The 139,986-nt window shown below is 44.8% G+C and overlaps 2 protein-coding genes across 2 annotated transcripts; both read right to left on the reverse strand.

Annotated features, from left to right (window-relative positions):
* Window positions 1-33,145: 33,145 nt before the first annotated feature.
* On the reverse strand, window positions 33,146-109,431 carry LOC119452852 (sarcoplasmic reticulum histidine-rich calcium-binding protein-like). Its single transcript, XM_037714805.2, has 5 exons — window positions 108,460-109,431; window positions 57,153-57,314; window positions 37,904-38,126; window positions 34,774-35,064; window positions 33,146-33,826 (listed from the first exon to the last, which is right to left on the reverse strand). The coding sequence occupies exons 1-4, from the start codon at window positions 108,545-108,547 to the stop codon at window positions 34,911-34,913; spliced, it is 627 nt and encodes a 208-aa protein (XP_037570733.1). The 5' UTR covers window positions 108,548-109,431; the 3' UTR covers window positions 33,146-33,826; window positions 34,774-34,910.
* Window positions 109,432-119,137: 9,706 nt separating this feature from the next.
* On the reverse strand, window positions 119,138-130,480 carry LOC119452288 (BTB/POZ domain-containing protein KCTD9-like). The gene is made up of 6 exons (XM_049667156.1): window positions 130,401-130,480; window positions 129,177-129,373; window positions 126,901-126,968; window positions 123,095-123,218; window positions 121,215-121,325; window positions 119,138-119,292 (listed from the first exon to the last, which is right to left on the reverse strand). The coding sequence occupies exons 1-6, from the start codon at window positions 130,478-130,480 to the stop codon at window positions 119,138-119,140; spliced, it is 735 nt and encodes a 244-aa protein (XP_049523113.1).
* Between the last annotated feature and the right edge of the window lie 9,506 nt (window positions 130,481-139,986).

A 139,986-nucleotide genomic window follows, 5' to 3' on the forward strand; every position in this document is an offset into this window, starting at 1 on the left:
GTTGCTTGTGTCGATCGCACTTTTATTTGTTTATCACGCGAGACATCTACCAACGTGGCCAGTTTTTCATTCTACTGTTCCGGTTCACTCAATCGAGCTGTAGCTTCCGCACCGATGCACGGATTTAATAAGAGCGACGGGGTAGACGTGGCTCTTTCGCAAAGCTTGTCGTGCTTCGCTGCGCGGGCGGCATTAGCGATCGACGAGTCGTGACTTTTATGTTATTTAACACTATCTTTTCTTTTTTGCGAGAAAGAAAAAAATACAAAGGAAAATTGGAGGTCTTCGAGGAAAAATGAGTGTCCCGGCCGTCATGAGGATGTGCCGGGACAGCTTGTCGTCTTTCACTTTTAGGACCGGAGCTTCTCAAGATTAACGGACGTGACCCAGACCTGCGGCATGAAAAGCACTCGGTATGAAAGGCGTCAGAGCGTCTTCCTAGCAGGTCATGTCACAATGACAACGGAAGCACCCCCCCCCCTCCCCCTTTCCTAGACAAGTGCTATAATCCCAAGCTCGCCTGTAGGTTAGGTACATAAAATCAAGTTCACCGGTTGCTAAAGACGGCAGTGTAGTGTAGCTGGCGAGGCTATTAAAGAGTAACTTCGATGGGACGTCACGTTTAAACTGCTGGTGTCGTCGACGGTTGCTAGGTTACGGCGCTCTTCAGTCCTAATCCCGGGTTAAACGGAGGAAAAGCTTACGTCTGCTTGCGTCAGGAACTTCAAGCGGATGATTTTTGTGTGCGAAGTACGTTCGCTTTTTTTTTTTTTTTTTACTTTACAGCGAAGCAGTTAAGGAGAGTTTCGCAACAGTTTCTGTGCAGCGAAGCCTGACGTGCGATGAAGTGGTCGATATCAACTGTAAATGCGAGGCAACGTGTGTGGGAGCAGCGAATTTGCTTCGAAAAGTAATGATCAAGGATTATAAAATGAAAGTTACCTTGAGTATATCTGATTCGAACTTATATGCGCCATTACTTTAACCAGTAATCCGATATTTTTGTTTCTCACGTTGCGTTATGCCGGCTTCACTTCGGAGGTTAGCACGGACTTTTGAGGACTGCGGCTGGGAAAGACTGACGCCGTGGTGTTGTACCGCCCCCTGCAAAAGGAGGTGACACTCGGGGCGACTTTTCTTGTCAGTGCACGGACATCTATTGGGCCGAAACGTAGTGTCTCCCTGCGCGCCACGCGACAGTTCCCCCCCTATAGGGCTCCCAAGCTTAAACTTTTCGGTAAACGCCAGTGCCACTCTTTCCCCTAGCGCATTGGTGAGCCACCACGTATCAGGTCGCCGGCCCCGCGAGGTGCTCGCGATGCCCGCGATATATGCAAAATTTCTCCTCGCGTCGCCGTTGTTTCGCGATTGTGCGGCGGTCGGGTAGCCAAGGTGCCCGGTACTGGTGCGTGGTGAAATGCAACAACGGTGACAAAAACACATGGGGACTGCTGCAGCCGCCCGTTAAGTTCTGCAGTTTCCCGGTTAAATGGTGTGAAAAGGAACCCAGGCAGGCATGGATTAGCACAGTCCACAGAATCAAGTGTAAGTCGGAATGCGAATGTTTTTCATTTTACTTAATGCTTGCTGTTATTAACGGCAGCGTTGTTGCTTTACCATGCAGCTCAGTCATAACAGCTTGATCGGGTCGACCAGAATACCGCTGCAGCTCTACTTCGACGTGATTTGAGTGACGCATTGAGCGTGGGCTGACATTGTGCCTTCTCGTGTTTGTTTGACAGCGCACGCTTCATCGGTAACATTTCGGTAGTAGCAAGCTGCAAGCGGTTGAGCGCTTTGGAACAGGCGTATGATTAGGTAGCCCACTGTCTAAACGAATGCCTTACCTTAGTACCAGTGTAACAAGGGCACTGTTGATCGCGATCAAGCCTGATTCTCATACATTTTTTTGCGTCACGATCAAGAATGTTAGCTGTGGCACGGTCTAACGATGCGGACCGTGCTTGAGAACGGTCCGACATGTTGCTTGAGCTCAGTCAGCATTGCCGTGCAAACGACAGCCTACGATCACGATCCACTGGAACCGGATCGAAATTGCCCGTGTAGAAGCACTCGATCCGGATTGGACTCGACAGTGCTCCAAAGTGGCTGAGTTACAGGGGTTTAAATTCATCATGGGTTTGGACACCTCAGGGACGTCACAGGGTGTTGCGTCGCGCGACGCCATGGTAAAATTGTCTCTCCTGGCACTTGTGAGGCGACTTTCCACGCGAGTTTCTTCCCCCTTTTTTAAATCTTTGATGAACACTTCGCCTGTTTTAAGGTTTTAGCATGCAGTGATATCGCACCACACCACGCCACTCGCTTCATCTGCGCGAAGCTGCCGCTCCTGTCAACGCTCAGCCGTGGCATCCAGCAGAGGCGACAATCCCCACTGCTCCCTTTAATAACGGACCCCAGTTACATTCGAGATGCACACTCGACTCACTGCGCGACACCGATCATTTCGAATGCAAGAATGTTAAACATGACTCTGCCAACAAGCATCAGTGGTGCACTCTTGTCTCCTCTTTGTGCACTACCTGTTCCGAAATTATGTAGCATTTCACGGCCGGGTTTCAGCCCTTCGTGTTTTCTACGCTATTGTGACACGGAAGGGCAGGGCTCGAACTTATTTGAGAGCCGAACCCACGACCTTTGGTGTTAAGGCGAAGTAAATCAAGTTATAGTTAATTATTATAAAGTCAGTGAAGGCACTCGAACCCACGACTTTTGGTGGGAGAAAACAATTAATAAGTAGTGACGACGCGTTCTGATGAGAATGTCAAGTTATTTAATGAATTGCTCTTGAGAGCGCAGGCTTTCGGGCCTTTACCCTCATTGGAGTATGCTAAATTTTCGCCGTCGTTGTCGGAGACTCTGAGGGGCTCCGCATATATTTAGGTATACATCACTCCATCGGGGTGATTACGAATAACGTAATCACGCTTACGGCGTGTTTACGTTTCGAGCTACCATATAATGACGATTATCTCGATAAAATTGAGCCCATTGACACTTCTTGTTTTTGCTTATGTACTACTATGTGTGTTTGTGTGACGCGAAAAACATTCAACCACGACATTTTCATCTTTCCAAATCTCCTCACAGTGGCGCCTGATTTACACACCTCAATTACGAATGAAATGTACGGCCAGCTTTCACCAGCGATAACCAGCACCTGCATTCTCCATTCCTTCTCGCCTTTCATCGCCTTCTACAAGAAATCGCATGTTATCTGTTACGACAGACGTCCCGAGAAAGCGGGTGATACCGTTGTCGGTTGTTGTACACATTGTTTTAAATTCTGCTGATTCCGAATACTGTATGCTAAACGTATTAGATCCTATTATGTTCTTGCTACTAACTTTCATTACGCTTCTAAATATTTTTGAGAAATGTTCCTAAGTTTTATACCCTAATCAGTCACTCGTTTTGTGCGTGTATGTGTGTTTCTTACATTCCGTCAAAGATACGGTCTCCCTCTTCTGGACGAATGTTTTCAAGAGTGCGCGTTTCAGAGAGAGATGATGTATTTACTGTTGGCTGCAAATGTCTTCCTGACATGCAATTCCTGGCACGCTACATAAACAACGCGTACATCCACAGAAATGCATACACACTCAACCCGCTCATAAACTCACATTAGGGTCATTAATTAGTTTTTCAAAGCTGTTACAGGTACTTTCGTTGCACGCAATGCACAAGCAGTGTTTTTTTACGAGGAAAGCATATCCCGCAGTCTTAAACTTGAGTCATCGTACATTTGCAACACAGCCTTAAGAGCATACCTGTCTAATGAATATCGGCTGCAGTCACGGAAATTGTGCTGCAAGTCCTCAAGAACATTGCACACTGAAGGCATGGGCGAGTTCTAATAACTGAAGCCTCCATTTAAAGTAGTTGGCGCAAGTAACCCACGTTAACCCTGATGTGGTTAAGGCATACTTGGTCTTGCCTACCTCCACACATGCTGAACTCGCAAGACCAATTAATTTTCTTAAGGGCTCCGTATTAAAGCTTCGCATTTCTTAGAAAACAGCGCTATGAATGCCACGTGACAGTAGACACCATAGTCACAATATATCTCTCGTATCCCTGATATCTATAAGTGATATCACTTTCACTGATAACGCCATCAAATTATCCAGCGTTTCAGTGATATCAAGGAGCCGCTAGCGTGAATGGTGTACTATAAATAGTATTTGAACTGGCACGTCGGCTCAATCACTTCGGTCAGTGACTGACGTCACCACCGAGATGCCTCTATGCCAAAACGGCAGTCTCGGCGATGAGCGATCTGCTTCCAACGTCGTCTGCTGGTCACAGCAGACGACACTCACACAGGCATTCAAGCAACAGGAAAATAAGTTTCTTTCTTGGCTGTCGCGTGCTTCTTTAGCCGACAAGGCTTTACTGCGGGTCTAGCTGGAACGAACTTGGCGTTGTGCCAATCGCGAACGCAGACGCGGGGGCCACACAAAGTACGAAACAAAAAGACGAGAGAGAAGGGGCATCACTCCGGACTCTTTATTCAGCTACACCCTCGTCAAAATGGCGGCGCTAGAAACTCGCATTTGCGGAATGGAATTCTCCGCGACAGTTTTTTCCAGCCACATCCCCATTTTCTTTTTTTTAGGTGGGGACAACTCCCTCCCTCCTAAGGCGATATCGTTCGACCCGCCATCTTCGCCTCTGCCGATGGCACGTATCGACGCTTTCTGCAACACCTCGAAGACTCCTTTGCGCATATTTTCGCTTCATCGACCCATCTTTTACTTCTTCTTTCGGGTGTACTATAGTGACCGTTGCATTGTTCGGCTTCAGTTTAGGGCCAATGCAATTCGGCCCAGCGAAAAACCGCTTCTCGTTTGTTTCGCCCCTGTAGAGCATGCACCGCCACTTGCAGACCCTTTCGCAGGAGAAAAAAACGTTACAGTAGATTTTGGACAAACTGCAGCAAGATGTGAGGCACACCGCGCGAACTGCAAAAGTGGAAAATAGGTGGTCGCTAAATAAAAACAAAGGAATCGTAATACGAAGAGGAACACGGGGATCAAATTGTAGTACGAAAACTGAGCAGCAAGAGGAGCAATGCGGCCAGAAATAGTATGAGATGTAAAGACGATCCGCACCGCCGCTTTCAAGCACAATTCCACTGATTGAAAATGGAAGGACCCTATATCGCGTCTCGAGAAACCCAGGAGAATCTCTGACACCCGATGCCCCTTCTGTTATGCAATTAGCTGTTGCTTAGGGTAGGACACATTTATCAGGGTAGGATGATACACTTGCCGAATAATATCGTTTTGGTCCGAGTAGCTTTTTATGGGTATTTAACTTCGACTTATCGCTTTGTTGGTCAGCTTTTCGTTGTTATAACGCTCACGTGGTTTAGCCGTTGTGTGAGATATCGGTGTAACCATCCCGCCAGTTGTATAACAATCTTGGGGTAGAGATTGATTTGGTCGTCTGATGTGCTGCTCCTTATCGTACACGTTAGCGCTTTCACTTGGGGAAATAAACTTTCGGGAGCTGCCAAACTTAGGAATGTTAAATTGTGGGGTTTTACATACCAGAACCGCGATCTGGTTACGAGGCACGCAGTACTGGCGAGTTTTTAGTACCTGTAGTTCTAGTGCAGTTAAATCGAAGTGCAAGAGAGTTCTTGCATTTCACCTCCGTTGAAATGCGGCCACTTCTAGAGTGTAATGACTATTGCTATCTCTAATATATGAACCGGAACAAGTATTTGGCACATTCGAAGAGCGAATTGCCTAAGCAATAAGAATCACATAGCAAAGTCCATTCGATTAATATTAGGCATTTCAAATATTTACGCATTCGTAATATTTAACCAACGCCTACACTATAATCAAACCTTATATTGCAAGAACTGCAATTGCAGTTTGCAACCAGCTGAAAAATGTGCATATCCACTGTTATGAGGACTGCGCAAAGAATAGCAGCAAACACATATGACGAACGACGAGGCAGTGCTGATTACGTGCCTTCCTTTCAGGGTGCGGTGTTTGCGGGAGCAAAGCTGATGTAAACTCCGTATACATAACGGATGAACTAAGCGCTTTATTGAAATATAGAAAATAATATGCCATGGGACCAATTTTTTTATTTCTTTAACTTTAGGCTCTTATGGCAAAACCCCACCAACTTTCAATAGCAAGCATTCTTGAAATTTATGCCACTTGAAAGGAAGTGTTCAAGGAATTCATTTTCGAGAAAATCCACTGAGAGCGTCTTCTCAGCTCGTCTGCATGCAGCAGCTGATATGAAACAGCTTGTATGTAAGTGCTTTTTTTTTTTACTAGAAACCAAAGGCAACACTCTCTAAATTATTGCTGATATGTTTGGTTTCGTGGACTGCTACAGCAGAGACTCTAAAAGCAAAAGAACAAAATTATCTCGTGATAGCAGCGAAGCCGATTAACGAACTCTTCTGTGTCTACGACGTTATCTTTGTCGATACCCGAATCGAATTCTTTGAGTGGCTCACCACCATACTTGGCTGGGCACATAGAAGGAATTTAGTTTGAAATAAGTAGCCGCGTTGCAGCCATGCCTTTTTAGAATCTTCAGCCTTTCCCTATTAGCGGTGATTTTTGTCAATTACTACAGGTCTATAAGAGATGTCGACTTAATTAAAATCTATAATTGCTTGCCTGACAACGCCATCCTATGTTATGCAGAGGCAGTTCTTGTAAGTACTTTCCAAATGTATTTGCGCGGTTTTGTCGTTATGTCGACCAATGTGGTTGACTGATGATTATCATCATCCTGAAGTGAAGACAGCGAGGAGATAAAATACTGAAGAACAGAAACAACTGTCTTGTGTTGAACCTAGCCAACTTGGCTCGAAGAATTCACATAATGGGGAAAATTGGCCTTGTTGGAACTTATACATCTGTGAAGGCTTCAGCGCTTAGGGGACAAAAAAAAAAAAACCTTAGAAGAGCACAAACAAACGCAAAAGCTGACTTGGAAAGAACCAACGTGCTTCCAGCTCTGTCTTTTTGTTCTCTGTTCTAAAATATTCCTTGTTTTTACCCCTAAGCACTGGAAATGTCTCCGAATTGACGCTCAAATTTACGGCGTCGCGAGGACACTTCTTTGTCTGATGGTATTTTTAATTATTACAGTGCGCAAATATTATGTATGTGCCGAAGGTGTATAAATGACATCTATCGCCAAGTCGTCAAGTGGTCGAGTGAAATGACAGCCAAACAAGGCTAACTACATCACACAAAATTGTTTTTTTTTTCTTTCTGAAAGTGTGATAAAAAAAAATCAGGCCATCATAGCAGTAAAAGCTGGACAGAAGCCGATGCTGCACTGTTGATCCGACGTGGTGTAGTCTCGTTCATATAAATCCTCAATTGCGGATGTCTCTCATGCACCTAATTGTCTTGCTGAAATGTACATTTACATTCACCTAGTAGCGTGAGTTGTAGTGACCGGTTCTACACTTTTTTTTTTCATTTTTTGCTTTAGGCTTTGAAATTTGCCTACTTGTTCTTTGTTGCCCCTTTCCTCCACGTCTTCCTATTTTCCATTTCTTTGTTTGTCTTCTATTTCCTGAAGAATAATTAATTAAAATGGATGCTGGAGTTGGACGTGCCGAAACCACGATATGATTATTATGCACGCTGTAGTGGCGGACTGCAGCATAATTGTGTTCACCTGGTGTTGTTTAACGTGCAGCCAATGCACGGTACGAGGGCGTTTTTTTTTTTACATTTTTTCCCCATCACATTCCTTGCCTGCCTTAGATCCGTGGCCGAGCTAATGGGCTCTGATCGTCTATCTAGCACCACCTTGTTTCCTCGTACACTTGGAAGACGGTAAGGCTCCGTAACTACTCCCAATGGAACAAGCAGACCCGGGAAGAAGTATATCCCGACTTGGGCTACGGGATAAACGGGGAACACAGAACACGGGGGGGCAAGGAGCCTTAGGGAAGTTCGTTACTTAGGGAAAGGCTCCGGGACGTTATTGATGGCCCGCTAAGGTCCATCTGTTGTCCGGAACGACCGTAACTGGGCGTCTTGGATCGTTTGGCACTCGAAACGCGCTAAAAGGGGCATCGGTGTTGCTTAACCTCGCATAGAGAGTGTTACTGTTTACGACCCCTTGGGACGGAATTCCGTGCACTCGCGTCGGTAACGGACACGCAGACAACGTTCGTCGTTTATAAACAGACGCATCACGCATCTGCGGCGAAATCAAAGCCGAAATAACCCTGCAGCGTTTTATTAGAAGCCTACCAGCAGATAACAGCTTATGAATGACTCAGCAATGAACGCTTGCGCGTGTGTGTTCGCGCACGCTGAAAACATGTCTTCTCTTATTCTTATCTTATCTTATTCATCTTATCATTCACAGTACAGGATGAGCCAACCGGGCTCCACTTGGTTAAACTTCCTGCCTTTACATTACCACTTCTATCTCTCTGGTTAAGTTAAAGGTGGCTGACCACAAATAAAATCTGAAAAAAAAACAATGCTATTCAGCGTTTAATTCATTACTACACTCAGCAAAGAGAGAAACAAATAATTATTTCGCTCTGATAACAGGCTCCTCGTAAAGTAATCATTTAGGGAAGGATAGAAGCTTCACGTTGAGTAGGAAAGAAACCTACCAAGGAATTGTGCCCACGGCTGCAGTTTTCTGGAATAACAGTGTACATATATGCACGAGTGACTGCGTCTGCGTTCTATTATCAGTGAGAAAAGTGTTTCAGCGCTCTTCTAAAATATTAACAAGTACGCTGCGCTTATAGAATGCGGGTATACACGTGCGTTACGAGACTAACCAGTTTTCATTATACATCTGGAATAGTCTCTATAATGGTTAGAAAATAGCACAGGGAACGGACAAATAAAGATAAAAGCCCCAAATGTCTATACGATGTTAACACTTTAACTACTAAAAAAAATGCCGCCCCTTGGTTTTTCTTCGTGTCTTTCATTACGTTCTGTATATATTCTAGTTTTAATAAAGCGATACACATCTGCTGCAGTGGTGTTTATTGTCGCGTGACAAACATGCCACCGGCTCCGCTAGTACGTTGTTCAAATGTTGTCCAAGAATGTCGTCCCCGTCGGTGAGGTAACAAACTTCGCGGACTGTAAAGAAGAGACACATGCGCCATTTCCAGCGCCTCGGGACAGCTCGAGGGCCTCCTTTTAATACAACATTCTAGTCGAGCCTGCGGCATAATTTGCAAGCCGCAATAAACACCATTGCATTTGATGGATGTGCTGGTTCTTCGTCCAATCTGCAACTCAGCACTCGTAACCCTTCATCATGGACGACGACTCCATTCAGATCCCGCCGGCTTCTACTGCGTTGTTATTGCAGCGTAATAGAAGCACCTGTTATTGCAGGTTCGCCCCCTCAAAAGTAGCCCACCATTTTCAGTGGTACTGGTGACAATGACGTCAAAGACTGGTCGCCCAACTACGAAAGGATGAGGAGGATACCACGTGATCTTCTACCTCACCGACAGTGGACATCATTCTCGGACAACATTTGAACATCGTCCTAGCGAAGCCGGTGGCATGTTTGCCGCGCGACAATAAACTCCACTGCAGGAGATGTGAATCGCTTTATTTAAAATTATAATATATACAGAAAGTAATGAACGAGAAGAAGAGAAACGAAGTGGCGCCATTTTTTTAGTCACAATCATAAGAAGCCAACAGATAATGAAGTCAAAGAAAGCACAGGGGAAATTATTCGTAGCTTTTTTTTAAAACTGAAGTTGTAGGGAATGGCGCAGCATCCTTGCCTTAAGACGTGCTGCGTCATTGTCCCATGCTGCGCTCTGCGATTCGCACTGGTCCACAGCCCAATATACATAAAAGGCTTGGGTGCCTCCGGGCGGGCGGCAGATTGAAGACAATGACCTGAGGAAAAAAAATATCTCCGCATTGCGTGGGCGTAGCACTACCAATTGTGCTACGGCGACGGCTGTTCCCACGTCCAAATTCTTGGCTATTTATGTACGAGTTCAAGATTTAGGCCGGGAAGTGATAATTAGCGCCAATCAAGGCCATGGAGGCGGATGTGGGACATTCGTTTGGTGCAGGAAGTCACGTAGTACGTGAAGTTCTAGGAGCAGGCAGATCACCACTAAACCCTCGTATGATACCTGAAAGCATGAAACCTGCCGGAGTCGAGACCATCGCTATGCAATGAACAAGAAGGGAAATCAATGGGGCCGGTTTTGTTTATCACAACTTTACGAAGCCAAGAAAGCGCAGGGATCCCTTTTCCTTAGCTCCTAACTTGAAGTGTAGAAATGATAAGCTAAAGGGCGACCAAAGTGGATGAAGAAACAATTTACCACCGGTGGTAATCGAACCAACAACCTCAGCATTACGTGGGAGCTGTAGAGCTGCTACCATTTTCGGAGGTTCTTCCATTTCATACCGACCACTTCAACGCAGCGTATCCGAATGCGTGATAATGGAGGCAACCCATCGTGGTGCGTACAAGTGTTTAATGTCGTCCTTACGGTTTCATCTATCTCGCGGCTAAGCTATCTTCCCACCCACTCGCCGAACAACGTGTATTGCTGCACTGATAATCTATTTATCTATTCAGTATAAGTCACCTAATTCAATTGTGAAAGTGAATACTGTAATAAAGACACGTTACTTTAACAAAAAATGAGATTAGTAGCAGTCTTGAGATCCTTCTAAAGAAGATGCTACGAAATACATTGACAATGCAGTTAAAATATTCTTGAAAGCGCTTTGTTCACGTTCTGCAGTACAAAAGTAAGAGCCCAGTGCATGGGACCAATCGCGAGAGGTTAGGCGTTTGTTAGCCACGGCGACGTCTATCTGAACGTCCACGAAAAACGCGGCTAAAGCGGTTAAAGCGAAACAGATTGAAGCAGTAAAATCGGTTATTTCACTAACCAGTTAACCAGCTAGTCCCAGAGATTCTTACTGTCCTTAACTCACTCTATTCTTTCTTTCTTTTTTTTTATCGTGACTTGCCATTCTGTGAATCTCTCTCTGCTAGAACACGCGTCGTGCTTGCTTCAATATCGTCCTTTTCTAGTCCACCACGTCTAAACACATTTGGGGTTCCTGGTATTTCTGTGCTTTTTATCCGAGAGCTGTTCATGCTGGGTTTGCTCAGCGTCGCCCGACTCACCGAGCTGATCGTGTTGATAACCGGCATCGACATTTTGACTGCTCTTTGTAGTACATGCAAAGGTCGTGGAATCCTTTTTTTTTTTCTTTTTCTTTTTTCTTTTGGCGTGCCGACACTTGTTTTGTTCGCCAACGTATGGGGTACGTTCAATCAATCTCGTTTTGTCATTCTCCCTCTTCATCTGCGAAGGATTTTTTTGTATTGTTATTATACTCTTTCATTTTAGTTCTCTCTATCCGCCTTTTATCTCGTTAGTTTCTGTACTTTTGTAAGTAATAAATTATGCAGCAATGCATGTCCTACAGGGGCAAAATACCAGCACTCGCATTGATGGACATATGCTGTGCTTTTGCCCCTGTAAAGCGTGCATTTTTGCACGGTTAGCCTATATAAGGAGAAGAGAAACTCGCGAGACAAATTGGCAACAGAAATGTTCGAAATAGGGGAACAAAATGAAAGGAACACAATAGCGGTGTTTAGAGACGAACTGGTCGGGTTAGTGCTTAGTTTACTAGATCGCCAGTACCGGCCCTGAAACACAATCCCTCTGATTGCAGTCCGAGCTTGGGAAACCTAGCCAGGCTACGCCGACTGTACACGAGCTGATATGTATTCGATACTTGTTTTCTCATATAATGCGTTGTTGTTTTCGGAGACATGAGGAGATGTACTTTCGGAGTAAAGCAAAAGTTCCCCACGCGAGAGTCTCTGCCATCTTGGATAGGGTATTGTTCCGTTAGCTACGTTTGCGCGTTCCAGGCAGAGGAGCTTATACATTTTGTGGGAGAGCAGCTGCAGCGGGTGGAACGAACCTCATTGGACAACTTAGGGAGAGAGAGAGACACTGCGTTGGCTCGCTGAGTTTAGCCGTGGGTTGCCCTTAGCAACAAGTGTCTGGCAGCCAGAGAGACGTTTAGCAGAACCGACTAGCCGCTCTGGTGGAGCATTCAACTAATATCTAACCACGCTAGTAAATGTTTTACGTTTTCAGGTCTACATAGATGTTAACAAAGTTGCCTGGACTTCGATGAAAAAAAGAGAGAAAGGAGGCAAGGACACGGCATGATGTAGAAAGACTGTATGTGCATCTGCTCTACCTTCTTGCCATTCCTTCTCTCTCTCTCTCTCTCTCTCTCTCTCCGTCATTTAGAACATGTCAAAAAGATTATAAACTTATGATTTACCTAAGCAGCCTCGCATTCCTCTCATTCCTCGCCCCAAAGATGTTGATCACGGCATTAGGCAGCTTTCTATACAAACTTCTATTTCGTTTGCGATTCGTACTGTTTAGGTAACAAGTGGAAGCCAATCATTGATCTGTTGTTCTAGTATTGCATGTCTATTGGTCTTCGCCACCCCAAAACGCAGCATCTCACAATAACTGTGCTTTAGAAAACCAACGGGCTTAGTGCACGCTGCGGTTCTTGTGTGCCTGAAAACGGGAGAATTAGTTTTTAGCCTACTGACGGATTGCATACACGCCTGGTCAGTCAATGTGTTGTGTTGATGAAGGAAGAGCGCATGTGCGTAACGTGCAAGCGGTCGGAAGTATCAAGGTTGTTCGTACGACGATGGCAGGTTCTTATTTATTATTTATTTTATTTTTAGTTCCCAATAGTACCGGCTTCCTTTTGGAAGCCCAGGCAGGAGTGGTACAAACATCACATGATTTCAAACTCTTTTCCCTTAAGGGAACAAAAAAAGGGAACGATAGTAAAAAGGCATAATAAGCAAGGCAAACGCATTATAACACACAAGTACATAGAAATACGTTGACGCCATCACATTTGCTGCCAATAGGAAAGGTGTAATAAAAGAGACATCAGAATACGTAACACAAGCAAAAAAGAAACAATGAACGCATGACATTACAGGTACGCCTGCACTGCAGATAAGAAGGAACCGGAAGTGGTTGAAATGACCCCGCTTTGCGGAAGGGCGTTCCATTCGCGAATTGTTTTGGGCAGGAAGGAAGAAAGGCATGCGTTTGCTCTAGTGTGCGGGAATAATCTGGTTTTATTGTGCTTCCCTCGGGCCTGTCACGATCCATTAAATCGCATGTAGCTGTCAAATTTCATTTTAGTGTGGTTGTTAACTATGTTATGCGTAGATGAAAGAAGGGTTGTAAATTGTGGCAGAGAAAAAGGCATGATAAGATGAAACCGGATAGAGAAGCATTAATCTTGCGAGCGATGTCATATATCCACGAGGCACTTACTATGCTAGAATATGGTAGCAAGAAAGTTTACTTATAGATAGACAGAGTGGTTGGCCCAACAATGTGTGCTGTAGCCTGCTGCCTTGCAATGGGAAAAAAATAAGGACGAAACACGGATGGCGGATAATGATGGCAAGAATATTGGTGTGATGATGCTATTCGTCCATACAGTGGCATATTTAGTGTCTTGAGGCTAGTCCTGTGCGAAGTAAAAAAAAATTAGTCAAACCCATACTTTTATTGTTTAGGTCGGGTGGGGTACGCTAGAACAGTCCGTAGGAGAAGAGTGGACTTTGTTAGAATAGTTCGTAAAAACTGCCATTCTACTACGGATTGTGATATTTGCAGAATTGGGTAGCGAATGAAAAAGAAATCTCTTACGATGAAAGCGCTTTCTGAGTTCGAACCAAGATTTGTCAGCCAGAGCACGGTTCACTACCCTTCTCTAGGTTAGAGAAGTTAGGAAGCTTTTGCCCGGGCCCAACTGTGATGCCGCCTGTTCAAATACGTGTAAAACGCGGAAACACTTTTCTGAGATAACCCCTGGACCGATTTTAATAATATTTGTTGCATTTGAGAGAGAAAGGTGAACTATGATGACTGCTGGAAGCAGAATTTCAATTTAGGTCTGAATTTTTTCAAACGAATTTTCAAAACGTTGCAAGTTTGGAAAAAGAAATATAAGCACGATGTTTACAAGTTTGTAGCTCTGCAGCAAGAACATATATCACAGTTCTGCGAACTGCATCCGTTAAAGCATCTAAAGAGGACAAATGTGAAATGTCAATTTACATTTTACGTGAGTTTGTTACATAGCTTAAAGGGTTTCGCAAAAGTTCTACTTACATATTAGCGGTTTAGTTTAGAACCATGCATAATATATCAATTTTGTTCGCTTTCGATATACTGTGAGGAGCTATTTACAGAATTGCGATATTTTTTTTTCATTGTTGAGATAGGGTTGTAAACATTATAGTTTCATTTTCTGAAAATATGCGATTTGTCCAATGTTATTTAAAAAAATTACAACCTAAACCAAAAATGCGCAACCAACAGTCGATAGAAGTTAACTTTTTCTTTTAAATGCACCTAAACCTCATCTAATTTGGTGCTCTGGTAGCCGAGAAAAATAATTTATCCTTTCTCATGCATTTAGATAGGAGCCCCCTAGGTAAAGCTGCCTTTAAGACTGCTTACTCGTTGAATCGCCACAGCAAAAGTCAAGCGCGGACAGCACGCACTAAAAGGGTTCGTATTCACAAAGTCATTCTGGGATAAAGCTCTCCCTGAAAGCAAGTTTCAAAGAATTGTGAGGTTGGGTATAAGCAAGGCCTGCAGCAAATTACGAACATCTCTTGCGAACAAAACGCCATGTGCATTTGACCCGAGAACATTTCTGATTATGAGCTCTTGCCTTTTCACCCACATCTCCAATAGATGCTCGAACAATACAGCCTAATAAGCGTTGTCGCCAAACGTGCACAAAAATGTGAACTGCATTGCCAATAAGAGTGCTTCTATGACTCAACATGGTTCTGTTATCAGTCATTGTTATGTCGTTTTATGTCGACCAAGCGTCTGGTTAGTGAATTGTAAAGAGGTCATGACTAATCAGCTGAGAATTTTATTGATATATACTCTTGCGTGCTTGTCAGGTGAAATAGTTGGGCTCGAGTAAAACCAATCTATTTGTCCTCATAATCTGTATCCAATTGAAACATACCAAAGTGCGCTTCCGTAACTTAGTCAGGCTAGTCGGACGCACGTACGATTAGCCTGAAAAATAATTAAGCTGTTCCCAATTTACTGAGCAGAGGAATTTGTGATATTGTGTGCGCAGAAAAAGATATGAATCACAAGCTTTTCAACGAGATCCAATAGGTGTGCATTTGAGCGTTGAAAACAGATGGAGGGCAGGGGGCCGGAGGGGCCAGGCGCAGATCATAGATAGCGGTTCGCCAAGCGTTACGATTGAGGCAAAGCTGTCCACACTGAAAATATTGATATTTTGAACAGAAAAAGAAGGAAGGCCTGTCGAAACTGTATATCTTTCCGCAGACGAAGTGTCGGATAAAATGTTCATTAGGGCGCAAAAAAAAAGAAGAAAAATTCTCACTGCTGCACTTTTTCCAGCGCGGTCTCACAACGAGCTCGTAATAAACCTTCTGCCGCTGGAGAACTCTCGACTCAGCGAGGACGGATGGCGGGTAGATACGTGACTTTAACAGCGAATGGCCAGGCAAAATAAAAGAAAAAAAAAGTAATGCCAAGTTGGACAATGGAGTTGGAAACGCGCGAAATTGCCGCGAGTAATTTCTTTCTCCTCGAAATTGAAGCATCGTGACCGAACCGGGTCATATCTTTCTGATACTAAAAACCCAGAAAGAAAGAAGAAAAAGAAGAAAAGAAAAAGAAAAACATCACCCGCCTTGTAATGGTAGCTGAACACAAAAGCATGGACCAAGACGCTAAGCACGGTAGCCCAACCGAAAGTTCACGGCTGTCTGTTCAGTTTCCAAAGGAGTACTGAGCTTTGCAGTAACTTTAGTAAAATTAGAAAAACACACACAAGCAAATACCCACAAGGGAAATCATCTGCTCATCCGGAGGGCACTTCGCGGCATTACCGAATGGAGTCTATTAGAAAGCGACTGTGAAAATGGCCACATAACTCTTGTCTCGCTCGAAGCGTACTTTGTTCTAGAAGTAAAAGTTAGAAAACATTTGGCGGTGCAGTGTTCCCCGTGCTAGAGTTTCATGCTATAACTTCTAAAGGCGAGAACTTGGGCTGAGATCGTCCAGCCACCGTGGCACTCATGGGGAGTACGTGGATTTTCCTACGACTTGGCTTGGCTTCGACCAGGAAGCACGTTGCGGCTTTATTTATTGGTTTTTGTCGTTCAAACGGGGTTACGAGATAATGTTTCAGCATTTTTTAGAGAAGGTACGATGATGCTTTAACCCAAGAGCACCTATTTAAGTACATGGGAAAAAAATAAATGCGTTTTTTCTCGCCATCTACTTCACCAAATTTGATGCTGTTTGTTGCGTTTAAAAAGAAAATAATTAACTCTAGTGACTGTAGCCAGCACATGCTTCGGTTATGTTCTAATGTTTTTCCAAACATGGCTGAGAATCGAAAAAATTGAAAGAACGAACTCAACTTCCATGTTTTCAACCTTGTGATAGTAATGAATTATGATATCACAATTTTGTAAACTGCGTTTACTCAGACTTTTGAAGCTGACAAAATTTATGCGTTATACAATGCCCGCAAATATATCACTAATCAATGAGTAGGACTTCCGCAGAACTTTCGTAAGCACTGTGGCGATATTACGTAAGCTATATCAGCTTATATAATAAACTTGTCTGCTTTATATGCTCTAACTATCGCAGTTTACACAACTGCGACATGTCTTCTTGGTGCAGAGTTAATGTTTTGTAAACTTCGCGCTCCACTTCTTTTTCTGCTGACTGATTCTCGCCAATTTTCTAAAACTATGAACGTTTAAACCAATTCTGTTTTCTACACTTGCTATAATTTATTGGGTCTTTTTTCTCAAGTGCAACAAAATATATGGAAATCAGTCCCATTGCTTTGTCTGGAAAGGATTTCTGCTGTTTACGTGCATATAAAAGGAAAGTCGGCAGGGGCCCCGAGGTAAAAAAAAAGCTTGTTTAGAATATCATTTTTAAAAAGAACTTTTCTAAACAAAGCCGTTGTGGTGAGCCAGCGGCAGGACGCTGCGACTTTTTAAATATAGCACGGCTCTCCTTTAAGTACGGTGAACAAACAAAAACAAGAAAAAAAAAACAGCTACGTAAATGGTAACGCCACGGAAACCGAAAGTGATATTGTGAAAGTGCGGTCGCCTGAAACCTGAAACCTGAAAGTTTCCAGGTTGCCCGGGCCCAGTCAAGCTGTCAAAAAACAGCTTTTTGCCAAGGTATCCCTAGCAGAAATGTGTATTTTTTTCTGGAAAATCAAACTGAAATCAATGAAATGTGCTTTACAAATCTTACATTGACATCGTGGATGTAAAGTTAATTTAGATTAGTCTTTATAGTCAGTGCTCATTACTTGTTAATAAGAACATATTGTAACTGTAGGCTTCTCCTGGACGATACAGAACAACGTACACTTCGTTTAAGTCATACAGAATGCTTGAATTTTTTAAATCATGACGCCGATGGCTGACGGCTCTCAGGAAAAAAATGTTTCGCATATTCGGCCCCGGTTCATTGCGCCACAAAGTTTCTAGCGTGCAAATAAATCCCGAGACTTCCCAGTACGTGCGTCGAGACATTCATTAGTTTGCCTGTGATGTAACGTTCACGTTGCGTAATATTTTTTTTTTCATATTCTCAACAATTGTTTTCCGATCGACAGTAATTGAATAAAAGCCATCCCTATAGCCTACGTTTCGACGTTAGTACTCGTCTTCGTCAAGACGTTTTTACAGGTCCTGTTGAAACATTGGCTCAAGCTTCAGACAATCCCTTGTTGTGCAACTGTCCAACACTTCAAGTCTACATTCTATACCTCGATACCTTGATTACCAGTGTTGTCTTTTAAAGCTTCGTTTTTTTTATGCTTGTCTTTCTTCTGTGCCCCCCCCCCCCCCACCTACTAAATTTACTAAATAAATAAAATAAATAAATAAATAATAAATAAATAAATAAATAATAAATAAATAAATAAATAAATAAATAATAAATAATAATATAATGAATGAATGAATGAATGAATGAATAATGAATGAATGATATGAATGAATGAATGAATGAATGAATGAATGAATGAATGAATGAATATAATAAACGGACTGACGGACGGATGGGACGGGACGAGATGGGACGGGACGGAACGAATGGATGGATGGATGGAGCAAAGGTTTCCTTGAGTACTCTTCCGGACATTACTCACCATGGCGGCTGCGTCACGTGCGCACCAGAGCACGTGATCGCGAGAGCACGTGACCACGAGAGCTCGTGCACACGAGAGCACATCCACACACACTAGTTTCCATTAGGCCAACTAGCGCGGGAATTCAGATAACACGTTGCGTGTAGGATGGCAATCATGCGTGTCGCATTTAGCTTCTTTAGCCTTGGTTACCCGTTTCACGGAAATAAACTTCGCTTCACTTTGATTTCAACACGTGCATAGAATCTGGCCGATTTCTTGTCAGTCGTGTTCTGGCAACAGGGGAAGAATAGAGAGAGAGAGAGAGATAAATAGAAAAGAGGAAAGGCAGGGAGGTTAACCAGACGCACATCCGGTTTGCTACCCTTCAATGAGGGAAGGGGATGTAGGGATGAAAAGAGAGAGAAAGGAAATAGAGAGAGCATAGTTTCGCGCACATTTGAAACTTAGCACGAAATTGGTCTAGAATCCAGCCGGTTCAATGCTGTCCGGAGAGCTTTACGCTCGTCGTCGAACTGGGGACAGAGACATAAGATGTGTTCAAGTGTTTCTCTGGTTCCACAAGAGTCGCACATGGGCGTATCCCCCATTCCAATGCGGAAGCCTTTGTAGAATTTGGAGGAGTACTAAGAGCTAATGACTGCCAAATGACGACTTCGCGATTGCAAAAATTCTTTTTACGAGATTATTATACGAATCAACAAAGTCGTTCCAAGCAGGTTAAGACAAATCCATGCATTGGCCCTTCATGCTGGCTTATCCGCTCTGCTGGCGTCGTGCGCGATTTGTATACAACTAGATCTTTTTTTCCTCAGAGTCATGATAGACAACGTGACCGCATGAAGCTCTCCATTATGCGCCAATTACATAAAATTCAGTGCCGAACGAAAGGTCGTTTTGAAGCGATGTCAATGTGGCCACATGGGCACATTTAGGTCGTTAATGCCGGCGATAAAAGAATGCACACACGAAAAAAAAAAGGTGCAAAGCGGCAAAAGCTAGCCGAACGATTTCAATTTAAATGTAGTCTTGAGCAGCCCCCTTACCAACGGAATCAAATCGACACAGATGAAGAGCAAAAGTCAGTCTAACGGCGTCGTTCTTCTGAGTCTGCATGCCGGCTTTCGTACAAAGGCAGGAAGACTGTTGAAGAAGGCATGTCAAATGAAAACTTAGTCTCAACGAATAAGTTTTATAACCGAGGTAGTTGCAGCCTCGAAGCGGAACTGTAGGGGGAACCAAAAGTATTGGTATGGTTAACGAACGAGCCCTGACTCTTTTTCCTTCATTTTAAGATCAACAAGAGCGAGGCCAAAGCCAATCGCGGAAGTTTCGCTGTTGTAAACTATGTTAATAATCTTCGTGAACCGAATGCTGCTCTCAACTGACTCCTCGCATTCTTCGGATGGTTGTTTCTATCTGCGATCTCGAGTTCATTTTTTCTTTCTTGCGTCAATTATTTCTCGTGCGCCTTTCTATTATCATATGAGAGCTCGTTCGCAGTCGTTGCCTTCCTCTCCGACAACAGCGGGATATTTTAAGTGAAAAAAAGGAAATAAAAAGGAGGTGAAGAGAGGCAAACATTTCGGAAATTAAAATGCCCGGTTTGGCCCCAGCATTCGGATGCCCTGTATTTCGAATCATAGTGAACTGCTGGTTTCTTTTCTTGCCTTTTTTTTAAAACACTTCTTGCAGTGATTTATTGATAGCAAAACCGGGTCGTATTTCCGTGTTTCCATTCTCTTATGAATAAAACATACGGGAAACCCGCTCACACAAGCACGCTCGCACAGAAGCCCGCAACAACAAACTACACGGCCTGATGGCGAACAAATCGTCGAGACATTAATCGTAAGCGTCGTTTCTAAGTCCAGTAAAGAACCTCGAGAATGGTACTAAGAAGACAAGTACAAGTAAAGTACTGCTGAATGCCTAGGAGATGCATCACTTCATCTGTTACTAAACGGATCAGAGTAACAAATGCTTGATCGAGCACCCTACAAAAGCATAGCCACATAAGACCTCTACTCTGTTACAAGAATAAGTCCGAGTCGGTGGGAATGCCTTGAGTGATACTGTTCTCCCAAACGAGAAATTGGCGTCGTTGAGGGAACGAATAGGATGCGACTAATGAGAAATAGCTTTGCGGATGGGAACAGCAATTTCAGTAAAGGCGTAATGCGCCACATCCCACTTTGCGGCTAAAATTTACAGTCACGAACGAAAAAATAAAACGCACATTGGTATAAACTAAGAGGGTAAAACGAAGCAGGAGAAGTGACATAGTGAAAGCAGACGACAAGAGAACAACAAGATGGCGTCAGCCAAGGAGTTTCCCACCCTTAGAGGGAACTCTGGTACTGTGATTGTTTAGCTACAACTTGAATAATGGTTAATACGAAATGAGTGCAATAGGCAAGCTTCAATAACGTTGTCACCGAAGTGTGTGGCTATAATGAATACGTCATCAATTCTTTTTTTTTATTTTCTTGTTATTGCTTTTTATGTTCTTGTCTGATAATGGTGATATCCTACCTCTGTAAGTTTGTGCACGTAACGACAAACTTAAGTCGAAAGTCAGCACCCTATATTGTCGCTTCTTCTCCGTGTACGTGTTTACTTCGTTCAATACATGGATTTACATGGAGCCACAATGGTTTAATACATGGATTTATCTGTCTTCCCTGTTTCGGCATGAAGATGCCTTTCGGCTTCATTTACTAAGATGTATCTGCCTTCCATCACCCACGTTTCGAAGAAATCTTACTTTTTTAAGCGGAGAAGGCAATGCGGCTCTGCACACATGTATAATCACTGCAAATTGTTTCTTTCGTAACAGAGTGTTTTGCTGAAAATGAAACATTTACACAGTCACCAAGCCATTTGAAGTTTGAAAGCGATTTTTAATGCAAATCAATGTACTGACTATGATTCCTGCGTTAGCTGAACCGCCACACTTGCAGCTTCCCTATAGGCACTAGCGCCAAGGCACCCTGCGAAAATACTTGTAGTAAACTCTAAGGTGGCAGCCGCGGAGTTTTCATGAATTTTTAACAATCGCAAGACTCTGACGGCGGCAGACGACGTCTACAAGATACAAGACGACGATAAGAAAGGAAGCAGGCGACAACAAGGAGTAAACAAAAATTTACCACTCTAACGCGTCGCATTCGTCATCCCAGGCGACACATTCTTGCGAGGTCTTAGAGGCAAGCACTTTCGAGACTCGCAGAAAAAAAAAGAAAACTTCGGCAAAACACGCTAGCGGAGTGAACCGCACGGTTGCAAAGAAAAAGAAGGAAAGGCTGTCAGGCTGCATTCTCGTAGAATGTTAAAGATGCGCCAAAGAAAAAAAAAGAAAGAAAATGAAGCGCACAAGCATAGCGGCAACGAAAGGCGCAAACACGCGAGTAAGCCAATAGAACTTGGCGTTGTCAGACAGCATTGCAAAACATGCATGCGGAACAATCCCATAACGCGTGAGAACGGTAGCGTTTGAATTCCTTTAGACTGCTCTTGTTGTCAGTTCCACGACTACACGGAATGTCACATTTTAATATTGTTGCGCAGGCCCTCTTTTACGCCGACCCAGAACGCAGAAGGCGAACCAGACACCGTTCTGCCAGTATTCGCGACGAAACGCTTACGTAAGCAGCATTTCTCGTGTTTCGTTCGAATTCCAGTTCGTCTCGTCTGTAGAATCGCTAAGGCGGGATAAAGAGCACGGGCTTCTCTGAATTTTCCATCTTGCATGCAAGCCACTTCGAGACATTGTCGTGAGTGTAACTGTGGATGAAAATTATTTCGTTCACTCCTTTCTTTGTGTGCGTGTATGTGTTCGTGTTTGTGTATGTGTTATCCTGCTGAAATCAAACGCTGTAGACCAACTTATGTCATCTTCTTTCGACATCAAGCAGCTTGTTTCGAACCGTCACCCAGGAAGCAGCAATCCTACGGTGTGGGAACGTTCCAATGTTAGTAAAAGATAGGAATAGCAATGCATCACACCTAATGCATGTTGAAATGAAATAAGCGTTCTGGTTACTAGGTGCTTTTCGATGTTGGCACTCTTTAAAAAGCTGGAGATAAAGATTTTAACAACCCCATGTCTCGGTAGTGGCTTATCAAGTCCCACTGACATTCGGAAAGGTCTACATCAGCCAAACTGAGGACACTGTCTGAATGATCATGGTGGAACATGAATCGTTCACGAATACCATGAAACGGCTAAAATACCTGCTCACGGTGTTACCAATAAGTGTGAACCGCGAAGTCGGAGAATTTCGATCCTGGGAAAAAGTAGTAACACGTATTCGCGTAAAGTTCTAGATACGTATCTTAGCAAGAAATGTGGATATACCTGGGTACGCAACATATCGATGTCACTGTCAAACCACCGAGATATATGTTTTCTTGGGACCCACGTAAAAATACTGAAATATTGTTTCTTGATGTCAAATGTGTATAGCTGTGTCATTCTGTATGTGCGCGCATCAGCTCTATTGCGGGAACTGCAAGTGTGTAAGGTTTTTTTTTTATTCAGTAAAATCAGTTGGTTGTCCACAATTACGTCATTTCTGTGTGCGCGTGGGCATGCATCTGCGTGTGTGCGTTTGTGTGTTAAGAACTTAATTATCTAGGGTTTTGCCTGCTAGAACGATATGATTATAGGACACGCCGTAGTGTGGAATTCCTAGTATAATTTTAACTACGTGGGGTTCTCGGTGTTCCTCGATGGTGGCATTGTACGTATGGCTTCTTTTGTTTCACGCCACGACCTTTCTAAGCCATGTATGTGGCCACGTATTGATGATTAGTTTCCAGAACCAGATTAAAAAGCTCCTATCATGGGGCTATCCAGGTAAACTGATAGCGACTGTTACAGAAACCGTGTGGCAGAAATTGAATGGCCGTGGTAATGCAAATACCTCGACATCTCAACCAAGAAGTGAAGTTATACCTTACATACACAGAATGCCAGACAGTATGAAGAAGGTCGCAAACGGAATGTGGCCTTCCCCTCACTTTTCTTTCTTGTCCCGTGCAAGTTAGGTCGACTGCGTTGCCATACTTCGTGGGCGCAGGATAAATCAGAGGACAGTGGCGCGAAACACAAGAAGTAATACGTAAAATGCCGCGTTGTAGTAACACAAAAAATCCCGTTGACATGTACAGTTTTATGTAGGACAAACGTGTCCGCCGCCTAAACTAAGACCTGCCGAACATGAGCGGTGGATAATGAATTGGATAAGTTTTCATCGGCCTGCGCATTTTGATTCCTCCAATTGCGAACCAAAGCTCAGCGAGGATCAAATACCAGAAAAATGCAAGGAATTTTGTAGCCAGAGAATTGCTGGAGGCATATTTCATCAAGGAAACAAGTGGCGTTAGAGGTACTTCTGTAGTACAGTTTCACGATTAGATTATTTTCATGCGCGACACAATGTGAAGGCAAGCGTTCTATCTGTTTTTTTTTTTTTTGTACTTTGCTGTTCTCGATATCAGTTGTTATTGAATCATGTATATATTGGGGCTGATCAAGCAGACGATAGAATCAGTTGTAAGTAGTGCTCCGTCGCTGTTCGCCTTCTTGTTTGCAGTGTCCGATCTTGGTTGGTTGGTAACAACTTTATTGATAGTCCTGCAGAGCTTTTGCCGACGGGGCCTTAAGTCTCCCACGTGGGGACGTCGAGGTGTTGCCGCGCCGCCACCTCGCGGGCCTGCTGATCTGCGCCCAATACATCTATAAAGAATAGAAGGCAGATCACCTGATTAAACTGATGTCATTCAGTATATGTGCTTGATATAAACGTAGGCATTGCTTAGCAAAATGCGTTGAATGCCACTGGATATTGACTAACAGAGTTCTATTTGACGATCCGTCTGGGGGAGTCAGATGCCACGGGAGTTTGAGGGGGAACGCGCAAACTCTCGTGCATTAGAAGAAGCAGCAGACGACGGGTAATGTCGTCTGCTACTGCAGTAGCAGACGACGGTCGTAAACCAGTTCGAGGACTCTGTAGATGGCAACGAAGACATGTGCCTAGTATAGTATGCAGAAAGAAACACAACTGCAAGAACGAGGCAATACTAGGACATAACACGGCTCACAGCATGATGGAAAAGCCATTAATGAGGTCTTTGGTCTTGCAAATAAAGCAGCAGAAAACACTTTTCTCAAAAAATAAAAGACAATTCTGGCGACCATGTGGCGTACGCACAAATGCAGTTGCAGAAGACATGATGCGAAAGCTGGGCTCGTTGGTCATGCAATATGAGTATCACAAACTTCGGGTATGAGGAAGCTTAAAAGAAGAAATTCTGCGTAGACCTTACAGCAAAAGATTCTGCTTTCAATAAGTTCGCTATGGCCATTGAACTCCAAAGTGCAGCTCACGTTATACGTATCTACTGACGGTGGTACAACAGCTTGCCATTCTTCAAGATCACACGATTCATGGAACGGTCAATGAAACTTGCCGTTTCTGCTCAAGTTCGCGCCTGGCGCAGCAGAAAGCTGGGATTCCCTACGCAGAAGAGGTCAGCAACGACGAAACCCCTGAGAGTAACGAACGACGTTGCACTGAACCACACTGCGTTTTATGGAAATCGCAGATGTCGAAGATTGTGACAGACGACTCGCCGGTAAGAGTAGCAGACGATACCCGCGGCGGCGGGCTGTCACAGAAATGGCCACAGAAGTTGCAGACGGGCATAGAATGCGGGGCACATTAACGCGCAGAAGTTGATTCATTCGCACATCCTTGCCCAGGAGTTGCTGAAGGAGATCGATTAAGATATTCCTCGTTGCTTATATTCTCGGGCCTGCATCCATTTTCGGCTCAGCCACTCTTTTTCCTTTCTAACGCCTAGGCAGACCGTTGTCCCCAATCATATCGATTCTGCCTCGGAGCGTTTGGCGTGGTCCAATCTTGGTATGCTGCCTCGGTGTCTGATCACTCTCAGCGGCCCACGAAGAATGAAAGTGGGCAAGGTTCTCCTTACTTTCGGGTCATATAATCAAGCCGTCCGGTCGTTCGCCTCAACATTCCTCGTCCCTGGCTATAGAGCTTGCGTTGTAGCGATTGGAAGAGAAAGTGCATAGACAAGTTCAATGCCAGATTAATTTGGCACTACGTCGCCTGCGTCCCTAGTTTGCCTGGGTAAAACTTTTGCGGAGACAGGACAGATAGTGTCTGCCTGTCTTTGCCGTATTTCAGTTAATAATGCCGTATTACAGTTTAGTTACAGTAAGAAGAAACATGCCAACCTAGACGCAGTAAGGGTAAAAGCAGACCAATTCAGGCTGGTGCTCGGAAACTAATGTGCAGTTTTAGAACAGGAAGATGAAGACAACATAGAGGTAATTAATGAAACATTAACTAGGCCAATCTCATAAGCAGCAATTGAAGTGGGAGGTAAGGCACCAAGGCAACCAGTAGGTAAGCTCTCCCAAGTAAGAAAGGACCTAATAAAGAAACGACAAAACATGACAGTGTCAAACTCGAGAGACCAGATTGAATTCCATGATTTGTCAAAACTGATCAACAAGAAGAAAGTAGTGGATATTCGAAATTATAACGTAAAAAAATTGAGGAAGCAGTAAAATATGGACGCAGCATGAAATCAGTGAAAAGAAAACTTGGCATAGGACAAGGCAAGACGATTGCACTGAAAGACAAGCACGGTATTACCTGAAATTTAGATGACATAGAAAATGCAGCGGAAGAATTCTATACTGACCTGCACATTACCCAGAGCAGCCAAGCTACTTTCATTCGGAGTTGTGGTGAACAGGAAACAGAGGGTCCTTCTATAACTAGCCAAGAAGTTAGAGGGGCCTTGCAAGACATCACCAGGGGAAGAGCTGCTGGAGAAGATGGAATAACAGTAGATTTAATCAAAGATAGAGGAGATGTCATGCTTGAAAAGATTGCGGCCCTTTATACGCAATGCCTCACGACTTCAAGTGCACCAGAGAGCTTGAAGAACGCCAACGTTATACTAATCCATAAGAAGGTTACCAGTAGGTAAGCTCTCCCAAGTAAGAATTATAGACCCATTAGCTTGCTTTCAGTATTGTATAAAATATTCACCAAGATAATTTTCAGTAGAATCAGGGCAACACTTGACTTCAGCCAACCAAGAGAACAGGCTGGCTTCAGGAAGCGATATTCTACGATGGATCATATCCATGGCATCAATCAGGTAATAGAGAAATCTGCGGAGTACACTCAGCCTCACTATATGGCTTTCATAGATTATGAAAAGGCATTTGATTCAGTAGAAATACCAGCAGTCATAGAGGCATTGCGTAATCAAGGAGTACAGTAGGCATACGTGAATATCTTGGCAAATATCTACAAGGATTGCACAGCTATCTTGGTTCTCCGCAAGAAAAGTAGAAAGTTACCTATCAAGAAAGAGGTTAGGCAAAGAGACATAATCTCTCGAATGTTATTCACTGCATGCTTAGAAGTATTCAAGCTCTTAGAGTGGGAAGGCTTAGGAATGAGGATCAACTGCGAATATCTTGGCAACCTTCGGTTTGCAGATGACAGTGTCCTATTCAGCAACAATGGAGACGAATTACAACAAATGATTGAAGACCTTAATCGAGAAAGTGTAAGAATTAGGTTGAAGATGAATATGCAGAAGACAAAGATATTGTTCAAGAGCCCGGCAAGGGAACAAGAATTCAGAATCGCCAGTCAGCCTCTAGAGTCTGTAAAGGAGTACGTTTATCTAGGTCGGTTACTCACAGGGGATCCTGATCATGAGACAGAAATTTACAGAAGAATAAAATTGGGTTGGAGTGCATACGGCAAGCAATTACCAAATCCTGACTGGGAGCTTACCACGGTATTTCCAAAGAAGTGTAGAATCATTACTTTCTACGAGTGCTAACATATGGGGCAGAAGCTTGGAGGTTAACAAAGAAGCTCGAGAACAAGTTAAGGACCACACAAAAGAGCGAAGGAACGAAAAATGTTAGGCCTAACGTTAAGAGACAGGAAGAGAGCGGTGTGGATCAGAGAACAAACAGGGATAACCGATATTCTAGTTGACATTAGGAGGAAAAAATGGAGCTGGGCAGGCCATGTAATGCGTAGGATGGATAACCGGTGCACCATTAGAGTTGCAGAATGGATACCAAGAGCAGGGAAGCGCAGTCGAGGACGGCAGGAAACTAGGCAGGGTGATGAAGTTAGGAAATTTGCAGGCGCAAGTTGGAATAAGCTAGCGCAAGAGAGATCGCAGGGGGGCCTTCGTCCTGCAGTAGACATAAATATATGCTGCTGCTTCTGCTGCTGTTCATGATGATGATGATGATGATGACGACGACGATGAAGAAGAAGAAGATGATGATGATTACAGTTTTTAATGGAACGCCCAAAAATCAGATAGATTGGCGGGCACATCAGTCCATCTAAGGTGAGTGCTTCCAACATCGTCTTCTAACCTCAGTGCTTCTAACCCGCTCGCTTGCCCGCGAGTTCATAACTCGAAGGACCGTTCAGCGGCGATCAACTGGACATTTATGCTGTCGCATTCACAACTCATAAGAAGTGCTTAAGCCTCCTCGGATTTCTTGAGTTCTCATGGTCAACCGGTGAAACACGATTCTTAAAAAAAAAATTGATTGATTAGATGGCACGGGCTCATATGCTCACATAAGCGCCTCCGTGTGTGTGTAGGCAAAAGGTCAATTTATCGAGTTTGTTCTTATTAAAAACGTCTTTCGCTTGCCTAAGCACATGGATACAGGTTTAACATCACATGGAAGCTCCTCGCCTTAACTATTCATCCTACAGTCATTGGATCGATCAGCTCACGCGCGCCGCGCACGCACTTGTACTGCTCTCGCCTTTTTGTTCGTTGTTTGTTTGCTTTTTTGCCATGAACTGCTACAAGTAACTTACATTGCGCTTCCCTAAATGTCTCCGGGGATAGAGAGATTGTCATTTTATTGGAAACTGGCGATTACACTCAGCCTGTGGCTTAACATGCTGTCCCGTTTTGAAATGGGTGAAGGTCGATGTGAAATCCACTACGTGAAAACGCGATCAAAACCGGGCGAATACACCGAACACAAGATACGAAAACACTCTCACGTCGGCGTTTTCTTATCTGTTTCTCTATTACGTCTTCGTTCTGTACCTGTTCTGTATATTATTTATTTATTTATTTATTTATTTATTTATTTATTTATTTATTTACTTATTTATTTATTTGTTTGTTTGTTTATTTATTTATTTATTTATTTATTTATTTATTTATTTATTTATTTATTTATTTATTTATTTATTCGATGCTTGTGAAGCCATATTATTTTCTATTGTCTATTCTATTTTTATTTCTATTTTCTATTTATTCACAAAGCTTTCTGATCGTACGTGGTGCTTGCCATTTCCTGGCCGTCTTCGCTAATCATATCTCCGTCAATACTATTGACTATCATCTCCTCTTACAAAAAATTGTAGAGCAATACTTCTTTGCGAGTATGAGAAAGCAGCACTTTTTCTGGCGAAATCAGGTTGAACTTCTTCCCCTCTCTTTTTTTTTTCGTAATGGTCCCGCAAGAGCCGAAAACAATATTTCTTTTCTCAAACGCAGTAAAAGAACCAGAGAAGTGATGCCAGTTTTAAGTTGGGAAAAACAATAACAAAAAAAATGTACAACTAAATCATCGCATCGAGTCCAGAAATTCCTGACATCAACAACCAGCGTTTCTGGCAGCTGATAGCTGAAAACAAGTTCAGTCTATGTGGGACAGCGTCGTTTTTCTTTCTTCTTTTTTTTCACGAATAACGAAGCGTCCAGGCAACGGACCGGAAACATCGGGTGGAAATAAATCCTACAGTTGTTTACGCCCGTAGCCGCAAGTCACGCACGAGTGCTGTTATTTTGGTTTTTTTTTTTTTTTTACTTGGCGCTCTAAGATATGCTAAAATATGCCCCGACTTTCACGCGATGTTTGAAATATTCCAGTAAGTCTCTGCAAAAAGTCATTGCAAACATTCTATTGTGTTTCTATTAGTTTTTTTTTTTTTTGCTTTCTTGGTTGTTCGTTGAAATGTAATTGAAGGACGTGACGTGCCTGCATTTTTACAAGGGTACGCGCTCGTCGAAATAAAGCAAACAATTTGGGTGCCCAATAAAAAGTGTTTTCGAATAAAGAACCGCGGGAATTGAAAAATTCCAGCTGGCTTTATCAAATTGAATGACTCAGCTTGAAGTCCTCTGTGACAGCGAACGCGTCTCGGGAAACGATGAAGAAATTCGTTGTGCATATGTTAACTTGCTCGTGCTAAAGTAGATATGTAAAGTTGCTCTTAAACCGAACCGCTCCTGTAAATGCTGCCGGAGGGTCTTGAGTTTCGTCGACTACGGGAAATCAAATTCCCTCGAAAGTTGAAAAACGTGTTCTCTGGTTTAATTTCGCCCCGCCGCGTCTTGTTATTAAACGTTTTTGCGCCGTCTCTAAGCTCAGTTGACAGATTGATCGCGCACTGTACTGAACAGTGACACACATTTCGTTTAAACATATAAAAATATAAGTTTTAATCTTTCAGCCACTTACGTCACAGAATTTTGCAATAACATCGTATATTGTATTTGATCCGCAACATTCAGCGAAACGCACGGCAACGTTGTTTCCAGCCTGCTCACTCGAACGCAACATGGTGTCGGTTTCCACTTCTTGTTCATTTAAATGAGGCACCGTTTTGTAGCGAGAGCTGCATTGGCCCTACTCTCGCCGTTTCGCTGTGGCTGGTGGCCGCATCGCGAGCTGAGCCGTTGCCTAGCAACCGCCACAGCTGGCAGCGCTGCTCGCCGCGCCATCTGGCATGACGGCAGAGGAGGAGCCAGTGAAACCGCGTTGCAACAACAGAGGAGGAGCCGGCGTTGCATCGTATATACAGAAGGGGCGGCTCGGTGGGATCCGTCGGCTGATATGGAAAGTGAGTCAGAGAGACTGAAAGAAGCCAGGCTTCGTCCTCGGAACGAAACCAAGAGGAGGCCGCGAGCCGAGGAGACGGAGGAAGAACGAGCCGCACGCCTCGAGAAGCGTTGTAAGTACGAAGCAGTCAAGCGAATGGATTCAGATGAGGATAGCACCCGAAACGTGTTCAAGTCACTGGACGGCAACCCCTTATCCTCCCACCTCACCGACTATCGGGCCGTCTCCGTGGCAATTGAGAAACAACAAGATGAATACTTTAAAAATAAATGCGTTACACTTTTAAAATGTCTAGTCTTTAATGTAACGATAACTTAACGACAGGTAACAACGAAACTTAAACACTCAGACGTACGAAGCTAAACGATAAAGATGTAACCGTAGAGAGAGCCAAGCTAAACAATAAACGCACACCCAGGCATAACTGAGTTAAGCCACAGCCATCTTTGTTATAGATTACCATGTATTCACTAAAGGTGTAACGAACATATTTAAATGAAAAGCAATTTCTATATGCGCTCCTCGCTATCTTTAACCCTGTAAGGCTGAATGGGTCATTCTTGCTATGCTTAAATTGATCCCTAAAAATTGATTCATGCGTGGGAACCTTAACGCGCAGTCTATAATAGCTTTTTTGTTACCTTGCAGTGAGTTTTCAGTTGTAGGTAGTTCAGCAAAGCAATTAATAAATAATAATTTTTTTGCTGTAGTTATGAAGGTATTCCCGAATAGCACTTCACTGCTTTTGTTCCGATGTGCTTTCCGTGGCCAGAAATAAAAGTAAGCAAGCTGTTCTAATTTTCATTGATGTGGAACTGTGTGCCGGCTTTACAGGGCCTCTGTGTGGATAAAGGCAAACAACGATTGGTAGTGTTGTACTTAATGATGAGGACCAATACATGCAATGAGACTGCGAAAATTAGGTCAAAGCAAGGCACCAGTAAGCGAGCAAGCTTCTGGCAATGTTTTCAGAATACGAACAGAACGAGAGAAGAAATATAAATGTAGGTTACCATGCCTCGCTGCTTGCCTTGCGCGCACGAGAATTTAAAATCTCGAGTCACATTTTTGTCAATAAACTATTATGCCGCATCCGCTGAGTAGCTTTTGCCCCACTTATGTCACCCCCGCCGTCACCTGTATCCTTGGCGAGTTTTTTGGCACCGTCGGTATGTACAGCCTACAAGTGACGTCACAGAAGCCATATGGAGGCCTCACTTCACATGAGTAGAGTGGAAGCGTGAAATTTACAAATGCGACTGGCAACCAGACAGGCAGGCGTTATCTCTGGTGTCCTATCTCCTTGGACAATCGCTCGCTTCTACTCTACTCACGGATTACCAACTATCCCGCTCCCACGCTTCGAATAATCTCACTTCACAGCTTCCATTGAGCTTACTGGCGATAAAGCGGAAAGAAGTGGACCAGATTAAGGCGTCATTCACACCAGCGACTGAGAGAAGTCTAACAGTGGCAACCGAGGCACTAATCACAGCGACTTATGATGATAATGATTTATTGGCATCTCCTTTGTAACGCGGCGGTGACAAATAATTACCTAGCCTGCTTGAGTTAATCAGGTATGATACACATCCTTCTCATTCTAGTATTTTTATCCATATATTCCTAATCTTCCTTCAGTTCCTCAAAACTATTCTATCTACATAGATCTCTATACCTTGTAGATAGAGAAGTGTGGATAGAGCCAGTGGGAAACGATGTTCATACCGGCTAGCGGTACCTGCCCGTCCCCTCACCGAAAGATCTCGCAATTGCTGGGGTTCACCTCTGCTCTCACCAAAAACCACGGCCACGTAAAATAACCGCCAGCGTATTCCGACGTCCAGTATCGCTCAGTGAGCGACTTCACGAAATTAGGGACTTTTCGACCGAAGCGATAATTGGTGGCCGTCGCTCTGCGACCAACTTGGTTGCGCAAATACTGTCAGTCGCCGGTGTGAATTCCGCCTTAGCCTCAACCTTCTCACCGGGCTAGTACTCAAACATGGCGGCCGTGATGACGTCAGTCAGTGCAAAGCAAGTTTACCGGGTGTATCAGCTAAGGCCAAACTGATAAAGGAAACTGGCGCAATAAGCAATTATGAGACCTACTGTCTTCGGTCATCAGTCCTTTTCTGTCGCTGGGATTATTTTCGCGTACTAATTACCTAGTTAATTAAAAGAAATAAACTAAACAACGTTTACAAAGGCGCGACTTTTGAAGGTAGAGTTAGTATTGCATTCTAGAACATCTCATTCAATCGTTTACAGTGTTTCTATCATGCGTATTGTTCACTTCGGCGTCTTATCCGTAAACGCGAAATACGGGAAGTGCCGCGTGATCACCCCCAGTACCAGCCGTCCTTTTGGCACCTGTTACATTCGGGACAGCTGGTTTTGTAGTACACGACACTTTCCGTATTTCGCGTGTTAGGAATAAAACGTTGTAAATAATAAATATGTACGACAGAGCCCCCTCGAAATGACTGAATGGGATGTTTTACGACGCTTTCTCCTCGAATGTCACGCTTTTCAAATAAAAATTTAAAGAGTTGTTCATTTGATATTCCCTAATCAGCCAAGTAATTATTAAGAGAAATTATCCTAGCGATGAAACAAAACTGATAATCATGCACAGGATTTTCACAGCTTGGCTAACGTCGGCTGGCACATCCTGTAGAACATTTCCGGTCACGACGTCATTGCTTACGCTGACGTCACCGGCAGTGGGGGAGGTCGATGCCAACCGCAGGAAGCGATCGCTACTTGCTTCAACTTAGTGGCCTCTGTGTCTTGCGTCGACAAGATGCATTCTGGAAATGTTTTGCCAGTTTTTTCGCGGAAAATCAACAAGTTTCTTTTATTCTCTCTTCAACGTCGAAACAATATACGCGACAGGTTCCGTCAAGTCGTCCAACACTGCGTGTTCTACACAATGCAAATTCTTCATATATCTCTGAACCACATAATGAAGGGGCGTCCTTTATTGTCCATCTAGATTTAGAGACAAAAAAGCTCACAAAAGACAGAAAAATTGAAAGTAATACGCTTCAAATTCCGGAGATTCCCTGAGTGCGAACTGATGGACGCGAACGCACTAAATAAAAGGAACTGTGAAAAAAATAAACAGCAGGAAAGCAGCACTCGTGGTACTGGGTACTACATCAAATACTATACTGAGTACTTTCGGCACAAGCGTCGGCGCTCTACGTCCGGCATTGGTAACAATCACGAAAAGGTCCCATCTCACAAGCGTTGTGATCGACGGCGATTAAAAGGACCACTTCACCAAGAGTCGCCAGTTGGTGTGGGATCACTCGCCGGATCACATCTTGGAGGATTCACTTTCTGGAGCGTGACTAATGCGTCGCGTCTCCCATACTTGTGGTAGTCCTCTACGGTTGACCAGTGGGTGGCTTTGTGCGTCCTTAAAGCGCTTCTCTTGCTCCGGTAGATGACCGTTTAAGAACTCCCGGAACGACGTTGTGCGGAGGGCACAAGCGATTGTTGTTCGGTCGACATTTACCTGGAAATAAAAGATATTCAATCAATAATTTTGAAGTGCATTTTTTACCTCACAAGTTAAAGGAGTATTTCATTTCGGAAGAGCTGGTTCACATTAAAGAAGCATTTAATGGCGCATGTGATAAGATTAGCTTTCGGCCTGACAGTTTGCCAACTCTGCCTATCTCTTTGTCATATTTTCTTGTTGGATATTGCGCAGGATTTTCAATTTATTTATTCCGATACCTCAAGTGATGGATGTGCTTTACATGAGGGGTGAGCGAGAACATAAGTTAGCAGAAACTCACTGCATCTAGCACAGAAATCGGTAACAAGAACAGCAAGATCAGAAACACAGATATTGGCTTCACGAATGAAATGATTACAACTACAAAAAAAATTTGACATATAAAAGTTGGCAACTGTAATTAAATGTGTACAGAGAGGGCTGGTAACAAATAAACAAGTATAAATCTTGTTAAGTAAAGACACAAAGCTCGATAAACACCAGTAAAGCATCGACAAAATAATGGTAAAAAATGCTACAAATACTACAAGCAGATGCCAGAATCAGGCGACAAGTTATTCAGTGTGATAAACACGAGGTCGCGGGACCAAATCCCGGCCGCGGCGGCCGCATTTCGCTGAGGGCGAAATGAAAAGAAAGAAAAAAGAAAAAGGAAAGAAACCACCAGTGCACCGTGCATTCGGTGCACGTTAAAGAATTCCAGGTGGTCGAAATTAATCCGGAGTCGCTCACTAAGGCTTGCCTCACCGTCAGTATCATGGTTCTGGCACGTAAAACCCACAATTTTAATTTTTTATTGATTCAATGGAAGACTTAGAACACGCAGGATCAGCGTGAGCAATGGCGCTAACTTTACTCGTTTTCTCATAAGCATCGGAAATGCCATTCACAGCGTCTTACTTATTAACCGGCACAAGCTTTTATTTTCTCCTTCCTCTCACCCGCCTTGTTGATATCGTCGTCCTTTTATCCGGGCCGAAGAGCCTCTTCAGTAGCGGGTGACGTCAGCAGCGCAGCAGCAGCGCCGCCCAGCGCCGCCCTGGGCGACATCGAAGTGAGCGGCGCTCGGCCACAGCAGTCACAAGAGCCGCTCGAGCTCCTGCGAGTTGGGGCCCGACTCGACGTCGTCCAAGTCGGTGTCTTCCTCCGAGGACTCTTCGTCTTCCTCGTCTTCTTCGTCGTCCAGGTCATCGTCTTCGTCGTCGCATTCCCACCAGCTACGGTGTTGCCGCCTGCATGGGTGCAACAGAAAAGGAAGTTAAGGGGAAGCTTACCACTGAAGTTCTTTTTCTGGGGGCCTCCTCTCTTGGCTCTCTATAGGACACTGTCACGGGGATGCTGAAAAATGGGCAGCCATAGTGCACAAATATATATGCCTCATAAACGTGGACCCGAAAAGGAGTTTGACGTCAATAAGTCGCAGTTTCGCCCGAAAGGCGAAGATTCAATTGCGATTGCAAATTAGTAGAGAGCTATACGGAGTAATGATAGTAGCTTTATCGGCTGTACAAACTTGGACACATTCACTTACTATCTGAATTAACAAGCATGGTGTCAGCGTGCACAATCAAACATGAATAGGTCACACTCGATGACCGCAGACGACAGCTTTCAAAACGCTGGCGTGAACAAGCGCGGCTGCAGCAGCAGCGAGCGAAGGCTCGTGCGGTCTATTGCTTCAACGGAAACTGAGCGGCGGAAGCACAGCGCATACAAAGGTCATAGCCGTGTGCAGATCGCTTTCAAGATACGGTGCGCACCGCCCGCAGCCGCGCAAATTACAAGTAGGCAGTTGCTGGAAGAGTAGAAGCCACGCACCCCCTCCCTCCTGCACCGCCTTCCAGCTTTCCTCCTTTCACGATTAAGTCGCCAGTTCCCGTTGCGCCCGGTCGCAAGGTACGCAGTTGGTGCCGCAGCACAATGTCGCTCCCCCTCCATCCCTCCGTCCCATCCCCCCACGGCCTTTCGCACCGCGGAAGACGTCGCGTTTGCTCTCCGCCGTGCGTTCGCTCTCCGTAAAAGCGCGTGTCCCTCGCGCGTGCGTTCGCTCACACATACAGCATACGGCGCACGGCAACGATTTTATTGCACTTGGACTTTTACGGAACCTCACGGCAAAGGCGACGACGACGGCAGAAATCCGCTTGGAGTGTGCATGTAATTGCTATCGCAATAAAAAGTTGCCAACCAAGTACATAGTAATTGAAAGTGCAAATAGACAACCAAGAGTCATCAATAAGAAAGTGAGAGAAACAAAGAGAATAAATTGGATGTAAAGGCTGGAAACAATAAAGACCATCGAGACTTACAAAAAGGGCAAGAGAGAAATCAGGAGTGACATTCGGCGTGGTAAGGCAAATGGTGGTGCCTTGCTATTTGAGGCCTGAGCTGGTTGCTTAAGGACACAAAATTCGTTGGCCCTTCCCCTCCGTGAAGATCGATGATAAGCGAAGCTTGCCCAGTTGGTATACCTAACGATCCACTTTGCCATCAACTTTATGTATACTGTAATGTGCCCTCGTTCTTCATCCTGCCCTTAGAATCTCTTCATTCATTCATACTTGTGTCGCTGTTCGTCGGAGCGGATCCCTCTCATGAGGGACAAGGTGTCGAACCACGAACGCTTGCGTTCGATGTCTCGGGCTTGCTCGGCCACGGCCGCTGGATAAAAAAAACACCTTTTTTTATCCAGCGGCCGTGGCTCGGCGGTGTGGTTAGCATCATCCGCCCACCATTGCCGCTTGCGATTCTTCAATATTAAATTGCTTCAAAATTAAATCTTTCCGTCAAGTATGAATAACATTACTTAAGGAGGTATGAATGGCTCATACCTCTTAAGCAATGGCTCATACCCCCGTAAATACAGCCTCCCCATTACGACCACAGAAGAGAAGTGAAATTCTACGCTGGAATGATGAGCGGCAAGGGAGCCAGCTGTGCAAGACGGCGACGTGACGACGAACACGGGAGCAATGCACGAGCGCGTTCGCCAACGTGCTAGCTGTGGAAGAAGACGACGACGCTCGAGCCATTGCTGATGATGATAGTTTCTGCGTGCGCGGGTGCCACCGAAATATGTATCTTCGCTCGAAAACGTACTGGAGCAAGTATTCGCAACAAGATGCATGTGTGCGCTGCAGCTAAAATCCGGAGTCAGCTCAGTGCATCCTAATGACATGCGAAGGTATTCACCCAGCGAGGCCAGTAGAAAACAATCATGTTCTAGAGCGCTGGGATTTAAAGCGGATGGAAGCAGTCACATGTGAGTAGTCGAGATAAGCAATAGACGTTTAAAGTATTGGTTAAAAAAACTGGAAAGGAATTGATAGGACCGGATCCATTACAGACATAGCTAACGGTACACGTAGATATATAGGTTTTAAGAAGAGAAAAGATATGGGAACATAAACAAAATGGTCTACTGATTAATGTCTATAGATTACTTGATTAGCTCAAGCAGGCTAGGTGACTTTGTGTCGCCACCTCGTTTCAAAAAGGATGCCAATAAGTATTAATAATCGTCATCATAATCTAAAGCAAACATTTTCCATGGGACCAAGGGAGGGACCCTAGCATGAGGGGCCCTAGCATGAATAATTAAGGCAACTTCAAACCAGTCTTCATAACTACGAAAACAAATAATTACGAATTTTGACCTCTTAATGGGTACGCTCTATATCATAAGACCGAGAATATTTATTGCCAGTAGATTCACCGGTTATTATTAAGTTGAATGCGTTCGCTTCCAAGAAAGGACATAAATTACCAGCTGTGATGCAGAGCAATCATCGATCTTCTCGTTCTTACATTTGCTACCAAATGTTGTTGACTTGTTGTTAACAATGTTGTTAACTTGGTTTGCAAATCTGTTCGCGTTACACTCCACGCTGAAGTGACTTGTGACATGGCGTTTAGGCAACAGGGAGTTACGTTTACATGGAGCGCCACGTTCAATTTCGTTTCTTGTCGTCTCGAGTCGGAACACTCAAAAGCACGTTGCGCTTCCGTGTGGAGACACCGGGAATGAAACGGTTAATGCAGGGTCAAGGTTAAATCCTGTATATTGCTCACCTCGAATGCGACTCCTGCTGGTCGTCGTCGTCGTCGTCTGACCAGTGCTCCATTGATCCCCGGTGGTTTTCCAGCGCGAGCGGTGAAGGGAAGATGGCGTCGCATACCGGGCAGCCGAAGTGGCGCTTGCGCTGCTGGTGTTTAGACAGCCGACGGGCCGTGGAGAAGGAGCGCTCGCAGACGTTGCACGTCAGGTCCTCGTCTTCGTCCTCGTCTTCGTACTCTGCGCAACAGAGAGAGAGAGAGAGAGAGAGATAGAAAGAGAGAGCAATCTTTAAACATCATAGCGAGGTTTAATGGCTAGCAAATTACCCTAGATTTGATTTAGAAAAGGAAAGAATATGCACAGTACACTTCACAGAAGGACAACGTATTGTTAGTTATGTAGCACTTTACGGAGCAAGAACAGCCTAGACTATGGTGACCTAGCCGCCACAACGTGCATAAAACACACCAAAATGCTCAACGGTCTCTGGAGGGGTGGTACCATGGGTTATAATAATTACTAAGTCCTTGGTTCACTGCGTACATTGTAAGTACCACCTGGTGTTTCATGCGACCAGAGCTTTGCTTAGATAAACGTAGGCAATGATCCGAGAGATTATGTCAGCCTATTTTACAATGCAGGGTGGCGGCCGGTATATGGGTAAGCCAAGCTTTGTTGACCCTGCATAATGCAAAACGCATCTTACAGGCTATGCTGTTTTGATACTTGAAAATTTCGAGAAAAAAAACTAAATGCTGGGGTTTTACGGGTCAGAACCACGATCTGATAATGAGTCCCACCGTAGTGGCAGATTCCGGAATTATTATGACAACCTGAAGTTCTTTAACGCGCGCCTAAATCTATGTACACGATCGTATTTTGCATTTCGCACGCATCGAAGCGCTGCCAACGCGTCAAAATTTCGATTTAATTCACGGGATACTTATTTCTATCCAGTGTATGAGACCCGCTACTGCAGGCTGTGTGTCCTCAGTTGTGAATTTCTTGGTGAACTACTAAAAATAAATAAATTTTCTAAGGTAAGTTATAACTCAAACTACACTTCATTCTGTTTTTTTTTTTTTTTTTTTTGTACACGCGCACTCCCAGTGGTCAGTAAAAAAGGTGGACAATAAGTTGTTCAAATTTACCTTGATGTGGAACAGTTAGCACTCCTGGAACATGGGCGGCAAGTTTTAAGAATTATATGCAGAAATTGGATGGGACGAATGCGTTAAGCCCTCCCTTGTGCACGTATAATGAGTGTTATCTGAATAAACGATAAGTTGTCAGCTGCTCGTATTGTCGTTTTTAGTGCGTCTTCACAGCGTCAATGTTTGTTAGTGCTGAGTTAAAAAATAAATTCGCACTAACTAGTTCCAATTCAGCGTACTTCTAGTTCTCTCATTCACTTATTCATTCATCACTCAATAACTAATTAACACACTGACTCGCTTCTTCAGTCATACTCTCTGCAAAAGAATCCCGACAGAGGGTTCACAAAAAGGTAGAGAGACAGAAAATAATAAGTTAAAGTCGGAAACGTTAACCAGAGTGTCTGGTTGCTGCTCAAGTTAAAAGTTTGAGTTTAATAAACAAGATTACGTGAACATGCAGAACAGAGTCTGAAAGCCAGGCGACCACACCGGGAAACTCTATATACAAATAATAGAAGCAAACTGTAAACAAGCAGAAAAATGTAATGAGAGTTAAAAAAATGGAAAACAAAGGGACGTAAAAAACCAAGGTAGCAGTGCAAATCTCCAAAGTTGCCTTATTCACAACACTAGAAAGGTAAGCAAGAACTTGAAACTTGAGCTATATAGAGTAGAGAAACGAATAAATTTATAATTCGATTCTGACATTACATGACATTTCATGATTGCCATGGAACTGAAGCTGAAGGCAAAGAAATATGCCTGACATGGCTCCTAGCACCGTGGTAACGCACAACACAGCCAGAAATATAAGAAATACACAACGATAACAAGAGACATGGCCAATTATACACGCAGTACTTTGTATACCATAAGAAATCAAGCAATGTATATTAAAACTGTAGATAATGAACTATACATTTCAATACTATGGTGCAGTGGACTAGTCAGCTCCATCATTTAAACAATATATTGAGCACGCAGCAACGCAAGATTGCATACAATCCAGAAAATACAATTATGATTGCCTCCTAAACTTAAGTGAAGATGAAGCTTGTTTTAAAGTGTAAATTCACTAAGTATGTATATTTCGAAAATTAGGAATATGGCCATTTTAATATTTGATTGACTTAATTTGTTGTTGTTCGTATCTCAACACAATTTCCGCTTATAAAAGAATATGTAGTTCTGGCGCTGTATGTAGAAGAAAAGTGTTCATGAGGTGCTTTGAACTCTGGGAAGGCGCCTTCAGAAATTATTTTTGATACAAAATATACAACCTCGCTTAAAATATGAAAAAGTACGTTCATACATAGATAAACTATATGAGAAACGAATACTCTTCTCCTGCATTTTATATAAATTTTCCAAGCCGGTTTTACGAGTTGCGCCCCGCGCAAGCAAACAGTAATGATGCAATAATTAAGGAGTGAATCACAGAAAAACATAGCTGGCGCTTCAGTTTCAGAAGCAATAATGCAGAATACCTGTTGAACATACCAAAATATTGTGCAATATTACGTTTAAGAAAATTAACGTGGTGCGTCCAACACTAGTTTTCATGAAAGGAGAAGACAAGAAAACTCCGATAAACTTGTGTTCTGAAACCCTCTCAAAGAAATGAGATTGAAATGTAATTACACTATCAAGAATAAGTGGCTTATTGATTCGAGCAAATACTGTCTACATTGTTTTATTAAAATTTAAAAATAATTGTTTAGCAGTCAGCCACACTCAAGGTCATTTAGCCACCTACTAACAATTGGCATCAAATATTAAGTGTTGCGTGATGAAAAAATGTAACGTTTGTGTAATCTGCATTTAATACTATGGCAGGCGTTTTGGAGATGTTTACGAAATCATTCGTGTAAAGTCGAAAAAGTGTAGGGTCTAAGATGGAGCCTCGAGAAACTCCATATTCTATGGGTGATAAATCAGATGTTAAATTTATCTATATCCACAAACTGAAAGCGATGTGAACAGTAGCTGTCTTCACAAATATGAGAAAGGGAACTGAGAACGACTATATAGTTTTTTTTTTCATTCAGGTGGAGACTTGCAGTGGTCAACAGAGGGTGTGCAAGGCGAGCCTTGTGCTGGAGCCGACCATTTCCTAAAGGAGAGCCTTCTTCGGCAGCGTGAAGACAAGTCTGATAAGGACAAGCCTCTCAGTCGATACGCTGGGGTCAGGCTCCCCTTGATGGTCCACTGACGATATCTCCGTAATCCGGAGATTTACTCACATCACACGCTCAAAAAAATATCCTCACTTGCACATTCAAAGTCACAAATTCAATCACCGGCAGTCTTCATAAATCACGAATTCATTGTACCCGTTCCTTAATGAACGTATAGAAATATAAAGAGAAGCTACGTATCTGCTCACACTCACACAGTCCCTCACTTTCCCACTCACACTCTCACTCCCTTCTTTATATATCAACCGATGAACTCGGTCAGTTTTTTCCTACGCCATAAACTCAAGGCTTAGCTCGGAAAATCTCTAATCAAAACCTAATCAATAAACCACTCAATCACTCACTCAGTCAATCGAATAATTACTCAGCAATAATATTTCCTTATACACAAACTGCCCCAACGGTTTCTCCAATCTGGCCAAACAAGAGCTGCCTATATTGTCCCATCTAGCTTTAGCCAAGAAAGAGGGAGAGCGAAACGGGGAGGGAAAGGTAGGGAGGGTAACCCGAAAAGATTCTGGTTTGCTACCCTGCACTGGGGGAAGGGTAAGGAGAAATGAAAGACGGAAAGAATAGCAGAGAGAAAAAGTAAAGTAAAAATAAATAAAAAGAATGCAAAATATAGACGAGGTTGGAAACATCCGTGAGAACATTTTGTCACATAGTCCACTTGAACGCAAAAAAATTCAAGAGTGCCTAGACTGACGCCTTCTTTGACGACTGTATAAGCCGGTGTTCCAGGACTGTCTTCCCCGAAAGCTGCCGGTCATCAAGACGCGCCAGCGCGGTCGCGAGTGACGGCCTGCGTGCGCTGTATCGGGGACAATGACAAAGTACGTGTTCAATAATTTCCTCGTAGACACAGTGGTCACACCCAGCTTTAGCCAAAGTGTAAAACTATACGAAGACGGATGCCACTAAAGCATGCTGTCGTCCACTTTGGTGCGCAACTCACACTTTTTTCTCCTCTTTAGTTGCCTAATTAGTTTGAGATTATTTTCAGCCATTTAGCCCCAAAGTCTGGCGGAAGCACGCTGTGACATGTCGACGGTATCGATTTCGCGAGGCCTACGCTGATGTGTGGTGTTCGTCGAGAGAAGAATAGTAATAAGAGGTGTGGGTACGGAAAGGTTCGCTTTAATGTATATACATTCTTCATACTCTGACATATAGACTTTAGAAAACAGTCATTTAGTGTGTACAAGAATTTCGCGAAGACATTCACTAGATGCTCTCTTAAGGGTAAACTTTAGCTCGGGTGCTGTCACCTAAATACATCTAAAAGTAGAATTCGTTTCTCTCCGCAACATCTGCGCCAAGTTTGACGAGCTTTGTTGCATTTAAAAGAACAACTTAAAATCTGGTGACTCTTTGTTTCAAATTTTTATTTAGGTCTTCAATATGTTATTAAAATTGGCAAAAATTATAAATTTTTCGAAAATGAGATTATCAAGTTACAACTCTGTAACTCAGCAATGAAAGATGGTATCGCAATTTAGTGCAGTGCATCTAATAGTATAGTTAAAGCGGCCAAAATTGATTTAGTACACATGAATCTCAAGAAATATTGTAATGTGCAATTACAGCTTTTGCGGAACCCTTGTGCACAACGTAACAAATTCACGTAAGATATAAATTGGCATATCGAAATTTGTCCGCTTTGAATGATCTAATAGATGTCGTTTACAGAACCGGGATAGCTGCTCTTAATGCAGAGATATTAATTTGTAAACTTCGTCCATCTATTTTTTTCGAACATTGGAACGTTGGAAAATAAAAAATCGGGCCTTAAATCGAAATTCTGATTACAACAGTGACTAGAAATTAACTTCCACTCTCAAACGCAATAAATATTACTAAAATCGGTCCAGGGGTTATCTCACAAAAGCGTTGCTGCGTTTTACATGTACTTGAATAGGGCGCATCGCAGTTGCGCCCGAGCTAAAGCTTCCTCTTAAGAAACAATACAAAGAGAAAAGAAGAAAAAATGTTTTCGCACACTTTTGCAACAGGTTTTGGTCTTAAGTTTCGTGTTTTCGATTTGCGGGCTTTAGTCATGATGCAAAAAAATAGAAAGCTCAACCCTTCTGACTCGGATTTTTTTTTTTTTTTTTTGAGAACACACAACAACTTTCTCATCGGATGTCCTCTCTTAATCTTGAAACTCGAGAAGTCATCCAATAACGGACCTGACCAGAATGCTGAAAGGTATTCTGTTGTTTGCTCCGTCGAGCCTCGAACCTGATATTGCTTTCAGTCGGTTCCCCCCCACAGCATCCTTCTAGTAAACCCCGTATAGCTTCACTTAGGCACGTGGCTTGGGTAACAAGTGGAACCTGACACTGCGAATGTATCCGGGCAACTAGGAAGCAACCTTGTACACTTTTATAAGCAGTTCCTCGACGCATCTCCATCAACACCTCTTCTAGCAAACTGCGCCTAGTGGCTCGTCCGCTGTAGCAACGTTTGAATGGGCCGCCCCCCCCATGGGTTGTGAAGTGCTCGAGGCGCCAGTGGTGGCAATGCAAACAAACGTCCCGGTAACGCCAACTTTGCAGCGCCGGGAGCGAAATTGTATTAGCCGAGGCTCGCGGCGGCAGCTGCGGACTCGTTTGGGAGTCGGCGTAGTTTGCATACTCATTTGCAAGCTCGGCGCCAGCCTCTGCCGGCGAATTAATTGCTCTGCAATTCCTCGGCAAAGAGAAAGCTTGCCGCCCTGCTTTGTTTTGTTGCCCGGTGCAGAGTTTCCGAGAATTTACCCCGGTTAATTGTCTGGAGTGGGTGCGCGCGCGTCATGTGTGTGTGTGTGTGTGTGTGTGTTTGTTTTAGTGAGATTGTTGTGCGCTGTGCATGTGTATTTGTGTTTGTGTTGGCGTATTTATGTTGGCTTACGTTGGCGCGTATTACTGTTTATGCGCGTTCCTGTTTGTGTGTGTGTGTTGGAGTGTGTTTGCTTTGTGGAGTGTGTTTGCACGAACGCATGTTCGTGAGTGTTTGTCTAGTGTGTTTGCGTGTGTTCGCGCGCGAATTTGTGCGTGGGAGTGGTTCGTGTTTCTGTGTTGTTTCCGTGCTTGCGTTGGCACGTATTGCTGTTTGTGTGCGTTCCTGTGTGTGTTCGTGTGCACGTGCATTTGTGCGTGTTTTCGAGCGTGTTTCTTTTTGAGAGCTGGTGCACGTATGCGCTCTATGAGTATTTTAGGTAATAGACCACGTGCTACGCATTAGGACGCCGTGGCCACTACGCCACCACTGCGGCTTACAGGGCGGTTCAGTGCGGCATACATGCGTTAAGAGTATCAATAGCGTAGATTGAAACGCGAACAGGAAATAACTGATAAGAACGGCAGTTGCTTGCAGTTACAAAGAAGTGCCATATTATAATTGCTTTGTTGCCGGTTTCTATGGGGATAGAGTAGTCCCAACTGTACACCGAAGAGGCCAAGTTAAGCAGCCGTTGCAACTGTAGGTGAACCTGGAAATGGGACAACACATTACCGTAGTTTCGGAATCGTTCGAGCTTGAACCTAGGCTCATAGGACCTTAAATTTCATCTTTCATTCTTCTTCTCCTATTATTATTCAACGCGTAATCAGAGTTAAAGTAAAAACCATATGTGCTCGGGAAGTGAGCTATAAAGTATCATTCAGTCGTCCACTCGTATCTCTCTGATATAAATAGTAACATAGCGAGAACCTTCCCATAAGCGCGTCGGCAAAAGGTTTCTTTCCTAGAAAGATTTGCAGGTTTCGCATTTCGCCAGACTGTCTCAAAAATGCTGCCGCACAAAGAAATGTACAGGGCGAGCGAGAAGCTCTCTTTGTGCGCACCTGCATATAGGTCTTCTTCTTGTGATTTGTTCTTTTTTTTTCGGAGTACCGAAATCCCATTTGGAGCGTGGCGCAAATTGGTTTTTAAGTAAACTCGCGTCGAGCGAGGGTATACCAAGGCGAGCGAGCAAGTTACGCGTGAAAAAACGTCCTCGTCGCCTTACCCATCGCCACGTGTGAAACAAGGGTGAGTGCGAGCACGCGTGAAATTGAGTAAACGTGACGTCTCTGCAGCATTTTAGGCGTGACTTCTTTGAGGCATTCAGAAGCATGGCACGCCCACGTACACGCGTAAGCGACTCATAAAAAGAGCCGGCTTCTTTTTTTCTTTCCTTCTTCAGCGCAGTTCTGTGCGTTTCATTGTAGCCTTATAGTCTATGCTAGTAATTGAGATTATTCTCTATAAAGAAACTGCAGAGCGGGACGTCACTATGCAGTGGTGTTGCCATCACATTACGCGCGGACAAAAGAAACTTTGCAGATGCATGCGAATCTGAGCAAGTTATACATCAAAGAGAGCGAAAATGTGTAAGCGATGTTAGCGAATTGCCCGTACGAGCGCTCATTTTTGAGGGTGACAGCAAGGCTTTGAGTATTCCGGGACGCACGTAGACTATGGCAAGTTGGGTTTTTCGGAGCGTAAGAGAGAGAGAGAGAGAGAGAGAGAGAGAGAGAGAAACTAGAAGGGAAAGGTAGGTAGGTTAACCAAGGACGTGTCCGGTTGGCTACATAAGCCAACCGGGCTTACCGGAGCGTAAGAGACGTTCTGAAATGCTGCGTAGCAAGAGTTCTGTGGCCGTGTGGCCTTCGTAACTGCTGAGCGTTAACCTTTTTATCATTAGCATCATCATCATCATCATCATCCTTATCACAATCATCATCATTATCATCATCATCATCATCATCATCATCCTATATTTATGTTCACTGCAGGACGAAGGCCTCTCCCTGCGATCTCCAATTATTCCTGTCTTGCGCTAGCTGATTTCAAGTTGCGCCTGCACATTTCCTATATCCTCATCATCCCGCCTAATTTTCTGCCGTCCTCGACTGCGCTTCCCTTCTCTATAGTTGGTTCACGGTCTCTACAGTTGGTTCTAAACGCCTGCATGGTATAATTAAACAATACGGCGGAATATGACAACGAGTGTGTTCTAATTCACGCTGAGCATTGAAGGCAGTCTACTTAGTATACTATGCCTCCTAAGAGGACAGCTTCGAGCCCAAGTAACGGAACTCAGTCAGAAGACGTCCCTGCAACTTGATGCCATGTCGCGTCGATAAAAAAAAAGAAAAGGGCTAAGAAAATAGCACGTTATCGCTGTAGTCTAAAGCTTTGCGGGCTCGAGCATATGGAAACCACAACGTAGTTTACATTAGGTGGACCCACCGTGGTTGCTTAGTGGCTATGGTTTTGGGCTGCTAAGCACGAGATCGTGGGGTCAAATCACGGCCACGGCGGCCGCATTTCGATGGGGGCGAAATGCGAAAACACCCGTGTGCTTAGATTTAGGCGCACGTTAAAGAAAAGCCCAGGTGGTCCAAATTATTCCGGAGTCCCCTCGGTACGGCGTGCATCATAATCGGATCAAGGTTTTGGCGCGTAAAACCCCATAACTTTGCATTAGGTGCATAAAAACGCATGACTGCGCTTTATTGTGCGCAGATGACCTATTATTTCGCGTTTTCAAGCATTCCCCCAGCCGACACCTTGTTTGAACAGCAAAGTGATCCACACATCATTTTTGACTTCGATGTCTTCAGGAAGCTGTCTCTTTTGTCACCTTATTCACAACTGGAACGACAATTAATAGGGCCGCTGTCCCCTTAGCTGTCTACTTTGCCATCTCTTGTGAGTATTGAAGCGCAGTCATTGTCCAGAACAGAAACACAGCATTATTAGGTGTGGCCAAGTTCACAAAAGCTTCTTTGAAAATGTTGTTGCTCGAAGCGACCGGCAGGCATTGAAAGCAAGAACAGAAGACGGTCAAACATAATCGTCTGCTCGCCTTGCCTGAAACTACAGTCTGTTTCTTTTACAAAATGAAGCTTCTCTGTAGCTGTATCGAACGAACATACTGAAACAGCTAGAGAAATCTGTCGCCGTCGAGGCTTTGGAATTGTTTATAGACCACTAGGAATGTCTCGCTGCAACGCGGCTATCGCTATCACAATTCGCATGTTTTATTAATGCCCCGCTAAGCACCTGTGGCGCCACCATCGTTATGGATAGATGGATCCTAAGATTAAGTAGAGCATGGTGCCAGAGCTAAAAATTATTTACAGAAGTGATAGCGTACACTTTTATTCCAGGAAGGTTGTCTGTATTGCTCATCCAATCGAGCTCACATTTTTTGTCGCATTACTAATTTTTTTTTCTAGTTGGCTGGCAGTGAAAGTAGAGCAAATGTAGTGTGAACACACAAGTCGCGTGAACACATAACATGGTAAAAAGCATGATACACAGGAAGAATGTAAAAATAATGCACCTGTAACTGCCATATGGAATGTTCAATTGCACCATTTGCAAAAAAAAGTACAAAAAACCTTTAAAAAAACGATAATGTAAAAGGAGTGAAGCAATGCAAAAACGAAAGGCAACCATAGGGCCATTTGCAAAAAATAAAAAAATTGATAAATAAATAAGACGATACGATAATAAATTGATCGAATGAAGGCAAGAACGAGAGACAACGCCAAAAGAAGCAAGTAAACGCAGAAAAACTATAGTAGATCACCTCTCTAAAGCAACCCATGTGTAACAGAACAGAAGAAAGTAAAGACAAGCCGATAAATAATTCCTGAAACCTAAGCAAGTCGATCGTAACAACGTTGTGCAATATAAACACCACTGGAGAGACAAGACACGGAACACGAAGTCCTCGGAATGCCGGTGCCGGACATCAATGTTGATGTCAAGCGCTATGACCTTACAGACACGTCGTTTGCTGAAGTTACACAAACTGTGAGAATGACCATAAAGCATGACTGAACAAAGAGCACGAATTGCAGTTCCCGCGACTGCTTAGAAAACGGATCTGCCGAACTTTGCTACGGCCGACGTAAAATTTGTATTACTCCTGCGGACATCTCCGATTGGCTTGGCTCGGCTGCCTCAGGCCGACGTTCGCTTTCACTGACCTTTGAAATCAAGGATAATTAAAATCCGCGATCCCCATTGGCTCCCTTACCGCGAGCTCGTCCAAGAAGCCAACGAGGCACGCAGGATTTCAATGGTTCTTGGTTTCAATGTTAATTAAAACCGCACGTGTGACTGCAAAACCGCACACTTATAGTTCCTATGGTTTGCACAGGTAGCCCCCGACAGCAGGAGTTCTAGTCTGAACACTGCCTCACACTTAATGTCCAAAATATGGCGGCCATGAAGTGTTTCCGGCTCCGCGATCACTTCCGGCGTATACAGCGCGTAAAAAACATAGCCTTCGAGATTGGTTTTTATTACTCAGAGAGAACTGTCATTGGGTCCTGAATATGGACACCACCTATTACCTCGTGTTCCGAAATCTCTCTATGTTTTTGTTTCGAGAAAGTCATAGAGGCCGCAGCAGCCTTGTGGGACAATCGCGAGCTCACAATAAGGCGGATTTAACAGCGTCCAGATTATTACCCAGGGTGCTAAAGGCATCTTGTAAAGAAATAGAGTGATGCCCAGAACATGGCGACCATGACGTGTTTACGCTTCCTCAATCGCTTCCGGCGCTTCCGGTGCACAACAGAATGGCCTTCGAGGAAATTGGCTAGCGTTACTGCGAGGGAGCCGTAGCCGAAGATGCAACAACAGCCGCATAGACCTTAACAAGAGATAAATCAGAGTGGACAAAAAGACAATAAGAACACGGCGCGGTGCGGTATGCTTCCAGGAAATTCAAACGCACTGCACTATCATATCGCCGACAGCATCACTAATCCAGATTGACTTCTTCCTCAATTTGGGCGCGCCTACGCTATGAACGCTGCATGTATTTTAATACACGTTTCCTGAGTTAAAGTATCACTTGTGATCGAGTTAACACCTGCCCTTTGTCGCGCTACGCTTAAGGGAGCACTGAAACGACATTTTCAGCTTGTCATATTCCTTTCGTTAAGGTCCACACCTAAGATGCAGCTAAGATGCTTCAGTGTCCTTATTAATTTAACATAGAACTTGTTTTTACGATCCAGTTACACATTTGGTACCTAGGAGGTGAGTGCGCGTTGGAGTCATCAATCATAATAACTCATAATATGCTGGCCCGCTCCGTTCCTGCAGTCGCTACGGCTACCCCACGCGGGAACGGCTATTTTTTATAAGCAACGACAGCACAGCAAAGCTATCGCTATTGCTGTCTGTGCCATGACGTCAGGACAACGTCACGGTGCCAGCTCCACAGTTTCTAGTAGACCCCCTTTCAGTGTCCAATTAAAGATGCTGATCAGGCACTTTTTTATTTATTTGTTGGTTTATTACGTTCATTTAGTTTATGTATATATATTTGCTGTATAACATCGAAATGAAGTAGTAGCCGAGGTACTCTACATCAATTTCTCAAGAGCTGCCCGCGTATAATACAACGCAACACCACCTTACGAGTGCTTCGTAATCTTTACATTCCCTAAATGTCATCCTTTCACATACACTGTACCGGTGATAGGATCTCTACAGCTTTAAAAATACGCGTCAGCCCTCCGGTAAGCTACAGTAAAGGCGTGCCAAAGCAGCCCAGAATGTCAACCTTGCTTCTCGGAACTTTCCGAAAGTTTACGTCGCACATCCCCGATAGCATCTCTGTTTACATTTTCTATAATCAAACTCACAATGCAATGCCGCCAACGGTCCTAACAATGAAAATGTTTCTGCCAGTGTAAGGTGCGTGTCGGAAATAGGAGACCGCGGAATCAGTGAAGTCGGTATTCTGTTTTGTTTTTCCTCTTATATATATATATATATATATATATATATATATATATATATATATAGTTCCCCGCCTTATGGGATCATCGCATTGTGTTTTATTCAACTTGCGAGTCGGGGACGCCTGAGAATTAAGTTTCCATTGACGGTCGCAGGTGGAGAGCTGCACTCAAATCGGTAGCATTGGAAAAAAAAGAAAAAAAAAACATGGAACGGTGCAACAGAAATGGCCACGTATACCTCTCCAAGTGAAACGCCAATGTGCGCCGCACATCGAATGCACTACACCGTTCCTGGTAAGTCGAATCCACCCGTTCGAATCTTTTCAAAATCCTTTGAAGCGGTTGTACGGTGAACGAACTTGCAAAGAATGCGGGCAGAAATAAAAAAAAAGTACGGAAATTGCCTCCTGACTGTCAGAGCCAATTTTTCAATCCGCTTGTCGGCGCGGAAAGAATTTCCTTCTGTTCGCAAAGTAGGGTTGACTTCCTTCCTTTGTTATTTTCTTCAGCTTTTCTTGAGTTGATTTCTTTTTTTTTATTCCTTCTTTCCTTTCTTTCACGTTCATTCCTCTCTTCTGTGACTTTTTTTCTTATTTTCTGCTATTTAAGTTCTGTTTCCTCCTTCCTTACTTCGCTACTTTACTCATTCACTGATTCATTCATTCCGTCTCTCTTTCTTTATTCGCTTTATTCTTTCTTATTTTGTGCTATTCCTTGTTTATTTCGTTCATTTATTTTTAAATTAATTTTTTCGTTAATTTGGTGCATTTCATCTTCAAATGCTTCATCTATTTTTTTTTCTTCTTTCGTGCGTTCTCTTCTTTCCGAATTCCTTCCTTCTTTCTAAATTCCTATTTTCACTCCTCTCTCAAAATCATAATTCAAACATTCGTTCGAGATAGGATATATATTTATGGCGCAAACTGCTGGCACAGACACTAACCGAAAACATAGGAGTATTGTCTTTGCGCTTTTGTTTTGTGTGTTTGTTCCCGTTCCAGCGAATTAAGCTCATAAACGCAAGCTAGAATGCAAGACCAGCTCGCCCAACTGTCTGTGCTTCTATACAACCACTCCGTCCTAAATTACTTAGATTATATAGTTATTTTCCTTCTTTCCATCTTTTATTATTATTATGTTTTTTGTGAGGCCCTCGTTGCGAGGGCCATGTAGCCGCATAGCTGACGACCGAGCCAGCCGGTGAGAGTGACAAAACGTCACGTTGTTTTCCTCCCTCGTGAAAATCTTCTAGGTCATGACGTCACGATGCAATAACCTACATGGAAACGAAACTGGAGGTGTCTGTAGAAAAGTTGTCAGATTCAATTACGTAATCATAGTAAATATTCGTTGCTGTAAATGAGTACTGCAACGAATATTTACTATGATTAAATTCGTTGTAAATGGCTAGTTTGTACAACTGAAGCAATTTTGACAAAGCTGCGGGACTTACGATTGTCCAATTTTCCTATTAGCAGCAATTAACTGGCGCCTAAACAAACGACGCGCACCCCTGGTGGTTGGCGGATATAACGTAAGTCCGAGCAGGTCACCTCCGAGATTTTTTCAGCCCGCGGAAAGCCGCCAGGCGACGGCTAATCTCTGAGGCAAGCCTAGAATCCACGCTTTCATAGTCCTAACGTCACTTCCGGTAAACGGTAATGGCGCCGTGTTTGTTTGTTTGTTTTTCTTGCCTTTTTTTGGACTTTCGGTATGTAATGCCGACCCATGATACCAACTGTACATTGCTGTAGGGGCACGAGTTCATTCACCTGTGCAGGGTGGGGTTGAGCAAAGCGTAGTGTTCTTCGTTTTCTGCGCCGTATGGAGATGGCGTAGTAGAGGATGATAAATGGCTTGACGATGGCGTCGACGGATATTTGCCGCCGGTGTACAAAGGCACCGACGTAAAAGAAAAAGAGCTCAACCGACTTGCGGCCTGCTTTAGTCGTTGAACGTTAATGATGAGCGAACGCTTTGGAGGCCAGGAAGCGAACCATTTAACTTAGCCGAAGTCTTTTGAGAAAACCAGATCAATTTACTGACCATTTACGACACTGCAGAAGTCGCTAAGACTCCATCAAGGCAAAGTTGTTGTTATGGGGGCCATAACCTATCTAAGTTATCAGTAATATATCTAGAACTTACATAAGGGAAGTTTTTATGAACGCGAATAACTCGATAACAAGTCACCTAAGTCCGACCGTCTGCTTTTGTAACGCCTATAAACCACACGAAGCAATTTAATGTTAACTAAAAGTAACAGTTTCGAGCTTTTCTGTTTTGGAAGGGTTCTCAGACGCGAGTTTCAAAATTGTAGTATGGTACTTTTTGCTAGTCCAGAAATGCTGCTCTAAATTTGCTATTCGATTAAATGTCCTTGCTTTTTCGCCCATAAACAGTTTATTGTGAACTTCTGGACGATTCATATGAAAGGAATGCACTTATCACGCGCTTGATTATCAAGTTTAAAATTTTTCAACACTACCCTTTTATTTCGTACCAGGTTTTCCAGTGAGAGGGTTTCTGCGTTTCGCGTGGATTCCAATGCGGAAATTGAAATTGGATCTCAAAAGAAGCCTTCGCATTAGAAGAAATATCAGCTAATCCTTCGAGTTATTAAAAGCTTTCTGTCTCTCAGTTATCGTTCGAACAAACAAAAACAGTGAGACAGAGGAAGGGGAGCGTCGAGAGGACCAAGCCGTCATGATTAAGGCACTGCTTCGGTGTGACAATCCCTTGTCACTTTCTTCAACTCTCTCCGCCCCCCCCCCCTAATTACAGGATTTAAGGGGAAAAAAGATGTATAGAAAAGTCCTAAGTGCTTATCAAGAGAGAGAGAGAGAGAGAGAAGAAAGGGGAAAGGCAGGGAGTGCTCATCAAAATAGTCATTGCAGCTGGATCCTGCCTCAGTGGTGGTGCAGAGGCCTCAGTGGTTACACCAGCAGTAGTGACAACTTCTAGGACGCTCGAGATCATTTGATGTTGAAATATACTCTTAGCGTGTTTTTTTAGCCTATATCGACGACAGGGCGTTCAGACAAGGTTTTGGAATCCTGAGCTTATGTATTACATATTGCGATCCTGTGCTTATATAGCTTCCATGTTCTGGACTGAACCGCAACCTGCACTGACAGTCGCCAAAGCCCTGCTGTAATTTTAAAGACGACTGAACTGTGCGACCACCGTTAATTGCGTGGTGACTGCTCTTGTGTGTTCTCGGGCATCGCATCCGATCTCTTCCCATTCTATTTACCTTCCCACTTCCCCTTCGCCCAGTGTAGGGTAGCAAATCGGGTGCTACCTGGGCAACCTCCCTGCCTCTCCCTTTCCTTCCCACTTGCTCTCTCTCTCTCTTTCTATCTCTCTCACGGACGCCAAAACGAGTGCCGATGTCGCTGACGAAATAATGAGGCCGCAGCTTCCGAGATCCATGCAATCATGGGAGCCTTGTCGTGAATCTCAGAGGCCATGATGGCAACGTGGCCTCCGAAGTTTTTGCGATCTGTGAGGCCACGGCGGGACGGTGATGATGTTATCGCCGAGTACAAACACGATGACTGCACGGCGTCCTTATGTGTCGCGTGTTACCTTCATGGTTTCACGGCCAATGGCCTTTCTTGGGTTCGTGCCGTTTCTACTAGGCAGCACCAACAAAAAACGAAACAACAGTAAACCGTCGCGAGTGTTAGCCTAGCTTGGCCAATCTTGCATACGTCCGCAAATATTCATGAAAGGGAACGGGAGTATGGCCGTCGCGGTAACGTAAAATTTAACCTCAGTGCGTTTATGGGTTATATAAGATGTGAATTGTTATTATTTTCTGTTCTTCCTATATATTAGACTGGTTATTATTGTAAAGCGTATGTATTACCATTTCCTTGTCTGAAGTATTTGCTTCTGATACGTAGTGATATGCTCTAACCATATTGTATAAACTCAGTACCAATACTTCATCGACTACATTGTTCTATTGGAACGGCAACTAGTCTTTGGCTGTGGGTCCGACCAGTTTCGACAACATTGCATGTTTTACGCCTGTAATATTACAATGAAACATATTAAATTGAATTGGTAAAACCCTACACGCGTAATGCGGCACATGTGGTTTTCGCTCCCACCTGTGGCAAGCTGTCTTTTCGTGCACTTCCGTTTCACCCTTTCACTTGAAACCAATACATTGCAAATCAACCTTGACTTCCCTTATGCTTTCTTTGGTTTCATTGTCTCTTTGTTTCGTATGCTCAGATAACGCGCCCTTCTGCAGCATATCTATTTTTATATTCTGTCGTCACTTGCACAAAAAATACGTTTACGTTGTTCGAAGACTTTAAACGGAGTTTACGTGCTGCAGGTTTGCGCAAAAAGAAGGAATTGTTGTTTCCCTCCCCTGCCTTCTTTCTCATATCGGTGCTGGAAATCCTTCGAAATAAAGAAAAAGGAACGAGACAATATACTTAATGGAGAAAGAAAAAGAAATATGGGCGAATGTCAGGTGCGATATCACTGCACGTTTGCTTCGCTAGGTATAGCCTGAAATCTCCAACCGCGGAAATATGTATTAGCTATCACGTTGTGACTGAATCGGATTCTTTCCGTCGAAAGAAAAAAAAACGAGAAAAAAAAGAAAGAAAGAAAAACTGTCGAATGAAAGGAAGACATCTTTCGGGAATACGACCGGCTGTCGGTTGAGGTCAGGAAGAAGCACTGAACGAATTGAATTACGTTACTTTTCCCCCTACATAGCAGCATTTTATATAGTTCTCTCTTTCTTGTCTTATTTTATTTATTTCTATCTTTTTTTACCTTTCTTTTTTTTTCACTCTCGCTTCAGAATTCGACGAATGAGAGTTCAAATTTTGTCACGTTTCGGATTCTCGTTCCGAAAGACCAGCGAAAAAATCGATACGCTATGCTTTACTGTGCGCCGGCCATGCGCAGTGATGCGAAGAAAATCTCGGCCCTGAAAATAGATGGTTACGTTTCGAACCACGACGTTTTCTTCCGCGTTCATAAAATCCACCCCTTTGTTTATTTTTCTTTCTTTCTCTCTTTCCTTCTTTCCTTCTTTCTTTTTAACTTATTCGTACCCTCTAGCGAAACTGGCTTGTCAAACGAAGCCCTCAAACAGCCGCGCTTGAACCAGAAAGTGCGTTTACCATATACTTTCGATTGGAAAGATACATGATTGAACGCAGGGAACACGTCCGATGTATTTCTGTGCATTTCGCTTACATACGCTGGCGAGCACAGAGATATAGAAAGGGGCTTGTCGGATGACGTTGCACACGGCTCATGGCTCGGCGAAGAAGAACGCACAGGTGTTTCACTTGCGGATGTGCTGACGTCAACGCCGAATGGGGCGTTGTGCAACTCTCGCGCTGTTTTCTATATTTTTTTTTAATTTTTAAATATATAAGCATGAGATTGAGAACGGCGTTCGCAAATGGAACATAAGTTACGACCTAAGTGGTCTATCGGCACTTAAGAGGAAGCTTTATCTCGGAGGCTTCTATCTAAGTACAAAAAAAAGAGAAATCGTTTTTCTCCACAACCACTGCACCAAGTTTGATAAGGTTTGTCGCATTGAAAAGATACAGTTAAAATGTAGTGACTGTTGGTAGCGAAGTTTCGATTTATTTTGTCAATTTTTTATAAAAATTGAGTAACATCGCAAGTTTTCAGAAAACGAAACTATCAAGTTTACAGCTCTGTAACTCCGCAGTGAAAAAAAAAAGATACCAGAAATCTGTAAATTGCGTCTAATATTACATCTAAAGCGGACAAAATTGATGTATTATACATGGCTCTGACACATCGCAATAATGCGTGAGTAGGCCTTTTGCAAAACCCTTGTAAACGATGTAACAATTTCACGTAAGATGTAAATTGACATATAAAATTTGGCCGCTTTGGATGCTCTAATGCATGTAGTCTACAGAACTGCGATATCGGTCCATAGTGCAGAAGTTCGCATTTCTAAACTTCTTGCTTCTGTTTTGTTCAAAGTTACCATTTTTTTGAAAATTTCTTTTAACGCATTCAAGGTCTAAATCGAAATTTCGCTTCAGTCATAGAATTTAACCTTTTCTCTCAAATGCAACAAATTTTATTAACATCGGCAAAGTATTTATCCCGGAAAAGTGTTTCTGTGTTCTACATGCATTTGAATAGGTGGCTTCGGAGTTGGGCCCGAGCTAAAGCTTCCTCTTAAGGACAAATTGCGAGGAAATTTTGATCCACGCAAAATCCTAGTTTCAGACACTGTAGGTGTAGCGAAGGCCTTCGTATCGTTCATTGTTCTTATTTATTGACTCATCTTAAATTATCAATGTTCTCGTTTATTCGCTGTTCATTCATTGCTCGAGCTTCTGCATTTCTATCGATGCCTTTACAGATATGTTATGCGGTTTACGTGTTCCATATGTTTCCCTTCTTACACGTTGTATCAGTGACTCTTCAAATGCGTTAAACGCCATTTCCATTGTCATGTGTAACTAATGGCCACGTAATGAAGATTAGGCTGAAAAGGCAAGCTTCAGCCTTGAGCCAGCGTTGTGACAAGGGGAAAGAAGAGTTGCTCTCCATCAGATATACTTGCTATTCGTCAAGGCCGGCGCCCGTATCGAAAACGTTGACTTGCAGGCTCAGACCTTGCTCGCCCATACTTCATCAATTTGTCTCCATCTTGATATTGCCCCTGTATTCTTACTGCATTATTACATGCTACACTTACCACTTTGTTGGTCGACAAGAAGAAAGCAATTCGAGGAGCTTGATTTTTCGTTAGTTTAGCATAGAAAGAAAACTGACAATGAAGCGAAATAAAGCACAGGGGAAATATAACTGCGTTGTTTAATTGAAATATAAAACTGATAGGAAAAAGGGAAATGAAAGCATACGAAAAGATAAACTTGCCACAGTGGCAAGCCGAAGGCGCATCTTCCGCATTACGCGTGCAGTGCTTGACCAATATTCTCGTATCATATTCCCATTTTATCAGTTGACTGATTTCTCGTTTGTTTCATTATTTTCCCAATTTTACTGCCACCTAGGAGATAGCCTCGATTCTGGCCTTTATGAGTGTATTCAGGTAGTTAACTAATCGTCTACAAATTTCATGCAGACTGGGGCGAAAAATTTCGCAAAACAAGTAAGGCGGCTCACCGTACTCATCCTCGTACTCGTCTTCGTCTTCTTCCTCGTCGTCATCGTCGTCGCTGCTGCTGCTGCTGTCGACGCGAACAGCAGCTGGCCGAGGACTCTCGCTCGAAGAGCCCGACTTGAGGAAGAACCGGCGGTGACGGCCATCCGCGTCGCAGTTGGCGTCTGCACAACGTGAAAGGATCCCCTATGAGACCGCGCACTTTTGCAGCGAGACTGTGTATGGCTAGGTTCCGGCGGATCGCGTCCGCGGACAAAACGACGCGTAGAACAACAATTTTCGGCGTCGAAAACTCACGTCTCGTTCACGTGGTATAAACCAAAATTGGCATGGAAGCGTACGAATGTATGACTAACATGACTGATAGGTCATGACATCAATAACGTCACACGCTCGTCCGTTACGTCACGATTCACGATAATAAAATCGCGTGTGGCGCATACACGCTTTGGGTATGCGGGTATGAGCCAGGGACAAGAAAGAAAGAAGGAAATCACGTGTGTCTCATACCGTGGCCACGCGCCTTGATAGAAACGCTAATGCCTGCTCGCATAGTCCTCCTCTTCATCGCAGTACAGGTGCGGCAATATATATATATATATATATATATATATATATATATATATTCACATACCATCATCTCTACGAGCGTTTAAGGAGTTCTACGATAAAATATTTTCATCTATTGGTGTGAGCAGGCAAAAGTCTCGTCGCGATCTAAAGGGAGTCTGTGAGTTTATGAAATTGCGACCCCATCGTTGCTACAGCGAGGTCGGCGTGTTAAAAAAGTTTGTTTTCCCCAGTATAAACCCACATTTACTTTGTCTTTCTTGTTTTTCTTGTACTTCCATCAAACATTCGCCTCTTTACTTTTCAGACATTTGTGCTGCAATTTTTTTTAATTTTGCTATTTACCATAAGGCTAGTGAGCAAGATACTCATTTCGTGCGCTTTCCACGGTGAACCTTGTCCAATCCCACTTCGGTGTTACCAGCCATACTTAAAGGCGGAACAACAACAACTACAACGCGAATAAAAGTCACTTCGACGTTCTCCGGTTAACTAGTACTGCACCGACTCCGGAAATGTCACGTTCACCTCTCCAAAGGAGAGGATGTTTCAGCACGAAACACACACAGAAAGAAACTGCGAACAATGTAACCGCATGCTGGAGTGTCACAGAACAACTAATGAACATCAAAATAATCATAAAGGACTACTACGCATGGTAATTAGGAAACGAAAATTGTCCCCGGTGAGTCTGGTATTGCACCGACTCCGAAGTTGGCCCGTGCCCTTTGAAGCGCATGTTCGCCGCTGCCGCTGCAGATGGTAGTTTCGCGTTGCTGTGTTCAGGGGGCGTTAGGTGTCTGTGTCACGCTCTTACATCCTGTACGTGAGCGGCTTGGGAAAAGGCAGCTGAAGATAATGAATAAACGAAGTGAGCATTTATTTGAAAGAGCGGCTCATTAGCGTAAGTGGGGAAGCAAATGGCATAGATATAAAGGGAAGAAATGTAATCGCATCGTTAAGTAAAAAAAACGGGGTCACTAAGGTGGGAGGTAAGAAAGGATAAAAGCAGGCCCATGCCGCACTTGATCCCGCACTTGAACACCCAGCATCGTGAAATTGGTTGCGACACATCGTTCTATTCGTGGCAGTGAATAAATAGCGTAGTGCACTTTTATACAGCCATCTGAAAATTTGAAGCATTTGTTTTATGCCAAAGGATGAGGTAGTTGCAGACAAAAGATGGATCGAACGTGGCCTCGATGTCTTTTACAGTGAAGATCGACTGCCACAAACGGAGCGACTTGCGTAGGATTACGATGTTGAGCCGGATATATCGAAGGCTATGTTCTGATTTGCGCTACCACCTCTTTTGAGTCGAAGCCCGACACTCATAGGGCGCCCCTTTTTTTTTCAAATAAACTACAATGATGAAATACAGTGTACTTGCTATACTGAATAATGCAGCTTTGTGTGCAAGGAGTACGCAGTGGAATCTCGTTGATACAATTCTGCATAATACGTTTTTCTGGTTATTACTTTTGCTTCTTATATGCCATTTCTTGCATACGATTATGTTCGGAGGATAAGTTTTATTTTCCGGTTCCATCGAAGATCGTATCAACGAGATTTCACTGTAAAAAATTACCTAATTATTTACATACACGAGAAAGACAAAAACGAGAAAGGTGGCCTGTTCTGCAACCCAGTTTTGAAGGGGTGTTCCTATCATCATTATCATCAGCATCATCATCGTCGTCGTCGTCGTCGTCGTCGTCGTCGTCGTCAACATCGTCATGTTTATCATCATAAACTTTGACACAACTGATATCGCAGTAAACATAGGTGTACCATCTGTTTGTTTGTTATTATAGAAATCCAGGTACAGTCGCCAAACTTCGAAAGACCCAAAGAAAAAAAACAAAAAAAAACAAAACAAAGAAACCGTTGCGAACCAGGAACAGTGCGAATACGGACTGAGGCGTATCCATGGAGTGCAAATCCTTCTTTCCAAGCTGACCGTCGAAAAGCGCTATCCAAAGCCGAAGCCAAGTAGGTTAAGAAAGGAAGCAACCCGTATGTCACAGCTCGGTGCATGTGTTTATAGATGCTGTCACCCTGAGCACCGTACAGGGTTGGTGTAGCCTACGATGAATGTTTATGCCGCGAACAATGCGGCGGAAAAAAAAGTCATGATAACCTGGCTCGATTTTGGTGGCATTCTATTGACTTTCTCCTCGCTTGCAGCATCTGTCAGAGTTGGTTTTTTATACACCTCATGGGAATTTCACTTGCGGTGATATGCGGTGAAATCTACAAGTCCGATCGATTGGCTTCTTTTTTACTCGTTTCTCCTTTGTTTTCTTTCGTAATTTATAGAGGTCGCTGTATGTCAAACACCGTCTTCGGAATAAGGAGGAAAGTTCATGAATATATTCGTTCATTGGTGCAGGCAAGTACGCAATACCTTCAGCTTCAGTGCTGGATGGCCTAGGGGGTAAAGGCGAAGACGACGCCGGCGCCACCTCGTAAAGTAATGCTGCTCCATCTTTTCAACCAAACTTTTTTTTCTGCTGATGCAGTCTTGACGATTACGTCGTGCGCTTAGTTTTCATGACCTATTGTTAGGTTTTACTTCGCATCCGTAACGCAGTGAACACGTCGGTGATATATACTGTCAGAAAAGAACGTCCTTGCAGCGTGTTTATAAAGTGCGTATGGTAATGGCTGGTAGTGAAAACGTTGGGGCCCGGATTATTTCTGCGGAATTCCACAAGGTTGAGCTGCATTCATGAATTGATTAGGGCTGGATTTCTTAGGGCAAAATGCTGCAGGCAGAAGGTAGATGACCCTCGCCGCTGGTCACTTGCACCAGCCAGGAATATCACTGAGCATGATTGTATCATCATCACTATAATAATAATAATAATAATAATAATAATAATAATAATAATAATAATAATAATAATAATAATAATAATAATAATAATAATAATAATAATAATAATAATAATAATAATAATTATTATTATTATTATTATTATTATTATTATTATTATCATCATCATCAGAAGCAGCACTTTATTTTATTTCCACCACAGGACGAGCGCCTCTTCCCGTGATATTCGTGCTGACGGCATCTTATGCCTACAAATGTTTCTAGGTTCATCACACGAACTGGTTCTACAGATGCCACCACTAGCCCGGAGCATGTTTCACTTTACAAAACCACTCAGGAGTGCCCCCCCCCTCCCCTCCATACCACAACCCATCTCAAGATCAGTGGCAAGCCACGCTGCCCAACTTTAACCTGCATGACCAGCAACAGCTTATATTTGAAGGAATGAGTACCACGCCAACGTAGTTCTATAGTTATCCGGCGTTCACCCTCACGAGCTATAGCGTCCATCATTCGTCTAACGACGCGCAGGCAACAGCAGTCACGCTTCTCGAGCCGAGGATAAGGTGTGCCGGGCAACGGTGGCTGCTACAAGCTTACCTGATCGTGTGCTACTAGCTCACCTGAGCATTAGCGAGGCCACGTCGGCCGTGCCGGATGACTGCACATTATTCTTACGCCATTACACAAGATATCCCAGCACAACGTGTTACTTTTTATTGCGAAAACAATTTTATGGACACTTCAACCGGATTTCTGCCGTCGCCGCCGCCGTCAGGTTCTGTATAGATAAAATCTTCGCCGCGCGCCGTATGCCCGAGCGGAAGCGTGAGGGGAGGCGCGCTATCACGGAGAGCAAACGCACTCAATCTCCCGCGCGCAAGCAAGGAAGCGGGAAGCCAGCGCCGGAGGATGCAACCGCGCTCGTCGCTCGCCCGCACCGTCTCCTATCTCCACACGGCTCTGACCTTTCTATGCGCTGTGCATTCGCCGCTCAGTTTCCGTTGAAGCGACAGACCGCACGTACCTTCGCCCGCTGCGGCGTATGCGCTTGCTGCCAGCGTTTTGACAGTCGTTGTCTGCAGTCATTCAGTGTGATCTATTCATGTTTGTTTATGCGCACTCACACCACGCTTGTTCATTCAGTTAGTAATAGTCGGACCACATTTTCCAACGCACGCTACACATGCAATGCTGCCCGGATCGGCAGTGCAGCGCTACAGGTGTGTCCCTTCGCACGCGCTACCCAGGGGAAGCGCTTCTCATCAACACCACCGTTTCACACGCGCCTTCTCGTGGTCATCGAGTCTCCCTTCATGTCGGTCTACTTACGCCGCAGCACACCTGCGCACTGAATCAGCTCATGTTTACTACAATTCATATTGCTACCAAAGCCGCTCACCTTACTTCGTATGACATTGCTGTGTTGCTATCGCATTCATTGCTTCGCCCTTAGGGCGAAACTGTGACAATTTTTTAGGCTCCTTTTTAGGCTCCCGTAGTTTGCTTTAATGGAATCCGTAATGACTTAGGCTGCGACAAAAGGTGTAGCTCCTGCAGTTAAGGCCTCTCACCATCTCCGCTTTCGTTTTGCAGTAGTAGTTTCGCAGACGCTTTCGCGGTATATAAGCGCGGCTGCATGCCAAGTTAATCCGTCTGTCCCGTTACGGGCAACGAAACATGCGTTCGCAGGCACACGTTATGCGACGAACATGCTCTGCATGCGTCGGAATACCACAGAAAACTCAATTTCACTTGTAGCAGAGAGCGCGGGGCAAAAAAAGAGGAGGCTTAAGCTTCGCCTTTAAAAGAGGAACGCGATAGCGTTATCTAGCCCCGTTCGCATCGCATTTTTCTTTATGAGTAGGCTTCACTGCAAAACTGAATGTGGCAAAGCCAGCTTACAAAAACCAAGCTTACACCGTTTCCTTTAATGTCGGCTTCACCTCTAAACACAAGTGCATTGCTGAACATACATTGTTTTCAGGGGTAATATAAGCCATCTTATAACAAAATGTGAACGTCCTAGAACCTTTTTCTTTAATTATGATTTTATTCATTTTTTGCTGTTGCCCCTAGGCAGGCTTTAGGCATTAGGCAGGCTAAGTTCCAGTTTGACCTTGGTTGAGCTTGGAGGTCGGATTTACGGAATCAGGCGTTTTCTGGGTTTGTACCTGGAGTAGTAGAGCTATCGCTCTACAAACATCTCAAGCGCGTCCTGAGCTTTCTCGCTCGTCTATCCTTCACGATGGTGGCGGGAATCCAACGTGCGCGCAGGGTGGTCGGCATTGTGCAGAAGTCTTATAGCTTCAGCCGCAGTGCGTCTTTCATCGAAGCAAAATGTATATCGGCACAGGGCAACGTAGCGAGCGAGGGTGCCTGGCTGAGTGAAAAGCCTCTCGAAAGCCTTCCTGCTTTCGTTCTTGTTTGCTTTGTTTTTCTTCTTGCCGAAATTGCATTCGTGAAACCTCGTCGCTGAAAATTCAGGGCCTGGCGGTGATGCTGCCGTCGCTTCCGCCCATTCATCTTTTTGAGGGTGCGGGTGTGCGGACAGTGCGAGGAAAAAATCATCGCTCACTTTTATCGGCGCGAAAACACCTGTGCCATCTTTCTTTTTTTTCTTTCAGGCGGTTAGAATAGACGATCGCATTCTCCTGCGAATATCTCTCTCTATATATATGTATTTTTTGTCATATAAACCCGCTTCACTTTCAAATATGCTGTATAACCTATTGGCACAGTGCTTTCCACTGCATACGTTTCCGGTTTTTTTTTTTCCTCATCTCGTCTTGTTTATTTTTTCTTTCTTTTCCGCATATCAGGCGATTTAAGGCTTTAATTCCTAGTCTTTTAAAAAACTTGACGCCTGACACTTCTCCGCAGTACCTTCTTTCTGCTTCATTTCCCATTTTCTAAGGCTTCTTTTGCAATTCCTTTACTGGTTTCTAAAGCGCTTCGAATGACAATGTGATAAATGCAACCTGTCCGGCCGCCTTGGCAGGAGAAAAAAAAAACAAAGAAACATCTCATCCCTTAAACGTCGAGACGAAAGACCACAAGCCTCTTTTATCGCAGTACCACACACGCAACTCTATTTTGCCCGTATATTTGGTCGACTCAATGTGACGGAACCATTTAAAGTATACGTCCGTCTTCGGGTCTGATAAAGCAAGATGGGGCATTAAAGTTCGCTCGATAACCGTAAAGGAGGGTGGCGGTGAGGTATACACGGAGACCTAATCCTTCATTGAGAGTTCGCAAATCGAAAGTTCTCAGCGCTTGTCGTCCATGCAGTGACAGACGTCGTTCTCAATTGAGATCGCCCACCCTCTTCTTTTTTTTTCTTTCGTTACAGGGCACCTAAAGCCGGACGTCAAATACACAGCTTCATTTTGCGGTCTTGGCGACGTCGTTAAGAAGTCGAGATGGACTACGTTCGCGTACGCCGTCAAGACACTGCTCAGGCGAGTGGCGACGTTTTAAAAGCGCTCCTTTTCGCTCCAGTGAGTCTCTAATCGTACGCAGCGATGTAATTTGCAACCTTCAAAACGCTGGCGCAATCATTCATTACTTCGTGGAGCTCGCGCGACGTTGCACAATGGCGAAAGAAGATATACACAGGCTTCAGATAAAAGCCACGGTTGGCTAAATTAATCGTTTCACTTTGTCTCGAAGAATGATGTCAGTGACCTGCGTACAGCGCCCTTTCTATGCAAAAAAAAAACATTCACGAACTCTCTCGAACCCATACTGTTAGTCAAATTTTTTTCTTTAAACATGTAAATCGGTTATGCCTTGCGCATTGTACTTCTGCAGAAAAAAAGAAAAGCAATTGTAGTGATTCTTTAGAACATTCTACTTTCACCTGAAAACTTTGCACTCGTTGTCGTAAACTGCTATGCACTGGGCACAGGTGCACAAAGCACTTAATACGGCACACTCTCTTTTTTGCTTTTCTTCTGAAGCCTACAAGTCATTCCACGCTTGCGAAATTGCTCTGAAGCTTTCAATTCTAATGGAATATGTGACAGCTATTAAAGTCTCTAAATTGCGGTGTCACATGCAGTTGGGAACTCGCAGAAGGGTCACGGCGATAATTTAAAGGAATCGGCCTGTCGCCGATTCGAACTGCATGAAACGCGAATGCGAAGAGAGCCATTCTTAGTGTAACGGTGTCTTCAGTGGATTGCACCCAAGCAGCGGATTCAGCGGGGCGATTTGGGGTCCCCATCAGAGAAAAGGGATACGTATCAATTTGGAAGTCAATAGCTGCTGAGAAATTTCCTGAGAACCCTGAATCAGGATTCGGAGGAACATTTGCATTTAGAGCTTCAATTTTCGAACATAGGAACTGAGAAATCGTTTAGCTTGACAACTGAAAAGCCGATTTCAAAATAATTGGTAGCACTTACAAGAGGACGTTAAAAGCGACCGGCACATTGACGAACATTCTTAATTCTGTCTTCAATTTGCTTACAAATGTTTTCAAACTTTAAATATGAAAAGGAGGCATAAAATTTTGGACATGTAACTCCGCGAAGAAAACATATGTCCCAATTTTGTCACTCCACCTAAAATAGCGTATAAGGCCGGCTAAAGTTATTTACAACGCCAGGCTCTGAGGTGTGCCGCTAGTTCTGAAACAGGATTTTTCTTTTTGCAAGACTGGTGTAAAGTCGTGTCACACAAGCATGCAACTGTAACTTAAAAAGTCGCCTTTGTCCGTTTTCGGCACCCCGAGAGCTGTAACCTACAAATTACGATATCCCATTTGGACTAGAAGTTACGGAACTTGATCACCTAGAGCCCAACTTAATTTAAGTTTACGGATTGTCTGCAACACGGTCAACAATATGATCCTCTGAACAAAAAATTTGCTAGTAACCGCAGGTAAAAATTTACCTTCACAAATGCAACAATTTTCATTTTCAATCTAATTGGCTGAGCGGTGGTTTAATGAGGGTGTATCCGCAGTTTTCCTGTATTTGAATATGGGAATTAGAGTTGGTCCGGCGTCCTATTAAGAGTTTCTATCTTTTATCCGAGCTTACTTCATCTGCAACGAAGTTGGCGTGGCTCAATATACCATCGCAGTACGTCGCATGGGACGAGGGACGGGTAAACAAAATGGCCTGCCATTATTATTGCCAGCATTTCTTTTTTAACGCTTTCTGCCCAGTACCTTCCTGTCAACCATACTGTGGGGGTATAAACACTCTATGGAGTATCTGATGTGATTTTCCGGATAAGATGCAACCGTGAAGATCAGCTAGTCTGAGTGTACAGCTATGTGCAGAGGCACGGCCGGAGCAGGTGCACCTCAAGCTAGTGTCTTGCAAAGAAGGGAGCCGATTAAAAGTAAACATGCACTCCCTCTACACATCCCTCCCCCACCCACCTCTAATCTATAAGTGTTGTCTATGACGTCACTCGTTAGGCAGATTAAAACAGTTACAACTGTTGCATAAACCTATCCAAAGGCAGCGCGGAGCTACGAGCATATTTGTTGTCCCTCAAGTAACGAAAGAAGAGGCCAACGTCACACTAACGTTGAATTAAAATGACCCGGGTGCGAAGGTGTTATTAATGCGTGAGCATTCTCTTGTAAGTACCCCAGCAAAATCTATTTGTCACCCGAAAAGTGCCTTGTATCTGCACGAAAATGCGTAATTTGCGAAGACATCTAATTGTTATAATAGTGTAAATGTAGTTGGTTGGTAGCTTGCGATAAGGTACAATTGAAACCAAAAGAATGATCAGAAAGAATAGCCATATGATCATTTTTATGCAAAGGGATCGATACATAGGGCTCCCTAGAAAATGCATGGGGAAGCCTATAGTAGGGGCGGGCCAATTAAAATTTCGGGTTGGACCAACTTGAAATTTGAGGGTGGTCCAAGTGAAATTTGGAGGTGGGCCTACTTAAATGTAGGGGTGCTCCAACTTGAATTTTGGGGGTGGGCCAACTGAAATTTGTTGTATATCATTTTCTGTCATCGTCACAAGTTGGCTTGGTAGTGTCCGGCAGTATAGTCTACATACAGATTACTAAAATCCGAGGGACCACAATGTCAGAAGCGGTTCACTCGCCGATCTCAGGAATGGGTCAACTCATGTTTTAATAGACGCGGATATGAACAGACTTGTAATAGACTTAGAGAGAAGATGTGGAAAAGACGGGAAGAAAAGACGTCCAGCAGACGTGTGCTTACTGCAGGCCCATACCGGTGTTTAGCCTCTAGCCAATTATATTGTGCACACTGATGGTGGCTCGTAGTGCGGAGAGGCAAGGGATGTGCACAGCGCTTGATAGGCTTGACAGCCTTCCACTGATAGAAGAGAAAGTTCCAGGCCAGTGCTTCTGAAAGAACTCCGAGCAGACGGCCACATCTGCGCAGTTGGAGTTCCTGAGGTCTACGAAGCTAATAGACGTCGAGAATGCTTCCGGCTACCGCTGTATTGTGTACGCGGATCTCTTTCTCTTTGTGCCTCCTTAGCCCTATCCTCCATGCTAGGGAGCCAACCAGAACTACATCTAGTACGTCTTCCTGCCTTTCTTTATGCATCCTTTTTTTCTAACTCTCTTTCTCTCGGAGACTATATATATATATATATATATATATATATAGCCACACGCTTCGCCTGCGTAGTGAGTCTTGTATCTTCGGCGCAGCATACGCCTGCGCGAAGCTAAATCTGTGCAGCGCCGCTGACGGCGAACTGAACGCACGCAAGGATACATTACGAGCATTTACCCCAAATGTGTGGGCGAAGTCAAGGTAAAGCAGGAAATTGTCTCGCCCTCAGGTACTTCCGTTTTTCTGAATATACGACTAGGTGAGTTAATACAGCCTTGCAGGTTGAATATTTCTAAAGAAGTAAGCACCTCCACTAAGTGTCGCTTGGAAGGCCAGAATCAAGTCGGACCACGTTGAAAATTTCCACGAACACCCTTCGCGTCGTCTCGTCTGAGGGGACCTTCAACAGTTGTAGTTTTGAACAATCCACCGAGGACGAAGGTCCGATGCAGCGCTAAGCCTATGAAGGAAATTCTGGCTTACACAAAACACCCAATTTTCAATGTCCGCTATACTGATTGTCAAGGTGCAGCAAGAAATGTTCCTTTTTCTGGCAACGGTAAAAACGACTGTGTGCTTCCAGATATGGCCGAAAAAGCGGCCATACCTGCGGTGTGCACAGTCATTTTTTTTACTCGTTTTCGGGACACAACAGTATCCTATACATAGATTCGTTTCACTCTAGCGAATTTTTCGTAACCCGTTGTCAAGGCTCGGCGACTGTGGCTTTCTGCAAAGAGAACAAGGTCGCGTGTTCGACTCCCTAACGGAGTGGCTGCACTGCCATAATACTGTCGTTATAAACACTATAACAGTGCGTGTCGACAAGTTGTAGCGATGATCGGGAAAAGCACGCGACTGAGATGTATCGAAAAATACACTTTGAAGTCATAGAAAATGTTTAGTGTTTTTAGGGAGGTACGGTCATCGAACACGGATCAAAATACTCCTCACAGTATCTTGAAACACAGTTTACCACCTTTTGTTTCCTTCAATAAGCCACGGCTCTGACAACGAAGACATGATCACTGTAGTAAGGGACACCGAGAAAATCAAACCTTTCAACTGGATTCTGTCGCTACCTCCAATCAGCTGTGGATGTTCAAACAAGCCAATTTTTCATTTGAGTTTTTTACATAGCACTCTGTGTACTGCCGGCAATTTAATTTAGTTTTAAAAATTTAGCTTCAAATGGAGGCATGCTCCTTTGAAGTAACACAGCAAAAAAGACGTGGAGAAGAAGTAAAGAAGCAGCGGGTCAGCGCCTGTCTCGCTGCATTCTTTCGCTCTTGCCAGTACCGTGTTTATTTCTAGCTCTGTAATTTAATTACTATGACACTACATCAACTCGCCAAAATGTCAGTTCTGTCAAATGGAAGCAACTGGAACCGACGGTTGAAGGTGCAATTCCCCGGGGACCGAATTCCCGAAGCCTGTCTTTCGTAATTGCTGTTCGCCATTGGCCGACTGCCTTCACTAATGACGCCTCCAACATCGCGATTGGCTGGCATTTGCTCTTACGAACAGCTGCAGCATAAGTAAATGGCAAGTATATGTTCTTACTTACAGCTGCAGCATGAGCAAACGGCTGGTATCTGTTCTTACGAACAGATGTAGCCTATGTACGACTGGTATCTGTTCTTACGAACCGCTGTATCATAAGTACGGCTGGTGTCTGTTCTTACGAACCGCCGTATCACAAGTACGGCTGGTATCTGTTCTTACGAACAGCTGTCGCAAAACTACGGCTGTTCTTACGTATCTGTTCTTACGAACAGCTGTAGCATTAGTACGGCTGCTATCTCTTCTTACGAACAGATGTAGCGTAAGTAGTGTTGTTTGTAAACACGAGTCTAGATTTTTCGAAGCGAATCTGTGGCATTCGCGATGGTGCACGGAATTACGGAACGGCGCAGGGAACGAGCTTATACCATCGGGCCTAGCGTGAGATAAGCGAGAAATAATGTCGTCGGCCACTGAGCTCGTGCCGAAAGGCCGAGTATGTTTCTCCGTCAATGTGGATCGAAGAAGGGATTACCGGGGTCGAGATAGAGCGCAGTTAGGCACAAAGAAAAGTGCAGCTGCCCAGACCCGGGGCTCATCAAGGCTAACCCATTTGGTGTTTTATCTCGAAGCTGACCGGGAATTCTGGCCGTGTAGGCCTAAGAAGTGGGGATAGCGTTAAGTACACGCCGTTGCTAAGATACTCGAAGTTCACCCTTTTCGCTGTCAGTTACCCGTTGTTGACGCCGTTTTAGATTCGGCGTAATACACGTCCATGCACCGATCGATGGAAAGAATGAAAAAAAAATTATTTTCCTGGTTTTACGTGCTAGGACTTCGATCTGATTATGAGGCACGCTGTAGCGGGGTTGCTGGAGTAATTTTGACCATCTGGTGTGGACAGTGAGCCTAAATCTGATTTCAGGCATGAACATTTTTGTAGTTCCGTGGAGGCGGTTACTGGAGGTGATAATGTCATTATCATGGAGCATAATACATGACCGCTTTTCAGTTGTTTCTCACTCGCAAGCAGCTCAGTTGACCGAACGTCCGGATGTGAATGACTTTATTAACTTTAACAAATAAATTAAAGAAGAGCCTTTCTTTCCAAATAGACTCCACGCAAGCTTCCTATTTCTTATTTAGTTATGTTCTTGTTTGGATATTTAAAAAACAAATAAATATTGTCCATTCTATCAGATATTTCAATGTCATCCTTCTCGAATACTCATATTCCATTCGGCAATTTTGCCCTTCGCACACCTCAGCATTTGTTTTTTGTCACACCTGTTTTATATTCTCTCTCGTCTAGATATAGCCGAATTATTTGATATAATAATACAGAATAGTTACGTGAATTGCTGCTAAGGTTGCGTAGCCTGCATATCGCGGTTACGAGCGGATGGAAAAAACTCTTAGGTGACTCCAAAAAACGTGTCCGTATATGTCATCGCGTGTAAAATGACAGTTTTAATATCAATGTTTGTATAAAGACAACGGTATAGACTAGGTACGTATCAAAAGTGACTCTGTGATCCTCTTGGTAGAATTGAGGAAAATAACTGGAGCGGAAAGTGTCATATAAAGCGTAAATTAGGCAAGCAGTGACCTAATACGCCTACTGAGCGAATACAATGGTAAGCGAAACAATGCCTATTCGGACGCTGAATAGAACGTAGCGATGACATAAAGCAATCAGCCTGAGTGTCCCTACACCAACCCGCTTTATGAAAACCATAACTCAAAACGGTTTCTAGTTTAAGGATATCATGTGGAATCAGTACGAAACTACCATGGGTTCCGCAAGGGTGATACTTTTGTATTGTATATTTTCCCAACTCCTTTCTGCTGTGCCTACTAGGCCTTGAAAGCATGTATAATAAATAAATAAATAAATAAATAAATAAATAAATAAATAAATAAATAAATAAATAAATAAATAAATAAATAAATAAATAAATAAATAAATAAATAAATAAATAAATAAATAAATAAATAAATAAATAAATAAATAAATAAACGATGCTCCGGTGAAAACATGGTCACCCGCAAAACGCAACAAAAAGTACGCGTGGTGTTATGAGGAAGCGCAGCTTCTCTTCGTCATAACTTCTGAAAGTGTGCTCTTCAAAGCGTATGCCTTCAAGGCCTTGTTGCAGCGGCATTGTTCTTCAACGTTCGTCAAGACCACTAACTATTTGTTTAAACGCGAAGCCACTACAGAGAGACACCCCTCACGAAGCAAGGTTAGTGATTGGTGGCGCTGGCTAACACTCCCAGGGTTAGTACTAGTAGTAAAACATAAATAGCCCAGAAAGTGGCCGGGAAAACGGCACCGCGGTAGCTCAATCGGTAAGAGCATGGCGCGCGTAATGCGAAGACACGGGATCGTTCCCCACCTGCGGCAAGTTGTTTTTTTCATCCACTTTAATTTCCTTTAATTTATCATTTCTTTAATTTACTCAGTATGTAAAAGTAATTTCCCCTGTATTGTCCTTGGTGTCTTTACACTTCCCTCTTCCCCAGTACAGTGTAGCAGACTAGAGTGCACTAACTGAGGTCGACATCTGTCTTTCCTATCAATAAAACCTATCTATCTTGTTTGTTGGCGTCTTATGATATTAAGTCGTATATGTGTAGCTCACGTCTGATTTTGTTATACGACGGCATGGATCCTCTTATGTGGATACGTGAAGCGTAGATGTGTTAGTGTAGCCGTCTTGTCGGCGAATATCATCTCATGTACGCGTTTCCAGACTGTTTTGTGCACTTTCGCGTGTGTGCTGAACTGTGTGTGCGTCTCTTAGTGTTGTTTTGCTCTATTTTGGGGCTTCCTTTGCTCCTGCGCAAACATTTGTGATATTTGACAGGCTCCAGTGCTTTTCCCGTCTTTCTGCGCTTTTAGCTTTGCTTTCGCTGCGAAGAGGAGCAGCCGGCGCCAATAAAGGTGCCAACCTCTCCTCTATTTCATCATCATCATCATCATCATCATCATCATCATCATCATCAGTCATAATTACTTGTTTAGCGCAAAAACAACGGACACGTGAAAGACGACAGGACAAGGCGCTACTCTCCACTGACATCATTTTATTGCATCCCTCCTTTATATAGAGCAGAAACAAGAAGAACATGCGCAGTGAGCACCATGCGCGGCAACCACCACAACATCTGATCGCCAGAGTGCATTCATGACACATAATCCAAAAAACCATATTCAGCGCTGTACAAGCTTAAGGAAGGCACACTAATGCACTGCGAACCCAGTGACTGTATGAAAAAAGCTTCTGATAATTAAGAGTGCTTTAGACAATGACTTGGTTCAAATTTTTAGATATGTTGACGATTTTCTTGTTGTGATAAAACAGACTAACAACGAATGCTCCGTTACGGTAGCAGATATTTTAACTCTGTTCACTGACAATTGCAAAGGTCTGACTTTCACACATGAGCTATCTAGGGACGGTAAACTCCAGTTTTTAGATTTGCAGCTATCTTTACAAGCAGATCACGCATGTTGAATGTACTCGCCACGTGCACGTAAGGAACTTTTACCTTATGCGTCTGCGCACTCAAAGATTGTCAAACGCGCCATTGCCTTGATGTGTCTAGAATCTTCGTTAAAGAAATCGTGTCATCACACTGCGAGCCAGAGTTTCATTGCACAGTTAAATAGGCTGAAGGCGGCGGGTTACCCAAGTGTGATGGTGACCTCGGTCTCTGAGGTATTGCTTCAGAGACTGAAAGGGAAGCGTCACAAAAGTAACTGTGTTACTCAAAAGAAGAGGCCTGAAGTTGTGCCGTATTGCCATAGAGTGGCTCACATTCCAAAGAATGTCGCCACTAGACACAATGTCCCAGTATTGTTTTCTGCTCCTCAGAAATTGTCAATGTTGTGCAGCCGTATTTCAAAAACAAGTAAGAAACCAGATTGTGAAAGGAACCGCGCGAAGATTGTAGATTGTAGCGTCGGTGTAGTATGTAAGATTCCGTTGTCACGTGGCAAAGTGTACGTAGGGCAGTCAGGCCGCTGTGTTAACGAGCGCCTTAGAGAACACGAGCGATCTATACCGACAGGCACAGGTTCCCATTTAGCTCAACATTGCAAAATATGCAAGTGCAAGGCTATATTTCATGACACTACGATTTTGAAAAAGAGCGGCGATACCACCGCCCGAGAATTATCAGAAGCTTTTTTCATACAGTCACTGGGTTCGCAGTGCATTAGTGTGCCTTCCTTAAGCTTGTACAGCGCTGAATATGGTTTTTTGGATTATGTGTCATGAGTGCACTCTGGCGATCAGATGTTGTGGTGGTTGCCGCGCATGGTGCTCACTGCGCATGTTCTTCTTGTTTCCGCTATATATAAAGGAGGGATGCAATAAAATGATGTCAGTTGAGAGTAGCGCCTTGTCCTGTCGTCTTTAACGTGTCCGTTGTTTTTGCGCTAAACAAGTAATTATGGATTCGAACCAACTAGCCCGCCAACTCATTGTGTTGATCATCATCAGCCTCTATTTACATATCAATAAAAAAAATATGCTCATGCCGCAGCTATAGCCGTAGTTGCTATTATTTTAGTGACGACTTTTAGAACTTGTGTTATTAACAGGCCAAAGCAGGACGCCAATAAAAAAAAATAGTGACAAGAAGAGAGGGTGTGGCTCCTTAATGAAAACTGGAGAGGTTTACGTGGCCATATGGCTTAGCATGCTACCACGCAAACCCACTATGCTGATGATGATATAAACTTTAATTTTCGAGACGGTGTTCCCGAGCGTTTGAGCTGTGGATCACTCTAGGTGGGAGGGTCCCTCATTCCAGGAATCCTCTGGCCGCGATAGCATCCCGGGCTCTGGCGACAAGACGTCGTTGTTCGTCCAGGGCCGGGGTGGAGATCTTGGCCTCCCACGTCTCGGCGAGGAGGTTCACGTCTTCAGACGTTGTATGTTTAGTAACGGCGTCTTCGGGGCGCCACGGGCACTCTAGTAGCAAATGCGCCAGAGTGTCTATGCTGAGAAGTGGGTTTATTCACCTCTACTCAAGGTGAATGTCATAATGTGAAATTATATGCGTAGGACACGCGACTGACACGTAACCTACATGAACACAACAAAGAGAATTCAAGTAGGGCGATGAGGCCATGCCTAATTTGCTGGTCGCCTGCTATGAATACGTACGCTTTTCTAAATGTTTGTGCAGATATAGGACAGTATGTGACGAACTGCTTCGCGAGATGATCACATACGTTGAGCTACGCAATTTTTAAAGACGATAGTCTTTCTTGGGGAACTTAAACGCTGAAAATTTGGTCTGTCTGTCTGCTGTCTGTCTGTCTGTCTTTCTGTTTGTCTGTCTGTCAACCGATTCAGCCACCCGGCCAAAGTTGGACCACTTGCTTACCGCCCACACTACTTAAACTGGTACGGCTGTTCATACTTGTGAACGTTATCGATCAAAAAGTAAATATTACGCATATCTGAGGCGCAACATCACTAGGTAAGTATTAGGAGGTGTGTTCCTTTAATAGAAAATACTTAGATACGTAACTCTAAAGACCCTAGTTTCTTAAGCTGCGCTGAAAATGCCATGCTATGCGCGCCGACGAACGACGTCTGCCACGAAGGGAGGGAACCCTCTGCACAAGCTCGTGTTTCCCCGACTGCGCGCCGACGAGCGCCCTCTGCTATAGAGGAAGGACACCCTCTGCACAAGCTCATGTTTCCCGATGTATTGCCAGATGGCGTCCATGTCTCACGCAGCGCCTCAATTTTATCAATGCCAGCCAGATGCGGCCGATTCCGCCTCCTCAATTTTATCAATGCCAGCCAGATGCGGCCGATTCAACATAAAGGAAGCGCTGTCTGAGGCAGGGCAAAACATAAATGGCCGCTTGATGAAATACAACCCACTCTACAAGACATGCCCAGACAACGCAGGGAAAAGACCGACGACCAAATTGCAGCGGAGAAGCGCCGGCGTGCCGACGCTCGTCGTCTCAAGCGTGCCCAGCAAACGTCCGAGCAACGAGCCGAGCGGCTAGCGCAAGATCGTGAGTCGAGGCGCACCCGGAGGCAACAGGACACAGACCAGGTGCGCGACGCGCGAATCTTCAGCGACCGAGAGGCTAAGCGAGCGTACCGGGCGGCAGAAGAGACGCCCGAAGCCCGTGCCGAACGGGTAATCAAGGGCCGCCAGGCACAACGGAAACGCCGGGAAACAGAAACTCCAAACAAACCTCCATTGCATTTATCATGCCAGGACGGAAATGGTACGAGAACAGCATCACGGGTGGCCGCGGATCAGACCAGCACTCATGTAGTACGGCCGGCAGAAGACTATCGTCTTTCGACGACATTTGCAGCGAAGCACGCAGATACGCGGCAATTTTTTTACTTTCGGTGTTCCCTCGTTCAGCTTTCTTGAAATAATTAATAAAACGTATGACATGAATGTGATGTCTCGTGTGAGATGCTGCAACAGCTTTCCTTCTTTTATTGCATATAATGGCTTCAGACTGCGTGAGCGAGGGGCTATATAAACAACAGTACATTTTGACAAGGTTTTATCGGCTCGTGTACGGCAATCGATAATTTGTTCGACGTATCTAGACTTGAGAAACGGCGAGTGGTGTTTAAGTTGTGTGTTATTTCTAGCTGCTGATAGGTTATGCCTGCGAGAATACGGTAGCTTCCTGGTTAGACGACGTAAATTATGACAGCGGCGCACGCGCTGGTCCGCCGATGAGTTTGCTGAGGGGACAAAATTAGAGTTCCCGAGAAGAAGATGATTAAAAGCAATACCCCTGGGAGACGAGCTTGAGAGACGAGCCCCCGCTTAACTCTATTACACACCATCGCGGTGTGGGGCAACACCTTCAAAGGGAAAGCTTTTCTCGACTTGCATATATCTACTTGCGTCACCGATTATAGAGCAAACTGTTAAAATTCAATAAAAAAAACTCAAACCCGCGAGGACAGCAATAGAGAGAAGCGCCAATGCGCACTTAATTTTACGACGTTCGCTATGTTAAGCAACCACTTCACATTTCTTGTTTGTCCTAGAGCGGTATGAAACATTCCAAGATTGCATATAAGGGTACACGAGGAATGACGTCACTGTCAGGTCGGTGCGCTGTAATGCGAAAAATGTTTGCCGAAGCTCCTTTATTTATTTATTTTTTCTCGCTGATGCAGGAGCATTGTTAGCAAAGTTGACGTGTGTGTGTGTGTGCGTGCGTGCGCGCGTGTGTGTGTGTGTGTGTGTGTGTGTGTGTGTGTGTGTGTGCGTGCGTGCGTGCGTGCGTGCGCGTGCGTGCGTGCGTGCGTGCGTGTGCGTGCGTGCGTGCGTGCGTGCGTGCGTGCGTGCGTGCGTGTGTGTGTGTGTGTGTGTGTGTGTGTGTGTGTGTGTGTGTGTGTGTGTGTGTGTGTGTGTGTGTGTGTGTGTGTGTGCGTGCGTGCGTGTGTGTGTGTGTGTGTGTGTGTGTGTGTGTGCGTGTGTGTCTACGTGACGCGAGGAATAGTTCCTGGGCACGTCATGAGGCGGCACGTAGCTTTCCTTGCGTGCCACACGCCAAGCTCGCATGCATATATAATGAAATTTGTTAAACTGAGAGATCCGGGGAGGCATTTATTATTCAGCACGAATTCCCGTTGCCACGTACCAACGCGTAAGCACCGGTGGAGTAAACAACAGCCTCTCCCCCACCTCCTCCCTCTTTCTGCTTTTTTTCCCCTTTAATTAGCCAGTTTTGCGAGCTTTGTCACGGGCAGTCCGGACAAATGTGGATGCGTGCTAAGTGTGCGGGCACGCAAAACAGGAAAGCATAACTGGCATCTAATTAGCACTACATCAAAGTAAGTTGAGTATAGCGCTGATACAGACAACATTGCCTTTCTTTTCGTAGTTATCTTCTCTCTATCAGACAAAGAAGATGATGATACTCATTTATGGATAACTTCAAACTGTTACCGTTTGAGTCTGCATTTGCGCTATCCCCTTGGCGGTTCTAGTAGCCAACTTAACACCGTGACTAGTGGACAAATCAATAGCGTGTGCAAACTTCAGCATGCTCGCTAACTTGTTGCACATCACGGAATGCGGCAACACCGGAAACGTGGACGGAAGCAGCACCAGCACTGGTAGCGACACCTTATAGCCCTTTCTACACTACAAAGTGTCATAAATGCAATTTGTCTGTTTCGTGCTGTTCTCGTCAAAGTAAAACAGAAAAGGAAAGCCGCTGTACTGCACCCGGGAATATGCTGCTTATCACGTCTTTACACCAGCGACTGAGTTCCACGTAGCACTTAATTGCAGAAATAGCTGTGTATGTTCTGCATCAAGGTCATAGCAACGCTAACTACAACTATACACACAAAGAACGACAAACACGGTGACAAGCGTTATGATCATCGCTTGTCCCCGTGTGTCTCTTTCTGTATGCATGTGTTTTAGTTCACGCTGCTATGATCCTGATGCAAAACCAACCGGCCCAATCTTTCACCTTGTCATGTCCATGTCTTCGATATTCAGGTATTTTATAAACGGCAATACGTTCACAAGAAATATACTAAGACTACTAAACGGTGCAGGCTGAGGAGACGGGCGTTTCCGTCAGGTTACATGCTCCAACCGTTGCATTTAAAGTGCAACGGCAGCTGTGAATTTCTCGCTACTCACACTACGTAACCAGGCGGCAGCTTAACGTAGTACCACGGTATCGTTGCTAAATTGGTGCGCGAAAAAGAACCCAAAATAAGAACACACGCGAACATTTCGCGTAAGTGTGAGGGTCTGCCTCGAGACCACCAAGCTGTGACAGAAACTAGAATTAGGATGCGAAAAGACGATAGTCATCATCGTCATCATCAGCAGCAGCAGCAGTTCATTTGCACCTCCACTACACGAGGAGGTTATATAACAACTCTGGATTGGCAGTCCCTGCTGCCGCCTGCGAGAGCGACTCAAGTCGCGGTGGCCATGTTTTTAGGGGCAGAATAGGGCGTGTCCCCAACATAGGCGGCCGCGGAATACGCGTGGCATTCGGTTACATTTGTAGTTCCGAGATAAAAAATGAGAAGACACCACTTTAAACTGTTTATCAGTTGGCAATTGTGCGTTTTTGCTGTTGCTGTTGTTGTAGTTGTCGAAAAAAAAATTCTGCATCCGTTTCTTGCCGCAGGCTTCGAGAAAAGCAACCGGTGGGACGTTTCGCCAATCGCGCTTGTTCGCTGCGTTAAATTACGAACGGTATCTCGTGGAATGTGAGTGCGTAATAGTCACCACTAATTACACGCTGGTCGGCGAGAAATAAATTTCAGCTTGTTTTTATCGAGACCTAATACCAACTTCTATCTATACGGCGCGAACACCGTCTTTATTTATTGGTTTGTTGTATCTCTCGTGAGTGATGTGACTGTTGTCGCATTGCGGACGTTCGCTTATAATTTATAAGCACCTAAAGAAACTGAGGTGACCCATCCATTGCGTCGAGAACATTTGGTAATGTAGCATACGCATTGCACTCGCCCAATTGGAAACATTCAAACAACATAAACATATCAGCCAGCAATGTCACACAAACGTAGGAACAGAAGAAAACACTTTTCAGGGACACTAGAACTTTTCAATATGCGTATATTGGTTCACTACAAGATAAGTTTGAAACTTACCTTCTGTGTCTATTCATTTTATGCGTGAATAATACATCTCTCGAAAGCAACGTTCGCTCTATTCGCAATTAGCTCGATTAGATTTCTGGGTGATGTGGTGCATTCGGAACATTATACGGCACTCTTCAACCTTGCAGTAAGGTAGAAAGATGGGCGAGTTGGAAAGGATGCATACTTATTGTCACAAAGACAGAAAGGCTCGTGAACTCTCTGAAGCCTTCCGTATAAAAAGGTTTCGCGATGGTCGTGTACCTCAGCCATCTATCGTTTTGTTAGACTGCGAAACGCACTTGCTTAATAACTGCCTCCACGTGATTTAGAACCCCTGCGCACGCAGACTGTTGGATTTTCGTGGGTTTCTTTTTAAAGCGTTGTTTTCAATAAATTGCAGTCGTTATACAAAGCTCGTCCTGTGTCCCTCTACCTCTGTGTCCTCAACTGTTCTCGCGCTGACCAACAAGTCTGCAACCTTGTAAATTTGAATTGAGCCCAAGCGCTCTTGTGTTCAAGCCACAATACAACAGAATGTTTTGCTGAGTGACTTAATGCGTATTTGTGAACGAACAGGAAGCCAGTGAGACATGCAGACGCGTATACAAGAGGGGCGTTCTTTACGTAGACAACGTAAAGACGTTCTTTACGTAGACAACGTGACCTTGTGCCCTACCTGCAATAATCCCTTATGGGATTGGCAGTATTTTCTAAAAAAAATTTTTTTTCTAAACACCTGCGCCACAAGCTATGTGCAATTGGGCATATGAAAATTTTGGCCAATGCCCCATTAAGGGGTGTCTGCCACTATAGAATGTGAAACAGACAGCAGAACAAGGGGGGCAAGAAGTGAAGGAGTAGCTAAGGGAAGCACAGTAGTATAGAGAAAGAACTTAAGTGATCAAAACTAGAAGGAAAACCAACCCAAACCAAAATTGTACCAGAGCGTGCACTGAGTCGGGAGTGTTGAGCTACATAGAAGTGAATATGGCATGGAAGTGAAGAAAGCTTCGGGTAAGCCAATTCCCAAATGTTCGTCGAATCTGCCAGTTTTTCGGGAGTTAACCGTTGCATTTCTGATTGCACATTACAAAGACAACAGTAGCTTTTAAATAATTTTGCTGAATCTGTAACCCAGCCTGCGTCCCCGAATTTCGATCCGAAGCATGTGCACATCATCATACCAATGTCGATCGAAGGCTTTCAGCATCAGTTTTTATTCCTCTGTAGTATAAGTTTGTTGGGAAACACGTTGTCTGCATAGCATCCGTGTCTACGCTTGGGTTAGGGCGGTTCAAAGTTAAGTTCCCGAGAGAGAATCCATCATCTCTGTTTTCGGGTTCCGCCCCCGGATTGACGCTATCGCGGCGGCGACGTTGTTCGCATTCGGGAAGTGCGCCTTTTTGCCGCTCGAGCGAAGGCTGACATGGAAATGTACTCAAGCGTGCATGCGTAAACAATGCGCGCCTATCGAGCAAACATTTCGTGGATGAACGTCGTGCTGTGCCTTCACCGAGACGCGCAAGAAGCTGGAATTCTTGCTTGCGTGAGATGCGAGTATGTAGAACAGCTTTGAGCCTAGCCTTCTTTATATCTTTTTATGAGCGCGATAGCGTTAAGGGCCCCTGTCGCAGAAAATCTGGTGTCGGCGTCGGCGTCCCGTGAGCAAGAATTCCTACATATATACATAGTAGACTACACACCACACACACACACATATATATATATATATATATATATATATATATATGTGTGTGTGTGTGTGTGTGTGTGTGTGTGTGTGTGTGTGTGTGTGTGTGTGTGTTGTGTTGTGTGTGTTGTGTGTGTGTGTGTGTTTGATGTGTGGTGTGTTGTGTGTGTGTGTGTGTGGGTGTGTGATGTGTTGTGTTTTGGTGTTGTGTGTTGTGTGTGTGTGTGTGTGTTCGGGCGACGGAGCCTCTTTTATATGTCCACTGCAGGACGAAGGCCTCTCCCAGCGATCTCCAATTACCCATGTCCTGCGCTAGCTGATTCCCACTTGCACCTGCAAATTTGCTAACTTCATCACCCTACCTAGTTTTCTGCCTTCCTCGGCTGCACTTCCATTCCCTTGACACCCATTCTGTAACTCTAATTGTCCACCCGTTATCTGACCGACGCATCACATGTCCTGCAAAGCTCCATCTTTTTTTTTTTTTTTTTTTTGTCTTAATGTCATCTAGAAAATCGGCTATTCCCGTTTGCCCTGTGATCGAAACCGCTCTCTTCCTGTCTCTTAACGACAGGCCTAACATTTTTCGTTCCATCGCTCTTTGTGCGGTCCTTAACTTGCTCTCGAGATTCTTTGGTAACCTCCAAGTTTCTGCCCCATATGTTAGCACTGGTAAAATGCAATGATTGTACACTTTTCTTTTCAACGAGAGTGGTAAGCTCCCAGCCAAGATTTGGTAATGCCTGCCGTATGTAATCCAGCCAATTTGTATTGAATACTGTTAATTTAGCTAGTTGGAACGTTGAATTCCTAGTTACGATGCATTCAGCGCAAACACAAGGCAGAAAGAAGGAAATGCACAACACGAGCGCTCGTGTTGACACTAATGGCGTTCGGTGACAATAATTGAAAAATCTTGAATCTACCGACTGCTATGATTAGGCTTTGTATTTAGACCACCAATTGTTTTGCACATTGAACACACACACACACACACACACACACACATCAGGCAACTTTAAGTTTAGAACAGGGAAACTCATCCGAAATATCCCAATTTTCTGCATTTCGTTTATTCAGACACGTGAAGAGGACAAAAATGATATACACCACTCTGATTTGTACCAAGACTCTCAGACAAGGACGCTGCTTATACACTCACAAACAATGTAAACATTTTTCTGTAGGCCGTTAACGAATACATCATGTCTTTCCGGTGTGGACGCTCTAGCAGGTGCTGGTTAGAAAATGTTTATGTATACTTTTTTGCTGTGGAAATTGTCGCTGCAAAGTTTGTGCTTCAATAACTGTTTTTGGCTTTCCGCTTATCATCAGTTATCGTAGAAGCTGTGAGGCCCTAAATCAAATTTCTGCTTCAGACAGTCCCGAAATTCTGCTTTCTCTCTTATATGCAACAAATTTAGCCGAAATCTGTCCAACGGTTATTCATTTGTGGTATTCTTGCACTTTGAGTTGTATTTGAATAGCGAAATTGAAGTTGTCCTTAGGCTAAGTCTAGGCCTTCATATGAATGTGGTGTAATGCATTAGTGTGGTTTATAACTGCTTCTGAGGCGTAAGCCACACGTTAAAGCAGCTTCCGGCAGCCGTTCTCCTGCAGATAGCAGAGATGTCGAACATACGTCTAAACACGTCCCCACGTGGCGACTTCCAACATCCACTCCTACAACAAAGCAAAAAATAACACCAAGGAAACGAAATACGGTATATATTTTACGATTGTCGATTGACTAATAAACAAAAGCGAAAGATAGAGACCTACAATATTCAAACAAGAGAAGAAGAAAACGAATTTCTATTTGTAAGAGCAAATGTTTTTATGAATTCATGTGTGTTTGAGTGACTCAGGACTTTTTATTTATTTATTTATTTATTTATTTATTTATTTATTTATTTATTTATTTATTTATTTATTTATTTATTTATTTATTTATTTATTTATTTATTTATTTATTTATTCAGGGGGAGGGGGAGCTTGTTTCTGTTGGAACGTTCTGCTTTCGTGTCTGCTTTATTATTTTAGATATTGAAAAACGGGACGTTAGAAGCGATTTGGCGTTTTGTAGCCTTGTTGAAAAGCATAAATATATAGTAAGGATCAAGTCAGCAAGCTCTACGGAGAGGGATTCACACGGGAGGAGCTTCTGCTCCCACAATCGTAACAAATCGTAATGTAGCATCAACACAGCTTGGTGACGAAGGTACGACGTGTTTATTTCCGGGAAAAACAACGAATATATACAGACGCATAGTCTTTGTCTTCGATCAGCCAGCTCTTTCAGCGAGCCATGAAAGAATGGCGCCAAAGGCGGTTGCACATAAATAAATAGAAATGTCAGCTATAAAAAGGAAAGGTGATAGGAACCCTAGGAAAAGTACACGAAGAGGCACTAACGCAGTGCTATTCAAAGACTGCACCATTTATATTTTTTGTTTCCCTGCTTCTGTCTGTTGATTGTGCGCATGTGTGAGGGTGTGGGTATTGGTTTGCATGTCCGAGATTTTGCTGGGCCGTAGAAAAATAGCAACGCTCTTCGCTTGATAGAAAGACGACAGCAGGGAACGCCTCCGCTCAGAACAAAATCCTCCCCCATCAAGGAAGACAACGTCTTCAGAGCGTGCCAACCGCTCGATAACATACTAAGAGCTTGGCTTTTGAGCGGCGGGCCGCCCACTTTCGTCGCTGAAACAAGAACCTCTGAGTGAATAGGCTGCAGAAAACTAGAGACAAAGCAGAAGAACCCTTGTAACGGGGCCCTCTTCGGATAGTTGCATGCTCTCAGGCCAGAAAAACGGAGGCCATTGAGAGCGGGGAAAGGCGGCCAGGCTTTAGGTCAGCAAAAGGCGCTTCGGTCGCTGGCGGAGCAAGTAAATTGCGAGTGAGTGAGTGAGTGAGTGAGTGAGTGAGTGAGTGAGTGAGTGAGTGAGTGAGTGAGTGAGTGAGTGAGTGAGTGAGGTGAGTGAGTGAGTGAGTGAGTGAGTGAGTGAGTGAGTGAGTGAGTGAGTGAGTGAGTGAGTGAGTGAGTGAGTGAGTGAGTGAGTGAGTGAGTGAGTGAGTGAGTGAGTGAGTGAGTGAGTGAGTGAGTGAGTGAGTGAGTGAGTGAGTGAGTGAGTGAGTGAGTGAGTGAGTGAGTGAGTGAGTGAGTGAGTGAGTGAAACAAAAGGAAGACAGGGGGGCTAACCAGAAATAAATCCAGTTTGCAACTCTGCTCGGAGGAAGTTAAGTTGACAAATAATGTTAATGAAGAGGGTTGAAGGAAGTTGAGATATCAAAACAGAAATAGGCAGAAATATTGTGAGGCGGCACACGTCGCTATCACAACCTGTCGCGCAGACCCTTAGACGGCAGGAAGAGAACTATAGCGCTTTGGCAGCCTTTAACGCATACGACCATTCTGATTGCTTTTTGCTGCGAGTGGCGGCTTGTACACTGTCTCTAACGCAGTACACAGTACCTGCCTTTCCCCACTACAGCGTAAGCAGAGAAGCACAAAAGATGCGCCATAATTTCATCACAGCCGCAAGTGTCACTGGTAGGGCTGTCAACCCATCCAGTTATAAACAGGTATGACTTCATAAACTCGAAACTGAAAATGCGAAAATCAGTGAGTAAATCACTTAATATTTGCGTGACTGCGTGCATGGAAGAGTGGGCGAGCGTTATTGGGTGAATCAATGCGCGAGTAGGTCAGCGAGAGAGAGAGGATGATCAAATGTGCGAGGGAGTAAGCGAATGCGGAATCGAATAGGTGAACGAAAGAATACGAGAGTGAATCGTATGTAATTGAACAGACGATTGTTTCAATGAGCGTGTTAATGGCTAAGTGGGTCAGTCAGTGATTTGCTAAAGGAGTGAATGACGGAATGAGTGAGCGAGTAAAAAATTGCTTGAGTGAGCGGGTCATTTAGCTAGCGTAGAGTTAGCGAATGTACGAGTGAGGGACTCTAGTAAGAAATCTAATATGGGACTTAGTAAGTGAATGAATCGGTAATGGAAGGATTGTATTAGCGTATGAAAAGAGAGATTGGTTATTTAGTAAATTTTATAGCAAGGCACGACATGAAAGTCGGGGCCGAAGCAGGTGAACCAGCAAGAATGTGTAATTGCATTTATGAGTTAGAGGAGGAATGCGTCGTACCTCATCTCTCTCCCCCTCTTTCCATCCTTCTTCCTGTTTCTGAAACCATGACATGCCACCCACTTCCCTTCACATTACCCCTGATATTGTCCTGCTTTTAGCATTAAACACTGTAATTGATCTGAAAACATATCTTTATTCTGCAGTGTGATATTGCTAAATAGAAATCACTTGAACTGTAAGTTCTCATAATATCTAAAACATTTGTTGTTTTAGATAATGCTCACTAATTATCAGCGAACGGGTTATGTTGCGCGTTATGTTGCGCATCGAATTCACCCATAGGGTTGTTTCGCCGCAACTAGGGATATCCTACGAGTCTATACATTTTCTTTATCTTGTGCGTAAAGCTCTTACCCTAATCACTCATTAACATTTGGCAGGTTTTGTCTCTCTCAGAGATTTGAACATGAAAGAGAGATCAGTTTTTTTTTTTAGGGTTTGTTTCATTCTTAACGATGCCAGAAGACTGGCTCAAATCCCTTTAATGAAGGCCACGAGCTTTAGTTCGTCTGAAAGAGAAGCGAGATCGTTAGCTCCCCATGGAGACAGTTTCTAAAAAAATGAGGAAGAAGAAATCCGTTGCGAGTGTCCGCAGATTCCCGCGGATTAAACCCCCGAGCACGGACCTAACGTCCGAAGCTTCCTAACGAGACGAAATTCCGAAACCAAGGTTCAGATTAAGTGCGCCGTCATTGCTGCTAAATCGCTTTTACGTCTTAGAAAATGGAGCTCGCGAAGTCAATGCGAAGACATGGTAAAAATATAATAATAAAATGAAATAAAAAGGACGGAAATAGGCGTTTAGGTCAACGTTCTTTTGAATTTCGTTCATTCGTCTTTCTGTATGTTTTTTTTTGTAATTTCGCTACATGATTGAACGACAGCAAGTTCTGAACATAAAAAGGTTTGAAATCTGAACTGAGACTGGAACATTTTGTGTTGACCATTCGGACTAGTGTCAACAATGTACCGTCATGAAGGATACTGGCCAGCCAGTAGTTCTTGTTTTCATTTCGTTTCATTTCATTTGTTTTCATTTCATATATATATATATATATATATATATATATATATATATATATTGCTACCTCTCTCCAATATACCTACTGTGCAGTTCGTCTTCATTGTTCTTTTTTTATCTCGGAACATTTCTTTCACAGATCGATAGCACGTTCGTTCAGGAAAGTATTTAACGCAGCAAAGAATATTGTAAAATGTTTCGGCGTCGCCTGTTAGAAATTTGTTAATGACTCAAGTTACTGAGTAGCATGTGCAATTTGGTTCTGTATTTTCTTTTAATAATAATAATAATAATAATAATAATAATAATAATAATAATAATAATAATAATAATAATAATAATAATAATAATAATAATAACGTTTATTTCCATATCACTGTGTTGCACTGCGTTGTAACATTTGACGAGTGTCTTACGCATGTACGACAGGCAGTGTCAAGGATCAATACACTTGTTTTGCTTTCATCATACAATAATAAACCAAAAACATTATTGGCCATGTTTGTAAACAAGCAGAAAACCACTACAATGGTAGATGGGGACTCTCGTCAGTAGAGAACGCCGGTTACATTAAGAACCACAACAGAAACATCAATACTAGAACGTGCTATAATATTCACACTGCTGATATCTTTACTACGCGAAATAATTTATTCAGAATCTTGCGAATGAGAAACCTAGTCAAGCCAAGCCAGTTAGCGCAACTCAGTGTTAATCACTACGGAGCTTTGAAATCATTAACTACCTTTGTTTTCGTCTCTCACGTTCTGTTGTTACCGTTATTCACACAAGTACGCTGTTTATCTTTTTTTTTCCCCGAGGAAATTTTTCCCCGGCTAACAATTTCTACAATGTTATCGCTCGGCGCAGGGTGCGCTTTCATTTATCGGAACTCTGTCGAATGTTGTCGCCAGTTCTATAGCGAAAGCATGGTGTTTAATCAGATATCGTGCACCGCACAAATAGTATTGTACGTTCCGGAACTTAAACTAGCATCAGCAATTATGCTGGAAAATACGATGAGTCATGCAAAAATAGCCGATGCGCTTGACCCATAGATCATATTTTCGAGGACCGACGATCGTGAACGTTACTTGTTTTCTGCTCACAAGTTCGCCCATTAAACAACAAACTTCCTAACTCGCGCCTTTGGCAGTGCCTTCATCACTGTCACGATGACGTGACATTGTCCTGCTTTTTTTTTTAGGGTCACATTCTTCATTTTGCCCACGCTGCGCTCCTTTCCGCACAAAATACAACTAAATGGACAAGGGTAAACAAGTGTGAGGAAGCCAGTGCAGTAATCAGTACGACACCGTTCTAACTAGTTCAAGCTGCGGCCTTGTATCACAATCTGAGAAACTCTGCTTACGCCTGTTTAATTTTAGCCTACAGCGTGACACTCGCACCTTGCAATGTTCGCGGTCCTGACCACAGTCCCTCCTTCCCTCCCACTCCTCCTCTTCGCCCTCCTCTTTGTTTCTCTCTCTCTCTCCCTTCGTCTCAAGCCACACCCTCTTCCACCGGTCTGCGAAAAGCGCCGCCTGTCAACCAGACAGCGTTGATAAGAGATTTCTACGCTTGTTCCTTTGGCCAACCTCTTCAAGACACGCGCACTCTTTTATTCTTTCCTTTTACGCATGGACACTTGTCCCCTGTCCCAAACGTGCAAGATCTTTATCATCTTTTTTTTCTTCCTCCTCTATAAGAGAACTTGCCTTCCTTTCTCTCGTTTCTTTTTTTTAACAGCTATGCACTTCTAGCTGCCCTGTTGGATCGATTGCTCTTAGGGCCATGTGCTCCAGCTCTCCACATGCAATCTAAACTCTTTCCTTTTTTTTTTCTTTATTTGCCCCTGTAAAGCATGCACCTCTACACGCTACTTCTCTGTCAGGAGAAGAAGCCTTTAGGGAAGAAGCTGAGCAAACCCACCGGGAGCGGTTGACAAGTGAATGAACATGGAACGGCAAGAGAAAAAAAAAGAAACTAACAACAGCTAAATGTTAGGAAAGGAGTAAAATAATGTAGGATATAAGAAAGGGGGTGTGGCGTTGACAGCGTGAGCTGAAGACGCGACCCTCCACACTCAACTCGCACGCATTCGCTTCGTCTGAATGAAAATAGACGAGTCCGAGATACTGCGAACGCGTAAATGCGTAGAAACTGCTGCAGCCTTCTACTGCTTTTCTGTTCCGGAGACGCACCGTATCTCTCGCTAAGCATTCGACCAAAAGAATTGCCTGAGGTTTAATGCTTGCAAACCTAGCTATCACGAGCGAATGGTCTGTTTGGCTTGGTTCTGCAAAGACTGTGCACACATTGTTTCATTAATGCATGCTTCCGCCCTTGGTACGCTTCTCTACAACGTGCTAATCTGGCCTCCCTTTGCTCCGGTGTTTCAGCAGCCCACTTTGCCTTTGCTTGAGATTTCGCAGCCTGCCGTCTAGCTATATCTACTGGATGATTGGATTCAGCCTGTCACTTGTGCTGAAGCGCACGCACAGACGGCCCAGCCGGCGCGCCATCCATGGCGAGACTGAGCGGCCAAGCGCCGGCGAAGCAGCCGTTAAACACTCGCCTAGTCACGTGGTACCGCAGCGGCGGGGCTCCGAGCGAGCGCCGCTGCGATGCATCTTCTCAGCGGATCACGTGGCGTGACGTCACACCTGCCACACTTCCGCTCCGGTGGCTCGCGCTCCGGCGGCTCAAGGTCATTGCGACGCGATGAATGACCTTGCGAGACATGGCGTTATAGAGCTTTCGCTCTAAAAAAAGAAAAACGTAAAACCCACAGGCTATCATGCTGCACCTGATCGACTCTACTGCGATAGCATTAGAGTCGTCCACGTGCACTTCAGTATTATGGCGTCCTGTATAATCATATACTAACGGTGTGGATTAGAGAGTGAAGGAAGGTAGCAGCCGATGTGCTCGTTGAGATTAAGGGGAACAAATGGAGTTGGAAGGGTCACGTTATTCGAATAGGAGAATAGAAACCGGTTGGCTGTCACAATTACAGACTGGGTACCGAGGAATTGGAAGCGCAGTCGAGGACGGCAGAGAACTAGGTGAGAAGATGAAATTAGAAAAACTTAAAACCGTAGGATCTGATCGTCTGACGCCAGACAGGAATAATTGGAGATTTCTGCGAGACGTCTTCGTGCTGCAGTGAACATAAATATGAGACTGCACCGCAGCGGTACAACGACTTGGGCATTCTGCTTGCCGAGCACGAAGACGCAGGTGCGATTCTCGATCGCTGTGACCGCGCTTCGATGGGGGCGAAATGCAAAAAGACACTCGCGTACTTATAGGTATAGATGCACGCTAAAGAACCCCAGCTGGTCAAAATTGATCCATAGCCCCTACACCACGCCGTCTCAAATCGCCAGTGTTAGTTGATGGCGTTAAGGTCACGTGAACGAATTATCCGTAAGATATAGGACGATGATGAGATCATTCGAGGTTTCTCCATTGATATCGCTTTCTTTAGACGCACCTTTGTTCAGAGTCCTTATGGTTGAGCAGCAGCTAAGCAATCCATCACGCGTTAGAACCCTTGGGAAAGGCATGGGGAAATATATCGCGCGCTTGTATAAGTATTGGCTCGCCCACGACTTCGCTAATACTGCCTCAGAAATCAGCCCCCTTTTATTTTTTACGTCAATGCCAAGAATGAAGCCAGACGAATGTCGCGTGTAATGCTATGGCATTATAAATCCTAGCAATATAGTAACACAACACCCAGTGTAATGTAGTGATTCACTTCGCTCGATTCCATGCCACTATTATCATCCATCGTTCACAGCCGGTTGATAGCCCGCTGATAACGCGGATGGAGCACCGTTCTGACCAATGAGGAAGCGCGACACAGAATGCCATTGAATGAAAATAATTACGTGAACCCGGCCCAGGTTCTTCCTAGAGTGTTATACATCAGGTTTTTATCGCCATCATCCTCAGCTTTTTATAGGGTAATGTAAATACTGGAGTGTTATGAACCAAAACCATCATCTCATTATGAGGCACGCTGTAGTGGGCGACTCCCGAGCGATTTCAACCGCCCGGTGTTGCGGTTCTTGCGGTTCGCCAGCACCAAAAATGGGGCCACCATGACGAGGATTCGAACCCGGGACCTCCTGCTTAGCACCGCGATGCCATAGTCACTAAGCTACCGTGGTAGGTAGTTCTTAAACTCTAACGCTTCATTGAGTACTTTGCCAATATTCTTCTCAAATCAAACTTAATTTTAGTTGATATTTATTTGTTTATTTATTTATTTACTTACTTATTTTGCTGCGAATCCCAGCTTACACCTCGAAATGCCGAAAAATAATTTCAAGAAAGAACGTTTCCAACTGCTTCATAACGCAATAAAAGAAAACAATATATTGCAGTGAAACGCGTCTATTAATGTGTCTGAAACGAAAGAAATTATTACACGAAACATGAGTGTAGGAAAAAAAACGAAAAAAAAAACATACTTGTGGACAGAAGTTTTGCGGAAATCGTGTAAACCGAGTAAATATTCACCGTCCGCTGTAAATTAGAATCCTCCTTTTGTTTTAGCTGTGAAACTTTCTGTTAAAACAAAGTTTACAGGATTGCAGTGTATTCATGCGGCGAACTGTGGTTGACAAGTTGATTCTTTAAATGTTTTTTTATTTCAATATTTTTGTCATGTCTTGCAGAACCAAATGTGATGTTCTGAATAAGACCATTTGTAAAGAATCACGAAAATTATTTCTTTTTATATCAACAAATTCTATCGCATTGTTGTACTGGCTGGTTGCCAAATGCAAATCATTTCTGCGTTCCACGTGTAACTTGAATAGAGAAATCAGAGTTGTGAGCTATTGCCTCATCTTGAGCACGCACTTGTCAGGTGCACACTCGACTACGTCTCTTAATGGCCACCGGAGATCTTAACTGCAATCACGAGAAGAAATTTGATCATGCATGACGTTCTTATTGCTAGTATTTCTCTTGACGCTGAATACACTCGTTTCTTAATCGTTGCCGGGAGAATTTGCTCACTGCAGCAGAACACACTCATTACATGCCACGTGGAAATATATATGCAACGTACAAAGTCTTACACTTTGCCCCCTGTGCTGGTATGCTTTTTTCATCACTTATTTTCATTACTTCTTTTTTAGGTGCAAATAAGCTTGCACCTATTATTTTGGAACGAACATCACTTGCGAGTTCACAAAATGGGCCAATTCTGTTCTGTTCCTAGTTCCTAAATCTATTATATTCCTGTTCGATGCCTCGTTCCTAACTTACGGGCCACTGCGTCAACGGTAGAATGAGGTTGAGTGATTAAAATATAAAACTCGCTCTTGAAGAGTGGCTAGCTGCCCACTCTGAACCATGCCAGTTCTTTCCCGTGTGGGACAAGTGCATTATTTTGAGCAAGTGCAGGGATCGCCTGACACGTGACATCATCGAAACCGAAAAGAATGCGCACTTGGGCGATGTCTGTGTAAGCACGTCATCTGCAGCTCATATACATAATCGGTAAAAGTGGCAGGCCAAGGTGTTCTAAGATTTTTTTTTTTTTTTGCTCTCTATCTTTCATCGGCACTGGTGGGTTTACACCTTCTGTCCTATGTATCATTGTGTGGTGCGGCGCCCCGATTGTGCCACGCTGGTGTTTTTATGCAAGTGCATAGGTGCCCCCTGCGCGTGGTTTTCTTTAAAAAAAATAAAATTTCTCTGAAGTCATAGCTGTGAATGTCGGCTATGCTGTTCGTCTTGTCCGTGAAAGCTAGCAGTTATTTTACTCTCCCATTATCCCGAAAAAAAAAAGCTGAAATTGAAAAAAAGCTTTCACGTTCACTGTCGTATTTTTTTTCCCCACGCATAGTGTTGCGAAGGCCTCGTAATGAACTGTCGACTTCCGAGCAAAGCGAGCGGATAGAAACCGGCTGAGGCATTCCGCAGAATCGCGAATCTGACACATGAACGCAGAAAAAGAAAAGCAATAACAATGTGAGATCGAAATGTCCGCGCGAGAAACTAAATCGGCGCTATCTTGTTTTTATGTTCGTTCCTCCCTTCTCTCTTTCTTTAATTTATTCCATCTTTCTTTGTTCTATCTTCACGGTCTGTTTTCGTAATTTCTTTATTTCGTTTCGTTTACTCTCTCTCAATCCGTGCTCCCTTATCTGGATGTCCAGACAGGAATTTGCTCACAGACAGGCGGGAAATATGTATCCGACAGTGGGGTCGAAATCTCCGTCTCCAAGCACAAATACCCGATGCTCTTACCATTAGGCCACACTTGATTTTTCTTTATTGATGAGCTCGCAATCACGCATGCTTCTCTCCTGTCATTGATTTTTGAGCTCTATGAGACGACTAGCACGTGTATCAAGTCGCTCAGAACATGTGCGTCGCACAGGGAAGGAATAGAACGAGCGAATAATAGTCATCCTTACCACTGTCTCTCACGCCGTACCTCTCTGTGTATCTGCTCACCATTTCTCGCTCAACAAACATCGCTTTCGTCATCATGACGTCACCGCGTAGATGTCTCGTCGTATGCGTTCGCGTATATTCCATCGTAGCTTGCGAACGCCGAAGCGTGTAATCATAAAATTGCATAACAACAAATTTTAGTACCCCTGCGGTGGATAAGCATTAACATGCACGGGATTGCACGCTGCATAGGTGGAGAATAAGGACAATTTCATGCATCTCGTTTAGTTTTATAGCGCCTAAATTGCTTCACGGAAGCTTCCCTTCAGGTAGATTCCAATAAGTGTGTTGGATTTGCCGAAATATTTCCAAGTTTTGTTTTGTTTCACTGTCGCGAGAAGTTCGAGGAAGTATCGCGAAGTCCTGGAAAAAAAATAGCAGAAGGAAGTGGTTATCGGAAGAGGAAAACCACGGTAACATTCTCACTCAGCGGCGGACGCCTCAAACGCTGTGTCGGAAGTAATCAGTGGGATAAAAAACCAGAACTCAGAAAAACAGCCGCGGTGAAACGAAAGACAAAAACAATCAAAGAAAAGCGCACTAAGTGCGGTCATCCGAGCGAGAGATCACGGCACGCCATTACGTTTCCCAATCCACACCGAGCTCTCGTAAGGTCGTAAACGGAATCAAGAACAAAACGCACGTAACCGAGAGAAAGAAGAGAAAAAAAAGAAAAAGAAAACGACGCAGAGGCCATCCGGCTGATGGGAGGTCAGTTCGCACCATTTCCGAAAGAAGGAGCTTGTTTTAAGCGATGGCGAAAGGAACCGCATTAATCTCGTTACACTAAATCGCTGCAGCGCTGTCGAAGGTAGACGAGGCGCACTGCGATTACGGTTCTAAACGAGCACTGCGCTGATGAATGCGTCGATCACAGTTCACAGTGACAGCCGATACGCGCTGTGGAATTGTTGAGATTTGTTTGATGTAACACGTTCAGTTTCTATGCGTACAATACCTTGATTAAATAAACAGTGAATTAATTTCGTTTATTCGTTGGTTGGTTAGTTAGTTAGTTAGTTAGTTAGTTAGTTAGTTAGTTAGTTAGTTAGTTAGTTAGTTAGTTAGTTAGTTAGTTAGTTAGTTAGTTAGTTAGTTAGTTAGTTAGTTAGTTAGTTAGTTAGTTAGTTAGTTAGTTAGTTAGTTAGTGTGGCAGGTGGGTTACGGTATCTTGCATTGACATTGAGCCATAATGCCTTATTGCTTTATTACTATGTTACCACACAGTAATAAAAATAACTGGAAATAGAAGGAAAAAGGAGATGTGAATGACAGAACTTTGTACCTGTATGTTCCAACGAATAAAAATAACGAATACAATAGAAGGATCATGGTAAAAATATACAGAAATCTCACATTACTGGAAATATGTAACCCAATCTGAAAACATTCGCACAATACAATAAGCCTGAAATGCAGCAGCAAATATGGCCATGACGAAGTCTGTGATGAACTTTCTCAATCTTGAACGACTCCGAAAAGGGGTTTACAGCAAGATAGCGAGTTTAAGTTATCAGCAGCAGCCGTACAAGCGAAGACGCAGCCTTGAGCCAACGTTTCGACAATGATGGTCCTGTGTTCGTTAGAGCGGCAACCAGCTCTTTGATATGATCGACGCGTCCTTATGATGAGTATTATTTTGATAACGGGGAACGTACCCACAATGGGGGATCGGCCAAGACGTGGCCGGTACATTAAAAAAATTGGAATAAATTAATAAATAAAAGCTAAGGCAAATGTTGCATTCGCGAAACTGAAACCGCGCAGTGGTGGAGTCACGTCTGCTGGGCACAAATCGCAAGGCTAGCACCGTTTCCGAGACATGCGGTCTTAAATGTGCGCTACGATACACAATGTAATTCCATTTAACAGTTTATCACAAGCGTAGGTCGAGTAGTTCCGGACGATCTCAGCTGTAAACTGCCAACGTATTAAACATGAAATGCTTTTAGCTCCCGTTGTGGGCGACCTTCGAGTGACCTTGAGCCAAACGCCAGAGCCGTTATCCGGGCACTCAAACAGACTCAAACGAGAACACCCGGGCATCGTTGCGAGAACAAAACGAGATTATCCCGGCAACCAGTGAAACCTTAAGCATAATGCGGTCTCCGGCCCCCAGCCCTTTCTTTGTACAGGGCCACATTATACACGTTAGTTACTGCCCAAACAAGTTACAAAAAATATTGCTTCCGATTTCTTCCTAATGTTTGTTCGCAATATCACTCAAGCTGTAACGTCTAGTATGCTGGAGTTTTAGATGCGAAGCATCTTATGCTCGGGGCTATGTCCCTCCCTGAATCCGCCGTGCGGCGTCCACACCCGCACTGCGCATGCGCATCCTCCTCCCCCTCCTCTCCTTCTCTCATCTCCTCTCCTCTCGGCATTTCTCCCCTCCTCTCCGGATTGCGCAACGAATGGCAACACCTGCGGATCCGCGTGCGATAATGCGAAGCAGCTTAGGTTAGAGGCGCGACGGTAGGCGCCCCAGAGGCACCGGCAACAGTCACCAACGCCGCGCGCGTTCGGTGCAAACGCGGGCAAAACGCCGATGGCGTCGACAACAGTTCTGCGCGTTGCTGGTGCTGCTGCATGTCCAAGTTTATACAGCTGATAAAACTACCTTGATTCGACCCCATGGCTGCTTCGCATACTACTCAGGGTTCCTCTACGGGAAGATGGTGTATTTTTGTTCTACCATTTCTACACTTCAATAAAAATTCACAGCGACGTTTCACTTCGTGAGCGCGGGTTACGCGCAAGCGTATGGACGACGCGAGCATCCACCGCGAGCCCCACGGCGTGGAAGCACAAACGGAAAGGGTGCGAACGCTACACTGATCTCGACGGTGCGGCACTTGCTGTGCCACAGGGAGAGTGCACATTGCTACACATGCAACGGAAAGGGCGCGAAAGCGGCGATTCTCCTTTCCACCTCTGGGCGCCTTCCTCCTCTGGCACTCGCTTCCCTAGTAGCGAGAAACATAATCTCACCGATTTGGGCCATCTACGCTTACGCGTAAAAAACTAAATAATTTACCCTGTGTTTCCCTTTGCTTGTTTGCCTGTTAGCTTCGTGCGTTCTGAAACAAAAATCGGGCCCCCTCGGGACCCCTGCTTCTCGTTTACACACGCAAGATAGAGTCTATACATGTGACACCGCTCATATCAAAGGATTTGTTTCTTTCTTGAATACAAGCATATTTTCTAAGAAACAAAACTGTTTATCTTAAAAGGCTAACGCTGAAAAGGAAAAAATAAATAACCTATGCATGAATTTTTGTTTGCATGTGAAACTTTGAAGCAATACTTAAATACTATTTCTAAGGAAGCCAGACCAACTGCGGCGGCTGTTCTAATAGAACATTGAAAGAGTTCATTCTAATCAGGCGACTACAGCAAACGTTCCGAAACTACGCGGAATTCTATAGCGTGTAATTCAGACAGCGTTTTGTCTGCTAGATAGGAAAAGAACATTTTTGAAAAAAAAGTTGCAGTGGCTTAGCTCGGCTATGCCAGGATATACGTAGCGTTAGCAAAGGTTCAGCTGATTATTCTTAGCTTTCCTGGTTGGCTAGATTGTCAAGGATTAGCTTGATTACCATGCTTACTGCTGCTCCAATGACACACACGCGGTATACGTATTATGTGGCACATGTATTCATTCCTCCTACGCTCAACCGCTAATTGCCAGGCAACTACTTCGGGATCCGATGAGTCAAGCTTCTCCGTTCTTCTGCGCTGTTGAGCAGCATTTGCGCTCTCCTTCTCCATGGCTATACCACACTGGCAAACGCCAGTCAGAAGCGCAGCGGCTCCAGCGCAGTGTCAGACGGCGACTGCACAGCGAGCGAACGCGCGCCGGCGCCAGTGCGTCTACCACGGCTACGACGTCACTCCTCTGGAATGCGCAGACCGGCGACGGTGAGTCGCGCGCGGCGGCGGCGGAGTGCGCGAGAGGTGCCGGCTCCGGTGGCTCCGGTGATGCGCAAGCCGTGTGACATCACTGATCCTTGCGCATGCGCAGCACGGCTCTTGATGTGCCACGCGAAACGGGCTTGGCTAGGCCAGTGTAGCTAACGCTACAAAAATAACACCGGTTGCTATGCAAACCATTTGGAGGATACTTAAGGTTCGCCTTTAGAGTGGAATGCGATAGCATTCGAAGTTCACTTACTGCTTCTAGCGCTTCCTAGCAACTGCAGTTTATTTAATTGTAATGTTTTCTGGAAACGCTGGCGGCGAACACTATGCACGAAGACAAGCTGCCCGGTTCTTTATTTTTTTTTTTCGTTGCTGTTGCAAGGAACCGAGCAGGCCGCACCACTCCTTCTAAGACCTCAAACGGCAGCTGGAAAACTCTATCGCGTTAAAAGTGGTTTGTGTTTGAGTACCCGCGTAACAGAATTATGATTTCTCGTATATTAAAATTACAGTTCGACGCTGTCATGTCTGCAGATTGTGTGTAAGTCGGCCTTTATGCATTTTCTGACGCATTTTACTTTGAGAAATGCGCCACGTGCATGGAGGGCCTGCGTGGACCGTGATGCGTGGTTCGAGATAGTTTTCTTGGCCGGAGACGCCGCCGCCTATACGATACCGGATTTGCTGCGACATGAGGCCCTTAACTCTATCGCGTTAATAAAATGTGTTTAGCGGGATCTTGTAGACAGTTATTTGTGCAATTATGTTGGGATATGGGTTATAGGTGGCGCTCCTCTTGCCACAGTGCCTTACCCGTACGCGGGAGCGAACCGGTACTTCGAGAACCATGTCCTCAAGGAGCAGTTTGCAAGCCCGCGCAGACTCTGCGACCAGAGGCACGTCGTCTCAACGAAACCGCCTCAAAATTCTGGCTGTCACGAGGGAATTAGTTGAGAAAGCTCCCCTTAACACCGGTGTCACCGGTACCACCGGTGGTACCACCACATGGTGGAACCGTACCACCGCACCTGTTTTTACCGCTGTTTCAGATTGCGCTATCTTTGGCATCGGCTCACGAAAGTGGTGAGACAGTTACAACAAAAATCACAGTTTGCAAAGCAAGCTGAACGCTTAAATATGTATATGCGAAAGCTTTACACATATTCCATGCAACCAAACCACAACAGCAATATTAACAGAGAGTTTAACCTGAGCATTCACGCTTTGCTGCAACGGACTGCTGTATCCTAACAATACGTACATAGTCGTCCATGGGAAACGCTACTGCGCGTGCGCACAATGCTGATGCCCGCGGTATAGTCGGCAGAACACTCGTGACTTTCTCTATGGGACGCTGCACTTGTTCCTAAACTACGTCAAATTCCATAACACGTGACTGAGACACAGCTTTGTTTACAAACTCACATGAAACTTCACACGTATCCGACTCAAATACGTAGCTGTCCCACTCACTTCGCAACCGATCAACCAAAGCAAAAACAGCGAGATTCGACAGTTTTAGCTGAGGGTTCACGGCCCGCTCCACTCAAACTGTTGAATCCTAACAGTTAATACAGAGATGCTCATCAGAGAGAGAGAGAGAAACAGAAGAGAGGAAAGGCAGGGAGGTTAACCAGACGCATGTCTGGTTTGCTACCCTGCACTGGGCGAAAGGGGTATAGGGATGAAAAGGGAGAGAAAGAGGACTTAGAGAGAGCACAGTTTCACACGCAACTGTGCTGCTGCACGGGCGCATATGCATAAAGCTTATGTCCGCAGCAGAAGGTAGCATTCTCATAGATATCTATACACTTGCAGATTTCTGTAAGCTCATAGATATCATTTATGTCATAGACGCTCATAGATATCTATATGGGACGCTGCCTCACTCCTCAACAGAACCGACGCAACGGAGCGACACAACGTGTCCACTTAGTCGTTTTGAAACTAGGGTAACTGAGCGTCACTCACGTTTCTGGAAACACGTAAGAAATGCGGATTCAACAGAGCTTTCTGCAGTTCCAAAACGCGAAATTGCGAGAGCCGCGGACCTTAGACGGAGCTCAGCTATAACTGTCTCTTTACTGCCACTGGAAATAATCCACGTGACTACACTTATAGAGTCGTGGATGAATATTAATTGGGCATTTAGAAAACTACGTAAAATAATCCAGGCAGTATGTGACATAATCCAAGGATGGCCAGGTCAGGAACAGTGTCTCCACCCTTCCTCCGTCTTCAACACACGCACACGCGCACGCATTTTAAGCGTAGAAAATCCTTCAAAAATTAAGACAGTGAACTCTGGCTCTTGTGCCTATGGGATTCTGCAAGAACTGCGTTCAAGCCAACATTGGAATGATGGACCACGTGACGGACAGGCCAAGGATTTGCCTGAATTTTGTCCTTGTGGTTTCAAACAGCTTTGTGAGTTTCCCAATTGCTTATTTTAAATATATATAACAATGCGGAATGCTTACGCAGGCGTTATCGAAACTAGTTGCCCTTGCATGAGTTTAAAAAAAACTGTGGGTGCTCGGAAACTTAGAAAGACGGAGTGTGGTAAATAATGTAACGGGGATTTCTAAAGCCATATAAGCATGGAGATTAGAACAAATTCGTGTACTAACCATCATTACCGCGGTAGCTCAACAATAACGGCGTCAGAGTTTTCTCTCGTAACTCTTGCAGGAAATTCTGTGCTTCCAAGCAGCCAGCGCCGAAAAGGCGCTGGCATTGCCCCGAGCGCGTCATTCTGATATTCAAATGGCTTCATTGCCTAGCCTGCTGTCCCGATCGTGTAGGGGCTGCTCGGCCTCCTTTCCCCGGGGGGCGTCCCCGATTTCCCTGTAGACTCGCGTTGGCTCCTCGTCCGTCTTCTTGGGGGCCGAGCAACGATCTGTGAAGCCCTACGCGCCCGTGCGTTCCTTATTGCGAGCCAACCGAAGCGGTCGAATGAGAAATGCAAATGCGACCTTTCTTTCTTTCTTTCTTTCTTTCTTTCTTTCTTTCTTTCTTTCTTTCTTTCTTTCTTTCTTTCTTTCTTTCTTTCTTTCTTTCTTTGCGTCCCGTGTATGCAGAAGGGGTTGCGGACGTGTCTGGGCATGCGCACCGGGGTTTGAGATAAAGGAGTGCCCCCTATAACGGTGGGCACGTATTTCCGTCCGTGTCAGACGCTTGAGTGCTTCTGAAAGAACGAGGACATTTTTTTTTGCTTACTCTCTTCTTTTTTGTGTTTGTTTTCCTGTTTTCTTGTGGATGACGGAAGCAGAGGAAGGAAATGAGGCTGACTCCGAGTCTTGAGGATGGGGGTTCCTCTGTAGTGCAGCTTCGGCAGAAGGACGGTATAGAAGTCAAGGCCGCTTGGTATAGGCTTCCTCGGAAAATGCTGCACTTGAAAGCGATACTTTTTTTTTCTCTAAGTTTACTGTGTTGGCTGTTGAAGGATGGCAAGCTGTCAGGTGGACTTTATGGAGCCCTCCAAGAAAGGAGGAGGATGCTGTAGCGTTCAGTGACGCTTACTGATTTGGAATGGCAAGCTCGTATGTTATGAAATACTGCAGCAAAACCGTAATAGTGTGCGTGTGCGTGTGTGCGTGCGTGTGCGTGTGCTGTGGTGTGCGTGTGTGTGTGTGTGTGTGTGTGTGTGTGTGTGTGTGTGTGTGTGTGTGTGTGTGTGTGTGTGCGTGTGCGTGTGCGTGTGTGTGCGTGTGCGTGTGTGTCAATGCGATTCTCGCCCACCGCTCACATTGCACTGGGGAGTCGCGTTTGCTCTCCGCCGTGCGTTCGCTCCCCGTGAAAGCGCGCGTCCCTCGCCCTCGCGCGCTTTCACTCGCACATACAGCATACGGCCAATGAGAGCTTTTTTTCTATTGCCGGACGCGACCATCGACGAGTGAGCCCTTAACAGCTTCGCTGTAAAAAAGTAACATTGAATCCTATGACGTCATATAGAGATATGCGTACCGGCTCTTGTGGTTTTGGCGCGAAATTCAAGAAATGAATCTCTGACTGCCATTATCTCTCGTAAAGAACGTGGCAGTTTCACCCGAACGGTTAAGCACTGACAGCGATAACAAGGTTTAACTGTTGCGCCTGAACTCATGGCACGGTGTACTAACTACATGTGGGTGCAACTACGTGCGGCTGCGCCAAATTTCTGGCACCCTTAAAGGGTTTACCCTGGTGTGTGGTGCCTTTAATTGCATCGCACAGGCACCACTGCTTCGCCCGTAAGGAGCGGCGCCGGCGATATTACGTCACTTTAAGATTGTGAGCACTGATATTGTTTCTCACGCTTTGACAGACTTGGACGATTTGAGATAAAAGGCCCGCACTGTGAATGATATGGTGCTTGTCTTTTATTTGCGCGCTGCATTTCTCAAAAATTATGAGGAATAACTTAGTCAAGAAGACACTTCCTCGGTTGAGCAACATTGGCGGTTGAATAGTGTTGCGGCCATCTTGCATATACGGCATAGATGCATAGATAAACGTAGAGCAGACACGTACTTGAATATATGCGCAACACCACGGCGACGCCGATGGCGAAAATTTGCTTGGAGAATCCATATAGCAATAAAATCAGCGTATTTCAGCGAAAGCAACTTAAGTAGGGTTTTGGAAGAAAAGTTATAAAGTTGTTTAAAATAGTGTAAAGTGGTTTGAAATACGTAGTTGGTGCATCAACTGATTTACTGCTCACTCTTTAGTGTCCCTTCAAGAAAAAACCTTACCACGGTGCAAGCTACGATTACATTATTCAAATACGTGGAAAACGTAGAAATGTTCTGATTGTACAACAGCTTATATCATTTTATATAATTTTACATAATTTCAAAGCATCCTACGAAAAATTGACGAAAATTGGTGAGTCTAAAAAATATATATAACATACAGGCTTGGGGAGTGCGTATAGTTATAGTTGGGAGAGATTACCGGTCGAACTGAAGAGTGGGAGATGATTATCTTTAAGTTTACAAACCCGTAGCTCCGCACCGAGATTAGGTATATCAGTTTCATAAACTGCGTCTGTTAGCGCATCTGAATGGAAAATTTTGCATATATGGGAGTTTACAGCAGTGCCTCGAGCGCACAGTCGCGCGGCAATTCCGCGTGTATTCGTGGGCTTCTCTCAAGTTTGGAATAACAATTTCATGTAGCACGTATTGAGCAACAGAAAGCTGTATCGGGAGTTCTTCGTGTTGCTCTACAATTTTCTCATTTACACTTTTCATCTAACTATATTATTTGAGAAGTTGATTATTTAATTAGGACTAATTATGTAATTAGGCGGAATGCAAAAAAATAATCTGAGTATCTCGGAGCTACGGACGGCAGACAACATTACCTTTTGCATATCATTTGCATTTGCATATCTTTAAGGTTTGGCTCAAGTTATGTGGGAAACCCGCTATATATAGTTTAAAGTAAACATGGCTTTTTCCTAAGTGTGCTTCTTCTTTCTGAACTAAGTGCACGCGGGACCTACAGAACATTCTGTTTTAATATATATATATATATATATATATATATATATATATATATATATATTAATTCCCAAACGTTGCGGAGAAATGGATTGGCGTTTCAGTTAATTTTGTGCTTCAATGCATAAAGCAACGTTTTCTTAAGAACTTAACTGGAACACCAATGCATTTCTCCGCAAAGTTCGGCAATTAATATCTCGAACCTGGTGTCATCCCGAGAATTCGTTCCAAGTAGATCCGCCTTGCGAACTCAACGGCTACAATTTGTAATTTGCAATATGGGCCATCAGGCAATTAGTTAAAAACTTAATTAGTTAATTTTTGTTAATTAGGCGATTATGCATTGCAATATTTTGTGCAAGTAATGTCCGCCTCTTCGAGTAGACCAGCCCATGAACTAGAATTGTGCTATCTGTCACAGGCAAGATTTTTGAAAGTGCTCGCTGAAACACCCTGTATATATATATATATATATATATATATATATATATATATATATTCAAAAATAGAAGCAAGTAGGACAAACACGTAGGTGTACGTGGACAGTTGGTAGGCGTGGACACAAATGGCCATATATATAGCAGGGAGTCTGATTCAAATTGTGGAGTGGATACCAAGAAAAATAATTTTGCCGTTCCCGTGCGTATAGGTAGGAGTTCTAAAAGCTTCATCTTAAAGAAAGTTCGTTGCACGCTTCTCGGCTCGTAGATACGGCCTTCTTGTGCTGAGCGCAAGGTCGCGAGTTCGGCTCTCCTGGCGCTGTGCTCCCGCATTCCAGCAAGGCGCACTTATTGAGCTTGTTGAAAACTTGCTGAGCCGCACTACGAAGTCAAAAATGTCGAATAAGCCCTCAATTGCGGCACCTGTCATAGCGCCCGGGCTTCTTGGGGACATTATGCGACATCAATCAATCGACAAGGCTCTTTCCACTGACGGTTGCTGGTGCAAGTGTTTGACCGCACCACTTGCATCGCGCGCAGTTTTTTTTTACCCCGGTTCGATTTCTGTCCTTCGTGCTGAGTCATGTGTGGGATGCCGGAGGGCGAAAAATCAATTCGGAAGCAGGACGAACACGAAATTTGGAAGAAGGCCTCAACGTGACACCCTATGCACTACAAAAATTCAACAAAGAAAAGAAACAGAAAGAAAAAAAAGAACATCGCGCACACTACGCACCTAAATTGACTGTGTTCGTCAAAGTAGCCGCGTCGCTTTGTTCTCTCGCATCGCCCGTTTCACGAACTGATGTGCGCAATTCGCTCGTCCGTAATGTATTACCACCAATTCCAAGTTCTGACACTCTCATTTGAATTGCAAAGTCGAGTCTCCAGCACCAGTCACATGGTAGCTAGCGCTTGGCAGACGTCTGCTGCGCACTTCAGTCTCTGCTATAAAGCGTAGCTATCCTTGCCTGCTATGCCGGGTTTCACACGATTCGGTAATGTGTCGCCAAATCAACCGGCTTCTATATAACTTTAAATCCGGGCGGAAAAGACGGCGCCTGCGAGCGCACCTGCGTCCGGCGTAATAAAAACATTAAGTCGCGGCATAAAACCTGTGCATAAAATGTCGCCTGATAGGAATCTCTAAAGCATACAGATCCCTTCTTGGAAGAGCGCATTTCATTAGCCGGCTTCCTTGAATTTCTTATTTCTTTTTCTATTTTGCCTACGTCATTCTTCGGTAGCTGGGTATATGCGGTCGGATGTTCCGTCTTATACATCACGGAATTTCGCCAAGACATGTAGTACCGGTAAATGCACTTTTGTCTTAAGCAATCATTCCCGACACAGAAGCCGAACATATAAAGTAAGCTGACAGGTATATCTAATGCACACAGACCTCCTGGAATAGCGCATAATATTCAACGACTTCTTCCATTTCCCTAAATTTTAAAAATATTTGCTGCTATCCTTGCTTGACCCATTCGCTGTGTTCCGATGGTTATGTACCCATTTTTGGCTAATCCCCCGAAATGGGTTTGTACCACCTTGTACACGGGGTATACAACCCTTAAATGTATTTAAATATGTCGCGTGCATCTATATACATCGCTATCACTATTCTTCCCTCGAGAAGCATCAAGCGTCGTCTTGGTCCTCGCGAAATCGCTGAGTCAGTGTTCACGACAATGGTACGCAGCAGCATTCAGTCGTATAGCATTTAATGAGTCGCTTCCCTAACTCTTCGCTTCACTTAGATTTTACGTTGTGAGTTGGATCCGCATAATATTGATGCTCCCAAATACAGCTAATGACTTTTCGCTTTTCCAGGCTGAAAATTATTGATGCCTACGAATTCTTTATCTTATTATACAACGTAGGTCCTTTGTGGATATGCAAACATTAAAACTCCGTTATTTACTCAGCTGTCACGATTAGGTGACACAACCTGATACGTGTACGTGGACAGTTGGCGGGTGTGGACACAAATGGCCATCTTCTCATATTTCCTCCGATAAAAGTAGCTCTTGTTTACTTTAGCGTGAAGATGTGCAGAGGATATCGCGTGAGAGTTCGTAATTTAGAATATGTTTATAGCAACGAACGAGGTCATCTCGCGGTATTGAAAATGCACTTTACCATGGTGTTTTTTTTTTTTTTTTTGCTTTTTTTGCGTGTGTGTGAGTTGGCAGCGATACAACGCCCTTCCACAAATTAGTGTCGACTTTCACCAGGAACGCACCCGACAAAATGGCGAAACAATTTTCCCATATGGTACCACGTGCGTGCTGCTTCGAAACGATACGTAATTTTCTTTTTTGTCTTTCCTAGTCTAATTATGAAAAGCTTAAAAGGCGATGAGGCCGGTGGACAAAGGGTATTAGAAAGTTGTTATCGCGGTAACATATGGTAACTTTCTCAAACTCAACGACCACAGCTTTCCCTAACAATGTTAAATGAGTTACTGTGCTCTCGGACAACACAAGCGCCATGCAAAAGTGCGATTTCGTAGGTTACGCAAGCATTACAACACTGTTTACTTACGACAACACTGTTTGTCGTAAAAATGAACTCCGTAAATAATGTAATCCCACCCTCTGTAATGCACTCGTTATATGTGGATGATCTACAAATTGCGTGTCGTGCATCGAACATGGTAACCTGCGAACGGCAAACTCAAATCACATTAAACAAACTCACACAGTGGGCATCTGAAAACGGGTTTCGTTTCTCAATTGAAAAAACTATTAGTGTTGTCTTTTCACAAAAACAAGGCCTACAAACAGAACCCACCCTTAAGTTACAGGAAGCCGTCCTACCGGTAAAACAAGAACACAGGTTTCTGGGTATTCTGTTTGATAAAAAGTTGAACTTTCTGGCGCACATAAATAGTCTTAAAATTAAAGGGAATAATGCACTTAACATCCTCAAAGTCTTGTCCCGGAAGCGCTGGGGCTCTGACCGTAAATGCCTGCTACACATATACCGCTCTTTAGTACGCAGCATATTAGACTATGGTAGCATCATATATGGTTCAGCCAGACCATCTTACATCCGACGACTTGATCCAATTCATAACCTTGGACTACGACTGGCAAGTGGTGCTTACAGAACATCACCTGTCCAGAGTTTATACACTGAATGTAATGAGCCTCCTTTACAGCAGCGCAGGGCGCTACTAACATTTTCCTATATACTCAGAATCCAGTCATCACCACAACACATATGCTACAACATCGTCACACAGTGCAACTCACGCTTACACTGCACAAATAAACCGAACATGATTAGACCACTTCTGCTGCGATATGAGGAATACTGTCGCGATTATGACATTCCTCATGAGGTCCTTCAGGTTGCTAAAAAGCCACAACGATTACCCCCGTGGTGCGAATTCATAGAGTTATGTGACTTGGCATTAACCCCTCTAAAGAAAAATGACACCCCACACGAACACATCATACAAGAATTCCGCGCTCTTCAGGACAAATATAAAAATTACACAGAATATTACACTGATGGCTCTAAAACAAAAGAACACGTTGGCGTGGGGGTCGTGACAAAAAATTGGGAAACAAGTATTAGACTACCACAGCACGCCTCTGCTTACACGGCCGAAGTCTACGCAATATGGACTGCAGTTAAAAAGATCATCGCCGACAAACACGAAAACACAGTCATATACACTGACTTCTTAAGCACACTGAAGGCTCTACATGTTAAATCTGAATGTGAGCCCCTGTTAGGGGATATTTTAACCCTGGTAAGATCAAACAAATATGGCAGATCAATCAGGTTTTGCTGGGTACCAAGCCATGTTGGAATACCGGGTAATGAAGAAGCTGATAGATGCGCGTCAATGGCAGCACACAAAGACATAACAAACACAACACTCCCATATAAAGATTGTATCCGCGCAATTCGGGAGGCCTTGAGGTCAAAATGGCAACACGAATGGGACCATTGTACAAGGTCATTACAGCAGTGTTCTCTAATAATAACGTACAATGTTGCGCTTTATTACCAGATATGGTACACTATACAATCCTATTCAACCAATGTGCTATGCAAAGGAGTGCTTCGTGATGATTTCTTCATGTTTTTCATTTTTGCTGTCGTCTTGACTGTTAAGTGGTGAAGTATTTTTTTTTGTTCCCACTATTGTTTTGAGAGTTCTTTCTTGTAATTTTTATGATGTTGTGATGCGGCTGTATGGGCATCAACTGCTACAACGTCGGTTCTTCAACACGAACTACGCTCATAGGTAAGTATACCTTCCTCAGACCTGGCGGCAGATCAAGTACATAATCGCCTTTCAAGTCGGTCGGTTCTTACTACTGACTGGTATGTTACAAAAGTGAAAATTTATTCTTTGTTTCAATACCAGGGTTATATTCGGAAGGCAGCATCTCCGTGTACGAGGGAAAAGTAACCGTTAAATTCACTTATGCTACTCGTCGTAAAAGAAACTCTAAACACTAAAGGCGTACGCAAATATTAGAAACATTCCAATAATGAAGCAAATTTTGTCCCATTCAATGTTGTCGTCGAAACAAAATATTGGATGTTCGTAAATGCGAATATTCTTTTAATAGTTTTCGAATATCTTAAGTCATCAGCTGTGCGCCATCAAACCGAAAATTGGAGCAATAGTATCATAAATTTCATCTCGGTGGTCATAGCAGACAAAAAAACACGATATAGTACATGGTATTATAACGCGCAATGCGTCACTCAGAGGGTCAGATTTTACAGGTTCAACCATCATGATTAGCACTCACCTAAGTATGCGAACAAACTGCTTATTGGTTCCTAATGCTCCATTGTTGCTTCTAATGTTGGAAGCTCGCTAACGTTGTGAACTTACAAGAATGTGAACTTATTTTTATGATTATGATACAGCTCTTCAACATTCGAAAACTATTAGAAATGCATTCGATATTTGATTTCATCTGATTCGCTTCTGGGACTATTCGATTCGTATTCGATTTGTTTTCAAAACTTACTATTTCGCACACTCCAAAACACTGAGATAAGGGTGCAACGTCACGTGGTAGGTTGGCTTATTGACGCTGCATCCCGGATATTTATTTCAAGTTGCAGTATTTATTTATATTTAATTATTGTGTATTTCATTGTGTATTTTTTATAATTTATTTCAAATTGCGCTAACTCTACATGAGTTCTTTTTGTCGTCTGCCACTACACGGTGGTCTAGCAATTTTCAGCTGCACCTGATTGACTTTTTATCCGCGGTGAATATCTTACATAATCAATTCCTGAATAATTTTTAAATATTATAAAAGGCAATATCTATTTAATGCGCAATCGACCACGCGAGTGTAGCGGACTGTGTTCTACAACGCGAACTCTTTATGATAATTGATCTTGTATTTATCGTATCGATATCAGATAACACTCAGAGTCAATAATGGGGTTCGAATAGAGTTACAAGGCAGAATGTTCTCCCGACAGCATTGCTCAGTTTAACCAAAAGAAGCAATGAACTGCTGATTTTAGATATCACTTTCTATATAGTTCTTCGGTTAAATGTTTACCGTTATCTAATCTATTTGCCCCCTTCCTGTCTGCAAATTCCTCAACCTATCTAGTTCTAGATCCCAGATCCGTAGGTCGTGGCGTTTTGTGCACCGTATTCTCTCTATTTCCCCTAGGATTTGAAGATGCAACACGATTGACTACACGAAAAAGCATGACCCACGCAAAAGCGAATGGGAACCGGAGAAGCACTATGCCTATATTTTATAGTATGGTTCACGTTTATTCATCCCATCAATTATGTCAGCAGGAATGCACCAACCACTACAGCCCACCAAGATTCCCTGTACTTGATTAACCATTTCAGGCGCTGTCTCCACAACTGTGCCCATCGAGATAGTGCATCAAAAAGAAAAAGCCCTGATGAAAACTATGTTTAAAACGGGATTACACCTCGTGACAGTCATAGTCTGTCTGATACGTTTCCGATTGGATCTGTGCTGCAAGCTTGAATAATGTGCGTGAAATGTTTTAGTGAAAGGAGTTAGGAGGAAGGCGGCATGTGTCTTTGCTCTCGATGTTAGTGTGACGTCACGTAGCTAGTTCCCTTCTTTCGTTGTTTTTCACAATGTTTCACATATGGCATATTAATCAAGTGGCTAGATAGGCGCTTTCTCTAGCCGAGTTATATCGAACAGGAAATAATTCGTGTTCTCAATATTACCTGCTGTCGGGAGTTCTGGCGTGGATTCCACATTCCGTAAACTTGACAAAACTCACTGGAACATTGACAATTATTAATTTATTCCATATCTGTATGCTTTTCACGGTTCTAAATATCTAAGAAATGGGGTGAAACAAACTTTCAAACTTTTCAGTGGACAGAATTGACATTTTATGGATGAGCGCTATTTAGTGGCAACGCTTAATTAAAAAAAATTCTTACTGAGTTTCAATTTGAGTAAGGAGCATCTGGCTCAATGTATTCGGCCAACACTGAATGTCAGGCAGCTAGCAAGCGTCATTTGTTGGATTACAGCAGGAACAGAGGACAAGCAAGAAGAAAGTTTGGCCCACGACTCGCTTTGTTTCGTAATGCATGGTCAGTGGAGCAAGACCGATACGAGATCACCGGCTGTATCACACAGGTAATGTTGAGCAAATGCAACGTAAACCTAAGTTACATAAAATGACATTGCATATTACACCCAGCAAACGCCTCGTTAACCTCGTTTTTGGTTCAGACTTCAAAGAGTCCCGATAATTTTCTAATATCCTTATTATCGGTGTATTCTGCACATATCAGTGAAAAAAATAAACATTTCCTTTGGGTATTTTTATCACTCGTCCTTAAAGGGTTAATTGGCCCCTTGAATGGGTTAGCGAGGCAGTTCGTTGTTTTTTGACGCGTGACGACGTACACTCGGGCCAAACATCGCTCACCGTTTTCGCACAGCTCGTGGGCGTCTTCCTCGCGGTGACGCTGTCCCACTTTGTGCCTGCGTCTCCAGAAGATCCAGAACGAGCGCATCCGCTCGGCGAACGCTAGGAACTTCGTCGCGACGCCGGATCCCAGCCGCCGCAGCGCGCTGCGCACGGCGAGCTTGCCCGTCGGCGGCGACCACGCCTTCCTCGCCGAACTTCTCCTACGGCACTGCTGCACGCTGACCGACGCGTGTGACACCTCGTGGAACTCGTCACCCGGCAGTGTCACAACTCTTCGAAGGCACACCTCACTACCGTGAGGCGCGGGGATCCGCTGAGTTCTACAAACACCGTCGAGTTCTCGTAAAACCTCGAAGGTTGAGAAGAAGGCCCCCGACGGCTTATTAACCTCCCAACAATCCTGGTTTCAGATTGCGAACGGGGCTTTCACCGATTTCTAAACAGGCTTGTTTGTTTCGCGCACTTCTATGTTTGCTCTTCCTTGTGCTTGAGTCCAGAGTTGAGTTGGCGGCCACGCAAGCTCGCCTCACGCGTCGATCACAGCACCAAATGCCTTGCACAACTCGCGACACAGCAGGCAGACTCTGGCTGTTGCGAACGAAACACGGTAGAAGCAAAGGAAGAGAAAGGAAAGAAAGTTTTAGAAACAGGGCGAGTTAGTGGTAGTGGGACACTAACGAGACCGCTGGGACGACGAGGCCGACAATACGTGCCGACGGCTTCCGCTGCGTCGAACCGTTGTGGCGAGCGGATGGGGAAGGAGAGAACGAGAGCAACAGCGGCGAAGCAGCTGGGCGACCAGTTTGACACATCGCAGCGAATGGAGGCAGCCCCTCGTTGTCACGTCCGCCGCAACTCGTGTGTGCGCGTGCTCGAGCGAGCGCGCCGCGCTTCAAACAACCGCGCGGCGAGTCAACGAAGGGAGGAAGAAAGACGTTTATCTGCGCGCGGCGCGCGCGTCGAGCCTGCCACGCCTTCTACCCGCGACTGACGCCGAGGACGAGACGAGTTGCCGCGCCCCCCAACAGCAAACCCCCGACCGCGCGCTCCCTCGCGGCCTGGTCCTTCTTTCCCTTTTTTGTCTCCCTTTCCCCCTTTTTTCCCGAACTCTTCCCAACTAAACTCTCTGGCTTCCCCCTTTCCATTCTCTCCCTCGTTCGAAACGTTCCCTCTTTACTTTCGCTCTCGTTCCTCTTTCCCGACCGCTCCCTCGCGCTTTCCCTTTGCGAGGGCCTCGGCGCAACTTTCTCGGCAAAACCCTGGTGCCGGGAAAACCATAGCCCAATGTTGTCGCTCTTTAAGAAACAAAAAACAAAAAAACGCCATTCTCTTAGTTTCTGTCCCTGGTCCCAGTAATCCCGATCTCTGTAGAATACAAGAGCACAGCTGCGATTTTTGGTGGCGCTAAATATTTCCGGGAAATTATAAGGGCGCATGAACGTAATTGTCACAACTACTTTTCATATATCGTTTCTCCTCTTTACTCCTCAACCAGTATAAGGCAGCTAAAGAGGCTGAGTCCGGGTTTACCTCTCTGTTTTTCTTCTATCTATCTATCTATCTATCTATCTATCTATCTATCTATCTATCTATCTATCTATCTATCTATCTATGTTAACTCTAATTTCCTGTAGAATATTTTGGACTGTCTGCCTTTTCTCTACTCTTTGTTCCCCATGCACCTTCGCTTTTCTGTAACCAGAAAGACTCCAGTAGCCTCCCTTTCATATATTTTTACATCTGTCTAGCTGCTCTTTATCAGCACCAGCAGTAGTAGTAGTACTAGCAGTAGTAGTCATCGTAGTAGTTATAGTAGTAGTAGTAGTAGTAGTAGTAGTAGTAGTAGTAGTAGTAGTAGTAATAGTAGAAGTCTCTTATTCAAGAGGGGCAACATACTGTCCCCCTCTCCTTTTCTTTTTGCGCTCGTCTCGTCGACTTCTCTAGCTTTCCTACCTCTCCTGCTCCTAGCTGACCTCAAGGGTGGCCATCTGATGTCCATTCTTCCTCTTTACCTTCATTGCGTTCAACCTTTACTCTCTCAACGCTCCTCACGCAGAGGAAAAGGTAGTTGCAAGGCGTGGAGAGAAAATTCCTTGCCGCGGACAGCGTAATTTTCGCCCGAGGCGAACACCTGAGCTATTCCGCGGTGCGGCGTTTAGCACTCACTCTCTGCGAAATCATTTTCCTTCTTTCTTTCCCTATTGATCTCCTCCGATCACTCCGCTTTCCCTTCTCTCAAAGAGATGGCGCTACTGTACGAACTTGGCGCCAAACTCCTTTTTCATTCCAGTATACTAGATGGCGCGCGTGCCATGGTGTTCCTTTATTCGTCTCCTTCCGCTAGTCGCACGGAATTTTCAGCGCTATCCTATGCTAACTAGCTTAGTGCGCCCTGCTTCTATATATACACCAAGTGGTGCTGCCGAACCAATGTGCGTTAGATGGTTGACTCTCTTGACTCGCTTGGCCAGACGCATTTAAACACAGTCGAATCGGGTTAAATCACCTCGAATTCTGACTCGCGTCGAAGCTAATGTGAGAATGACAGTATCGTTCGCAGTGTTGCCTCACCAGCCCAAGATTTCATCCTGGTCACCTTTATTAGAAGTTTTCAAGTTTTATAGACAAGTTTAAGGAGGGGTGTTCAGAGCCTTCTTGTGTGTGATTATGCCTTGCTTTCTCTCAATGCTTCGCGTGTGTTGCGCCAAATCACATAACCTACGCATCAAAAACGAACCTAGTTATATTGAAAAATGCTAGGTGACGTTGTTGAAAATTTAGATTCCTTTAGTTCGACGAAAACGTACTCAGAACTTCCAAAAATGGTTTGGTGCAATCGAAAGTAGTGGGCTAGTTTTTGCATGCATTTAATCTTATCTTACTCGCTAGTTATTAGTCTTGGCGGTTGATTGACGTACGCCACACAACTGTCACTATGCTTAACTGTTTCCGAATAAAATGCTGACATGTACGTGTCTCTGGTGCCCTACCATCTCTGCCTACTTCTCATGGTTCTACAGTTCCCTCTCCAGCTTTTCATATGTAATCGCCCCTTGCACCACTTGAAAACGCCCAGCGCAGCTGGTTTCCATAGTGTTAAACAATATAGTTTACGTTTCTCGACTGAGAGGGACAATTACGGCGTCCGCGGTCCTGCAATTCTTTTCTCTGTAAAGCGTGCACCACCGCAAGGAAATCATTTCTAGAACAGAACCAACTTTACAGGAGCGAAAAATGTTGACATATCTAGGACGGGTTAGTATTTTTGCGGAAAGTTGTACATTCTGCGAAGATTTGTTCCTGTTCACAATTGATGTTCTTCAGCCTTATGCCTTATGCCTTCAGCCTTATTTTCGAGACAAAACGTAAGGCGTTTGTAATAAGAAAAGGTAACGAAATATGTGCTCAGTTTACCAGCAGGAAGGCCTAATTGCTAAACTTGGGAAAATTACCAGGGAATAAAAAAGAAATGGAGAAAACAACGCATGCAAGTAAGTCTTGCGCCGTCACGTGTACTAGTCGCAAAACGTTACAGCACGTCAGAAAGTCTACTTAATCACAGAAACGGATGCACTAATAGACATCACGCCTATAAATATAGACACGCTGGAAAACCATCTGCTGAGCATCCTTAAGCTTCAGGCGTAAGCTGTAAAGGCGACTGTTCATCGTTATTACTGGGATAGCAATTTATGGAGACTCTAGGCGAATTTCTGCCGTGGCCGTCGTCGCCGTCGTCGCCGTGAGGTTCCGTGTAAGTCCACAGGCGATAAAATCGTCGCCGTGCCATACGCTGTGTGTGCGAGTGAAAGCATGCGACGGTGAGCCAGCAATCGTGGCTCGTGCACACAAGGCCGGGAAGCGGCAAAGGATCGCGCAGTTTTCCAGTCGCGCACAAAGCTACGACGGGAGGGTAGGGAGGTGGAGGGGCCGCGCGGTCCCGCCGGGCCTGAAGTCTCCGGGGGGATTGTAGGCAGGTGGAGGGGCCGCGCGGTCCCGCTGAGATGGAAGGCTCCGGGGGGAGGGGAAGGGGGGGGGGCATTCTGCGCCGCTAGCGCACGACTGCGCGGCTGTATCTTGAAAGGCATCCACGGCGGGGGCAGAGTCCGCCCTCCCTGTATTTTCGCAACTAAGATCGCGTGGATGCGAGCGGTGGCACGAAGCTCAATTCGCTCGCTGCTGCTGCTGCGCTGACTCAATCCAGCGTTTTCATAGCGAGTTTCCGCGGTCATCCAGTGAGATGCGTTCATGTTTGCTTGTGCGTGCGTGACGCCATGCTGGTTAATTTAGTTAGTTCGTCTGTTTACAAGTCTATACGGCCGATAGAACTACTATCCTTACTTTGTATGCATATCCAGTAATTTGCTATCGCAATCGATGCTTCGCCTTGCGGGCGAAACTGCGACTTATTTTTCTTGTTTGTGCATTTATAGCGCACTCACAGGGCGATTTGTTGACTTTGTTGTGACACTGTGTACAGTTCGCGCACTGCTTGCGCAGGCTATGTGCAGTTTTAGTGGTTGTTATTTTGCGGAGGTTTTTTTTTCCTTCCTTTTTTTATTTTGACACAGCCACTGAAATCAGCGAGAAAGCGGCCCCTTCCTGTAAGCTTTAAATTGACGTTTGCCTACTTCCTCTAGCTCCTAGTTTTCTATGCGTGCGTGCGTGCGTGCGTGCGTGCGTGCGTGCGCGCGCGTGCGTGTAGCACAGCCACTTACCTATGTACCCATAGATGGATAGAAGTACATAACCTGTCTATTTACATATCAGTTCATCTATCTGCGTATACATAGCACCTCGTATCCCTGCTCTTAGCAACGTACAGAAAAAAAAGAATCGTTCGCAAGCTCTTGCACCACGCTCCGCTAGCCTTGTTCGTTTCTCGGATTATCGTAATATAACGCTCGCGAATTCACCCGGTGCTGTCATTTTTTTTATGTCCAGGACCACGTGAACGGTTCGAGGGTTTCGATAAGCGAGACACGCCAAGAGCTCGCGTACACAGAACGCTGTTGAATTTATCAGAGTAAGCTTCCGTTCGTTGCGACGAGACGAACGGTATAGTCGTATTTTATTAAGAGCCACGTAGAAGACAGCGGCGCCGTGAGTAATTAACTAAGACTACCTCTAGCGCGGCTCCAGCATGAAGGATTACGTTAGCGCGCTGTCGAGCAAGAACTCTCCTTCACCCCCGCCTACCTACTCCTCCGTCTCCAATTATGCAGGCGTCCCCAATCTGGGTAATTGCCGGCAGCGTGTCTCGCATGATGTATTCCAATCTTAATGAGGTTTTTACAGTCACCGCCCTTTGAGCGCAATCACGAGCAGAAAGCAGACCGTGCTTTACTTAAGAAGAAAAAAAAGTGCACATTTCCCTCGACAAGTCTTTGTCGCTAGCTGTTGTACTCGGAGCTTGGTGCTAATTCGATGATCTAAAACACAGGGCTTCAAGGGCCGATTGCAACAAAATATTTGCGCGGCTTAACATTGCAATGACGCCACATATAAATACCCAAACACAGAATGCTTAATTTCTGTCTAAAGGTTTTGAAAAACACATTGGGGGATAAGCATACTCAACAAAAAGAAAAATAGATTTCGCGGAAACTTTTTCGGCAATAGCAGGAAAATACCAGGCAGAAAACTGGAAGTGGGCTTCATCCCAAGCCACCTATGGCTTTGTTAACCATAGGTGCAACATTTCACTTGCATTACATCAGGAGTGTGACGTAAATGCAGCCGGAAACCTTGCGTCGGCCTGTCTCCTGTACACGTGCTTTCAAAAAAAAAAAAAAAAAAACGTATGACGTGTCAAACTTCCTCCTCACCCTGCGTTCCCGCTCTAAACCCATAAATGATGCTTGCTGCCTGTCATTTCAGTGTTAGCTGAAGGCATTTAGCCAGCAAGTTTGTGCTCAATACCGAAAATCCACAAGATTTTTTTTTTCTGGTAGGTTTCCTGTAGGCAACGTTCGTCAATAAATCATTGAAGGGTCCCTTAAGAGAACGACTACGTATATCAGTTTATACCAATAAACAATTATTCCAAAATATGCTTTCATTACGCTACTTAAGACATTGATTGCCAAAATAAAAACATAAAAGCAAACTTCAACTTTTTTTTTAATTGTGCCCAAACTCCAGCGTCGGCACGTCAGTGTCGCATCGTGGATTTCAAAGTATTTCCCCTAAACGTTATCAAAATTGGCTACATAGTCTCTGATTCTGCTACAATGCAATCCATCTTTAGGGTGTATTGCACTGTGATCCACTTTTACGGATAAAGGATTAACCGAGCCGGAGAAGAAGCCGTCTAAATCCATAACATCACGGCGAGCTGGTACCGGAATGTCAAGTCGGCGTCGCGAAGTTTTTGGTTGTTGCGTCTTTTCTCACCTATACATAGCCTTCTCTAACGGTACAATTTCACTTTCCTGCTTCTGTAGAAGGCTAATTTACAAATAAACCTCAACTCTATTTCCCCCTACAGGTCCCTTTTAAGAGCGCCTGCTTGAAATTTTACGATTGTAATAAGAGTGTGGATGCATCACAAAATGTTATTCAGAATAGTTGTTTTTAATATCCAGATTCAAAAGAGAACGAAAGAAAAAAAAACAGGACGGTGCCAATGTCACCTGCCGGAAATTGCGCAGCAACCTGAACACGGAGAGCAAGATCGGGGCCTAGAAATGACCTCCGAGATCCGACAACAGCCACCGCCGACCGCCGGCGTTGGAGGCCATGTTCTGGTACCTACGTAGCGTCCGATAACTATACCCGGCATAGAGTTTCACACTATAAAACCTAGAGGGAAATGTGGCGCTGCTGCGCTGTGGTATGCAAGGGAATGCCGGTATATTGTGGATTCGGATTGGCATCGTTCTTGGAGAGCCCGAACGCCTTGAAGACGCGCCTGGCTAGCACCGTTCCGTCTGTCACAATGATTCATTTCCTGCTAAAACAGCACGTAAAAAACTGCTTTAGCTTTATTATTACACAAAAACATGTTTTGTTTAATTTTGAGGACATACTATTGGCTGCACAATTCTATGAAACGTAAAAAGTATCAGCTGGCCGCTAAAGTTGGAGGGCAGACGACAAGATTCTCGCTCGCTTTGGAACAACTTGTCGTCTGTTCTTGCTTTACTTCGCTTGATGCTGCATTGTAGGTGAGTAAACTTTATTGAGAGATGTAATATTGGTGAATGAAAGCCTTTTATGTAGATTTTATTTTAGAAACGCGTTATTTGTGTAGCCATAGCCACGTTTTAGACGAAGCCTCGTACAACACCAGCCAACACAAGCCTCGCAGACACATATCCCGTCATTCCCATGAGGGCACGGTAGCCCTTTAAGAAACTCGCATAGACGGTGGCGCCAGTTTACCCTCTAGGTGCTATAGTGAGAAACTCTATGATACCCGGTACTTGCGTTGCCTGCCAGCGTGCGTTACAATGGTGTTTGATTTGTTAGGTTAGGTTAGGTTGGACCGATCTTGCCGTGGACAATGCAGTATGTCAACAAGCTGCTGCCGACCACGTTCTACACGATACTGAATTAAACTATCCCCCCCCCCCCCCCCCTGCTCGTTTGTCGAGATTCTCGAATCGAGCGCATCATCTTGTGCTTGCGATCGTTTATTTTTCGTGTGTGTCCTAAAATTACACCGCTCAACTTTGCATGCCATGACAAGAATTATTTTCTCATCTCCCTAGCCTCCACCAGTGGCTGCTTTGTAAATCGCTACAACCTTAATGTAAATCACAACCTTAATGTGATTGATATTACAATTCACAAAATATAACATTAAAAAATTTTTAATAGGAAAGAAAAAAAACGCTGGAAGGAAGAAACACAGCAAGTAACGAAGAAAAAACACTTTTTTTTCCTGAAATAAAACCGGGTTATTCGTCTTGTGTTACATTAGTCATGTGACTATTATTTTCTATCTGTCACATAGGCGCATCGTCTAAGCATATGTCATCTGCTACGCAAAATCGTCGTCTGCTAAACATAACAGCGGCGATGACGGCAGCTGTAAAATAATTTCGAATAGCGCACGCAATCCCGCATGGTTCAAGAATTGTCCTGATATTTGAAGTGGCAACTGGCTGACGCCAATGGTTCCCACTTCCTCAAAGTCCTCGTCTTCCGCCTATACGGCGGAGCGTGCTTCAGTTGTGACCAAGGCTCCCGGCTGTTTTGTTTGCTGCCCAAGAGCTGCGTTGCGCAACGAAGTAGCTCGCTGACGTCACCGCCGGAGATCGACACCGCTCAAGTCGCTTCCGTTTAACTTGCAGCCCTGGAAGAAAGAGGAATCGCCGTAAGGGACGTATTAAGCACAATGTGTCCAGTTTGTGTTACTATTTGAGTCAGGGGGGCTATTCTGTAAGCGTCCACCTAGTGGACATGTCCATTTCGTCCACTGCCGAAGTGCTGATTGGCTGAAGGCGCCTGTCTCCTTCTGATGCGTCGTACTCCAGCCCAGCCAACCAGAACTTTAGTAGCAGGCGAAATGGACATGTCCTATAGGTTGATACAGAACCCCCCCCCCCCCTTCCCCCCTGGTGGTCGTGAATGAGGCTGCTGGCCTTGCTGAAAGAAAGGAATTGCGTTTCCAATGGAGTGATTGATCCTCGGTCTCACATGCTCGCCTAACCGTTAAGCTACGATCATACGCTTGCTTCTCTCCTGCCAACGTGAAGTGTCTCTTTGATGAGATTGGCGCAGACACCACATCTTGCTGCAAGTTCGTGTGAGAACGTGCGCGTGTCTGCACGTGCGTGTAAACGCACATGCACGCGCCAATTCACATTAGAGCATACCTACCATCTTGTGAACATTAGAATTCAAAAAATGCCGGGCGAAGAGGAAGAGAGCAAGCATTTTTTGTTGTTGTTGTTTTTCAAAGCTTGCCCTACGCGCACATTTTTCCAGGGATACGCACGCACTTGAGTAGAGAGCCCGTAACTTTACACGAAGCACAACGAGCAGCACAAAACTTTGAAGTGCAACTACTGATAAGAAACAATTTGTTTCTAGATCACATTGATTTTTTTTTCAGCGACAAAGCTGTTGACAGTTTCACCTGCTTCAAGAACTTGGTGTAACCTTTCTCAAAGGAAGTTTATACCTGTCTTCTTCTTGCATCCTTCCACCATCGAAAGACTTGCAACAGGAGGTACGCGATCGCGGAGGCCGATGTTCGGTGCATGTTCGTAAATGGAATAAATTTTTCGTAAAACGTGATGCGACATTCATAAAATCTTAAAACTGACACAAATTCGTAAACATATTATGAAACATTCAGGGTAGTTGGCAGGTGGGCGTAACACTCGCGTGCTCTCGTGCGAGAGCTTTATAACGTTCAAAGGTTTATGCGCCGTGATCGGCCGTGGTGACGTTGCAGTCGCCGTTCTCCGCCTCCTCGGTTGAGCATTGCGGCGCACGTTCGGAGCCAAAGTTTGTTGCGTGTTTCTCATCGAGACGAGCTGTGCCGACTTGCAGGTTTACCAAGGCTTCGCTTACATCGATTCCCACAGCGATCCCCGTGGGATCGGAATAATATTTAATGCGAATAGCATTATTGAAATCATCAGACCAGTTTTCTTTCCGGCTATCTGGCTACCTAGCTTTTCCACCAAAACCGTAGGCTGATCTCGGAGATAGGACAGTATAAAAATGTGGCCCGATCCCGAAGGTAGCGCCGTTTAAGATGTGGGTCGTTCCCGTAGGTTCGGACCACTGAGCATGCGCTGCTCCTGAATGAACAATTTTGACGCCAACTTGGAAATGGGCCAATGAGTATACGGACCCTGGGCAAGTGTTACGGGCAAGCAACGGGCTATTGGGTATATGCCATTCTTCAGTTAATCTATTTGACGCCTACATAGATGCATGTGCGTGTGCCACTGAGTATGCATGAACTTGATGGCGCCGCCGCCAGAAGGCACATCGTATTCAGAGGAAAGCAAGGGGCAGTCTGTGCGTTGCTATTTGAGGCTCGAGCGGGTTACCTAACGTCAAAAAAACGTACCAGAGCAATAATTCGGCACTAGATGAGACATGTGCATGCTGCAGCGAAAATCCCGAGACCACTCGGCACATCCTAATGGAATGCGAAGGGATTCACCCAGTGAGAAGCGTAGCTAACGTACACCTTCCAGAAGCACTTGGGTTTAAAGGGGACGGAAGCGTCAGCCGGTCAGCAGTCGAGATAAGCAAGATACATTTAGACTATCGCTGAAAAAAAAAGCAGGCAACAGATTGGTACGACCGCATCTCTTACAGTGATAGGTAGTGGTAGAAGGTAGAGTTTGAAGAGGGAAAAAAAAACAAAGCTTAAGCAGATGTATACAAAAATGCTAGCCAGAAAACATGTATAGCATATCTGATTAAATCAAGAAGCTAGGTGAGTATTTGTAAACGCCTCGTTTCAAGGAAATTGCCATTGAATCATCATCATCATCATCATCATCAAAGCACGAAAGAGAAGTCCGGCTGCAGCACACGCGTCATCCGGGACACGTTTCGGCTATTCGCAGGGTTGGATAGTGATCGTAGATTATCTCTGCCCGAATTTACTGTTTCTTATTGCCTGCTTGTAGACAAGGCGCGCGTCAAATCGCAACACTCCTTCACCCGACTTCGAGGGTAGCTGTATACATACAACACATCAGGAGAGGGACGCACGCACCATGACGTCAGCGTAGCCCATTGCGGCGTAGCGCAGGTCGCAGTCCTGCAGGCTGGCATTCGTCAGCGTCGCGTTGCGGAAGTTGACGCCGTACAACACGCTTCCGTCCATGTTGGCGTCCTTCAAGTTGGCCCCTGCACCGGTGTAAGGACGGCAGGACGCTGCAGGCGCTGCGCTATGAACGTGCCCCGTAATGTGCCTATTCGTGGCATGTGCTTTTTTTTTTCGCAAAGGATGTATTGCTCTCGCACTGTTAGTATTTCTCATTGCAACCACATTGTTGTATACTTGGCATTTCGATTGTTTTCACATACTGTTCGCATTTAGTCAAGTTTATTACCATGACAACATGCTGTAGCATGGTCAAGCGGATTTAATGGTGCAGAGAAAACGCATCGCCAAGTGCCAAAGTCGGCGCTCCTGTATATCTTGCTGCGTGGTCTGTACGACAGTGTCCCTTCATTGATTTTCAATATTTTTTTTTCGTTAGGACCATTGTGGCCAAGTAAATCTTCTTGAAAGCTGTTAAGTTCAATCTCTGGTTCTTTTCGAGTAAGAAGTAGTGCATCTTTGCCTATAAAATATTAACTAAAGCTGAGCACATGCCGTCAAAGTACGTGGCGTCATTGCGAGCTAGTGAAGTTTGATGCGACGTCGGCAGCCATCTTGCGTCTCTTCTGGTTTACCAAGTGTCTTCTCGCGGTAAAAGCAGATTATTAACAGCGAAGCTGTTTAAGCCAGCCGTAATTTGTGGTGCGTACCAAGAAAGTGCCGCGCCGTAGCTATGGCAACGCGTGGAGGAGGAGACTGCGTGCTTGAGCATGCGGTCTCATCCTCGCCAGCTCCCTGTCTTCCCCAGCCCCGCCTCTCTTCTCTCCGCGGCGCGCTGAACCAGGAGAAAAAAAAAGCTGGTCGATTGATATCAAGTGGCTAGCCTCCAACGTGTTCGGCGTCGCAAAGCAACAGCGTTCTTGGCACTGTGCCAACCTTGGTTAGCCTGCGTGCGTTTGTGGCATGTCAGCAACGCTGTCGCTCGTAGGCGCCGACGCGCCCAGCGCTAGTCAAAATAAATGTCGCGATAGGGAAGGTACCTCCGAAAGCCTTCCTACACACATTCACAGTTTAGTTAAACCAAATTAAGACCTAGCAGCAGCGAAGTTAATACCTAGAAATAGCAGCCAGTAAGACTTGAGGATCGACAATTTCCCTGTGCCTAAGCTTTGCACGACCGAGTGCGAACGTGCCCGTTTATTTTTATTTTTTTAGCTTAAGTGGTGTGCAATACCAGACTTCTATAACGAGCTTAGAGCACCCAAAATCGCTTCTGCCGCATTCAACCAGCAAAAGCATAGCCTTTAATATCCGCATTTAAACTCCAGAGGGCACCACCCTATGAGGCACGTGTTTGGACACCACCTGTTGCAGAGGGACGTACTTTACAAACATTGCTCACGTTAGCTTCCCCCTTTAACGTCCCTGTTATGGCGTACTGACATCATGTTTTCGAGCCTTCATTCTTTTTTCTTTAAATGAAGATGCGGTATTTCTAAACGCCAGAATAAATACCGCGAGCCTCGTAGTGCCCTCAACAATTTATTATAATAACTTTTTCCGCACCCAGTTTCGGTTTTGTTTGGTTTCTACTGTGTTGGCGACGTCGAGACGCAATATGTGGTCACGTTGACGATGTGGTCACGTGACCACATATGTGGTCACGCTCGGTCACCTTGTACGCTGCTACACAACGAGTAATAGCGGGCGAGGCAACCGAGCGTGTGTCAGTACATCGCAATGTCCTGCTGCCACTGTGACCACGGAGTGTGTCACTGACGTCACAACAGAATGTCCTCCGGAGAAACGAAACCAAAAGTGGCTGCCGAAAAGCCATTATGTACAATTATTTACATCTCTCTGGGGACTGAGAGCATTTTTTGTTCTAGAATTTAGAGGTCTGGGATCTTCGTTTAACTCAAAACCATGAATAGCAGAAAATATCGTACCAATACCCCTTAGCGCCCGTGTTGTTAGAAGTCTTAATTAAACGTATCCAACTCACATTGGAGGTTGGCGTTCTTCTCGACCGGGCCGTTTGGGTCCCCCATCTTGCAACAACGGAAGTCGGCGCCTTCCAGGTTTGCCTTGATCATCTTAGCTCCATAGAGCTGCGCTCCCTGTGGGATAAAAACAGTGTTTCGTGAAAAACGAGAATACCCGAAATGATTAGTGCACGCCTACAGGTCCTCTTCTCATAGAGCCGTCCTATAGATTACAAATTAGTATCCACGTGCCTGCTTACCGGGATGACTCTTAACACGGAGTCACTCTAGCGTGTCCGTAAGCGCGCTGCGGTTTACGAAATAGCGGGACACACCGGAGACGTTTGCGTGAACGGTCGCGTTGGTGGCATGATCTTGCGGCACGGAGTACGGACGTAAAACTCCAACTCATTTGAATACTAAGAATTTGCTTTCGCCGCATTTTTTCCCCATCCTCGAAATCACGGAAAGCGTACAGCCGCAAGGTAGATTACAATTTTCGGCGAGTTCTGTCAAGTTTACAGAATGCGGACCCTAGGCGGGATCTCCCTAATGAAACGTCAGGTATGAAAACGTCAACTATGGCATGTGTATAGCACACTTGGAAGTCACTTATCTAGCCACGTGGAAAATATGGATTATGTAGAATGTAGATATTGTGAAAAAAAAGAGAGAAGTAACTTTGCTTCATTAAAACACTCTGACACCAGGAACAAACATGCAGCTGTCTACCTTTGAACTCGTTTTACTAACACAAATTGCACACATAATTTAACCTAGCAGCACAGCTCCATTCAGAAGTGTTTGAAGATATACGTGGCATGTTTATTACATAATTATTTTCGCTAGTGCTCTTGCTCTCGATGCACTTTGTTGGCGTTCACAAATGTGCGCATGCAGAGCGGATGTAACGCTGAGCGGGCGCACTTTCGGTCTCTCAGAAAAAAGAACAAATAATGGCAGCAGATCCAACGAGTTGGCATCTGCATACATCGAAGCTTTGTGTGAGTGCATAAAGAGTCGAAACACGAGTTTGTGTTTTTCTGGATTTCTTCTTTTTTCTTCCACACCACCGCCGCCGCTGCCGCGGATGCGCAGAGGCGAGCGCCATCTAGTGGTAGTAAAAGTAACCCAAGCGGTGGTGATGTCCCGCGCGTCCCCCGCTGTGATTGGTTGGCCTACTCGGCTAGAGAACAGCCACGCAGCGCACTCACGGTCAGGAAAACTCGGCGATGTTTGCAAAGAAAAGATTCGCGTTTAATATGTATTGCGATTATAACGCGAAGTTATGCCACAAAGTAACACAAAACGACGCGTGAAAGGTGGTTTCCGGCGATGCTTTATTCGTCGTTAATGCGAACTTCTATCTCAAAATTAAATAAAAGTACAAGTGCTGGCTTCTTTGTCACTGTCAGTGACAACGGCTTCGTCCACCGGGACCAAGATCATTGGACAAGCAGCAGTTCAGCCATGCCCGCGCCAAAATCGAACACGGCAAAGCCTTTCACGGACTGCGCGATGACGGACCGCGGGACTTCGGAGACCACTCGCTTGACACGCCTACACAACTGCGCCGATCGTCTTGATGAAGGCTGTGATTAATACGCCGTAACCACATTGGTGCGGAACTTACATCGTTCTCAATCGGGAGAAGAAAGACGGCGCAAAATGCACTGTGGCAACTCCCAGCTCACCGTTCTTATCGTCAGGCGAAGTGACAGAGGGTACGGAGAGCATGGCACGCCGGTGAAAATATTTAAAGAACAAATAAAAGAAACAGTTATATATTCTTGTCACGAACCCTAACGTAACGGCCAAGATGTTTGAAAAAATACAGATAAAATGGCGTTGTATTCGTGCAAACACGGTATTACGACGACGAGTGACAGGCACGCGGGACTCGCCTCGAAGTCGGAGTGGGAGAGATCGGCACCTTCGAAGTTGCACATGCTCAGGTCGGCCCCCTTGAAGACGACGTGCTGCAGCTCCAGCCACGACAGGTCGGCCCCCGATAAATTTTGGTCCTGCGCATTACCGGAACGTCGGGTGCGCTCTCTTTAAGGGCCCACTTAAGGGACAGCGAAAAGAATAGTAAACCGATATAAAGTGCAGCCACCCAAAATGTACACAGCGACACTTTTGCCAAGAACAGTTGCCGTGAGGAAGGTAATGACTTTAACGTTGAGCTATTAATTAACGCCACCAGTGTGGATACAAAAGGATACTATTTATATTACCACAGTGCGGCACGGCTGGACGAGGCACATATAAGTACTTGAAGCATACACAAATCGCTACTTTCAGCTACAAACTTTATTTTGGAACGTGCACGATATATTGTGTAGGCCCGGTTGTGTATACGATTCCATCACGTACGCAACCGGGCTATCAAAAACAAAAAAATGCCAACATTTAGAGGCCTGCATTGAGGAACTGATTCGCCTCCAACAATGTAATCACAACGCGCTATGTGAAGGGCTATGGCGATAGCTCGAGAAAACGCAACTTCGTTTCCGATAACGCCACCAAAGGTGTGCTCACAAACATTTCTTTCATTGTTCTGATTGCATAAGCTTCGAGAATTTATCTTTCTTCTTCCTGGGGTTCTACGTGACAAAACCAGTTCTGATTATGAGGAACGCCGTAGTGGAGTGCTCCGGTTTAATTTTCACCACCTGGGGTTCTTTAACGTGCACTACAACGCAAGCACACAGGCGTTATTGCATTTCGCCCCCATCGAAATGCGGCCGCCGCGGCCGGGATTCGATCCCGTGACCTGGTGCTCAGCAGCGCAACGCCTTAGCTGACTGAGCCACCCCGGCGGGTAAAAATTTCTCCTGTCATTCTTCTTTGGGCACGATTCAAAATAGTTGTTTCTTTTTCAAAGACAAGGACCAGGCCGCCCTTCTGACAGCGCATGCCTAAACGGCCTGAAATAAATTTTATGACATTCTAATGATGCTCTTTTAACCTCTAATTAAGACAAGTCCTCGTCTAACCAATATACGCATATTCGCATCAAAAGGGTATTGAATAAACAACGTTCTGTACGCAATTCACAAATTGCATGCCGTGCCTTGTGAGACCGGCGGTCGTCTCTCTTTTTTTTTTTTTTTTTGTACAATTTGACTTTCTGGCAAACCCTCCACAATAACTCAGAAGCACAAAAATTTAAAGCTAAGCGAATAGTTATTTTTGAGACCGAATCAAATACGAATCAGGATATCGAAGACTTTTCGAATTGTCTTCGAATAATGAATAGCCGTTGTCACAATTATTATAAAACGGTGTTCACATCCCACTATTCTCAAAATTAGCAAGTTTCTGTCATCACATAATACGTTACGAAGTGTTGTTCATTAAAAGTTAAGCATTAGGGGCAAACAAGTAGTCCCTTCGCATGCACACGGTTCTTCAAAGAGTGCAAGTGACAGCTGTACAGCCTGTAATGTATGGCTACCTAAGTGACATAGTCTGCTCCACTACGCAAGTTCTTACGTTTTATGTCTTTACTATGCCCGTGTGGCTGAAAACTTACTGCATATTTGCTAAAAGTTTATGTTTACTTGGGCGCAGTTGACGTTCTGAAATATACGAAAAGTATTGGAAAAAATATTCGTATTGACACGTATACATGTTTATCTTTCACCGGTGGCCGCTTTCCACCGGCTAACAAATGTTAAACGTTATCGCTCGGCGCAGGACGCGCCTGTATCGGAAGTTTCTAGAACGTTATCGATGCTTCTTTCCGTTGCCTGTTTTCACCGACGCTTATGTTATCTGATTGTATGACCGACGCGAATTGTCTAGAACTTTCTGGAAGACACGCAAGCATCAGGGATTAATCTGGAACCTTCGATGACTCAGGTATAAAAGCCGACGCGTTTCGCCGCTGATCAGATTTCGACGACCGCCGACTGTGTTCGCCACTTTCGTTGTGCGGCGAGTGTAGCTTGCTTTTTTGGGCACAGGTTCGCCCACTAAAGAATTAGTTTCGTCATACACAGTTTTACGACTGTTTACTTCAGCGTCACTACTACGTGACAGTATTTACGAATAGTGACTCTACGATTCGTTATTCGAAAGCTTCGAATATTCGCACACCCCTAAAAAAACTATATTCATGTGTGTAAGTTACGACGACAACCTTCTTTGGATTGGCAGTGCATTGCATTCATTCGAAATTGCCCTGTAGTTCTTACTTTTGTTGTCCTCCGGTGCCGAGGGCAACTGTCTCAAGGGGTAACCCGAATCTACCAAACGGTTGGCCCCGCCCCACGAGCTTGTTTCAACCTTGTGGTCACAGGATTTTATCAGAGAATCACGAAGACAAGATTGTACACTACAGCGCGTTTTAACAGCTTCGGCAGTGTACAGATAAGAATGGAAGTACTGGCTTATTGCCACTCGGCTCGTAGTTCAACAGACACTTCGTGATGAAACAAGTACGAACCTAAGTCTGAAAATCTTATGACATTGTCTACGTGCAGTTCTTACGTCAACACCAAAATGGACAGATCATCGCTAAACATGGTTTAGGCTTTCGCGACCTTGTAATTTACAGCGCTCCAAAATGTCCTTGCTGCACAATTGAACCTCACCTGGAAGCTTATTCGCGTGACTGACACTTTGCAGAGGGCGCGGAGAACGTCCTGTCGAGTCAGAGGAGCGGGGCCTGCCTGCACATATATACAGGTTGCCTCTTTTTTTTTCGTTTTAGACCACACAGAATTTTTAAATATCGCCTTCTTCAGATAGCATAATTCTAGTCATTGAGGTGGATAACTCAAAGAGGCGTACCATTCTTGCGCAAGAAATCGAAATGCATAATCGACTAAATAGCCGAAATTCACTTCTAACTTTTTAGATTATTGCTTTATGGTACATATTGCGATTTACGAATGGCAGCCCGTGAGTTCGCAGGGCGTATTCACTCGGAACGAATTTTCAGCATGACGTCAATTTCAAGATAATTCATTCCGAAAGTGTGCGACTAAATACATGGGAGTTCCAGTTACTCTTGTGCTTCAATGCATGAATTTCCCGCGGCCAAGCCGGCGCCTTGAGACACTAGGCGCGTTTCGATTTGCACGCATCGACAGGTGGAACCGCAGCTATCAGTAGCAATTACGTGCGTTCTCCGGGTCTCATTGCCTTTTGCATTTGAAAAAAAAAAAGCGTAGGTGGGTTTAAAATGTGGGCGAATAAAGGCTGATAAAGCGTAGTAAGGAAATCCACAACAACGTCTCAGGCCACAAGCACGATGGTTAGACAAATTTAGGTATACTAACCGTCATGCCCATGTTAGTTCAGGTATAACGTTGCCACAGTTCCCTTTGGTAATTTTTTCTAGAAAACTCCATACTATGGCTTACACGGCAAGACTCCTGTGCACCCCGTTCTAGTTCGCTTATTTCATAGTACCACTGGAACCCTGGGGGCTGCACACAAACGTCACCGTCGCGACTTTCGTAAAACATACGGTTTTCACCGGCGTAAACGTGGCCTAAGCTGTCATTTCAATGTCACCATGAAAACGCTGCGTGGCTTGTCTAATGTGTATCTGTGCTGTATCACTATAGGTCCGTTTACGAGTGCCCAAAGTGAACTGAGTCGAATCAGACTTCGGCCTCATTAGCCCCGACTCGATAACGCTTATGCCTATACCTGGTTTAGCTAATCAAACTAATGCATACCATGGCTTACCTTCATCATACGCTCGATATCCGGAATCAGCGAGTCGAGTCCAAAGAACTTCGCCTCTTCGATTACGCCTGTCGGTGAGAGATCGTTGTGCCCTATTAGAGTTTTGGCATTTACCGGCCCCACTGCTTAGGCAGACACTGGACATGAATCTCACACCAGAGGTCAAGATTGTCATCCACCCGAGTGTAGCATGACGCTAAGGTGAAATCTCGATATAACGAACTTCAGGGGAACGCAGTACATGGCTCGTTATTCTGAAAAGTCCTTATAGTGAACGCCCGAAAATTAACCATTGCGCTCATTAACTCATCGGTTAGTAGGTTGTCCCCATATGAGCTATCCACGAAGACGTCGCTGTTGGCTCTCGGCCCGCGCTGTTGCTATTTTCCATAGATTTTGCTGTACAAAGAATCCCCAATACGGATTTTCATGGGAAAAAAACGTCGCAGTTGAAGGAAACCTCGTCTTGCATCGGGAATCGAACCTATGACGAACACCTCGCAGGGGCGGCCACTAACCAGGAAGCTAACCAGGAAGCTAGCAAATCTCGAAGCAGAAGGTCACTGAACATGGGCAAATCAGTTCTGTGGAAGCCCGCAGGGTGGAGTTGCGATCGCGAAAGGGCAAAATTGTTATACGCTCGCCAGTGGCAGGATCTGCGAAGCTTTCCTGGTGAGAAACCCATACTTGGTTACCTTTGCAAACTTGTGCTACACTCGGATCGATAGGGAATCGGGAGACTCGGGAGATGAATCTTGCGCCATAAAAACTCTCACTGCATCTGGTGAATTGTCTCAGGATGCCAGAGAGGGCCAAGAGACAAGATGCTGTTAGCGGTCATGTGTCTCGGTCTATTCTTTAAATGTTGTCACTAGACTATACTAAGAGTCTTTGCATCAGGTTTTCGTTAAATAAAATAATAAAAAGTAATAATGAAAAGAAAACAAGCCCAGGTATTGGAGCATTGTATTGGAGCATTTGTTTCATTTATTAAATTGTGACCATTAACCTAAGTTGCTTTGGCACCCATAACCCAATTCACATAACTCACAAATATTAGCCCCTGTTATTCCACATCAAGGATAATTACAACAAATCGCTCACCGTTGTTTCTGGCTGAGGACATTTACATCAAACAAACAAATATTTATAACTGTAAATGATTATTTACAATACGCAATTAGTAATTGGTTTGTAAGCTATCCACGGGTGAAACTTCACTAAGATATAAAAAAATCAGGTGCAACGGCATCATATGAGAATGAATGTACATATTACTGCGATTACCATTCAAGTGATGGTGCGTATGTAAATTTGGATTGTGAAATATATTATTCGCTGAGATTTTGATCCTTATGTTTACAGTGTGTAATTCTGGAGTGCAAGTTACATACTCACTACATAAATTGCTTACTAGGTCATACAGCAGCCAGCAGCAAATAGTCTATTAAAGCACGTATCCCGTGGTCCATGTCTGCTTGGCAAGACAGCAGACTGCACATAACTAGTGGCCTAGGCTAGCAGACCAGTTAATTCATTGGGAGGAGTGGCGTAAACGGGACGGGAGGACGGACCAGCAGAGCAGAGCAGACCAAGAGCATTGTCATTGTCATTGTCATTTTAGGCGGATGTCTTATGACCTACATGACACGTACGCATGTCATGACATTCATGTCATGAATAATAGGTCCTGACATTCATGTCACGACCCATCATTTACCTTCGTCATACACGCTTGTCATAGTATGCCAATTTTGGTAAATACCCAGTTAACGATACGACCATGAGGGCACCAAGACGTAGACTACTAGATAGATAGATAGATAGATAGATAGATAGATAGATAGATAGATAGATAGATAGATAGATAGATAGATAGATAGATAGATAGATAGATAGATAGATAGATAGATAGATAGATAGATAGATAGATAGATAGATAGATAGATAGATAGATAGATAGATAGATAGATAGATAGATAGATAGATAGATAGATAGATAGATAGATAGATAGATAGATAGATAGATAGATAGATAGATAGATAGATAGATAGATAGATAGATAGATAGATAGATAGATAGATAGATAGATAGATAGATAGATAGATAGATAGCGAAGTAGCTTAAAAATGCTAATCGCTTAAAGAACGCACTTTTTATCACGCTTATATCAGCTTTTTGAGGGGGATATGAAACTCAGCATGATACCTTGGACATTGCAGGGTAAAACTGCGGCAAGTATTACATTGAGACAGCCCTAATCGGCAGCACGCACCCAGATGCGAAATTTTGTCGTTCAGCAGCAGCCTGCCGTGTTGGAGGTAGTCCAGTATCGGCGCGGCGTACGTCGGGCACCGGTCGAGCATGTACGCTCCGTAGCGGTCTTTCTCCTTGAGGCACAATCCGCCGTCCACATCTTGGCTGTACAGGCAGCCGAGCATTTGCCGCGGCTGGCCGCGGAACAGTGCTTCCCTGAAGAGTAGGAGAGAGATAGGGGGGGAGAGATAAAGAGAAAGAGGGATATATATATATATATATATATATATATATATATATAAAGAGAGAGAGAGAGGGACAGATAAAGAGAGAGATAGAGTGACAGGGACAGATAGAGATAGATATAGAGAGAGGGGGGGAGGGAGAGGTACAGAGAGATGGAGGGAGAGAGCTGCGCAGGTCATGTAATGCGTAGGGTGGATAACCGGTACACCATTAGAGCTACAGAATGGGTACCAAGAGAAGGGAAGCACAGTCAAGGACGGCAGAAAACTAGGTGAGCCGATGAAGTTAGGAAATTTGCAGGTGCAAGTTGGAATCAGTTAGCGCAAGACAGGGGTAATTGGAAATCGCAGGGCGACGCCTTCGTCCTGCAGTGGGCATACATATAGGCTGATGATGATGATGATGATCATGATGATGATGATGATGATGACGATGATGATGATATATGCTCTAAACAACGCGGTATACGCCGGTGGCTTCAGTGTTGTACTGCTGATCACGAGGTCGCGGGTTCAATACCGGCCCCGGCGTCCGCATTCTGATGGGCGACGAAATGCAAAAGCTATCATGTACAGTCATCGCGTGCACGTTAAAGAACTCTGCAGGTGGACAAAAATTAATCCAGAGACATTCACTATGGTGTGTCTGGTAACCCACTGTGCAGTGTTGGGAGGAAATCTATTTATTTAGACGCTTTTATGTCATTGCAAATTTCCTAACTTCATCACCCCACCGAGTTTTCTGCCGTCCTCGACTGCGCTTCCCTTCCCTTGGTATCCATGCTGTAACCCTAATGGTCCACCGGATATCCATCCTACGCATTACATGGCCTGCCCAGCTCCATTTTTTCTTCTTAATGTCGTAAGTTGGAATCAGCTAGCTCAAGACACGGGAAATTGGAGATCACAGGGGAGGCCTTCATCCTGCAGTGGACATAAATATAGGCTGATGATGATGATGATGTCATTGGGTGTATTGCAAAATAACAATCACGCACCTTGTGGTCACGAAGTACTCTCCGCCCACGTTCAGTACAAGCCGGTCCGGATCACCAGGTGGCGCAGACGGCAGCGGCATTGAGGGTACTAAAGAATCGAGAACTATATGAGAACAAAAAAAAAAACTGTCAGCCCTTCCACTGGGGTGGAGATGGAAGACCAGCGAAGCTGTACTATGGTGGGAATTATGTATTTCCAATTATTTCTATTAAGATGTCACGGTGTAATTGGTTATTTGAACTATTACATAATGAGAAATATATATGATCCGGTGGTTTTCATTTATTTAGTGACCACAGGGACCATGGCCTTATAGGTCGCTACGCTATACCGCCATAGGGTGTACTGCAACGGTTGGCACGTTCTTCATAAACACGTCACCAACGCCGCGCGCGTTAGGTGCGAACGCGGGCAAAACGCCGCCGCCGTCGACAACAGTTCTGCGCGTTGGGAAGCATCAATTGCGATAGCAAATTAGTAGCGAGCCATACGGAGTAAGGATAGTAGTTTGGACACATTCGCTTACTGACTGAATTAACAAAGATGGTGGCAGCGCGCACACGCAAACATGAATAGATCACACTCGATTAGCGCACACAACCGCTGTCAAAAAGCTGGCGTGAGCAACCGCGCCAGCAGCAGCGAGCGAAGGTTCATGCGGTCTATCGCTTCAACGGAAACTAAGCGGCGAAAGCACGGCGCATACAAAGGTAGGAGCCGTGTTGCAGATCACTTTCAAGATACGGTGCACGCGACCGCCCGGAGCCGCGTAAAGTACAAGTTGCTCGCAGAGCAGAAGCCGCAACCCCTCCCTCCCGCGCTGCCTTCCCGCTGTCCTCCTTTCGCGTGGGAGATTGAGTCGCCAGTTCCCCTTGCGCCCGGTCGCAAGATACGCATTTGGTGCCGCAGCTAAACGTCGCCTCCCCTCCGTCCCTTCCTTCCGCGCGACTGGAAAAAGTCGCGTTGCTCTCCGCCGTGCGTTCGTTCACCCTCCGTGGCCTCCGCAATTAGCCTGAATGTTTCTGAAGTTGATCTGCAATTACGACGCGCTGTACGCGCTGATTTGACTCGGTGACGATTCAATATTAGTGTGTCAGCGTGCTTCGTCTCTCCGCAGCGTAGTGCAGTCGCTCATGGTCATCGACGTTGGTAGTCGTGATGGAGGAGACGTGCCACCAGGCGTCAGCGTGGGTGCATCAACGCCTAAGGGCGCTTTAGCCACAAAACACCAATAGACATTATATATCAACAATAAACTACACTACTTCTGTGAAGGCACGTTTCACTTTCGTGTTCTATACCGATTCCTATATAAGAGATCAACCACATTTTTTTTTTCTACATCCGGACGCGACCATCGAATAGTGAGCCCTTAACAGCTTCGCTGTAAAAAATGAAGAAAATTTTAGGCTTTCATTTATACTGAGCGCCGAAGCACTTGGTACTTATGAACGCAGCAAGATGGACAAACGTACAGCTGCAGCGGAAAAAGATTAGCACAAGTGGCCGACGACCGGAGCAAGAAATCGCGGTACGCGGCGCTCTTCTTCCCGTGCCCACTGGTATCTAAATTGCCAAATGATGCATGTCTGAAAGAGGGGGTGCCTGGCACTCTAGTTTTCGGCGTGCTAGGGCACAACAACGTCATGTGCCGGAATTTATCTGTTCGGGTGATCGGTCACTTGTACTAATATTTTCACTTGTGTCATTGTGTGTGCGTGCGTGCGTGCGGGCGCGCGTGCCGGCTATCACGTCAACTGGTCGCTTCCGTCGGCAGCAGCACAAAACAGCCTTCAAGATTGGTTTCTCAATATCGCTGATTGTGCGCTATGGACACCCAGATGAACGAAGACGATACCGCACTTTTAATGCGATGAGCTTTCTTAGTCTATTTCAGCCCTTTTGAATTTATCTATCTATCTATACATCTATCTTTCTTTCTATCTATCTATCTATCTATCTATCTATCTATCTATCTACTCTACGTAGTCTCTTTACGCTGCTTGTCCTCGTGACCCAAGTTGTCCACTAGCTTGGGCGACTAGGTATGTGCAGTCTGCTGTCTTGGTCGGGGGTACGTACTTTTAACAGACAACTTACACTCCCGAATTACATAACGTAAATATAGTAATTAAAACCTTTACGAATAAGAAATTTCCCATCACAAAATTACATATTCATCACCACGTGAATGCTCATCGCATTAATGCACATAATCACACTCAAAGGATACATTCTGTCTAATCGTATTTTTTTTTCTTCGCAAATTTTATTTTGACGGGTATCGTCCAGTCTGTTAATCTGCTCATTGAGCAGCGTCTCGTTGTAAAAGCATACCAGACCACCGCAAGGGCTGGAGGGAGTGCAAAAACTTCATGATGTTTCGCTTCCACGTGATTACCACCGGTGTCATGACGTCATGACACTTTCATTTCACCTACTGATAAATGAAACCGGAACTGGTTCGTAGAAAACTATTGTAGAATATGTATGGCGTTCCAGACTTATCAGGGCTTATCATTTAAATCAAAAGAAGATGTGGAAAATTTCATGTCAGCACTCGTTCAAGGGAAAATACAGGTCACGGTACATACCTATGTTCAGCAACTAAGCGCACGGTAATCTAAAGCGGAAAACGAAAAAATATATATATTTCACGTGTCTCTTCCTCCAGGTTTCAGAGACTGCGCGAATCTAACAAACCAGACTGCACCTTACCGCATACGAAATCCTCGCCCGACAAGACGCAGAGGCTGCAAGCCGAGGCACCAACTGTACGCGACGTCCGTTCCAAAGCGCGTGCGCGGATTGTGACGATGGTGATGGTCATTGATGATACTGCCGCAGATGATGATAATGATGACAATGATGATGATGATGATGATGACGACGACGACGAGCGTGGTTGCGGTGCTGGGGAGGTGTAGGGAAATGTCAGCGGCGGCGCCCGTAGAACGTTCTGGAAACGGTGACAGCACGCTCGCAGCGCGCTCGCGCACCTTGTAGACATCGCCGCGTGGGCTCAGAGCTTCCTTCCACATCGCTATGGGTCCAACTATGCCTTCGCCTTCACATCCTTAGAAAGTTCGAAGCATCCCCCATAATTGTTTGGGTGTGAGCCATTGCAATGACCCACTTCAGGCATTCGCCGTAACTAGCGCGGCGCCTTTATTCTCTAAGGCCACGCTTCTTGTCGTTCTGTGGATGCAGCCTACAGTACATGTGGGCGGTGCATGTCTTGATATCTTGTCTGATTACGCGGAACAGGTGAGTGCTCACTTTCTGGGTCATTACTAAGTGCTAATAAATACCGGTGTGCTGGATCTCGCGACACTGTCGTGGACTAGGCACAAAAAAGCTCGATCCGCATTAACAAGCTATTAGAGTCTAGAAACACCATGCGTGCGGCCGTGAGCGGTAGGGCGTACAGTCGTGTTGCCGATCCTTTCAGATAAATTGGGCAGTCCCGGTTTACTAAACAATGAAAGGAAGATGAAAGAATTGAAGAGTTTCGTTCCCGTGTGCAGTTCACGCAGTGTTAACACAAATGTGTCGCTATGTTCGCTTAAAAGAGGGTCATTCCATGCCAAGTGATCCAGACGTGCCACTTGACCCTCTCCTATTCTGCTTTAAAAGATCATGGCTATTTGCCACCTTGCTCCAAGGGATTTTCCAATATATATTTGTGAAACAAAAGTTTTCGTGTCACGTGACGTACTTAACGTTTGCTCAAAAACACGAAACATGGTTTTGCAAGAAAGTTATTAGAAAAGTTATTATAGTTATTACCCCTTGGAAAATTAGCCTAGTGAACATACACGGATTCGTATTCAGTGTTTAATGCTGCTTATCGGCAACTTCGCTAAGAAAAGCTTGTTTAGGCAACCCCAAATTCTGACAAATATCTACCAAACTTGCACTTTCTTCCTGGCAAAACTATTATTGATTTGGTTATTTGTGGTATTTAACTGGAATTTTCCAGCGCTGCATATTCAACTAATATTATTTAAGCGTCGATAAACTGTAGGAATTTTGTCAAATAACATGCGAAACATACAAAAATTTTGGTTTTGTTTAATTTCAGTGCGCAATTCTCGAGCTACTTCTCGTACAAATGTGACACAGAGTGCATTAGATAGGTCTGCTTATTTGCGTTCGATTTTTGTACATATGTAATCTTGATTTTTGTTTTATGCGAGGTATTAATTCTCGAATTTAGCCCCTGTACCACGCTTGGCATAGATCCGTGATACCTCTTCAACGCGAAGCGCAGGTGCTATCTTGCTTCAGACATCTGGCCCGCGCACTTTTGCAAGACGTCCTTCCTCGGCACGTAAGGTCTCGAATATTTTGCCCAGTTCCATTGACTATAAAATTTCTCTTGGCAATGAGCCAGGAGATCGGGCGAGGGCTCTCAGAGTTCACTTCTTTTATTTCGTCCTGACTTTTACAGCGAATCTGTATATGGCTAAAGGAAACCAATATCGCAGTCCGATGCACGGTGTAAGAAGATAGGTGCTCCGACGGCGCGCCCGCGCTGGGGCGAGAGAGCGGCCACTTCGTGTGACCGGAAGTGAGCGCCGCTGCTAGGGGCAGCACGTGTTCAGGAGGCCTTGGAGAAGCGGCACAACAGTGGATAATTTACCACCTCCGTCAGCAGTTAAACACCCATACCCAAAGATATGCAATTTTTCGTTATTTAGACGCCAAATCCTGGGCAGGTAGAAGGTTTCATGCCACCTACAGTCAAAATACCGTCATTTCGAACACGAGAGAGACGCGTCGTCTGCTCGAGCAGACGGTGCGCTGCGCTTACCGCTGCTCGCCACGTCGGAGTCAATCGGAATGTCGGCAGAAATATAAAGGGACGTTCCCCCAACCAAGTAGAGTCGTTTTAGGCAGGCGAACGATATATATTCATCGAAATAAAGCACTTCTGCCGCGCGTGTCCATAAGAGCGCCAGCAAAGCGAGCGAAAAAGTGGCCCCCAGAACAGGTGCTGCCCCTTGCGGCATCGGCGTGCGTAGAGTCACACTAAGTAGCCGCGCCTCGCGCCGCCGTCGGATCACCTTCCTAAAACACCATGGTCCGATGTACGCAGCAATGTGGGCCGAACCTGGTGATCACGCAGAAAGGGTCCTAGTGCAATGGCACATACCCCTGTGGACTCCGGGTGGTGGGCTCCGGGACCTGTAACGCGGCCTTGAACTTCTCTTGTCACACGTAAAAGAGAAAGAGAGGAGCGCCATTGGCTGCGCCGTCAGTGACGTCCTTCTCTCCGTCGCAGCCGAGCGCGCGTGCAGCAGTTTCTCTCCGACTTCAACATGGGTAGGCCACACATCGTACGAACTGCACAACAGGCAGCTTACGAAGAACAGCGCCGACAGCAGCACCGTGAGAGAGAGAGAGCTCGTGTTCGCCGTGCCGGTGCTGCAGTCCGGGCACAAGAACAGGCCCGGGTGGCCGAGCGCAAGCAGCAACTACGTACTGAGGATCCGGCCGCTTACCAAGCCGTCGTTTAATGAACCGTCGGGATAACCCCGGGGATAAACACCGGGGCCACACGTTTCAGCTTCGCTGGGTAACCATCTGTACGGAGTGCTTGGGCGGTGACTTTTTCTTTTAAATGCGAAGCATTTCTTGCCGGCGGCTCTCTCCTTTGTCCCGCGTCCCACCCCCACAGCGCATGCGCGTCCCCTCCTCCTCTCTCTCCCCTCTCCTACGCCCCCCCCCTTTCTCTCCTCTAGGAATCCGGAGCGCCGCGCTCGACAGGTGGTGCGACAGCTGCATACTCCGCTGGGGGCGCCACGGTAGTTCCGCGGTATGAAAATGACGGATCGCGCGCGCCTCATTCTCTCTCCTGTGCAGCGCTGCGATGAGCGCTCGGGCCGCTGCCGCGAAACTATCTCCCGCTCAAGCTAACTATCTCCCCGCTGCTTCGCATTCCCACATGGTTCCCTTTAGCGGGAGATGGAGTAATTTTTAGTCTTTCTTGGGGAACTTAAACGCTGAAAATTTGGTCTGTCTGTCTGTCTGTCTGTCTGTCTGTCTGTCTGTCTGTCTGTCTGTCTGTCTGTCTGTCTGTCTGTCTGTCTGTCTGTCTGTCTGTCTGTCTGTCTGTCTGTCCGTCTGTCCGTCTGTCCGTCTGTCTGTCTGTCTGTCTGTCTGTCTGTCTGTCCGTCTGTCCGTCTGTCCGTCTGTCCGTCTGTCCGTCCGTCCGTCCGTCCGTCCGTCCGTCCGTCCGTCCGTCCGTCCGTCCGTCCGTCCGTCCGTCCGTCCGTCACCCGATTCAGCCACCCGGCCAAAGTTGGACCACTTGCTTACCGCCCACACTACTTAAACTTGTACGGCTGTTCATACTTGTGAACGTTATCGATCACAAAGTAAATATTACGCATATCTGAGGCGCAACATCACTAGGTAAGTATTAGGAGGTGTGTTCCTTTAATAGAAAATACATAGATACGTAACTCTAAAGACCCTAGTTTCTTAAGCTGCGCTGAAAATGCCATGCTATGCGCGCCGACGAACGACGTTCCCCGACTGCGCGCCGACGAGCGCCCTCTGCCATGGAGGAAGGAAACCCCCTGCACAAGCTCATGTTTCCCGATGTATTGCCAGATGGCATCCATGTCTCACGCAGCGCCTCCTCAATTTTATCAATGCCAGCCAGATGCGGCCGATTCAACATAAAGGAAGCGCTGTCTGAGGCAGGGCAAAACTTAAATGGCCGCTTGATGAAATAATGCGGTAAAATGAAATCTGATCAAACAAACCTTCATGCCAGAACGGAAATGGTACGAGAACAGCATCACGGGTGGCCGCGGATCAGACCAGCACTCATGTAGTACGGGCGGCAGAAGACTATCGTCTTTCGACGACATTTGCAGCGAAGCACGCAGATACGCGGCAAATTTTTTTATTGCGATGGCAATTATACGGAGACTTCCACCGGATTTCTGCCGTCGCCGTCGCCGTCGCCGTGCGGTTCCGTATAGATAAAATCGTCGCCGCGCGCCGTATGCCCTAGCGGAAGCGTGCGGGGACGCACGCTGTCACGGAGAGCGCACGCACTCAATCTCTCACGCGCAAGCAAGGAAGCGGGAAGCGAGCGCCGGAGGGAGCGGGGGGGAGGGGCGCACTTCTACTCTGCCAACAACCGCGCGCGTCGCTCGCCCGCACCGTCTCTTATCTCCACACGGCTCTGACCTTTATGCGCTGTGCATTCGCCGCTCAGCTTCCGTTGAAGCGATAGACCGCACGTACCTTCGCCCGCTGCGGCGTATATGCGCTTGCTGCCAGCGTTTTGACAGTCGTCGTCTGCAGTCATTCAGTGTGATCTATTCATGTTTGTTTGTGCGCGCTCACACCACAGTTAGTAATAGTCGGGCCACATTTTCCAACGCACGCTACACATGCAATGCTGCCCGGATCGGCAGTGCAGCGCTACAGGTGTGTCCCTCCGCACGCGCTGCCCACGGGCAGCGCTTCTCATCAACACCACCATTTCACACGCGCCTTCTCGTGGTCATCGAGTCTCTCTTCATGTCGGTCTACTTACGCCGCAGCACACCTGCTTACTTAATCAGCTCATGTTTGCTACAATTCATATTGCTACCAAAGCCGCTCACCTTACTTCGTATGACATTACTGTGTTGCTATCGCATTCATTGCTTCGCCCTTAGGGCGAAATTGTGCCATTTTTTCTAACAGAAGGCCGTCTGTCATGAAACTTCTTATTGGCTAAATTAGTTTTCAACAGGTCATAATATTGAATAAATTTTGGCAGAACGTCAGAAATGGTGAATGCCTAAGTTTCTTATTACCCTGCTGGGTAATAAGAAAATTACGTCTCTGCCGGGCAGCTTGGGAAGAAAGCAAAGCAAAGGTATAGAGGGTGCCCAGCTAACGTTTGCCACGTTGCTCAACCTAAAAAAAAGGATAGAAAGACATGATACAGGATACGATGTTGTGATCTACAGTGTTTGGTCGTCATACTTCTGATTATCTTATCTTGCGCCGTGCATTTTTTTTTGTTTTGTTTAATCGTTGAAGGCCTTGGTGAACGTTAGCTTGGAGCACGGTGTAGCTTGGACACGCAATATGACGCAAACCTCAGCTCGTCGCCTCCGAGATTCCCAAAGCGTGGCGGAGGTTGGCTTATCTCCGAAGCTATGCCGATGAGCCGCGCCGGTTCTCTGAATCGTTCTGAATAGTGTCTCATTCCCCGGAAAGCAGCAATTCCCAGTTTTTCTTTTTATTTTTTAATCAGTTTCGGTATCAAAAACATTTTACAGCGGAGCTGTTAGAACCTCGCTATAATGACCATTCCGTCGTCCGCAGCTTCGCCGAGCTGCGGCAGCTCGCGCAACATAGCGAATGCGAGGTGGAGAGGAGGAGTGAGGCAGGTGGTACTGGGACGGGGCTTAGCGTGAGAGAGGGAACGGCACGGTGAGGGTGTGTGGAGCCGAGCGGGGGAGAAGGAGCGGCGCGACGGTTACAGGTGGTGGGACGTCATTACTCTCCGATAAAACCCGCGCGCTCCCTTCGGCGGTCCTCTTTCTCGCAGCGGAAAAAGAAGTGCCGCGGCGTTCGCTCAGCTATGGGGAAGACTACCTGTCAGGCCTCCCGAGGAAGAAGCCGCTCGACTGGAGCTCCGTCGAAAAGATGATCATGAACGGAAGCGTAAGCAGAGATCCGATCCTGAAGCGAGAGCTAGGGAAGTTGAAACCAAGTGTCGCAGAAGAGAAGATCCCGAGTTTAGATTGAGGGAAGCCGAGAGTCCGCGTAGGTGAAGAAATCTTAGCATTCCCATTCTGCACTGGCATGTAAAAAAAATTATGGGTGGCTCTGCTATCGCAAACACCAGAGACCAGCGGAGCTGGGTGAAGACCAGCAAAAGTTGCACTAAGTGACTAAGTGTGTGGTTTGCCACTACTTTACTAGGCTTCCCCCACCTCCGCTGGTCTCTGGTGTTTGTGATAGAGCCACGCACAATTTTTTAGAGCTTCTCGTGACGCATCCCCTCCTATTTCCAACGTCAAATTTTGCACTGGAGCATCTTTCTATGGCCACTATCTGAAAGTAGGTAGATTAGATAAACTTTAATCCAAATATAGTTTTGTCTTGCCCCAATGGGGCATCACTAATGGTCGGGGCCCCTAGTCCAGAGCTCCGCTGGCTCTTGCCATCTTCTCTGCTCTCTGGATCAGCTTGAGCTGGTCGTCGAGGGCCGAGCTGGACAGCAGTGCCTCCCATTGCTCCCTCGTGGTGTTCGTGTCATGGTGTTCTATGTTGTGTAGCGTGCACTCCCACGTAATGTGGTATAGGGTTGGTGTGGCCCCACACCACGGGCATTCGTCTCTGTAGGATGTGGGGTGCATGCGATGTAATATGTGTAGGTTCGTGCAAGTGCCTGTCTTGAGCCTACGCCAGGCAGCGGCATCCTCAGTCTTTAGTATTCGATGGGGTGGGGGATATCGCAAGCGACTCCCTCTGTGGTAGTTCAGGATTGCTTTTCATGCGTTCCAGAATTCTGTTAGCGCTTGAAGTCGCAACTAATCGTTACATGGTTCTTTGAATATT

Source organism: Dermacentor silvarum, chromosome 5 (genome assembly GCF_013339745.2).
Source record: "Dermacentor silvarum isolate Dsil-2018 chromosome 5, BIME_Dsil_1.4, whole genome shotgun sequence".
Classification (NCBI taxonomy): domain Eukaryota; kingdom Metazoa; phylum Arthropoda; class Arachnida; order Ixodida; family Ixodidae; genus Dermacentor; species Dermacentor silvarum.

Bases quoted from the DNA above. Each gene is read 5' to 3' on its own strand.
- LOC119452852 (XM_037714805.2), bottom strand. From the start codon at position 108,547: ATGCGCTCGTTCTGGATCTTCTGGAGACGCAGGCACAAAGTGGGACAG. The intron at 57,315-108,459 runs GTGAGCGATGTT...CACGTTGTGCAG, and splicing joins CCACGAGCTGTGCGAAAACG to ACGCCAACTGCGACGCGGAT. The intron at 35,065-37,903 runs GTGAGCAATATA...GCACCCATGCAG, and splicing joins CAGCAGGAGTCGCATTCGAG to GCGGCAACACCGTAGCTGGT.
- LOC119452288 (XM_049667156.1), bottom strand. From the start codon at position 130,480: ATGCCGCTGCCGTCTGCGCCACCTGGTGATCCGGACCGGCTTGTACTG. The intron at 129,374-130,400 runs GTGCGTGATTGT...CCTACTCTTCAG, and splicing joins GAGTACTTCGTGACCACAAG to GGAAGCACTGTTCCGCGGCC. The intron at 119,293-121,214 runs GTGAGTTGGATA...ACACCGGTGCAG, and splicing joins GAAGAACGCCAACCTCCAAT to GGGCCAACTTGAAGGACGCC.